The following is a 117,645-nucleotide window of genomic DNA, read 5'->3' on the forward strand; positions in this document are numbered from 1 at the left end:
AGGATGTGTACTAATATACCAAACTAAGAAAATTTTGGCAAAGTATATACAAGGCTGAATGTGGGGGCACATGCCTGCAATTCTTGTCTATGACAGGCCGAGGTAGGAGAACTGTGAGTTCTAAGACCAACCATGGGTTACCTACAGAGACTGTCTGGAAAAAGAAAAAAGAAGTTATCATTTCTTTTTATGATCTAGTTCCCAATTTTGATTTGCTACTTTTAGGGTCTGAGAGCAGCTCCTGCCGGACTGGGATGGCCGTTTTACCAGAGGAGGGCACTGCTATCTTGAGGCAAAACCAATCCTCCCATCCTTTCCCTCTGTTACTCACCCACAATTCCTCTTATCTCTTGTCAGAACCTGGTTAGGGTGACTTAGGCTCTCATTTCCCCTCAAATGTTGCTATACACTTTTAAGATGCAGTTGTTACATTCACCCATTTACTGTAAGAAACGGAACAGGGCAGTCCTGTGACAACCATGTGGATTAGTTGAGTGCCAAACATTGTCCCCGTCCCTGTCAGTAGCAGCAGTCTGCTGCTTTTCTAGGGATTGCTATTGTTGACAGCTCCTGGCCGGAGGGATGTCTTATAATGTGTTCATGATTCATGTCAGTATATTTTCTTCCTCTGTTACACCATCCCATTTATAAGGAAACATTTTGCATTCTTTCCTGTGCTAGAGACACCCAAGTTCTCCTCCTAATGGTTGGTCCTCATTCTATTAGGTGGTCCAGCTCCTGAATCTTTGCAAGTATGCATCAGGTTATCTTTGCACTAGATGCTGCGGGGTAGCTTCTCTAGAAAGGAGGTTGAGTTACAAGGAGTTATTAGAGAATGCGTGTGGGCTCCATATCTCTGGGTGGAGGAAAATAAACAGGACTGGACAGAGCCAGGTTATAGGGTGGTCAGAGCAGGGCCAGAGGTAGGCTTGCTGGGAGCTCTGGAAGGACCCTGCATTGGATGCTCACTGTTAACTGCTCTAGGGACATGGCACCATGGACAAAGCACTCTCAAAGGCAGCAACAGGAGATGGAGGGGAGAGTTGGAGGTAAAAGTTATTTAGCTGTGAAAGGAAGTCTAGACAGCACAGTGTCCTTGAGAGTTCCTATCACACATTCCTCCTAGTCAGTATGACCTTGGTGTCTACTCCAAAGAGATTTTTTCCACTCAAGAAGGGAAGAATGCTGATGCCCATTAGCTCTTGTTTCCTCATCATTCTCCTACTGGCAGGAAGATGGAAGTAAAGCGTGCACTTCATGATTAAGTACGCTGGGCACCTGAGCTGATTCCAGCCATACTGGGAGAGGTGCCTATCATAAGAAATGCAGCAGGAGCACCCTTTGCACAAAACTCTAGAAGATGGGATCTAGCCAATGAAAATCTGTCCTACTTTGTTGTTTGGCCAGAGCTAGGGAAACAGAAGACTAAGTTAAGACCTGCTCAGGTTCACCCTAAAATTCTGGACATAGCCTGATTTCCAATAGGTGCTGCTCATTACTTGTTAAAGGGCTGGATGCCCTGAGGCAAGGGGGTTACTTCTTCTCTCATCAGAGTGGTGACCCACTTCATTATACTTTATTCTCTTTCTTCTATAATTTATTTTCCATAATTCATAGTTCCCTAAAATTCTCCCTTTCATCTGTGTTGAAAATACAAGTTCTGGCCCTGCAGTGGTGGCTCATGTCTTTAATCCCAACACTTGGAGGCAGGTGGATCTTTGTAAGTTTGAACCCAGCCTGGACTACATAGTGAGTTCCTGTACAGCCAGGGCTACACAAAGAAACCCTGTCTTAGGGGGAAAGTGTGTGTGTGTGTGTGTGTGTGTGTGTGTGTGTGTGTGTGTTCCAAGAGGGTAAAGTCCATGTTTGCCTCATATACTCTCATGTCCTCAGCAGCCCCAGAAGTCACAGACTGGATTTCAGTGAATTTTTGTTGTATGAGTGTATGTGTGGGGGAGGAAGGATTATTTTGGGAAAACCAGAGTCAATAATCCATCTTCTAATAGTGACTCATTGTTTTCTGGCCATTCTTGGCCCTTTCTCGTCTAAAACACACATGAATAAAGTGCAATGGCAAGGCAGTTAGCGTTGTTGATATAACAATATTTTAATACCACCATTAAACGGCATTCTGGGATCTTCTAGGGTTCCCAGCAATGTTAATGCTCACATTTGGAGGTCCTCTCCCCTCTATGCTCTTGCCCTGACCCCAGTGTTTCCCCACCAATGAATGAAGAACCTTGTTAAAGCAGGAATTCTCGTTCCTGAAGAATTTTCCTTTTTTCCCCATATAAATTTTTACACTCTGCATTGGAGTAGTTTCCACCCGTGCCAGGACGTTTTCCAGGGTCTACTGAAGTCTGTCTACGATCTGGCTGCTCAAAATCTGGGACGCAGTCTTGCAGCGCCCCCTGGCGGCCATACAGAGGGCCGGGCGGCGCCAATGTTTCCCCGTGGCTTGTGGTCCTGATCTTCTGCCTCCAGGATTCCAAACTGTTGGAAGTTGGACAGATTCCAGCCTCAGCTCCTGGGAGGATCAAGAGAGCCCCGCCCTAAGCAATGGAGAAGGGCCACCTCAAAAGCAAAAATGGTATATGGAGTAATAGGAAAAGGGTGATGCCTGGGGTTCCAAGCCTCCCTAAATTTGCCTCTTTTGTAAAATGGTGGTCACACATGGGACTCTCTCACCACTGTTTTCTCATCAAGATAGATGGTTGTTTTTCCGTGGACAGCTCTGTGAGTTTCAACAAATATATAACACTCTTAACCACTACCACAATCAAGTGAGGGAATGTGTTCACCTCCCTAAATTACCTTGCAACTGCCCTTACTATACCCCGATTTCTTGTACTTTCAATGTTTTCTCAAATTTTGCTTTTCCATGGAGAATGGCTAAATGTGGAATCATGTATAGAGATTTTTTTAGTGGTTCCTTTCACTCTGCTGTCTTTAAAGTTTTTAAATTATATCTGTGTGTGTGTGTGTGTGTGTGTGTGTGTGTGTGTGAGGTGAGGGGAAGTAGGGAGGGAGGGAGGGAGACAGAAAAACAAAGAGTGGGGGTTTGTGGGGAGTCAGTTCTCTCCTCCATGTGGGTCCTGGAGATTAAATTCAGGTTGTCAGGCTTGGCTGCAAGCACATTTTCCTGCAGAGCCATCTTTTCCACCCCACTGCTATCTTTCAAAACATATTACTTTATTAGCACATTTACCTTGTAAGCTTCAGTTTTCCAACTGAAGTTGCTGGAGGTGTCCAGCAAGGACATTTTCTCTGAGGACAACCATGAGCCTCAGGAGTCCCTACAGCTGGCTATGGGAAGCTGGGGAAGCCCATCCCAGCAGCGATCCTGGACACACCACAATCACACAGACTCAGCCAAGGCCTGGTGAATTTGGGGCATCACTGGCCCTTACAGAAGGAATTGTGGGTGAAATGGTGTATTTCCTCCCAGATGCTGTGTGCATCTACCACTGTCCATTTCTATTGCCGGGCAGGTGGCATGCTCGAGTGACTGCAGTCAGCCTTTCGTTTCTAATCTGCATTCTGGGCTCCACATATCACACAGCAGCCAGCACGGTGATTTTATTTAAAACAACGACAACCTGATCTTGTCCAGTGTACATTACTTGTGAGATTTCCTTAGGGCAAATCTGGGTAGCAGCCCATCTGCCAGGCAGGGCACCTCTCACCGCCTGCCTGTGCTGCTCCTTTGGGTCCCCATCAAGGCTGGTTCCTTCCTGTCTAAAACCTTGATTGTTTGCTCCCTGCCACCTAGCTTGTTGATTTTCTCACCTTGACCCACATTTACTGCGTTGGGGAAACCTGGTCCCTCTCCCTTTGTGAAACTTAGGTCCTCTGATGTTTACCCTCAGAGCTCCCTGCCTTTTCTTCCTTTTTAGCATCCAGTTTGTTTACGTAACTGACAGTTGTGTCCTCTACTGGCTGTAAGATCCACAAGGGCAATGAGTCCATCTAGTTCACTATAGTAAACCAGGGCCTGAGTGCACTGCTTACATCAACAAACACTTGTCAAGTGAATGGATGATAATAACTGGCGTTAAGCATCCATAATGCACTAGCACTGTACAGTAGCCCTTTAACTGTCCTGTTTAATTCACAGATGCTTTACAACACTCATTTTCCCTAAGGGGAACCCGAAGAATAGGATGACTACGTAAGTGCCCCCAAAGTCTAGTTTCAGAGCTCCACAGCACCATTACCATGCTGTTGTCTTGATAAACTACTGAAACAAGTTCCTCTTGTTCTGTTAGAAAAAGAACACAACCTCAAAGTCAAGGGAACTGCCCGCAGCTTGAACAAAATGAAGCAGACCAAACTCACCGTGGGCAGCCTGGGATTGGGCCTGATCATCATCCAGAATGGGCCTTACCTGCAGATTACTCACCTCATCAATAAAGGGGCTGCAGCCAGTGACGGGACACTCCAGCCAGGTGACTGTGGTTCCCACGTGCCTCCTTCCCACCTACCTTCAGGGAGTTGGCATGAGGGTATGACATTGTCTGAGAGTTTCCTCTGGGCAGCCAGTTGCTACCACTCATCAGCTACTCGCTGTTCATTTGGTCTCTAGTAACATCCTAGGAAGGCACCCTCACTATCTTCCTTTTGCAGGTGAGGAGACTGGAGTTTAGTGGTAGAGCCTTCCTTGCCTGGTTCACTTTCATCCAGTGAGTGGGAGACAAACACAGACCCAACATCACTACACAGTTCACAACTGTGGAGGTGTTAATCATAACTAATGTGGAGACACTTGATCTTATTTCACCCTCTCAACAGCCCCAGGGTATATTCTACACTAAACCACTATGCAAATATGTACATACTTAGGAACCTGCCCAGTTATACCTACGAGTTGGAATTTAAACCCTTCCTCTCAGATTCCAAGCCCAAAGGTTTCATCAAGATCACCTAACTTCTCAGGACTCTGAGGGAATGCATTTTCTATCTAATGCAAGACATGTTTTCCCAGTCTCTGTCTAGGGCCCTTATGCTATTCCTAGAAGTGGGGGGGGCACAGTGGAATGAAATCACGAGAGGGAAAACCACTTCAGGCCATTTGTTCAGAGATCTGAGATGTGTCATTTTCTCATTTTGTGACCTTGGCAAAGTCAATCTTTGAAGCTTCAGTGACTTCATATCTAAATTGGGAGAATCTCATCTCTGCTCTAGGTTTTTAGGATGTGGTAAGTATATATAAATATTTGTTTTTTTTCGAGATAGGGTTTCTCTGTATTGTTTTGGAGGCTGTCCTGAAACTGGCTTGGTAGACCAGGTTTGGTCTCGAACTCACAGAGATCCCCTGCCTCTGCCTCCCAAGTGCTGGGATTAAAGGCGTGTGCCACCAACGCCCGGCGGATGTGGTAAAAATGTGAAGAGTTTTGAAAACAAGTACTGTAGAAATACTGCCAAGTTCACATTCTTATGGCTTTTCTATGGCTAGTTGTCTTTTAGACATTAGCTTTTCTGCGTATGTATGTGTGAGGAGTATATAGAAGTCACAGGTTGATATATACCTAGGATTGTGGTCAAAGGTCAGATTTGAAAACATGACCTGCTACAAAACCCATACCATGTTACCAATGGCCTCATGAGCAGAAGTGAGTTTTTTTTTTTTTTTTGAAATAGGGTTTCTCTGTGTAGCTAGTCTGGCTCTCCTGGAAAGAAGTGAGATTTCAATGCAAACACTCTGGGCACCAAATTTCTTAATGGAAACCAGTTTACTATTCAGTGTCTAGGTTTCAAAGTCTGCTTTTCCATAAATTTGGCATCGATCATGGGACTTGCTAATTCTTTGACACCTGCCAGCCCTGTTATTTCTCATTCATGTGTTCTGAAGTTCCTTGTCTTTGGTATTTTATCTTGATCTGGTAATTTAGTGTTTATTTTCTATGTCTGTCTGATGTACAAAGCCTTAAGATATTACTACGACTTTAAAATACTGCTACAGCTTTGACAATGGACAGTAGCCATGTGCTGGCTTCATTCATTCAGTTAGCCATACCCAGGCTCGCTCATTCATTCATTCATTCATTCATTCATTCATTCATTTTGCATTTCCTTAATTCCTTTCCATGTCCAGGTCCTATGGGTACTAACAGTGGAGAGCTTAGCAAATGTAACCCTAACCACACTAAATGTGTACAACTTACATCCTTGTTGGAAAGAACAGAGACGAAGAAAACCTATCTTTCAGTAGTGGTGTGGCTACTGCACGGTTGATTTAATACAGGCAATCTAAACAGACTCATGCAGTGTCATTCCTACAGCCTATTAAAGCAGAAAAAAGGATGCATGATGAGCTTAGTGTTCATAAACACCCAACTGGTGTCCACGAAAGGCAGTGCTGGTGTCTCCGGTCAGAGCAATCACATTCATACCCTGCCACATTTGGTTTAAAGCCAGAACGGTCAGGGAATTGAGCTGTTTATGTTCTCTTGATAAAAGTCACCTTCTTACAACATAATTAAGCAGAATGCCAAGCCATAGTTTTCAGCTATAAACACCCCCTTTAACACCAGACATGTGAGCTCATCCTAAAAGGATGACTTTCTTACTGTAATTAACCTCAGCAGGGAGAGCAGCTGTTTCATACTGCACAGCCTGCAGGTAGCTCTTGAGAGAAATCTTGTGTCATTCTGAAGTTACTTTCAGTACATGCTTTTGTTTTTGTTTACCTTGCTCTTGGAGACCAAGTCTTACTATGTAGCTCAGGCGGGCCTTGAACTGTCTGCCCATCTTCTTGCCTCAGCCTTGTTGTTTTTTGAGACAGGGTTTCCTTGTGTATCCCTGGCTGTCCTGTAACTCATTTTGTAGACCAGGCTGGCCTCAGATCTTAGAAATCTGCCTGCCTCTCCCTCCAAGTGCTGGGGTTGAAGGCCTATGCTGCCTCCCCCTTCTGCCTCAGCCTTCTGAACACTGTGTCCAGCTCAGTATGAGGCTGGTTTTATCCCCATCTACCTCTCAAAACCCATGCAGAAGGATTCCTCAGACTTTCTAGAACAGTGGAAACTTTTGGGATCTCACACTAGGGAAACATGTCCTTGGCAGTGCTTGGACACTCCTTCAGGACCAGTGTAACTCCTGAGTAGCCTGCAGTGGGAACCAGCACCAGCCTCTTCCCAATCCCTCTCTCTCAACTTGGGCTTCACCTGTCTTGAATGAGGGTTATTGGGGGCTGCTAGCTTCACATGCAGACAGGTAACCTGTCATCCTGTATTAGTTATAAAGTCCTGACAGGCAATACAGGAATGAAGAAACTTCAGCACTGAGGGAAGCACAGACACACAGAGAAGCTGGGATTGGGTGGGCTGTGCTCACTCTGATGGAGGGTAACACAAGGAGGAGTTAGCTAGTTTCAGTAGGCAGTCTCTGTAAATGAGGAAGTCAGGTTGCAGTCATCCAAGAGGAAGCTGCAGTTGCTGGTTTTTGTACACTGGTCAAAAACATTGCTACTTGGGCCAAAAGAAGTCTTTGTCATGCTTCTGAGGCTCCCCCAGGGAAGGCTGTGCTACTTCCATGGGTATTGGGGTCCTTGACAAGGCTTTGCCATGTTAACACTTCAACTGATTCCCGCTGAGAAGTACAGACAACTAAGACTTTCCACAGAGTGAATCTGTCCTTTAAGTAAGTGCAGACCTTCTATATTCCTCCTAAGGGGCTTGGCTGAATGTTAGTTTTCATGCTCCTTATTTCAAGCAACAGCAAACAGTATTGTTAAGGCACTTAATTTAGGGCAGTATCTGACTGAACTGCCTGAAAATCTGGAGAACCAGGCTTGAAAGACAGGGAGAGACCAAAGGATCCAGACATCTGGATGCCCCTGCCATCCCAATGCAGGTTCAGTGAGCCAGATAGGAATGCCAGGTGACTGGGTTGAGTTTACAGATCTTCACTGTAACTGGTGGGAGCCAGGGGTAGGGTGGACTAGGTCTATATAAGTGAATGACTGACCCTTTTAGCTGTCATTTTGGGGACCTAGGTTTTTATTGTTAATGTATCTTTTCACCGGCTGGGTGCTCAGAAGCTCAATGGTTGACCATCACAATTCCTCATACAGCAGTGTTTTAAACGAGGGGGTCCTGCTCTCAGTGTTTTGAACCAATTGTGCAGGTCATAGTGGTGCGCTGTAGTGGGATATGCTGAAGAGGTAGAGGTAGGAGGGGCACAAGTTTAGATTCCTTGCAATCAACACTTTCTGCATGTACATTAAGTGTAATTAATAGCAGCTAATCATCTAATGTATCATAGTTATATGGTTGATTTAATTAGGACGGGTTTATTTGCTGTGGAGGGCTTGATGATCCCAGGCAGGCAGATTGGAATGTGGCTTCTCTTTTACTAGTTATAGCCACTCAATTTTCACCTTTAGAATCTTAAATATAAAGGTTTGGGTTTTAAATGGTTTTAGCCTCTTTACCAGAGGTTAAGAACTTACCAGTTGGCTGGGCGTTGGTGGCGCATGCCTGGTCTACAGAGTTCCAGGACAGCCTCCAAAACAATACAGAGAAACCTTTTCTCAAAAAACCAAAAAACATAAAACAAACAAACAACAACAACAACAACAACAAAACTTACCAGTTAAGAACTTCAGAAATGGCTCAAAAAAAACTATTAAGTAGCTATTAAAAAATTAAGGTAGGCATCTTTATCATACTGAGAACACTCAGGCAGGTGAATGTTCTTAGTAAGTCAAGGTGGAAGCTAGGCTTTGGTCAGAATGAAACAACATATAAATCCATAAAATATTTCAATAAAGCCACTGATCAGCATGGTTCCTTTTAACCCATTACTTTCATTTAACTGTTTTTTCTTTTTCAGGTGATGTTCTGATTAGTGTTGGGCATGCTAACGTGTTAGGATATACCCTCCGTGAATTTTTAAAGCTTTTGCAAAATATCACCATAGGAACAGTGATACAAATCAAAGTTTACCGAGACTTCATTGACATACCCAAGGAATGGCAAGATGTGTATGATTTAATCCCTGAGACCAAATTTCCAGTTTCACAGTAAGTAGCCCACTTTAAGACAATGTTATGAAACCCAGGCCCGTGAGGTGCTGGGTTCTGGTTTAATGTGCAAATCATCAAATGGCAAGAACTGTGAGGAGGGTGGGTGACACTGCCAGCGCTTAGTGAGCTACATTCTGCAAAAGACATTCTGCAGGACTTCATATTATGTGGGATTAGTTATAAAGGCAACTTGGGAGTTAGGCAGTCAGTCAGCAGTCATTAATTGGGTACTCTGTCCCCAAATCTACCTGCACTGTGCCAATGCAGCCTATCTAGTCAGCCCTAAGACACAGGTTGAGACGGGACTGTGAAATGGCTTTGTAGATGAAGTGCTTCCTGTGAGAGCAGAAGGACTTGTGCTTGGATCCCTGGCACCATGGAAAAGCTGAATGTGGTGGAATATGTCTAACTCCAGAGGTGGCAGGGAGGACAGAAGAGGACCCCCAGAGCTTGTTGGTCAGCCAGGCAGTCTAGCGCAACTGGTGAGCTGCCAGTTCAGTGAGAGACACATTTTCAAATAGGTGGAGCTGTCATCTCCCCTCCATAGGGGCTTGCACACACAGTGCTGAGAATCCCACTTCCTCTTCTCTCTGATCTTTTGCAATAACATTTATACCTGTCTTAGTTAGAGTATCTATTGCTATGACAAAATACCATGCCCAAAAGCAATTTGTAGAGCAGAGGATTTTGCTTATCCTTCTATACCACAGTCCATCATTCAAAGGAAGTCAGGGCAGGAACTGAAGAGGATGTGGAGGAATGCTGCTTACTGGCTTTCGCAGTTTTTTTTTTCTTTTTCTTATACCATCTAGAACATCTGCCCAGGGGTGGCACCACCCACAATGGGTTAGGCCCTCTCATACCAAGGCAATGGAGATGTTTTTCTCAATTAAGAGTCCCTCTTTCCAGGTAGGTCTATGTTTGTGTCAAGCTGACGAAACCCAACCAGCACCATCTTTTTAGTAAACTAACTCCACTATTCTGCCTGCTGTTCTAATTTAATGAAAAAGTCAACAGAGCTCTCCATTTGCTCAGGAGATACACATCTCAGGCACTCCAGTATAGGCACTGCTTTCCTCTCTTCTCAGCCAAGGCCTACTTTCAGATAATCTGCCACCTTCACATGGTGATTCCAATAGACTTGTCTGTATTTTGCTTGCCTTTTAAGCAGCATCACTCTTTACAACTCCCCAATCCTCTTATTCCTGCCCTTGACATAGCTTCCCCTGTCTGTGAGATTACTCTCCCATCTGGGTTCTTCCTAAAGCTTAGCCTTTGGCTCTTCTGTTTCCTAGGGCTGTCTCAGTGCCTGTAGTTTCTGTTACTCTCCATACACTAAGCACTTATAAAGCATATTATCTCCACCCATCGTAAATCACCCACTATCTCCATTTAGATGCCAACCCCTTCAAATTTATCCTTGAACTCAAAGTCAGTTGTATTTTTTCTTTCCCCACTTATGTGACCACCCTTTAAGACTAGCTGGGTGTAATAAAACTCGACTCAATACCATATTAATAGAAGAGATAAGCTTTAGGAAAAGTTGTTTAAATTCTTGGAAACAGAGCTATAAGCAGAGGGACTGTTTTGGGTCTGTGGGGCAGGAGCACCAGGACGAGTATGGCCTGGGGCCAGTATTTGTTCTGGGATGTAACAATAAGGTGACCAGCAGAGTCCAAGCATCATCCATATTTCAACCATCAAGCCATGAACAGGGACAAGTTTTGAAAGGAAAGCCTTGAAAACTTGGTGACAACATGATGACAGCAGATGTGGGTAAGAGTGCTGTAGAAACCCTTATCTGAGCTGGGCGTTGGTGGCACACGCCTTTAATCCCAGTACTCGGGAGGCAGAGGCAGGTGGATCTCTGTGAGTTTGAGGCCAGCCTGGTCTACAGAGTGAGTTCCAGGACAGCCTCCAAAACAATACTGAGAAACTCTGTCTCGAAAAACAAAACAAAACAAAACAAAAAAAAAAAAAAAAAAAAGAAACCCTTATCTGTGTAGTATTGTCTAGGGGAAAAAGAAGAAAACCTTAGAATTACTAATGGCTAGCATGCTGAAGTGTCTTGAAGCTCACCATCGCCTGACTCCCCTCGTAATGGGTTATCTTCTGTATTGCTGTAAGACCCATGAGAACCAAGTGTTACTCAAGGTACAATGAAATTAGTTCATTCTTTAAGGCCTTATAATAGTCTAGTCAGTGGTCTGGCTTAAATCTTAAAGTTTTCAAGTAGTGTGAAGTAACTTAATGCAGGATTTATATTTATGGTTGAGAAAAAAAATTAAGAGATGATCCTGATCTCTCCAGCTCAAAGGGTAGTTTTAAAGAGAAACTTTCCAGTACCTAGGAGGTAGAGGCAGGCAGATCTGAGTGTTTGAATCCATGGGGTGGGATGGGGGTAAGTTTTAGAGTAGTATATACATTCAGGCAAAACACTCATACACATAAATCAATCTGAAAGTATTCAAGCACCAAGAATCCATTTCATCAACACTCAATGATCCAGAAAGTAATGAAGGTAATTTGTATTTGTAGGTTTACACACACACACACACACACACACACACACACACACACACACGCACACACACACACATGCACACACGCACAAAACAAAACCCCACCAAAACCCAATGGCTTTATTTTTGAGCGTGTGTGTGTGTGTGTGTTTGTGCACACACACACGTGCAAGCTGAGTGCAGTGTCCACAGAGGTGAGAAGATGGCATAGGGTCCTCCAGAACTAGATTTATAGGCAGTTGTGAGTTGCCTTATAGTGAACCATCTCTCCAGCTCTAAATATTTTATTTATTTTTTTAATTTATGAGACAAAGTAGTTGTTAAGATTCTGTTAGGAACTCTGTTAAGATATTAAGAATATATTACATTCACTCTTCATTTCAGCACACCAAAGAAAATGGAGAGAGCAAAAGATGAGCCTTTTGTAAGCAGAGATGACCATGAAGATGTAGTTTTAGATAAAAGACTGAAGTATTACAGATATCCTCGGTCAGTTTGGAATCACCCTGTAAGGATTCCGGTATCAATCTCCACAGAATGGCATGGATATAAAAAGAAGGACCATACTATTAGTGTTGGCAAAGATGTTAACTGCGATGTAGTAATTCACAAAGATGACAAGAAAGACCTGAGGGCCCCTTCTCCATACTGGACAATGGTGGAGCGAGAAAATGCCATCTCCTCCACCTCCTCCTCCTCCTCCGCCGCTTCCTCCAACTCAGATGCCTTTTGGTTGGAGGACTATGCACAGGCTGAGAAGGGTGAAAGTCAAAAGGTATCAAAGTTTGGTTAGGTATTGGTTTGCAAATCTGTGGCCACAGAAATTTTTATTTTTAAATATCCATTTTTTTGTGCCTTACCATGTATAGGTTTGTAAAATTCCTACAGCACTTAGCAGCTCTGAGATTGTACGAAAAGGCCTTCATAGACTTTCAGTTAATAGCTCAGAACTTCCTTCCTGTGGTCTTAGGGTTCCACAGATCTGTTCTCAGATAACATCATTGTTCACTCGACTTTTACATCAGGTAGAGGAGCCCAATCATCAGAATGGCTGACCATTTGTCTTTTAAGGTAAAGTTTTCTTTGTGTGTTTTTGGGCTGGTTGTTTACATTACAACCCTGCCCCCACCCTTTCAGTGATACCTTTACTTGGAATGTCAGACTGAGAGTTACTTAAAGGAGACAGGACTGAAACAGGTGAGCAAGAGACTGCCACAGACAAGGGAAGGCAGACATAAATGATGTTTCTTATCTACACATCTACACAAAGGGGGCAAAACCCAGACTGTTCAATTGCTGTTATCCCCAAATAAGCAATTTTAAACTTGTTTTTATTTAAAAAAGCCACCAATAACAATCTGGAATTACTTTTAGAGCTGCTTTGCCTTGATTTTAAGTTTCTGACATTTCTTAATGTAATTGATAAACTCAGTTACTGTATTACTGTTTTCTTTAAAGCATTTAAAACAAAGATCTCAGCATAGTAATAAATAACTGTAAACTGCCTAGAAAGAATGCAAGAAAAACACTTACACACAATGCTTTATTTGTTCTAGGGCAGCTGGAAATAAGTATCCATATTTATGTTCTTTAAGTACTTCATTGAGAAAAATATTGAATGTTAAATTAAGAGACCTGGCTTGATGTATTTGCTGGTCTGGGCCAAGAAAAAGCTTAGCCAGCTCCACTTGAATGCACTTGTTACAGCTCATCAAGAAAAGGTGTATGTCCCAGGTTTCCACTTGCTGCCATTGACTTCTTGCCAGAGACAAACGTTTTTGCAGCCTTAAACAAAACACAGAAAGTTAAATAATGCTACCATCAAGTAGTAAACAGTGTATTTTGAGTTTATGGACAAGACATTCTAAGCCAGCAATTCTATAATACAGCCTCGTAAGACAATTAACTGTGAGATGGTTGGTGTTTTATTCTGAATGTGAACAGCATCACACAACTAAGCAAGCAGGAGAAGGTTTCCAGATGAGGACAATTTTGAAAGGGGTATAGGAAAACCCCCACTGACCATCAAAACAAGACAGGATAGCAGCTGCTAGGCTGCACTGTGTTCTGTATTATGTTGGCAAAAAGTCTGGGTCGACCAAAATACCCTCACTGGTAACATAAAAATAAATTTCATGACGTGGTGTTCCTTTTATTTTAGAAGAGGGGCTGTTGGTGATAGTATTAAGAGTTTGTAGTTCAACTTACTATTTTCTTGCTTTAGCCTCCAGAATGCTGGGGGGGTTCCAGGCATCAGTTACCACGCCTGGTATTCTTCATGTCATTATTTCAAATTCGGGTTACATTAAGTATACAGCACAGGGCAGGACGAGGTAGAGCATTGCCTGGGTCAGCTTGACTGATGCCAGGGAGGTGGTGAAAGTGCATGGGCAGGGATTCACACAGCCCATACACATAAGTATACTTTAGATTGTTATGATAAATTCTGGGGTCAATTGAAATGCAGGCAGGGTTAGTATCTAAAAATAGCCTGTCTCTTCTATCCCATTGTCACCACACAATGAGGGAGTGGTGTCTTTACTGTAGATGATGTATACTAGAGTTAACCTTGTTAGTACTCGATTTTTCTTTTTTTTTTTTTGAGTAGGGTTTTTTCTCACTCTGTAACTCTGTAGACCAGGCTGGCCTCAAACTCAAAGATCTGCCTGCCTCTACATCTCAATTGCTGGGCTCAAAAAGCATGCATCCACAACTCAATCTTGCAGGGGACAATAATATTTAAGAGGGGGTCTTTGGCTGAAAGAATGTAGAAAGCCATGAGACCCTTCATGGTTAAGAACCAGGAAGGTGCTTCTTGGGGAGTGAAGGAGCAGCAAACATCCATGAAACCTGTGAGGTTGCTTATCTGACTCCTCCTGACCTCCAAGAGTTTAAAATGGACATTTCCTTGACTGAGGAAGACATATACACCTAAGTTTCTAGGGAGGCTGTCTGTGGACACGATGGAAAGAGCTTTCCTGCTCTGTGCTCCAACACACAGGCCCCAAGGAAGCTTATGCAGTTCTTCTGAGAGCGGGCCATTAAGGTTAAACAGATTTCATCTGCTTACCTTTATGACATCAGCATCAGTCACAGAGTCAATTTGTTGAAGGAAAGTAGGTGGTGACATGTAAGAGTCAGCAACTAGAGCCTGTGACCCAATCTCATTCAGGAAGCCCTCTGAAGTCTCCACAGACATGAGGTATCCAGCTTTCAGCTTGTTCCTGTCCAATACAAGCAGGAATCAGTTTTTAACAGGAAGATAGTAAATGTAAAGGCTAAAAAGTCTGTTGTGTTTCTTTAGTCCAGCAAGGGTTTTATTCCCATCACCATCTCAACAGTTGCCTTTTGAACTAAAGAGAACTGCTTGCCTTAGAAATAAGGAAAAATATCTACATATGTGGACTCTTAATGCACCATCCATTTGACTGATAATTACACACACACACACACACACACACACACACACACACACACACACACACACACACACACGAGCACCCATCCCATCACTCCACCAGGATTTATCTCAATGAGGGAAGGGCATTATGGAGAAGGCGGGTGGAAAAGTATGGTACGATATGATGTCTTCTATGCCCCACAGCTTAAATATAGATGCAAAACCTTCATTTTTTAATAAAAAACTCATAAAGAAATTATTTCTTACAATTCAAGGCATTTGAATTATCTATACTGGAAATGAACTATCTGGGTAAAAGGTGCTTGCTGCCAAACCTAATGACCCAAACTCAGTCCCTGGAACTCACACAGTAAGAGGGCACAATTTCTCCAAGTTGTCCTCTGACCGCCACACATGTGTAATGGCATGGGTGAGGCCCCCCTATCCCACACACAGTGGTTGGAGAGATGTCTCAGTGGTTAAAAATATTTGTTGCTTTTTCAGAGGATGTGGGTTTGGTTCCCAGCACCCACATAGTAGTTCACAACCATTGGCCAGGGGATCTGACACCCTTTTATGACCTGAGGGCATCAGGAATGCATGTTACACACATACATGCAGGCAAAAATTCATACACATACAATAAAAAAATATATATATAAAAGGAACCATCAGAAGGGAAACAAGGGCCATTTCTGCAGTGCTAGGAATAGAACCCATGTCCTGTACATGCAAGGCAAGTCCCCACCACTAAATTAAAGCCTTTTCCTTTTAATACTATTCTTTACTTCTCAATTCTTGTGAGTGTATAGTATTTTTTAAAATCATCTTTTAAGTACCTAAGTATGAAATAATTAATATAGAAACTTACTTGGCAGCTTGGACATCTGCACTGGAAAGGTTTCCTTGAGCAACTGCTTTTACTTGGTTGTAGGCAGCCTTAATAACCTAGAGTACACAAGTGAAAACTGGTCATCAGTGGTCAGAGCCTGGGGCTCCCAAGGTAATCAACGCCCATTTACTGAGGCAAAAACGCAACAGGAAATTCTAGTATCCACTGGGAATTATGTGGTCACCATGTGTTCCTTAAAGTCACTGTTTATACAGATCTGTGGGTTTCGTGTGGAATGTTCTCCCGATGCTTTTATGTCTGAACCTGAACCTAGCTGGTAGTACTACTCTGAGAGGTGACAAGAGCATTTGGGACATGGTCTAGTGAGCAGATGCAGCAACTGGGGCTGAACTTGGAGGGATACAGCTCGTACTGCCCCTGGTCCTGTTTTCTGCACCTTAATCCAGAAGATGTGAGGGGCTGCCTCTGGGAGCTTCTCCACCACACCCTCTTTTCTGTGACAAACGGAAACTGAGTCAAAATAAAGCCTTTTCCTTTAGATGCTGACTGTGTCACAACAATGAGAAATGAAGCTGCACTTATATACACATACATACTATATAAATACACAACTGATAGTATCCACACAGCCAAGCTTCTTACAAACCTTAAGTGGCATAGTGCAGAAACTGGCAAGAGGATGCCCCTTCCTCAAGGTACAACAGACTCCATGTTACTACTATTTACTAGGTACACATGCAAACATTAACCTAGAGGGCTTGTACACACCTGGAACACCAGAGTCCAGTATTCAAAAGAGAAAGAATCCAAAGTTTTACTGACATGGGTACATGGTACATATTTGCTGAACAAATAAATTAGGATCTGACCCAGGATTTTTTCTACCTCAATCCTGACCATTCTGGACCCTTGGCTTATTATTCTCTGTAACCACCTATATTCTAAAATTCTAAGACTTTGATTTCCCATCCATATTTACTAGGGGAGTGAATGCCCATGAAGAAAACTTGCAAAGCAAACCTGGATGATTATACTATGAATCCATGGTCATCATGTAAAGGAGACCATCACATGCTGCAGGTCCATTCCCTGCTTTTAGCCATTCACTTCCCCATGTCTTATACTTTCAAGTTTCTTTTACTCTCCACATGTGACTTAGTATTGCCTTTCAACACTAGCTTTTGTTGCTGAACTAAAATGTCCTGAGTTTATACTTGCTCTTTTCCCAAGTTTGAAGCATTTATTGTTTTCTAACTTTTGTATCTGCTCAAGTCTATCTTTATGACTATTTCCTTCAACTTAAAACTCTCAGTGTTAAGATTGCCTTACAACTCTTTTTTTTTTTTTTTGGCTTTTTGAGACAGGGTTTCTCTGTAGCTTTGGAGGCTGTCCTGGAACTGACTTTGTAGACTAGGCTGGCCTCGAACTCAGAGATCCGCCTGCCTCTGCCTCCCGAGTGCTGGGATTAAAGGTGTGCACCACCAACGCCCGGAGGCCTTACAACTCTTCCAGCCTCCTCTTTTATGGACCTAATCTTCTCTTGTCTCCATCAACCTTTCATTCCTTTGCACTCAATACCAGAACCCCTTAGTTGGTTTTCTTTTCCTTCGGGGTTGTAGCCCAGGGCTAGCCTAGAACTCACTATGTAGTTGACATTGAACTTTTGATCTTTCTGCCTTCACCTGACTAGTACAGGGATAAAGAGTACTGGATTACAGGCATGTGCCACCACACCCTGTGATGATGCTGAACTCAGGCCTCATATGTTATGAGAAATCACTCTACTAAACTAATTGAGCTACACCCCTAGCCTTACTAACACTATCTCTACAATGAAGAAGACCTACAAATACGCAGCCTATACTTGACCTCTCCTGGGTTCTGAAAATCAGATGTCAGAACATGTCTAAGCAGAACCAAAGTATGTACTCCCCCTTGCTGCAAGCATTAATATGCATTTTTAAAAAGTTTTCCCAGTAACAGATTATTCAATAATATCATACCATAGAGATCCTTAACAAACCATGGTATTCAGACATTTCACATTTAACTAAAAACAAGGCAATCGGAGAAAAGCTTTGGGAGTTAATGTGTTTGAACTTACATCACCAGCAGCTGAAGCTTGGGAGATAGTGTAAATTCCAAAGAGCCCAGAATCTGAGTAGCTGGCATTAAATGCGGAAACCTGAAATATAATGGAACTTTACTGAATAATATTTTTCCTGGTAGAAAATTTCCCCAGTGTGGTTTGAATAAAATTTACACCTTTATAATATAAGCAAGACATGTAATAACTTACTTAATTTTGGTGAGGGTCAAAATGTTCTGTATAAAATGTCCCTTTCAGAACTGCAAAGCTTTAAAAAGCTTTGGTGTCATTTAAGCCTTCCTAAAACAACTGCTCGTTTTCCTCTTTATTGGGCTTTTCCAAGCTTCTCTTCATGACTAAGGGCAGTACTAACATAGTTACAGCAAACAGTATTGTCAAGTGACAGACTATAGCACGTGACAGACTTGATTTCTTTATTTTGCTGTTGATACCAACTGTCTCACCAATTTACTTGCACTTCTCCTATCAACTAAAGGCAGAGGGCTAGAAATAAATGTTGCCTAGTGGCCACAAACATCTAAGGTAGCAAGAAATTTAGTCTATGAATAACAGAGAGGAGTGAGTCAAGTTTTAAGCTCTTACAGTCGATCTTAAGTGCCAGAACAACACTGTACAGTATCCATGTGGACTATTTAAAATAGACAGCAGACAGACAGACACACACATATCTCACTTAAGTTGTTAAAAGATATAGATTTTCAGATTCTTGAAACATTTATTAATCATGTTCCTGTGAATGCAGCCTGAAAAGCTCATATTTCAACTTGTGTTCTAGATGTTTCTTATGTACAATGAAGTATGAAAATCATTGGTTTAATCTATGTAAAGCATACAAAAGAAACCTACTCCAAGTTTAATTATAATTCTAAGACAATCCTAGACACACTTCAAACTTCTGGCTCATTTCTGATTCTCTAACATAAGAGCATCAGAAACACACTGGTGAAAACCGACACATCAAGAAAATAATGGATGATGAATCAAGGGAAAGGAAACTTGTAGGAGACAAAAGATTTAAGACAAAAGATTTCAAACTGTGTGTCAGGGAACCCAGAGGCTTCACACAGGAGATTCAAAGGGTTTCATAGTTAGTCTTCCAAATTTCTTTAGAAGTCATTATAACTAGGAAATGATAGAAAAAAAGTTCCTCTGCCTATAAAGGTTGAAAACTATTGTTCAAATGTTAAGTAGAGGGGCAAACCTCAGAAGAATGTAGATTATAATTTCCACTGAGCTGTCAAACGACTGAGGACTTACTGAAGCACTGTACTAGAAACTGACCACTGTTTTGTCCTAAAATTGAAGTACATTTCTCTCAGTCTGTCTCTTTCTTTGAAACAGGGTGCTATAAAGTTCCCTAGATGGGCCTTCTTGAACTGCTACTACCACTGTCTCGACATTCCATGTTCTATGATTACAGACAATGACTATTTTGTTTATTGAGACTAGGTCTCTTATTGGTCTGAAACACATATAAGTAGGCAAAGCAGACTGGCCATGGAGTCCCAGAGACCCACCTGTCTCCACCTCCCAATGTTGGGATTATAAATAACCACATGCCACCACATTTAGCCTTCTTACATGGTTTCTGGGAACTGAATTTGGGTCTTCATGTTTGCAAAGTAAGCACTTTACCCCTCCCTTTCCCTCTGCTGGAATACCAGGCTTGAGCCACCCAATTAAGCTTATGTTAGTTCATTTTAAATTTTAAAATCAGACTATTATTAGTAGATAATCAAGATTATATCACAAACAACATGTTTCTGAAAGCTAAAACAGGAAATAATGCCTGTTTGGACTTACATCAAAAGGCTGATTACTTCCTTTGGCAACACTCTGGCTCAGGAGGCTGGTGGTATTGTTGCCCCTCTTGATATGTGGTCCAGCACCAAGAAGATGCTGAAGTATACTAAATGCATTTGCTTCTGTATTTCCAATGGCAGCACTTTCTGCTACAATAGCAGCATGGACCAGGTTGTCTCCATTTTGCTCCCGAATTTCACCTGGGATCATGTAAGGAGTGAGGAGTACGAAAAATAGCTTTATTACATTGATTTTATTCATCATCATTCTCTATGACATAATTAACTAAGATTAGGGTCTGTGGTTTACCTGGTCTTTTCCCATCACAGCATGTTTAACGTAATACCTGAGTCAGTTAGTTCTTTTCTTCTGTACTGATATGGTTTGGTAATAACAATCAAGCCAATACTGCCCCGACATGCTATTTTGAAGAGAAGTGTCATTAGCATATGCTATTCAACCTAGGAGAAAGAATACTTACCTCCACGGTATTTCGCTTTTGCACCAGCTAAACCAAGGCCACCCCTCATGTTGAGAAATTGTTCAGCAACCTGTTTCAGGACAGAATGACTCACACCTGTTTCAATGAAAGCAAAAACAAAGATAGAGTTAGTATTTCTATAGTTATAAAGCATCTGTTTTTCCTTGTTTTAAAATGTATAATTATTAGATGCAAATATATGCTCCGAGACAGCTCAGCAGGCAAAAGTACTGCATCAGTCTGGAGACCAGAGTTGGATGGAACCCTGGAGCCCACCTGAGGGTAGGAGAGAATCAACTCTACAAAGTTATTCTCTGACCTCTATACCTGTGATTCTGGTGGTATATGCTCAGCTGTTAATCATGTTTTAAACCTAAAAGTATACAAATAATATGGAAATAAATACCAAAGAAAACCCAAATCTTCTTGCCGAAATATCACTCTTCCTGGTATCAATTTATAATTTGCTATTAACTATTCTTCTAGATATTCTCTGTATAGTTACTAGTATATGTTTATTTTCTTTCCCTTTTATTCTTTATTTTTCAAGACAGGGCTTCTCTCTATAGCCCTGGTTGTCCTGGGACTCACTCGCTACATTCTAAGACTCCATTATAAAAGTGGTATTATTCTCTTTTATGTTCCTAACCTGTCTTCCATAATTTGTTATCTAAGTGGTTAGAAATGGCTATAAAATATTCCACTCCTGGGCTGGAGGGATAGCTCAGCCGTTAAAGGCTAGGCTCACAACCAAAAATATAAAATATTCCACTCTTTGGCTGCATCATTTATTTAACCAATATCTTCCTAACTGACATCAGTATGTTTCTAATAGCTGTTAGAATATTGCATTTTACATCAAAGGGCAATCAAGAGTAAAAAGACAACCCATGTAATAGAAGATATCTGCAAGCTACATACTTGATAAGGAGCAATTTAATATAGATAATTCAAAGGGTGTCAATTTATACTCCCACCAGTAATTCTCACTATGTAGCTCTGGTTGGTCTGGAATGCACTATGTAGACAAGGCTGACCCCAAACTCAGATCTATCTGCTTCTGGAGTACTGGGATTAAAGGCATGAGCTACCATCTCAACACAGCAATAATTTTTGGCAGCATGTATTTCTCCAAATCTTAGGTAATACTGGAAAAGTCCAACCTTTTGATCTTTGCCAATATCAGATTAAAATTTCTTAGTTATTAGCGATGCTCTTAGTTTATAAATTTGCCTTTGTCACAAATTTTGCAAACACTGTCAAGACTATAAAGGAAGTAGTAAAATACTGGAATTTGTTTCCCAAACAACTAGCAATTAAAACTCTATCTATGCTGTCTTCTTAAGAATTTTCAAAATGTTCAACCCCTTGAATATATCATACACTTTAAGGGGTTGCTCTTAGGAAGCAAATTGATATGCAGGCAATCTCAGACTTACCAAGTCCAACCAAAGCCATTCTTGCACTTGTGAAGTGGTTCTGAACAAAGTAATGTAACTGAGGAAGTAAAGAAGAGCTATTAGGTCATACTAATATAAACACAAAAGCTAAAAAGGTACAAGTGCAGCATGGCAGGAAACAAATTCCCAGGTTTGAATGTTGACATAATGAACTACAAGGACTAGGTATTATTGCTCACTGCACTGTGACTTTATCACTAAGAACTATAATTTAGAAGAACAGGACCTTCATTGTGCTTATGGGTCTACAACTCTCATGAAAACTAATAAAACCTCTGAATTTAAACAGAATGAATTGCTGGGAAAAGTGTAAAGCACTTAACACACAAGTGTTAAAACCAAAGTTTGCATCCCAGAACCTATGGAAGTGCCAGGTGGCACGGTGGCCTGACTCTAATTCCCAGCCATGGAAGGCAGAGACAGGCAATCACAGAGCCTATGTCTGATTGAGAGACCCTGCCTCAATATATAAGGTGGGAGAATGATCGAGGATGACTCCTGACTTCAGCCTTGCACCTCCACATGTATACCCCCGCATACATGCAAAATATGCACACACACACACATCACACCACAGACACAAAAATGGAAGAAATATAAAAAAATGAGTGAAAACAAAAGTATTTGTTTTGGAATCAAGAAAACCCCTCATTTTATAGGAAGCACAAATGTACACCAGTTTCTAAGCAGAGGTATACTGTACTGTGAGGCACAGTATCTCCTGAAGGGTTTCAGAGAGTGCCTGAAGTGTTACCAATGAGAAACACTGGCTTAACATGCATCAGTTTATCAAGTATCAAGTTTACCTAAGAATGGTAAACATCTAAGGAATCATCTTAGATGTCCAAACTATAATCTTTCTATGGATGTTTTTTTACTGAATCGCTAAAGTACACTACACTAATTTCCTTAGCCTAAAAAAAAAAAAAAATCAAAAACATTAATGCCATTTGGGACCTTCGAGTTTATCATACTTAATATCCTAGTATTTGTCTACAAATAGAGTTTATTTTATTTTATTCTATTTTTTGGTTTTTCGAGACAGGGTTTGTATTGTTTTGGAGCCTGTCCTGGCACTCACTCTGTAGACCAGGCTGGCCTCGAACTCACAGAGATCCACCTGCCTCTGCCTCCCAAGTGCTGGGATTAAAGGTGTGGTCCACCAATGCCCGGCCCCATCTATCTACTCTTATAGCATGTTAGCATGTATATCTATGCACCAGAAACATGCCTGATGCCACAGAAGCCAGAAAGGGCACTGGATCCCTTAGAGTTATAGATAGATAGTCATGAGCTACCATGTAGGTGCTAAAAATTAAACCTTAGTCCTCTGGAAGAGTAGCCAGTGCTCTCAACCTCTGAGCTGGCTCTCCAGCTCCAACAGCCAATGGTTCTTACTTTAGAAACAAAGTTCTAAGGCATATTTGCCTGTGATTTGTGATGAATTTGGCCTGCTTGCCCAGGGAAGCTGATGTACTAGAAAAGGTAAATAAACAATGGTAGGCTAAAGATTGGAAAGTAAGAAAGTAGTTCATTTCATACATGTCATCAGAGGCACTAAATATAACCATAAAGTAATTTACTATGATACTTAACCATTAAATTATTTTAAAAGTATACTTATATGCAGAAAAGGTTTATGGAAGAAAGTACATCAGGTATTAACACTGAATGCCTTTAGGCATCTAAGATAGTTTTTGTTTTTGGCTCTGAGTCTTTATTCATGGTGTTTCCTCTGGTTAGAATTGTCTTCTCTCAGCACTTTCAGAATGCGTGCTTGCATGCATGCGCAGTATATGAACATGTACAGAGAACAGAGAAAGGTAACAGAGGTCCTGCTCTGTCATTCACTACCTTATTCCTTTGAAACAGGGTCTTTAACTGAATCAGGAGCTGGGTCAGCATCTAGTCCTGGTGATTCTCCTGTCTCCACTTCACAACACTAGGGTTACAGGTACACATGGCTACTTTTGGCTTTTTATATGGATGTTAGAATCTGAACACAGGGTCTCAAGTTTATGAACAAAGAACTTTTACATACTTAGCCACCTCTGTGGACCCATGTGAGACAATCTCTTGTCCTTCATTTTGCTTGTTTTAGATTTTCATTTTATACCCTCCCCCACAAAAATACAAGTATATTGGGAAAAAAAAAAGCAGGATTTCCTTCCTCTCTCCCTTCCTTTCTCTGGTGGCTAGAAGTTGGTAATCATAAGATGCAGTCCCGTCACTTACTTCCTCTGATGTTACTTTCCCCACCCTATAGTCAGGACAATACAAGGGATTAGCCAAGGTATTCTTGTAGGCAACATGATGCAAGTTTTCAATGACACCTGAAAAACAGATAAGCAACAGGCACTCAAATATATGGATGACTACAGTATTTTTAAAAGTCAGCAACAAGCCTACACAGACTTGAGATTCAAATTTTCAGAGACTTGAGAAATTTGTTACCACACAATCTCTATTAATTTTTAAAGTGGAGCCTGTGGAGTACACACACACACACACACAAAAGAGACCTCAAGAAGTTGTCTCTGTTAGACAAGTATAACTCATTTAATCTGAATCTGAATCTCACTTCACTTCCAGGTTCCCTCCGTGGTTAATGAGGAAGTTACCAGCACACAGGGAGCTATGAAAGCAGCAAGCTCAGGTTAAGCAGTAACTATTGTGGAGTCAAAAGCTATCACAGACCTGCACTTGCTCTTTACTGATTGATGCCCTGGCACTGTTGTCCCTGCCTTCTGGCTTTTGTGTCCTCTCTGGAACTATATTTCCTACATCTGTTCATTATTTGGGCACATCTCCAGATGCTAGCTGATAAAAACAGAGATGCATCAGATATAATGGCCACTCTCAAAATGTCGAGGGGGGAAATTTATTAAATAAAATTGTTATGAGTACAATGTTAGCAAGGAAGTGTGCAGCTGGGCACATGAAACAATAGTAGAAAATCTGGTAAGTCTTCCAGAATGACTGATGAATTCCCAGGTGAATAATTTGTGAATCGCATAAGATGCAGAGGAAACAGACAAAGAAAAGTCTAATTTGGGGATGGGGGAGTCTGTCACTCAAATTGGTTTAATAAATGATGACTGGCTGGTAGCCAGGCAGGGAGTAAAGCGGGACAACCAAACTGGGTTGATTGGGACACTGGGATAAAGAGGGGGCAGAGTCAGAGTGATGCCAGCAGACGCAGAGGAAGCAGGACGTGTAAAAAATGGGATTACAAGGCTGCTGATCAAGACAATCCAGCCTCACAGAATACTCCAGCCAAGACTTAACCATTAACCTAAATTTTCTCAGGGTTTAAAGATTACCAGGACTCCCATACAACAGGAAGCATTCTAGAACAGTGCCCACATTCCCCAAAGAAGGATTATGGATATTATCATATAAGGGAAGTTGGTTACAAATTGTTATTGATAATGGTCAAAAAAAAAAAGATTAGATCTTAGGGATCTTATTTTGAAAAGAAAAAACAAGGGATATAGGAATGATAGGATAAAAGGGCAAATCATTGAATGTACTTTTAAAACAAACAAAAACCCAACTACTAGTCTTAAATATTTCACATTGGTATGGATTTTAGTATATTGATACAGATTTAAAGTTAATTTTGCTATATTGTATGTGTATTTCTACTCGTTTGAGGTATTGTATTTAAGCAACTCATTAAAAAATGTAATGTATAATTAACACAAATTAGTAGTCATCTATAATAGTTAAACTTATAGTCATATTAGATATGTTTTCAAGGTCCTACACAGATATATTAGATGACAGATGGTCTTCAAATACTTCAAAGACCCACAGAACAAGACATATGTTTAGTAACCTAATGTTTTCATGACAGTGAAAGAGGTCTGCTCCTAGCAGTACCAATTTACTTTAGAGAAGATAATGGGCATTGAAGAAACTCCATATGGAGTCTGCCTTCCTTATGGCAAAGCTAGCCATTTGGGCAAAAAACTGCCCTTGCCTTGACTGCTAACAGTATGCTGTCCAAACTGTACAAGCAGGACACAAAGAAAAGAGACTGCTGATCTTTTGCCAAGACAGGGTAGGGCAGTCCTTCAAAATTTCTTGCTTCAGAGAAAAGTCTGTCAGATATTAGACCTGTAGGCCAAAGATGGATGTTCCAACGTTACAAAGGAACTTAGGGTGATGGTCCAGACAGTCAGATGTCCCTATCATTAGGTAACATTTCACCCTTCTAGAGTCTTTGATGGAGTTGAAGACTAGATAGTCATTTTGATAAAAGATAAATTAAGTATAAAACTTTAGAGTCACAAAGATAAGATAGATAGTAGAATATCTTCTTAATTTTGCCTAATACAAATGGACTAGATATTGTAACTGTAATTCTTACTTGATAACTGTTTTTTGATGTATATAATTTTACTATGCTAAAAAGTAAAATCTTTTTAATTAGACAAAAAGGGGGAAATTTGGAATATTTCTTTACATTGTATGAATGTATATTGCTATGATTGGTTTAATAAACAAATTGACTGACCAATAGCTAAACAAAATAAGGTTAGGTGGGAGAGCCAAATTGAGAATGCTGGGAAGGAGAAGAGTGGTCAGAGGAGTCACCAGCTAGACACAGAATGAGTTGGACACACAAGCGGGATACAGGTAAAAGCCACATTGTAGAATGTAGATGAATAGAAATGGGTTAATTTAAGTTGCAAGAGCTAGTTAGTAACAAGCCTGAGCTATTGGCCAAGCATTTGTAAGTAATCTAAGCCTCTGTGTGGTTACTTGGTGGCTGGCAAAGAAAAGTACGCCTACAGGAGTCAGTGCTAGAAAGAGGAAAAGCTCTTCAAAGTCTTCACTGTTAAGGAATGAAAAAATGTTTAACCTGATTTGAACATTCATAGACAAGTATCAAAACATACATGGTTCCCACTAATAAGGACAATTTTTATACGCAAATAATCACAACAAAAACTAAGGGAAGGGGGTTGGAGTCAGATGAAAGCTTAAAGGCTATGTAAGAGTTTGGACTCTAACTCACAAGTTGTTTTTAAAGGATGTTCACTTTGTTTTCAAAGCAGAAGGATCACCAACTGGTAAGGAATCCAGAAGCTGGATTGAATTAGTAATCCTAGAAGTGGAGATGAGAGCAGCACCACACCAGGATATGTAACAGGACGTATTTTGTCAGAATAAGATGAGGGCTAAAACCCTGCTGTTGAGAAGCAGCCACTCTGGACATAAGTCTTTTTTTTTTTTTTTTTTTTTTTTTTTTTGAGACAGGGTCTCTGTGTATTCCTGGCTGTCCTGGAACTCGCTCTGTAAACCAGGCTGGCTATCAACTCAGAGATCTACCTGCCTCTGTCTCCCGATTGCTGGGATTAAAGGCATGCGTCAACACAGCTGTAAGTCACCTTTTCTATAACTTTGTCATTTGTTCACATTCCTCTGTGAGAAAAGCATAACCATGAAGTATTAGCCACACACACTTTTCCCTAAGTTGCAGACAGGTTTATTCTCGACAGCCCTGCATTTGGTTCCCAGTGCCACCCAGAGCCACGACAGCTGGTCCTTCTTCTTGTCTACCTGCTCATTTTTGCTCCTACCAGAAGCTGTGTAATTTCTAAAAGCCAGCAGTGTTTGATTACAGATTTGTTTTGCCAGTCATATTTAATCAAACATTACAAATATCAATACGAAAGTTATTTTAAGAATTATGGAGTGTTTTTTTCTTAAAATTTTTACTGACGCATGTAACAGTAAATAACAATAGTAGACGCAGTAAAATAAACTGCTGTTGAGTTTGTTCTAAACAAAACAAAACAAAACAAAACAAAGCCACAACACAATGAGGGACAGGATTCTACTATCAATTTGCTCACCATCATATGTGGAAAACAATATAAATATCTAGTAATAATAAAACAAATTAAGACTCTTAAATAATGGAGCACATCTAGGGAGATTTTATGTCCATATAGAATTTTTCACAAATGAATCTTTTCAAAACCAGTATCTTGGAAATAATGAAATGGAATTGGCAAATGTACTCACGAGTCTGTGAATTCTGAAAGGCAACAGCTTTGTCGATCTTTAGCTGAGACTGAAGGGCAGCTACTTCCCAACGGCGAAATTCTGGTGCTGTGGTGACATTGAGCAGGAACTCCATCAGGATTTCACTATAGAAAACAAGAGAGAGGTACAGGTCAAAATTATAAGCTGATGTTATGTGACGTGACACACACCTTTAATCTGACATCAGACAGGTGGAGCCTGGAGGACTTTGTCTTCCAGACTAGCATGAGCTATGAAGTAATACTCTGTCTGGAAAAATCAAGGCTTGGGAACTCAAGGATAGAATGCCCATTTAGCATGCCCCAAAATTCTAGGTCAGTGGTTCTCAACTTTCCTAATGCTGTAACCCTTATTGCTATGGTGACCCCCAACAATAAAATTATTTTTATTGCTACTTCTTAACTTTAATTTTGCTACTATGATAAATCATAATGTAAATAAATATCTGCATTTTCCAATTGTCTTCGGTGATCCCTGTGAAAGGATTTTCCACCTCCAAAGAGGTCATAACCCACAGGTTGAGAACTGCTGTTCTAGGTGATCTTCATGACAACAAAATGTGAAGTCACAAAATGCGAAGTTAAGATAATAAACTGTAATCTTATTTGTGGCTAGGAGCCTAATCAACACCAGCTTTGCGAATAATATTCCAGAATAAAAGTCTAAGGTCACAGTGACAAAGTCAACTGAGTAGCAGCATAGTCTTTGCTTTATTTAAGTTAGTATACAAAGTGTTAGGTTTCATCAAGACATTTTAAGACACATTTTTTTTTTTTTTTAGTTTTTATTTTTGGTTTTTTCGAGACAGGGTTTCTCTGTGGCTTTGGAGGCTTTCTTGGAACTCACTTGGTAGTCCAGGCTGGTCTCGAACTCACAGAGATCCGCCTGCCTCTGCCTCCCGAGTGCTGGGATTAAAGGCGTGCGCCACCAACGCCCGTCTTAAGACACATTTTTATTGATCCTCCTCTCCCATCTTCTCTCTTCCTCTGCCCCCTTCACTTGTACTTTTACACAGGTTGTCACTGCCTTTCTCCTTTCATGTCACACATTTTATTGTCCTCCTTGCCTTCTTTAACACTTTGTGGTTCCCTTTCCAGTGTCATGAACTACACCCCTCCACACACATCAACATGAAAAGCTAGGACCTGTTGAGAGAATATGATCTGAGTCTAGGTCACCTTGTTTAATACATGCTTGGTATTCTTCCTTTTTTATTAAAAATTTCCATTTTATTTTACATACTGACCAGTCTGCTCCCCCCTCCTTATGTTCCCTTCCTTGCTTCCCATCCACTCCTCCTCTGTCTCCATTCAGAAAGGGGCAGGCCTCCCATGGGCATCATCAAAGCATGACACATCAAGTGAGGCAGAACTAAGCTCCTCCCCCTGTATCAAGGATAGGCAAGGTAACTCAGCACGGGGAATAGGTTCCCAAAAGCTAGCTCTGGCACCAGAAGCCCTGACACTGCTAAGAGCCCTACAAACAGACAAAGAAGCTTGATATTTCCCTTAAAAAGCAGAAGTTATTTCTATTTTTAAACTTTTTTCTTTATATTTAAAAGTTTTATTATGCACATATGCCTCTGTGTACAGGTTTACAAATCTGAGTTCAGGTACCCGTGGAGGCCAAAAGAGGACATTGGATCCTTTGGAGCTGGAATTACAAGCAGTTTTAAGTCTCCAAATGTGGGTGTTAGGAAGCAAATTTAGGTTCTCTGCAAGAGCAGTATGCATTCTTAACCACTAAACCATTTCTCTGGTCCCTAAACCTTTTTTTTTTTTGGTTAACATAATAGTAGGTTTCATTATGACACATTTATAGTATTGCACTATCTATCTGTCCCTAGTGTCCCCATAAAAGCATATGCTCTAATACATTCAAGTACTTACATATCATTTCGCATGCCTTCTATAGTGTAAGCCATGTTTTCCCTTGTTGCTGACACACTGAATTGAAAATAAATTACAGTAAATAATCTGAATCAGAAAATAGCTTTCTTATATATTCTTTTTAAAAGCATACAGTTGTTTATATGCTAGTGAAAATATTTATTCAACTAAAAATTAAAGTAATTTTTAAAAAGTGACAAATAAATCTATCTTAAAAAGTAATCAAGTTTTGACACATGCTACAAAATGGATGAACCTTGAGGTCCTTATATTAAGTAAGTTACTAATAAACATATTTTGTATAATTTATTCCTATGAAGAACAAAATGACAGTAAAATGTAAAGCTAACATTCCAAGCAAAAAAGACAGTCAAAATCAGAGAAAATATGATGGTGGCCAAGGATAAAGGGAAAGGGAAGCCACAGTTTATTGGAAGAGTTTCAGCAGAGGACAACAACGAAGTTCCAGAGGTAGAAAGTGGTAATGATTATCAAATGCCACTTAATGCCATGGAACTGTATATATATCTAAAATGGCAAGTTTCATGTTCTACATACGTTACAATGAAAAACAAAAGGGCAAATACTCAAGACTTCTTGTACCCCTTCAATAACAATTCTCTTATTATCCCTAACTTTAGAAACCATACCCCTAAGTATTTTGTTTTTAAACTCTTTATGTAGATATACAGATTCATTTCACTTCCTAACTGTTCTGTAATTAGGAAGTGAAACATTAGTTCATTTTCCAAAAAAGATTATTTTATTTATATGTGTGCATGTGTATGATGCTGGTGTGAGATCCGCTGGAGCTGGTATTACAGGTCCCCTGGAGAAGCAATAGGCATTCTTAACCAGAGATATTTCTATCCCCAAATTATCAGTTCTTCATAGTTCTACCACGGCTATCATTCTTTACCCATTTCCTTGAACTGGACTTTCAGCTTCTAGTCTTAAAAACAACACAGGCATGGCATCACAGCACCACACTGCTGATACTACTTCTGCTTTCCTCTTTGGGAAATAGCCTTTTCCTAATTTTTGTCCCCTTTCCTTTTAGTTTTTTTTCCTCTTTTCTCCCTGATTTATAATTTTTACTTTTCCCAATAAGAAATATTTTACATATTGTGTATACTATATCTACTTCCAATCAGCCACATATATCTACTGTTTGCACAGCCATGTTTCACATTTTTGATGTCAATTCATCAACTTTTTCCTTCTACTTAAGAAATCTTCAGCCCCCTTGTCAACAAAGAGGAGTCACCCTATAATTGAATATTTCTGTGTCCCCAACACCATTTAAGACTGTACAGTATTGGCTTACTGTAAGCCTGGAGCTTACTGAGATCCATTTGCCTTTGCCTCCCAAGCTATTAAACACATATGCCACCATGCCTAGCTCCCTCTACCCCAAAGACTTTATTTTTAATCACATGTACAAGTATGTGTCTGTGAGGGTGTGTACACACGAATATAGCTGACTGTAGTGGCCAGAAAGTGTTGGATCCTTGGAATTGGAGTTAGAGTAGTTGTGAGCCGTCTGATGTGGGTGCTGGAAACCAAACTGGGGTTCTCTGCAAGGACAATGTACCTTTTTAAACTCCTGAGCCATCTCTCCAGCCCTGGCTATTTCTTATTACTATTTAACAAACCTTAATTTACCACCAACTGCTTCAATTCCACGGGTTATCTTGAAAGATGATGCTCCTTTGGTAGTCTTGAAAAAGAAAGGATGCTTTTCTTAATAGTTGTTCAATGCCAGGTCTGCCATACATCACTTTATCAAAATCTATGGCCTTAATTGTTATTTGCAGATTCAAACTCCCAAGTGGTAGGACTAAAGGCACACAGCACCACCTCCCGGATGATGTTTAACTCAGGTTCTAACGCTTACACAGTAAGGGCTTTACTAAATCATCTCAGCCCTATTTTTGCTAATTCCCTACAGGCCCAAGACCACACATCAATTCCAAACACAGAGATGATAAAGATGCTTACCAAACTAGATGCAAGACGTAGTAAATGAGAGGTTCCTAAGTTGTTGGAGTCCTCATATCTACTTCCTGCTTTAATGAATAAGCCAATTCTTGATAGAGGAGCATAGTTTTCCAGAGAAGCAATCACCAAGCCATTTGGTAATTTCGTGAACTGTAGTTAAGACAGAACAGAGATGTGACCCACGCCCGTCTTTAGCCAAGAGTTTAAGTAAAGCAGACGAGCTCTCCAGTGAGCAAGCAGCTCATGGGACTAACCTCAAGGTCCTCAGGCTGCAGAGGCACTCCTGCAGGGGCGGATGGAGTTTTAATCTTCGGGGCAACTTTGAGGGAATAAAATCTCTAAAAACAACAAAGACAGGTTACATATGCTATCACAAGAACAGTCCTTTACATGTAAAAGACCTTCATTAGCAATGCCACACAACACCATGACCTCATGTAAACCACCATCTTCATGGGAAGTCCAGACAAGTAACTCATCAATAAGTTTTTTAGTCCTTTGGTTTATCCAAGCCATATTTATCCCCTGTATATAGCTTTTCTTTTCTCCCCTTCTTTTTTGAAAACCTTTTGCAATGTAGCGCAGGATGACCCCAAACTCACGATTCCTCTGGGACTACAGGTTTCTATCATGGCTGGTCTAAGTCATTCTTTAACTTCTACCTATTTATGATTTATAGAGAATATTGAGTTCTCTATGATCTTTTATAAAACCATGCATTTTCTTTACCTTTTAATTATTTCATTGAAGTTTTAAATGTTTCCTTCTAGTTCTAATGTTTTTAAAGTTTTTGAACAATTGGATTGTTATGTCAACACTTTTAAAAATACATTTCAGCACTATTGCTTACTCAATTTGTCAATTTCCTTATTTTCCAGGTAAAATAACCTCCATCTCCTTGATAATTTTGAGGATCTTTTCTCAAAGCTCCAAACATACCCACTGCATTTTCATCCTTTTACGTGCTATACTGAGCACATTCAGCCAAGGAAGGGTCTTGGCTTCTTTGGCCAAGTATCTACACCTTCTTAAGACCAACAAGAGATTAAATCAACAATAGATTCTCAGTATAACATGTAATAACTTGGATGATGGATCTAAAAATGCGTTAACTTTATTCATATATGCTTATATATTTACAAGTTATATATAAGAGCATAAAGCTGTTCTGACACTCCAGTAACATGTAGGGTTCACAAGGTTACTAATGGACATGCAAGCAAATACATTTTCATGCGGCTAAGCTCAATAAAAATGTTGCTGTCGTTTGACAAACGTCCCTGTAAACATCTACAATGTTCCTACTCTGTACTGTCCTAGTGCTGGGCTAATCTGGCTGCTGGTCCTCATTTGCTCTTAGTATTACTACTATCCCTTCAGTCCTGCTTTTTTATTATGAATCAAAACGAGCTCTTTGTCGTTATCAACTTAGTTTGCTGGATAAGGTGTGTATAGCCACTTGGGATTTTTGGCTGTGATTTCCCAAGATATAATTCCACAATATCCAAGTATAACAGTTCACATATGAATAATTCACAGTTCCATTACCAAGCAAGATTTAGGTGCTACTGGGTAGTGACATTTTAATGGTTCTGCACTTTCCCCCTCCTTTCAGAAAAGACTTATCTTCTCAATTGTCATATAATTTCTATTTTGTTTTACTAACACATACTGTCAATTTAGCCTCATGGAAAGTAAGTAAGGCAGTACTGCCCTCAAAGGACTGTTAGCAATTGGTTGGTCTAGGCACAAGGAATACAACTATAGCTTAAATATGTACAATTCTGCGATACATTTATGTAAGTACAAAGAAGAAGGAAACACCATTCCCAGGCCTGGACTTTTGCATTACTGTCGAGGTCTCTTAACACCAATACTACTGGCATTCTGGCGTTGGTAATTCTATGCTGCACGGTCTGCTGCTGTCCAGATGCCAGGAGCACCCTCTCAAAGGGATGCTAGGAACCCCCCACCCCATGTAACCGGCTAGTAGGGGCAAATTAACCCTTGCTGAAATTGAGATGCTCCCATTTTCATCTCTTGATAACCGCTGTTTCACAGCGATAACGTGCGAGCACATGACGTACTCCCCACTCTCCCAGTGACAACTACATAATTTAGTGTTTGGAAGGCGCCTTGAGGAAAGGTCAAGACGGAAAGCCTTTAAATAAGAGACCGGGAGAATAGCATGTTAGCAAGGCCGGGACTCAGTACTGACAGGAACGAAGGCGCGGGCCCTGTGATAAGCGTCGCACCGCACCGGTGTATTTACTACACTCGCAGGCAGTGGGGAGACTGATGCTCCAGGACAAACTTAGGAGCAGAGGCCGCGGCTGGGAAAGCAAACGGCCTGGGTGTCATCGGCCTCCGCCCTACCCTGCTCTCGAGTGACCTTCAGGAGTCTCCCGAGAGTCGCTTCAGCGCCACTCTCAAGGCCACCCTTCTCTCCAGCTTTCCCGGCGTTAGCTCTCCCCTGCTCACAGGACCGGCAGAGCTTCCCCTTGGCCTCAGCCCACCGGCAGCCCGCTTCTCCGCGGGGTTCACCTGAAGGGCAGACCCAGGCCAGGGCCGCACACCCCGGCCCCAGCCCCCGAGTGGACGACAAGCCTCCCCCGCCCTGCCCCACGCGCGCCTCTGTGCTCACCGAGAAGGACCCCGCCTTGCTGAGGAACTTCATGGCTCTAGCGTGTGCCCTTTCCCACGGTCACCGCCGCCGGTAGCGAAGAAAGATGGTGTCGGAGGACCAAGTTTCCCGGCGTGCCCTGCGAGCTTGCCCACGCCCCCTTGTCCGGGCGACTCTCTACACACGCCGTGCTCCACTGCTCCTGGAGGCGGTACGGGAGCCGCTCTTGCCGTGAGACGCCAGCGGTCTCCTAGGCGAGCACGCAGCGGGGAGCTTCGGTTACCCCTTCTGTGTTCTTTTTCTGCAAGAACATGCACCCTGTAGTCCTAACTGTGTCTGCAGTCATCACGGTCACCCCAGCCCCGCTAGACTCTCGTCCCAGGCCTGCCGGTGAAAACGGTCCTGTCCGTGACCTCGGCGGTACTTCCTGTTCCCCGGAAGTCCACCTTGCCACCTTTATTGTAGACCTCACCAAACTGTGAATTTGGTGGCCGGCGAGTGTGTGTAAGGTGGAGGCTTGGCTCTTCAGGGACTTAATAGTCTCCCACCACTCTTCTTTAGTGATTGAAATGCAGAATCTCCAGATCCACCGGAATCTATTTATTTATTTTTTTTATGAGATTCTGAGGTAATTTACATGCAATTTAAAGCTTCTGAAAGGCTAGTAGTGCAGGCAGGACAAGGTAACAGGCGAACATGTTCTCTTTCGCTGCTGACTGAATTGTACCGTGACTACAATTTGACTAAATCATCTAAGATCCAGTCATTAAATACATTGCCAACATTTGCCTTCAGGGTAGACCTCTAAACCAAGCATAGGTAGTTGGCCCAGGTGTGGTAATTTACAATATTGGCAAAGGAGGTGATTTTAAGTTAGTACATGAATGCACACTGATTTTCTTTATGGTTATATACTTGTTATAGCAAGCAGTTCTAGTAACAAACGCCCTCTTTAAGGGCATTTATAAAAGAACAAAAATTGGCTTTAAAGTGTTTAATTATTGGTGTTTGCATTTAATCCTAGCACTCATCCTCTGGAGGTAGAGGCAGGTTTGGTTTCCACAGTGAGTTCCAGGTGAGCCAGACTACATGGTAAGGCTGTGTACAAAAACAAACAAAGCAAAAAGAACAATACAAAAGCAAAAATGTTGATACAAACATATGGCACAGATCATTAGTATATTACACTATTGAGTCAAAATTTGAAACTACTGCTCCCATTAAGCCATGTAACTGCTTATAATTTTTAAATGATACAATCACTGCCCCTAAATTGGGTGGACCCTCATTATGCTACAGTTCAGGCCAGAACATACACATACCTCTATACCTGTTTGTTAAAATCCCTTTATTCTCAGCTTATAACATCCATACAGGAAATTGGGACACAAAAATCCTAAATGGGAAAAATTCTGTTCAAAATGTGGTATAATTCATGATATCTGCTACATAAAAATCTCATTATGTTTTAGAATATTGCATGTTCGTTTATTTAGCTTTAAACTCCAAAGCTTGAGTACTATCTTCTAGACACGTAACACTTTCCATATGTCAGGCTGCACACAACATTGTAACTGTTGCTTATATGGAAGTTTCTGCCATAAAAACGCTAAACATTTTATTGCAGATGGAAAGAGTTGAAATTCTTTCAACATAGAATTTGAAAGCCCTGACCTTTATGGCTGAGTTCTCTTGGAGACCTTTGTCTCTTATTCTGGCAGGTTTTCACTGGGATCATTCTAAAATAACAGGCAGAGCACCTTTCATTGATTCTTTGTTTTTGTTTCTTCTATTTTATTGATTTCAGCTCTGAGTTTGATTGTTTCTTGCCATCTCCTTCTGGGTATTATTTCTTCTTTTTGTTCTAGAACTTTCAGGCATACCATTAAGTTACTAGTGTTCCATTTCTTTATGTAGGCACTTAGTGCTATGAACATGAGAACCACTTTCATTGTGTCCCACAGGTTTGAGTATGTTGTATATTCATTTTCATTCAATTATAACAAGTTGTTTTCTTTCTTTTATCAGTAGTGAGTTGTTCAGTTTCCGTCAGTTTGGAAGCTTCCTGTTGTTGTTGATGTCCAGTGTTAATCTGGGGAGTAGGATGTAGGGTGTTATTTCAGTTTTCTTGTATCTATTAGACTTGCTTTGTGTCCAAGTATGTGATCAGTTTTGAAGAAAGTTTTATGAGCTGCTGAGAAGGTGTATTGTTTTTGTGTTTGGGTGAAATATTCTATAAATCTCTGCCAGGTACATTTGGTTTATCACATCATTTACCTCCAGAATTTCTCTGTTTAGCTTTTGCCTATATGACTGGTCTATTGGCTGAAATCAGATATTGAAGTCACCTACTGTCACTGTGAGGGTAATATGTGATTTTATCTGTTGTAGTGTTTCTTTTATGAGCTTTGGTACCCTTATGTTTGGTGCATAAATGTATAGATTGCAATACCCTCTTGGTGGATTTTCCTTTGATGAATATGTAGTGTTGACCCTTATCTCTTTTGATTAGTTTTGATTTGGAGTCTGTTTTGTCACATATTAAAATGGCTACACTGGCTTGCTTCTTGGATACATTTAATTGGAATATCTTTTTCCAGCCTTTCATCCTGAAGAGATATCTATCATTGATGTTGTGTTACTTGGATGCAACAGAAGGATGGATTCCATTTTTGAATCCAGTATGTTAGCCTGAGTCTTTTTATTGGGGGAATTGAGGCCATCAATGTTGAGAAATATCAGTGAGCAGTGTTTGTTGAATCCTTTTATTTTATTGTTATGGTGTGGGTTTTCACCTTCCTTTTGATTTGCTGATCTGAGATTACTTATGTTTTGTGTTTCCTTGAGTGTGGTTAACCTCTTTAGGTTGAAGTTTCTTTACCACCTTCTACATAGCTGGACTTGTAGATAGATACTGCTTAAATTTGGTTTTATCATGAAATGTTTTTCTTTCTCCATCTATAGTGATTGAAAGTTTTGCCTTGTAGTGCTGGATGGGCCCTTAGCCCTGCCCAGGGCAAACTACCCAGGCCGCGCTTGTGAGTCAGTTGGTGCCACTCAGTCCTAGAGGCACTAAGCAGGGCCTTAGCTTTTTCCTGCCCACCCAGGGCAAACTCTGTGATAGTATGTGATGCTCTAATTTTAAGACATTTTCAAAAGAGTTAAGCAGAAAAGATGAAATTCCTTCAGCAAAAGTTTTTTTTTCCTTTGAAGAAAGGGCTATAGATCAGTGTTTAAAGTTAAAAACATAAAAATTCAAAATTCTCTAAGTTTGATGGAGCTACAATGACTAACACATCAAAACACTATGATCATAGTGATGTCCATTTGGGGTATGTAACACATGTTTTCACTTGTAAAATACACTAAAAATTAGTTTATGTCATGAAACAGTTTAAAAATAAGATTAATTTTTTTGTGTTTGTGTACATGAAAACACACTTATTTACATGTGCGCTTGAAGGCTAGAAGAGGGTGTTAGATCCCCTAAGCTGAAGTTACCTGACTTGTGACTACTGGGAATTGAATTCTCATTGACTGCAAGAACAGCAAGTGCTCTTAACCACTGAGCCATCTCTCCAGCTCCTAAATACAGAATTTTATCACACATATGTGATACAAAAATATGTTCCTTCAATACAGTTATCACATAGTATATTTATGGGAAACTACTAAAATGTTATATAAACAGGTCACTAAAATGTCTTCTTTAAGAAAAACTTATTTATTTTCAATCTGTACATATTTTTGTTATCTCCCTCAAGTAGATCTTGACTTGTTATTTAAATCCTGAAGGATAAGCTTCCAAGGACCAACACTCAAGTTCAGCTGTAGCTAGAAAGAAAAAGTAAGAATTACAATCTTTATCTCATAGACTTCACAGTTAACAGCAGGAGTCAGTAAAAAAAGGCTGAGAACCTTATCAGAAGAGATAAAAGTGACAAATATATATGTATTACTATAATACAAAACTAAAATTAATATGGTTTGCTCCTGTATACACACTGAATTAATTATCATCAGGGCTGAGTGTCAGCATGCATTCCCATTCTTCACTCATTTACTCAGAGACCAGGTACTAAACTACTGTGATGAGCACTGAGAAGATGAGAGAGGATATATTCCAGCTCTCACTAATCACTTCATATACCCCCACACCAGATGTACATGCAGTTTCTGTACAGAGGTTTAGATTCTTTGACAGGTAAGATACAGAAACCACCACAACACTCAGAGGGACTTACAAGCCAGTGTTGTGTTGATATTGTAGCTTCTTCAGTGGAGGTGTTACATAAGGGGATATTAGGAGAATAAAGGAGAAACTCAGACATACAAACACTAGAGCTGAGGAAGAACATGACTAACCCATGGATACTGAGAGCAGGAGCAATTGGCCACAGTAGGCGAGTGGTGAGAGAGAAGGCAGAATAACTTGACAACGATCATTCTGAGTTGTGTATTTCTAGTCTTCATAAGGAAATCAGTATTTCCTCTTCTGGGCAGAAGGTAAGCCAATGAGAAATAAGTAATGGGATTTAAAATGATACTTGTTAAGTCACAATTTAGGGAGTGTGATTGATTAAGTATCAGTAGATGATTGTTGTAGTTTTTGAGGAGGTTGACTGCAGATGTTAATGAATTGTTGAGGAAGAATGAGGAGGAGGTTTTGAAAAGTTATGGAGCTACAGAAATGCGGGTGAACGGTACTCAATAGGGAAGCCTGCTTTTAATGTAGAATCTACAAACCAAAGGGCAGGGATTCCATTTGCCACTTAAATTTGCTTTGTAAATTTACTCTAAGTTGAACACATACACATTGGCAACATACCTTTGTCTACCTCTTCAGCTATGTCTTTTGCCATTTTTTGCTGCTTCTGAAATGTCAGATTTTATAATGTTAAAAGCAAAAGAATGATATTGTGGAAATGATATGTCACTTAAAATACATCTCTTATGACCCCTCAAAACCTATTAAAGTAGAAGTTTCTTAAAATATATACATATGTGAAAGAAATTTAAATGGAACAACCAAATAATGGGGGAGATAAAGCCCCAATTTCACATTTCTTGTCACCAAGTGAAACCTCCAGTTCCAGGAATGGGTTACATAAACTGAGTTGTTGATCAAAGGGTCCAATAGAAACCTCCAAACAAGTCAGCCTATTACCAACACTATTGGTTGCTCTCTACAAAATGATGGTAAGGCCCTATTGCTGAAGATGATACCTATGTATCAAAATGAACATGGAGAAGTTGAGCTGGTGCCTAACTAGAGCCTTTACCTCTACTGACTAGTAAACACCAATGGTGATGTATCTGCAAGATTAGCTGGTACAATAGTGGCACATATATTATGGGAGTAACCAACTACTATCTGATTAGATTTAAGTCCCACTCTATGAGATGGGACCTGTCCTAGTTAGGGTTACTATTGCTGTAATGAAACACCATGACCAAAAGCAAATTGTGGAGGAAAGGGCTTATTAGGCTTACACTTCCACATTGCAGTTCATCATTGGAGGAAGTCAGTATGGGAATTCAAGCAGGGCAGGAACCTACCTGGACACAGGAGATGATTCAGAGGCCATGGAGGGATGCTGTTTACTGGCTTGTTCATCATGGCTTTCTCAGATTGCTTATAGATCCCAGACACATCAGCCCAGGGGTAAAACCACCTATAATTGGCAGGGCCCTCTCTCATCAATCACTAATGAAGAAAATGCCCTACAGCTGGATCTTATGGAGGCATTTTCTTAACTGAGGTTCCCTCCTTTTAGATAACTCTAGTTTATGTCAATTTGACATAAAACTACTTAGGACAGAACCCAAGTATGACACAGCTTGGGTGGCCAAGAACCTGAGACTAGATATGCCATGGACACATGGGAAAACCAAAGTATGGAGAATGAGAGATCTTAGAATACGAATTCCTAGATGGGATATCTTCATCAAACCCCTCTCTTCAGGACTCAGGGAGTTATGCTGAAGAGGAGGCAGAAAGATTGTAAGAGCCAGAGGAGATGGATGTCACCAAGGAAACAGTGTCTTTTACACACACATGAACTCACAGAGACAGCATGCACAGGGCCTGCACAGGTCTAAGGCAGATGGATTCCAGTACTGAGGGGGAGGGAGTGGACACAAGCCTCCATCCCTAATCAGATGCTATCTCCAACTGACAACTTCTTGCAAAGGAAAAATGAGTTTTCTCCAATAGAATCTCACTGGAGTGGAATATAGTTTATGAAAGACTTATTTCCAGTAAAAATAAAATAAAGGAAAGGGGAATGGAGGCAAAGACAGGTTGATTTCTGAGGCCCATTGGCTAGCCATCCTAGCAGATCAATGAGCTCTGGGATCATTGAGAAACCCTGTCTCAAAAAATAAGGTGGAGAATGATCTGGTTGAAGAAGATATCCAATGTTGATGTCGGGCATCATCATGTAAATAATAATAATAATGATAATAATAATAATAATAATAATAATGGCCCTTGGCAGCATCTTGGCCTGTATGCCTGCCACCCTGACCCTTGTGGCAGCATAGGTCACTCATATCAACATGCCCCAGGTGGCAACTTGGCCCTGGGGCACCAATATGGTCCCAAATGGCTGGTAAGACCCCAGGCATCTGCAGAGCCCTCAGTGTCGACTGGAGCCACGGATATCATCCCAGTCCCAGACATGGCCCTAGGCATGAGCTGTGAACCTGGACTTCTGCACAGAGAAAAGAGAATGAGGGGCTGGAGGGATGTCTCAGTGGGCATAGTGCCTGCCACACAAGCACGAAGACGTGGGTTTGGATCCCCAGCACCCACATAAGAAGCCAGGTGTGACAGCACATACCTGCAATTCCAGTGCTGGGGGCCAGAGATGGGGGTCCTGGAGCTCACTGGCCAGTCAGTCTAGCCAGTCATTGAACCAGATCCAGAGAGATCTCATCTCAAAAATGAGATGGAGAGTGAGGGAGGAGGATACCTGAGTTCAGTTTCTGGCTTCCACACCCTCACACACATTCAACACACACATTAAAAAAAACTAGGTAGGAAGTTGCAGAGACTGTCCTCCACATGCTCATATGTGCACACACAACTGCACCCACATGAACACACACACACACACACACACACACACACACACACACACACACACACACACACAAAAGAGAATGAGAGCTATGCACACCAACAAAAAAAATTATCAGGAGAGATAAATCATAGAAAGGGGGAAAACTTTGTCAATTATTCGCCTAACAAGAAGCTGATACTTCACATACATAAAGAACTCAAAAAAATCAAAAGAATAAATAAATCAGTAAATACAGGAAGTAAACACTTTCAAATAAATATGTAGAAATATCTAATTAATACACAGAACATGTTCAGTATTTTCAGCAATCATGGAAATGAAAATTAGAAGTACAATAAAAACGCATTCAAATGCACCAAAACGAGAAATGTTGGTGAGGATATGTTGGACAGGAACCCTTAAAACCACATTGGGATTGAATAATAAATTAGGGTCTCTACCACCACTTACATACCCATAATTCCCTTTTCTTTCTCCTCCAGCAGAGAAAGATGCCCCAGGACAGAAGGCCAGTGGGAAGAAGGTAGCTGCGGCCCCCTCCTTTTTTTTGACCCCCTCCTTTGTTTGAGAAAAAGTCTAAGGACTTTGGCATTGGGCAGGACATCCAGCCCAAAAAAGACCTCACATGCTTGGTCAAATGGCCCAGCTACATCAGACTGCAGTGGCAAAGGGTCATCCCCTGTAAGTGACTCCAAGTACCTGCAGCTTAACCAGTTAACCCATGCCCTGGGCCAGCAAACAGCTACCCCAAGTTGCTTAAGCTGAGACACACAAAATGAAAACAAATGTTTTCTTCCTAGAGAACACTGACTATTGTGACCTTTACTGAACATGTATGAGTCAACTAAACAGTTCCATATCTCCCCAAATGAAAAGAATTAACATCACTGTCAGATAACAGAGTTGGGATGCCAAAGAACAGAATACAGCTTACCTTGAGCAGACTCCTCCGCATAGACTCAGAAGGCTGAGGAATGGAGCTAGAAGGCTCTGGGTTTCTGCTTGGAATGAAGCTAGGATTGCATTCTACACAAGTGTTATGCTTTGTGGCACTAGGACATTCGGTGACAGGTCTTGTACTAAGAGCGCTCTGCATAGCTCTGTTCTGTTCTGTCACCAGCAGAGTGTCTGCTCTGACTTTACTCAGTTTGCTGTTAGTCCTGTGAAGATTGCAAAGGGCAAGTTCTTACGCTCTTGTTGTCCTAAATGAGTCAGGCTCTTTAGAAAGTACTTCCTATTTCCACTTGCTAATGTCTTAAAGCTGAAGACTTGTTGGAACACACCTTTGGCACTTAAATTTGTTCTAAAGAAGTATATCTATTTCCAAGCCAACAAGTAAATTCAGAGTAGGAGAGAGATGAACACCTGCCAAAGATGAGATGATGCTGTCTATGCTCGTATTCTTGATTGAAGGGACACTAGCCCATTCAAATATGTCACTCTGGTAGGCCTTGTCCTTCCCTCTCCCCTGTTCCTTCTGCCTTGCTAAAAACCATTAGATTACTTTCTGAAAGCTAAGCCATCAAGGTCTGTTCCCTTGTTTGGATACTCTCCCATGCCAGACTCAGTCTTCAGGATGAGTACCAAAGTCCAGCAATCAGAAGCCCTCTTTGGTTCACCTAATTAACATGCCAAATCAAAATATACCACCACATCCTAACCCATTCTAACACAGATCTCCCCTTTTCCTCCTCTTAAGAATTACACCTGTAAGGTCATTTGCTGCTGTTTTCTATCTGAGCAGCCACTTTAACTTTTCTTTCTCACATAATAAAGGATCTCCCTGTGAAAACAGGTGTTCAGGTGTAGTTTGTGCCTAATCTGGGGCCCAGGAGGAAACCCCTACTGCTGTGGGGGTCTCCTTCATTGACTATAGTAACCATTGCACCACAGAAAACCACAACAAACTATTGTGTGGTGATCTATGACAAATGTACACAAATGTACAAAATGTGCACAATTAAACAGTAAAACTTGACTGGGCGGTGTTGGCACACGCCTTTCATTCCAGCATTGGGGAGGCAGAAGTGGGCTGATCGCTGAGAGTTCAAGGCCAACCTGGTCTTCAGAGTGAGTTTCAGGATAGCCAGGATTGTTTCACAGATAACCCCTGTCTCAAAAAAACAAAAACAGCGGTGTGTTGAAGTCTCCTACTATTAGTGTGTGAGATTTTATGTGCATTTTGAGCTTTAGTAATGTTTCTTTCACAAATGTAGGTGCCTTTGTATTTGGGGCGTAGATGTTTAAATAAATAAAAAAACAAACAAATAGAAAAACCAAAACTCACAAACTAGCTAGAAATAGTTGTATGCAGTAAAGCAGCTTCAGATTCAAGAGCTGATGGATGAACAGATTTTCAAGGTTTTGTTTTCACAATGTACAATTCACCCATGCCCTGGAACAAGTTAAGCATTTGGTACAGAGGGAAATTCAGAGGAGCAGCCTCTGGGACAGAAGATGGTTCTCCTGATGATTTAAAAAACAAAATGAGTAGTTCCTGGAGCAGTTAGCATCTTAAGTCATCTCTGAGATAGGACTTGCCGTTTCTGCCACACACACACCCCAGCATTGGCCCAGGGATTGTGTTTAACTACATTGTGAATGTTATTTTGTTCATCACTGGGCCGACCTATCCTGCCTTGATGTACAGCAGAACAACTGTAAAGTTTGTCATCAGGTAGCTCTAACGGTAACACCAGAGATGAAATGGACACAGTGGCAGACAAGAGCCAGAAGGTGCCTGGAGGGCCAGTGTCATTACTGTGGGTCCTTTGGGGTGTGTTTCTAAGAAAGTAATTGTTCATGTTTCTATTTGATAGAATGTTAGCATACTTTTATAAAAATATAACTGTCTTAATTAGCTGAAAGACCAGTCTATCATTAGGAGGGAACAACACATAGAACTAAAGATTAGAAAGGAGGAAGTGTTCTGTAGCCACACTCTAAGTGTGGGTTCATTTCCTGACACTATTTTCCAGTTATAATTTATCACCTGTCCCCATATCCTGCTGAATCTATTTCAGTGAAAATACACACAAGAGAAAGTGAGCGACTGTTTCCCGCTTACTTGTTGAGCTTCTGTGATAATATCTTGCTGAGTTCCCGCTCTTTAACACAGCACTGCTTGTATTTCTCTACCTTCCTTGCATCGGACTCTCTTCCAGCTTCCATTTTCTTAAGCTCTGATTCCAGACTTTTAATCCTGAGTTCCATTTGACTTATTACCAAATCACTGTTACTGTCTTTTAATGACTTTGCATGTTTTTTATCCTCTAATTTTGCCTATGGAAAATTAAAATAATTACACTAAACACTTAGAATACTTGCTGTGCTTACTTTAGTTTTGAGTTATTGATTCCCAGAGTAATTTTAAATTTGTGAAATAAGATGCCAGAGTTTGAAAACCAACTCCATTAAATCCAATCATAAAATGACATTGAACCTTGTTTGGTCAGGCTACAAGTCTTGGTTCTGAATTATTCTCATGCTTGCCCTTATGTAACCAGACAGTTCACAGGATAGAGTTGACTCAAATTTCAGAAAAATCTCCCAACAGCATAACTTAAGGACAATTCAGAAGCACCTTGGAAGTTCAATATCGCAGTTTTTACTCCCCCCATCTTGTTTTATGCTAAATTGTCTAAAAAGTTGAAAATGACTATTCTGAAAGATCAGTTGTATTTTAATGATGGGAATTGAAGTAATTAAAGGGATTAACAGATGTCACCTGACTTCTAGACACACAGAGGACACACACAAGTTATGATGTAAAAGTGGATGCCTGTCTCATCCGCCTTCTAAATGATGACTTCGTCTCTCTTCAGCACCTCCCCCTCCTCCCACTGACACTATTTCTCCTCGAGCAGACCTACCATGTTCTCTTGTAGTTGGTGCTTCATGTCTACTGCATCTTTTTCCAGAATTTTCTGATCATTATGGATCTTTTCATATAGTGTTTGTGCTATTTTTATTGATAACAATTCCTGCTCAATGTATTTAAATTGCACATTCAGAGTTAGATATTTGGCATTTATAGTTCTCCATTTTTCTTTCAATTCATGGATCTACATGAATAAAGAAAGTCACATAGACTGGTAAAAAAGGATTTAGGTTGGAAAAGTCTAACAAAAACAATAGCAAATTTTGACAAAAATTCAGTTGAAATATGTTATAATCAATAGCAGAGTCAGAATGTAATCCATTGAAGCTTGTATAAAACCAACATAATGAAACCCATAAAGAATCATAAAAATGTACTTTAAAATGCTTTTATTAATTCTTTGGGGATTTCATACAGTGTATTTGGAGGATACACACCCTTCTCCAGTTCCAAATCCACCCCCCCACCTTCCTGCTCAGACAACTTGGTGTTCTCTCTCTCTCTCTCTCTCTCTCTCTCTCTCTCTCTCTCTCTCTCTCTCTCTCTGTCTGTCTCTCTCTCTCTCTCTCTGTCTCTCTCTCTCAAATCCATTGAGTCCAATTTGTGTTGGTCAACTTCTTTTGAGTGTATGTCCTTCCCTGGGGCATGGTCAGTATGTCAGGGTCACACCATCAAAGAAAACTGACTTTGAGGTTTAACAGTGGTTAAGAGAACTTGTTGCTCTCACATAGGATCTGAGTATGGTTCCCAGAACCCACCTGTTGACTCACAATCATCTGTAATTCCAGTTCCAGGGGATCTGATGACCTCTGAGATATGTGGGCACCAGGCATGCATTTGGCACACATACATACATTCAGGTAAAACATTCATGCACATAACATTAAGTAAATAAAATCTTTGAAATTAGAAAGAAAGTAAGGAAGACAATTGACTCTCTGTCTCCCAACAGCTGTCAAATGCCAATAGCTTCTCAACTGGGAGTGAATTTTGTGTCGGCCTCCCAAATGACTCATTTCACAAAATATATTCATCTATGTCACAAGATGTCTATCTGTACCAGACCTGAAGCTTTTTTCTGATTTGTTTCATTTATTTCCTTCATAAAATTGTCTCTTAATAAAGAATCTCTTCCTCTCCCATCTTTTTTTTTTTTTTTTACGAGACAGGGTTCCTCTGCATTGTTTTGGAGGTCCAGCCTGCCTCTGCCTCCCGAGTGCTGGGATTAAAGGCATGCAACCACCACCCGGCCCCCTCTCCCATCTTTAATGCCTATAACTTATAAGGAAGTTTTAGGGACACTGGTTTTAGGTTGTTAAAGGTCTGCATCAATAAGTGACTCCCAAGTTAGGCAGTGGTGGCACACACCTTTAATCTCATTACTCAGGAGGCCGAGGTAGGCAGATCTCTGTGAGTTGGAGGTCAGCCTGCTCTACAGAGCTAGTTCCAGGACAGCCAAGGCTATACAGAGAAACCCTGTCTTGAAAACAACAAAAACCAACAAACACCAACAGAAAAAACAACCTCAAAGACTCATAGAACAAGAGTCTGGAAATTAGATTGCAATGAGTTAATCTGAAAGATGTTGAATCCAAAATTGCATGCCTTTTTCTGAGTTGGGGATGTCTGGTTCATTTGAATGGCTGTCTTAGTAAAATATTCATTGCTGTGAAGAGACATAATGGCCAAGCTATTTTATGAAGATAAGCATTTCACTGGGGCTTGATTATAGTGCCAAGGGTAAGTCAGTGACCATCATGGTGGGGAGTGTGACAGCAGACTGGGAACAAAACCTCCATGTTCACACCTGGTGACACACTACCTCCAGCAAGGCCACACACCCAATCCTTCCCAAACTGTTTCACCCACTGAGAAGTAAGCATCAAATTGTGAGCCTATAGAGGCCATTATCTTCAAATCGTTATAGCTGCATTACAAGAAGTCATGATTTTCAGCAAGGACCTGGAAAGAACCTCCCAGTACCAAAGTCTAGTGATGGGACCCATCCATTTTTAAACAAGAATGTCTTAATTCGACAACATCCTGTGGTTGTTTAATCTTTCCACAAAAGTGAATTGATTTTCAACATTTGTGGGAAAACAAATGTGAAAAAAAAGCTTTTCTAACAAGAAATAATGCTGGAACACCTAGAATAAAGTTGTACTTCTACTATCTAACATGCTTACAAATGAACTCAAAATAAACCTGTGAAGTGTAAACTTAGTGGTCATGTCTCTAGCTTGAAGATAGACTTGGGTTCATTCATAGGGTGCTGAGAGCAGTCAACAATTAAGGGTGCTTGCAAAGCACTGCAGCTATATCAAATGCTACTGACACGCCTCAGTTAAATGATTAGAGTACAAATGTATGTAGTTATAGCCCAATAAAACAGCTACCAGTGTGTTGTAATTTAAGAAAAGCAGTGCAGGAGAGAAAGACACCATGCAACAGGGTTCAAGCAGAGGGTTTTTTGTTTGTTTGTTTTTTTCAATTAGGGAAAGGGGTCATAAAAATGGGAAAGGGGAGGGGGGAGAGCGACCTCCAGAAAGAGGGGCCGGGGGGGGGGAACAGACAGGGAGAGAGAGAGAGGATAGGAGGTGGGCAGGACCCTTTTAAAAGGGAACATATTGAATATTCACAGGTGATGCTCTTAATGGCTGCAGCTGAGGGCATATCCTGTCAGAACCCCAAGGCCAGGCCAGGCCAGTACAAATGCCTGAATATTAGCAAAATGTAGAGGGAAAATGAGTAGAATCACTGTCTCTAGGGAAACAATAGAATGAAATAGTTGTTTTTCACTGCATCTAGGGTATACATTAGGATGAAATAGTTGTTTTCTAAAAGTACTTAGACCTTGAAAAAAATCATTGTGGAAAACAGTGGTTAGTTTCTGTGACTTTTAGAGTTTGTTTTCCTGAAAGGGATGATGATATTCACATGACAATCCTGGCACACCTCAAGTGTCTTGCATTACTGCAAACAGTACACAATAAGGACTAAAGTTGCAGGGTGTGATGCATTCCTTCAGAAAACATGTAGCTTTTATCCGGGCTTTGGGTATGAGGAACCTATTTTACCCCCCAAACAACTCTTGTGTAACAATCAATAATTCACATTTGTATGATTATCCAAGGTTCAGTTCCTCAAAACGGTTCCTTCCTGCCACCATAGAGCCTGAATTACATCTTGAAGTATCCTTCTTTTTTGATCATCCCATGCAACATAGAACACCGAAACCAAATAAAATCAATGTTATTCATGATTTAGTGGTTTGTGTGAGTTTGTACTGCTTGCCTTTACATACCAACAATACTCTTTCAATGGAAAAAATAATTTTAATTGACACTAAGTATGAACATTTAAGCATTTATATTTTTGGTCTGCAAACAAGTTAGAATTACCTCATTTTTCATCATATCCATTGAAGTGTTCACTTCAAGTTCTTTAGTTTTTAAATCTTTATGGCAACTAAGTTCTCTATTTTCATGATCATTCAGTTTTTTTCTCATTACTTCTAAGTGTTTCTTTATTCTGCAAAAGTGTACAGAGTCAGTATGGGAAGTTTTTAAACAGTAAATGCTTAATTTTTCAAATGGATTGTATATCACATTTTAACATATTTTTTAAAAAGTTTCAACTTAAAATTATTGAAAGTATTCTAATGAAATTATAATCTTAAATAATATGAAGGAAATTTCTATGGTATTTATCGCAGATAAAGAATAAAAACTGTACTATATACTGAATTGTTTTAACTATTAATATCTACTTTAGTATTACAATAAGAAGCATTAACTAATGGTTAACAATTAGGAGTAATCCAAAGATCAGTAATCAAGGAAAAGAAGAAAAATGTGCGTATGTATGAGCTATATGTAAATATGCATCATTTTATATACAAGAGCTGACTATCCATAGACTTTGGTATTTGTGGAAGGTCCCAAAACTAAACTTCTGCAGGTACTGGGGTGACTATATTTTAGTTGTATGTGTGTATATACAGATACATATAGATATGTATATATACATATGTATATACATATATGTAATAAACAAGTTTAGCAAAAGAAAGATGTCTGCATGATATTATAATTGAAAAAAGAAAGGCGGAAAGAAAGTAAAAGCTAAATCAAGATAATTATGATAATAGTGTTTTAGGTAGGAAAATGTTTGAATGCTGAATGAAGGGTGCTACCAGAAGAAGAAAAGAAGGAAAAACTAGCCTTACCTCCTCCTCCCAAGGCTCAGGGATCACTGAGGAAGAAGACACTGAAGACTGTAAGAGCCAGAGGCAGTGGATGACTACAGTGAAACAGTGGCCGTGCAGGTGCAGCAGGGTAGCTGCATATAATCACCACAGTGATTTCTGACAGCATGTACAAGCCCTGTACAAACTCAAGCCAAACCTGTCTCAGCAAGTGAAAGCAGAGGTGGACGTGAAGCCACACCTCTCTGGCAGGGCGGGGGGGGGGGACAGTTAATAGCTTCTGGGAGACAAAAGTCAGTTTTCTTTATAAGTGTGGACCCTGAAAGTCAACCACGTGCCAGTGGGAGGCTACACATTCAGGAAGGTGGGCAGCACAAATTAGAGTTGGTGGGTGAAAAAAAGAAGGAGACAAAGTTGAGTGGGTGGGAAAGGAGGAGGATGGGCCTAGGAGGAGAAGGGAGGGTAAATATCAAAGCAATTTAGGAAATCTCAAAGAACAAAAAAAAATAAAGAAAAATTCAAGGTGGATGAAGAAATGTACAGAATCATGCCAAAGGCATCACCATCATTGTTTTCAGGATCGCTAGAGGGAATACATATTTTAGCCTCCAAATTTTCAGATTGAGTTGTGAGTTTCTAAAGTGAATTTTAGAAAACAGTAAGTTTTTGGTTGTTAACTTATAAAATGAATTCATGTTTAGGTGTTAATAAAGTTAATTAAATAAGTCCCTGAGTGAAGAGAGTTGAAATATTAAAATCTTACTCAGTAAACTCCCTCTCTAATTCTTCATTTTTATTCTTCTTTTGGTTCAAAGAACACTTCAGAGATGATATGATTTTGTTGAGTTTCTTTAGCTGTTCCTCTTTGTCTCCAGCCTTTGAAAATATAAAAAGTACTTATGAATCTTGATATAAACTATTATTTCTTAAACATTTTATTGCTGGGCAGTGGTGGTGCAGACTTGGGAGGTAGAGGCATACCAGGTTGGTCTACAGAGTGAATTCTAGGACAGCCAGGGCTACACAGAGAACAATTGCTCTAATTGATTAATATTTCACTTTTCTTTGTATTATTATTATTATTATTATTATTTGGTTTTTCAAGGCAGAGTTTCTCTGTGTAGCCCTTTCTCAAAAAATTATCAAGAATAATATGCATTAAGGCAGGTTACCAAAATCATTATTTTATGAATTCAGTCAAACCTCCTATAAAGCAAAGAGGATTTTCACTAACAGGAGGGTGGGCATCAATATGAATACATCGAATATTTATATCAGTTATATATTTTTCACGTTTCTTGCAACGTTCCTGTTAGGGAAAGGAAAACATGAGACAGAGGTGAGCAAGAAGCTGACTCACCAAACCTGCGTGTAGCTTCCAAAGCTCTGCAATTTTCTTTCCTTGCTCCTGTATGGTAACTTCTGCCTCAGAACATTCAGCTTGAAGCCTAAATGTGTTTTATAAACAGTTATTCTTACAGATGATTTTTTACAACATTGTATAATGACAAAGGACTTAAATTCTCAAAGAACTGAGAGATAGATACTATTTCATTTTCTAATTGAGTTTTAGAGAGAATGTGCAAATTTTAGGTAAAATGAACAAATATCACACAGTTTTTTTCCTTTATAGTGTGAGGGTTGAACTCAGAGCCCTGGGTATACAAAGTATGCCCTATTCATCTCACTGAGCAGTATCCCTAGATCTAAGGAACACAAAGCTGAAATGTCCCTTGATCTTCACGGAGCTATCTTTATTGTGACTGATATGATTTTTTTTACACTACACTGATAATTCACTGTGCAAATATTCATATTAAGTATATGCACCTTTATTTAATTTAATTTTATTTTATGTGCATTGGTAAAGCCTGCGTGTATGTCTGTGAAGGTGTCAGATCCCCTGGAACTGGAATCACAGACAGTTGTGAGCTGCCATGAGGGTGCTGGGAATTGAACCCAAGTCCTTTGGAAAAGCAGCCAGTGCTCTTAACCACTTAGCCACCTCTCCAGTCCCATGTGTATGCGCCTTTAAATTATACTTCTGCATGAGATCCTGCATCTTCTGAGAATTCTGTACAGCTTCTCTTTGTTGATTCTGGGCCTCTTGAAACTAAAACAAAGAATTAAAACGAAAAAATTACTAATATTCTAGTACAGACCAGTACAGACCTTTCCATAACATTTTCACACCAAAATTATTTTTTAAACACTTATTTTGTGTATGTATGTTATGTATGTATGTATGTATGTATGTATGTATGTATGTGTGCTTCAATGTGTGTAGATGCACCACATGCATGAAGATGCCTGTAGAAGCCAGAAGTGGGCATAGGATCCCTGGGAGCTGGAGGCAAATAGAGGCAGTGTGAGCTACCCTATGTGGATGCTGGGAATGGAACCCAGATTCTCTGAAAGAGAAGCTAGTGCTCTTAGCTAATGAACCATCCCTCCAGCCCTATCTTGCACACAGCCACCATCCCTTTATATGTATACTGAGGGCACATTTTGTGCAATTACTGTGGAGTTAACTGAGTTATTGCAAAAGGGATCTTATCCCCACCAAATCTAAAATATTGTGATCTGAGTCATTGACCTGTCTTATGACTGACTGAAATATGGTGTTCTTGTTTTTTTTTTTTTTTGGTTTTTACGAGACAGGGTTTCTCTGTATTGTTTCGGAGGCTATCGGTCCAGCCTGGCCTCGAACGCACAAAGATCCGCCTGCCTCTGCCTCCCGAGTGCTGGGATTAAAGGCGTGCGCCACCACCGCCCGGCTGGTGTTCTTGTTTTGAAATCATATTTTCTCAGATACTCAAACTGACAAAATTGGCAAATGAGAAAAAAGTTGAAATCCTATTATGGTGAATTTTTACATGTTCAAAGTACCACTCAATTGTAATTTTAATAATTCATATGATGAATAACGAGAGCTATTCAAGCAATGATTACAAAAGTAACATAATACTCTGGGGTAGAACTGGATGCTAATGGAAAGTGTGAGAGGCAGCTTCTAAGTGAGATACAGGATGCAGGATGCAGGATGCCTGTGTCTGAGACCCAGCTCCTGTTGCTAATAGTAACTGTCTTAAACAAATTAGCTTTCTGTGCCTTCGCTACCTCATCAGTAAAAGAGAGGTAATTACAGCTTCTAACACTGGACTTTATGGATGATTAGATTAGAAAATATGCATAAAGTAATTGGAAGAATTTGAAAGACATATTGAGCCATAGTGATGGGGGAAGTCTTGTGTATTTGTCAATAAAGCACTGTTGGCCAATGGGGAAGTAAGATAGGTGGGACTAGGAGTCGAGGAGGACTCTGGGTAGGAGAAACACAGAGAGTCAAGATGTAATGCCATGGGGTAGGAAGCCCGGAAACTTCTCCGGTAAGGGACATACTTAGATTAACAACTATGGGATAAATACTTAAGTCAGAGCTAGCCAGTAAGAAACAAGCAAGGCCAACAGCTTCATAATTAATATAGCCTCCTGTGTGTTTATTTGGGACTGATGCGGCTCTGGAACCAGGCTGGCGGGAAGGCTTCCCTTTACACCATAGACAGCCTTTGCTGTTGGCATCAGCACCTTGCTGTTCTCACACCATCCTATCCCTAAGGCAGTCAGCGTGTTCACAGAAACCTTCCATACCAGGTGCATGGAATATCCTTAAAGGCAGTGAAGGTGGCAGCAAAATGGAGGCCCTAGACGGACCCCTGTTAAGTTACGGAACTTTTGTAGGCACACTGGCCACCTAATTTGTTTCCCCGCAAACTAACTTCCATTGGAGGTTCTCTCCGTAGGCAAACTGCACCTCTGGGGCAAGGTTATGTGCGGATGAGGCAACTGTCAGAGGCATCGGACTTAACTGAATAAAGAAAGGCTCTCTTCCTCTGTGTCAGCCAGCACTCTGATGAGCAGGTGGTGGTTACCAGGGGTAACATGCAAGACTTGGCACATCAGAAGAGCTTTGATGAGAGCCTCTCTGTTGTTGAATCACTACAAACCCAAATCACAGGTCAGCCTCCATTATAAGGGAAGGTAGGTCTCTTTTTCCATCGTGAGAAAAGTACGAGCATTTGGTAAATAATTCTCCAGCAGGTGAAGGGTTATATTTAAGTCTTTTGGTAAATAATCCTGAAGTATATGAAGTTTTATATTTAAGTCTTTAACATGTATTTAGATGGAAACTCTTCTAATGTGAATGTTGGAAATTATGAGTATTGTATGAAGTACCTAATTTTATCCTAAATATGCTGTTTTGTTTGCTTTGTTTTGTCTTTTCAGCACTGAGGATGGAGTCCAGGGTCTTACATGCTAGGTAAGCACCAACTAAGCTCTATCAACTGTTCAGCAAAAACATTTTAGTGTTTACCAGGAAAAGTGGCATTCTTATCAAACATTAATTCCCCTCTAGGCAGTTTTTTACTTTGACAAGATTAAGGCGTAAAACAAAGTGAAATGAAACCAAATGAAGAAAGCATACACAATTAACAGCTTAATTGTTCTGCACACACAAGGTAAAGAGAGTTGGAAGAATCTTCAGTAAATTGTGAGCCAATTCTGAATAAATGATGACAAGTGAATAAAATGTGGAAAGAGAGGGAGCATAATTAAAAGCCAAGACAGTGAAATCAGCAAACTCAACTCAAGGGATAAAATTCAATAGCAAAGAAATAAAAATATGTCCACAAAATCATTTCAACATTACAAATAAAGGCACGAAGTAACAGTGGCACTAAGACCTTCAGCTGGCAGCCACATGGAAGATTATTTAACAATATGAAGAAATGGAGTTTTGGTATAACAGTGATGACCTTGAAAACACCATGTGATAGAAGCCCACCAAGAAGGGCTGAATATTTATAGGAAACTTCTAGAAGAATGAGGAAACTGTGAAGAGAACATTTTAGACTGGTGGAAAAGGACTGGGAAGGAGGGAGGACCTAGGGAAGGGTTACAGGTAAAGGATTTGAAGTTATTCCTTAAGGTGGTGAAAATATTTTGAAATTGATAGAGTGACAATAACTTGACTCTGTGAATATACTAAGAGACCCTGAGTTTGCCTATCAAATGTTTTCCATAATCTGTGTCTCATCACAAACTACAAAAGCAGTGACAGGAACAAGAAAACTTTCTTCTCTATTTTTGGATACATAGTATATATGTAATCTATTTCTATGCTTTTACACTATGTCCAAAATGGAAGAAAAATGTCTGGCTTCAAATATTTACAACTGCAAAATAAAGTATAGGTGTTTTTTCTGCATGTATATATGTGTCTGATGCCCATGGAGGCCAGAAGAGGGCACCGGATCTCCTGGAACTGGAGTTACCTACAGTGTGAGTGCTGGTCTTTTTCTATTTGTTTTTCTTCTTCTGTCTCTGTCTCTCTGTCTCTGTCTCTGTCTCTCTCTCATTTTTGAGACAGGGTTTTCTTGTGTAGTCCTGACTGGCCTGGAACTCAGTTTGTAGACCAGACTGGCTTCAAGCTCAAGAGATCCACCTGCTCCTGCTTCCAGAGTCCTGGGATTAAAAGTGTGCCACCATGCCCAGCTGAGCTTGGGTCTGCTATAAGAACAGCAAGCGTTCTTAACCACTGAGTCACCTCTCCAGCCCCAGCTCCATTTTCTGAGAGACGTGGTAGCCGTCCTGTGTAAGTGGATCAGAATGTCTTCATCATGGAGCATGTAACTAGATGTAAATCTGATACAGTGTTGTTTCCAGAAACTCCTTGTTTTGAAATAGGGATTTTTTTTTCTCTGTAAAAGAATTGATGAATTGAAAACATGGTATTTTCTGGCTGTTATGTATCCCCTTTCCTTACTAGTTGAAGTAGTAAAGTAGGAAGCACCCTTTCAGATGAGCTCATCAAGGCAATAGAATCACTGTCACAAACTAGAAAAACCCATCATTGTTGGCAAGGGGTTTGAGATCATGGGAAATCAGCTTCTGTGAGACACAAGCAAGTCTTTGCTTTGGGCGAGGCTGTCATGAATATTACTTTCAACTGATGCAGACTGAGCAATGAAGAGTATCAACTTGTTCAATGGGAAAACATGCCTCTACCATTCCAAATGCATTGCATATGCCCACGGATGGCTGGAGAGATGCTCAGTGGTTAAGAGTACTTGATGCTTTTCCAGAGGATCCAGGTTGGGTTCCCAGCACCCACATAGTGGCCCACAATCATGGTAATAGCAATAGGATTCAATACCCTCTTCTGGCCTCTGTGGGTACCAGGCATGCATGTAGTACACATATAGACATGCAAGTAAGAAGACTCATACAAATAAAATAAAAATAAAAAGGAAACCTAAAAATTCTCTGTACTTTACACCATGCACAGTTTCCTTTCTAAAACATGTGCACATTCACATACCAACACATTAGTCATATGAAAATGACTGGTGAAAAATGTCTGCTCTGGTTTTCTTTTGTGCATTTAACATCTTTTGTTTGCCATAGTGATTTTGCAAAATGCAACCTTGTAAGAGTCTGGCATTTGGTTCTCTAAAAGTTGCCAGTCAGTGCTGTTTTCTTCTTCACAGTTTAAATGCATGCTTCACAAAGTTTTAATACCACATCACTGGTGGCAAAAAGCCTAAAAGCTTAACTAAATATAGAACTTTCAAAAATCTATCCAAAGAAAGTAGCCAGTTCATGCTTAGGGACCTTCACTCCACATGAACGAACTATATTCTAACTGTGTAAAACATAGGGAACCTGGTCCCAGAGCAAAAGCAGTTTCTTCATACTGGCAGACACTACTATGAAGTGAATTTCTTTTTGAAACACAGAATAAGTTTCTTTATAGTTGTAAAGGCAATGAGCCTGAATTTTGGCATAAAAATGCCCCAATTAACGTTTATGACAATACAATGATAAAACTCATTCATTTCTCCAAGATTTAGGGTGGCTATTTAGTTATAAATACTATTATTTCATTTTAGGTAAAGTGACATTTCCTTGGATTTCAATTAAAAAATTTTATATGCCTGTGTGTGTATGCCATACTTGTGCAAGAGTTCCTAGAGGCAAGAAGAGGATATCAGATGCCCTGGAGCTGGAGTTTCAGATGGTTTTAAAATGGTCAACGTGAGTGCCAGGAACCGAACTCGAGTATTTTGGAAGAACAGCATGCTCTTAGCCACTGAGCCATCCATCCAGACCCTGAAGTCACAGTTTGTTAAACTCTTATATAATAGAGCCATGGACCTCACGACAATGCTTTGGTCCACAATGGACCATACATACAATGGTAGTCATGCAGGTTACACTGTCTAACGATACACACACATATATGTGTATTAACCAATATTGTAACTAATATTGATGAAATAAAGTAACACACATTAAGAATAACTAATAGTAAGCAATTAATTTACCTGATGCAAAATCTGGTTTACTTTCACGTGCAGGATCCCCAGAGCCATGCTATATTGTTGATTTTCAGTGTTTGCAGTACAAAGCCCATCTTTTCCTGGCAACTGTGTCTTCACTCCTTCATTTTCTTTCTTCTCCCTTTGTTTTAATGCAACTTTCTAGTTATATATACTTAACTTAAAGTTCATTTTTAAAAAAAGTCCACTGCTTGACCTTGCTTTTTATTATTCTAACAAGTCAATATCCTGACTTATTATCCTAATATTTATGTTCCAATACTTTTTCTAGATCTCATGTTTTCAATTCCCCACTTCAGTCTTTTCCAGAGATCATATATATTGGGAAGGTAATAATGAAGGAATGTTTTCTTGACTTATAAGTTTCTGTTAAGAGAAACTTTGGTAATTATTTTGGAAAAGCCATCTTGAAACTATTCATCAATTTGACAAATTGAAAATTATAATTTATACATAATTTGACATAATTTTCTACATAACCCACTAATAAAACATATAATGGAAATTTAATTCCTAAAAGTTATTGTTTGCAAACAAGTATATGAGTTAACTAGAAATAAAATTTTATTTTTATTAAACATTGCATGCACCCCTCAAATGATTTACAATGTAAAAGAGCCCTTCCAAAACTCTCAAACAGTGAGTGTATGCACATTACTAGAATTCAAGGCAAGACTAGGGAGTCTATTTTACCTTTTACTAATGCATTCAATTCATCTTTTTTTTCCGGAGTTCAAGTTTAATAGATACCAAAAAAAGAACAGCTTGATTTCTACGACAGGTATATCAGACAGACTACCCACAACACAGCTCAGGCCATTCCCAATAGTGGAAGAAAGGCTAACAGCCCCAGTACTGTAGGAAAGGCAAGCACAAATAGAGTATAAGAGATTTTCTTCTGGTGCAGTCTGGCAGAAAAATAGCTCCACTGCTCACTTCTGCTTAGAGAAATAGTCTTTGCTCTTTGAACATCAGGCTTGATGGTATCACTGTCAGGTTTCCAGCCAGCTGGGCATACTTCACCATGTTGGTCAGTGAACTGGAAGGCCCGAACTAGTCTCAGAATCTCATCCACAGATCGGCCAACAGAAAGATCATTAATTCATCTTATTATTTTGATAAGCAATTTAAAATCAATACAAGATCAGTTGATTCAATAATGAGTATCTTGTTCTTTCAACATAGAAAATTGATTTTATTTTATCAGTGAGAGAGATGTTGAATAAATTAATCGGTCATCTACTCTAGTTAGTACAGGTCAAGGACAAAGGTGTTGGGCCTGAAGAGAGACTCACTGGTTAGGAATGCTGGCCTCTCCCAAAGGAACTGGGTTAGATTCCCAGCACCCACATGGCTCCTCACAAATGTCTGTAATTTCAGTTCCAAGGGATCCAATGGCCTCTTCTGGCCTCTCAGCCTGCTACATAGTATAAACACACACACACACACACACACACACACACACACACACACACACACACACGGGTAACTGGGGTATAACTTAGCACTATGTGCTGGCCTCACAAAGATGAATTTTTTTATTTATTTATTTTTCAGTTTAAATTTAGATAAGAAACAAGGTTGCTTCACAAGTCAGTTCCAGGTCCCTCTCCCTTTCCCTCCCCTCTTCCCATGTCCTCCTCCCAACCCCGCCCCCCCATTATCCCCTCATTTCCCCAGGGAGGGTGAGGCCCTCCATGGGGGTGTCCATAATCTGTCATTTCCCTTCCCCAAGAGTTCAGGGTGAGAGTGCACCTCACATTGTTGGATGGGAGTCCAAAGTCCATGTGTATACTCGGGATGGGTACTGATCTGCTGCCCAAGGCTCAATAGATTACCTAGGCCTCCTCACTGACACTCACATTCAGGGGGTCTTGATCAGTCCCATGCTGGATTCCCAGGCTGATGCCTGGGATTCAAGAGTTAACCTTTGTCAGGTCAGCTGTTTCTGGGGGTTAAACCAGCCCAGTCTTAATCCCTTTGGTCATCAGTCCTCCCTCTCTGTTACTGGCTTTCTTGAGTTCAGCTCAGTACTTAACCGAGGGAGTCTGCCTCTTCTTCGATCAGCCACTAAATGAAGTTTCTGTTCCCCAGACTCTCTGGCCATGGGATTGTAGGCTGGCACTCCCCAGATCTATGTCTAAAATCCATATATGAGAGAGTACATGCCATGTTTCTCTTTGTGTGACTGGGTTACCTCACTCAGGATGGTTTCTTCTAGTGTCATCCATTTGCCTGCGAATCTCAGGATTCCATTGTTTTTTTCTGCTGAACAGTACTCCATTGTGTAAATGTACCACATTTTCTCTATCCACTCTTCGGTTGAGGGACATCTAGGTTACTTCCAAGTTCTGGATATTACAAATAATGCTGCTATGAACATAGTGGAACAGACATTTTTGTTGTATGAATGGGCATTTTTGGATATATGCCTAAGAGTGTAGTTGCTGGGTCTTGTGGTAGGTTTATTCCCATTTTTCTGAGGAATCTCCATACTGATTTCCAAAGTGGCTGAACCAGTTGGCACTCCCACCAGCAATGGAGGAGTGTCCCCCTTTCACCACATCCTCTCCAGCATAAATTGTCGTTGGTGTTTTTGATTTTAGCCATTCTGACAGGAGTGAGATGGTATCTCAGTGTTGTTTTGATTTGCATTTCCCGGATGGCTAAGGGTGTTGAGCACTTTCTCAAGTGCCTCTTGGCCATTTTAGACTCCTCTATTGAAAACTCTCTATTTAGTTCTGCAGCCCACTTTTTAATTGGGTCCTTTGATGTTTTGGAGACTTGCTTCTTGAGTTCTTTGTAAATTTTGGAGATCAACCCTCTGTCAGATGTGGGATTAGTGAACATTTTTTCCCATTCTGTGGGCTGCCTTTTTGTCTTGCTGACTGTGTTCTTTGACTTACAGAAGCTTCTCAGTTTCAGGAGGTCCCACTTATTAATTGTTGATCTCACTGTCTGTGCTACTGGTGTTATGTTCAGGAAGCTGTCTCCTGTACCAATTCGTTCAAGGGTACCACCCACTTTCTCTTCTAAGAGGTTCAGTGTGGCTGGATTTATGTTGAGGTCTTTGATCCATTTGGACTTAAGTTTTGTGCATGGCGATAAACATGGATCGATCCGCATTCTTCTACATGCCAGCCTCCAGTTATGCCAGCACCATTTGTTGAAGATGCTTTCTTTATTCCATTGTATATTTTTAGCTTCTTTGTCAAAGATCAGATGTTCGTACGTGTGTGGGTTAATATCCGGGTTTTCAATTCGATTCCATTGGTCTACCTGTCTATTTTTGTGCCAATACCAAGCTGTTTTCAGGACTATAGCTCTATAATAGAGCTTGAGGTCAGGGATGGTGATGCCTCCGGACATTGCCTTGTTGAACAGGGTTGTTTTGGCTATCCTGGGTCTTTTGTTTTTCCATACAAAATTGATTATTGTTCTTTCAAGGTCTGTGAAGAATTGTGCTGGGATTTTAATGGGGATTGCATTGAATCTGTAGATGAATTGTAATCTCCAACATCAAAAATAAATAAATGAAGAGCACCACTCACTGCATGTATTCTAAAATGACAGCTTCTTACTCTTGTAGTAGGACTGTAAGTTAATACAGCTTTTGTGAGAACAACTTAGGCAAATGGATCAAAGTCCTCTTCATATGTCTATTTTTATTTTTTAAGACAGGGTCTTATAGCTCAGTGTAGGATGGAACTCATTATGTAGCCCAAGTTGGCAGTCACCTTCCATTATGTTTCTGACTCAAGTCTCCTCAGGGATGAGATTGTAGGGGTGAGTCATCACATGCCACTAATTGATTAAAGTTGTTAGGAGATGTCATTCTGTAAATATGTGTCTGATTGGTTTGAATAAAGCACCTTTGGCCAACAGGGAAACAAGATAGGTGGGATTAGGAGTCTAGGAGGATTCTGGGAATTGTAGAGAGAGAGCTCCCGCCATGTGATCTCCCGGGAGCAATGGGTGCTCAGGAGTATGTCCTCAAAAAGATAAGTTCTTATAAAATATATATTAGTAATTATGGGTTAATAATCAAATCAAGGCTAGCTGATAAGAAACCAAGCAAACGGCCAACAGCTTCATAATTAATATAGTGTCCTGTGTGTTATTTGGGGGTTCAGACAGCTCGGCAGGGCCCAAGTGGCTGGTGGGAAGAAAACATGTCACATATGGTGTCAGCATGTGGATATGAATTTCCACGTAGGATGACAAAAGTGTAAAAGGAATTTTAGAAACAAAAAGAACAGAGAGAAGCACGGCTTCTCGGTAGCAGCATTTTTCTCGGGTGAGTTCTGTTTTGCTAGAGACCATCAGAGACTTCCACGGTCAGTGCTGGTGGTAAACTTATGCCTGCCATCTTGGAAAGACCACGGTTTAAACAGCCTCGGTTTTTAGCAGATAAAACACGTGGCCAGAAAAACATAAAAGATTTACAGTAAAGTCAAATTGAGATGAAGAAAAACCTCTAAAGGTTTACAGTGTGTTTGAAAATATACATAGGCTTGAGAGAGAAAAAGGAACAGGGTAGTGGTTAAAAGAAATAGAGAAGCTGTACTGTGGGTGTGCACAACTTTAATCCCAGCACTTGGGAGAGCCGGTTGTGGTAGCACACGATGGTAGGATTTGCTGAAAGAGGCAGACAGATTTCCACAGAGAAACCCTGTCTCAGAGAAAAAATAAATAAAGTAAAAGAAATAGAGTAAAAATAATAGATAAATAAAGAAAAAGCCATGCAAAGATGGAAAACACACAGGGATTTTGGATACTGTGTGCTATTGTGTTTTTCAGTTTTTCGATTGCTAAAGAAGGAAAAACTGCTAAAGTACACTTGATTATAAATGCTGCTAAATTAATCCAACTTATATATTTTGAAAATGCTTTGACTTCTAAATTTAAATATAAGGACAGGTTACTTGGGAAAAGGTTTTTTTTTATGTTTCCACAGAAAATGAAAGGCTGTGGATTCCTTCCAGACTTCTGTGGTTTGATGAACCAAGACCCCTGGAAGCAATGGCCCAGGTGATCAAACATATAAAACAGCTGAGATGATGCAGCCTTATGGACTACAAAAACAAGGACTTGACCAGGTTTCTGAGTTTTGTCATGATCCCCATGGTATGGACAGAGCCCCCTATCAGCAGGAAGCAGTTTGGAATGAATGACGTCCGAATTCCCAAATATTGTTTATAAATAAAAGTAAAAGAAATAGAGTAAAAATAATAGATAAATAAAAAAAGCCATGTAAAGATGGAAATTTTTGTTTTCATTTAAATGGTGTTGCTGATAATTGGTTAATGATCACAACCAATCTCTTTTTAAAGAAAAAAGGGGATTATGGTATGGAAATGAATACTTTGTATTGATATGTTTTTTCATTTATTGATACAAATTTAAGGTCAATTTTGTGATATGCATATTTCTCCTCTTGTTTAGGTATTGTGTTTGTATAACTCATTTAAAGAATATAATATATAATTAAATACAGATTATAGTTACCTATAACAGTCAGAAGTTATAGTTAGGTAAGTTAGGATTTCTAGATATACAGAGATATATTTAAGATAGATAGATAATCTTCAACTCTCTCAAAGACCTTCAGAAAATGGCATTTAAAATTGTTTAGGGTTTTCTTGACAATGAGAAATGTCTGCTCCTGGCACATCAATTACGTTTGAGAGGAAGATGGGCATCAAAGAAACTTGTTATGGAGTTTTCTTTTAATGTTACAAGATAAGTCATTTGGGCAAGAAACTGCTCTTGCCTAGACTGTTTGAATGTTGCTGTATAATCTGGACATGCAGGACCCACAGAAAAGTGACTACTGAATTTGGACAGTCCTTCAGGGTTCCTGCTTCATGGAAGAATCTGCCAGACTTTCTACAGGACACAGAAAAATGACTGACAGACTGCCAATGCAGATGGACAGTTTGAAATTTCCTGCTTTGCTGAGAAGTCTTCCAGACACATTGTGGCCTATGGGCTGAAGTTGGATGCCCCAACGTTACAGAGAAACTTTGGGTGACTGTCCAGGTAGCAAGATGTCTGTCAATTCTAGTGTTTATATATTATCCTTCTGTGATCTTTGATGGAGTTGAAGACAGATAGTTGTAATTATAGTTTTCCTTAGTTATGATAAAAGATAAACTACATATAAGACTTTAGACTCACACAGATAGGATAGACAATAAAATATTTTCTTTAAATCTTACTAAATGTTATGGACAAAATATTATAACTATAGTTCTTACTTGATAACTGTTCTTTTATATATAATTTGACTATGTTAAAGTTAAAACCTTTCTTTTATTTTAGACAGAAAAGAGGAGATGTTGGGAGCCGTCTGTAAATATATGTCTGACTGGTTTGAATAAAGCACTGTTGGCCAATAGGGAAACAAGACAGGTGAGACTATGAGTCTAGGAAGATTCTGGGAATTGTACAGAGAGAGCTCTTGCCATGTGATTTCCCGGGAGCAATGGGTGCTCAGGAGTATGTCCTCAAAAAGATAAGTTCTTATAAAATATATATTAGTAATTATGGGTTAATAATCAAATGAGAGCTAGCTGGTAAGAAACCAAGCAAATGGCCAATAGCTTCATATCATAGGTAATATTGTGTCCTGTGGGAGCTGAAAGAAGCAACAGGAACCAAGCGGTGGGCGGGAAGAGTACACATTACATAAAGTCATTTATTTTTTAAGAAGCTCTAAAGAAAAATCATTAAAAGATAATTAAAAACATAGAAAACAACACATAAATAGCGTTCCCAGTGAAGAATCATGCTTAGAAATGAAGGATGAGCCTGTCTGGTTCTGGCTGATACCCCAGAAGAGCTGGCCTTGAACAGAAGTTTTCACTAACTCATATACAGTATAGGCTTATGCATTTTACATACTCTGTCATCCTTAAATCTCTTTTAGGTCCTGGCCCTAGATTACACTCTGAACAATTTAAACAGAGACAGAGGACTGCAAACCTGGCCATGCTGGCAGATGGGAGGTTTACACAACAAAGACATTGCAGGAATTATTTCTTAAGTACACTAGCATTGTTCTTTTTTAAAAATCATTGTTACCCAGGAACATCTTGACTATGTGGTAAAATTTTGTTTTTCTTGCTAAAAGCACAAGGGACTTAAAAGCACACCTGAACTTGGTGATGGTTGTGACCCTACATAGCCCCCTTGAACATGACCAATAGCTGGTCAATCCCAGTGAACAAATACTTATATCCAAACATCATCAATTTTGTTTACCTCTAACAGGACTGGGACATTTTAGGGGACTGTGTTCCCTTAGCTAAATTCTCCCTTTTAATGTCTCCTAAGCAAATTTATCAACAAATCATTTATACCATCAATTGTCTTACCTTGAGTTTCTCCTATATCCTTCCTTTAAAAGGGAAAAGAACTGCCAAATTCTCATTGCTGAGTAAGTAACAAGATTCCTATGCAGTAGGCTCCTATAGAACTGTTAAAATTGTGACTTGCAACAATATGCACCTAATTATTGGAAATATATAGGGGCAATGGCCTGTTATGGCATTTGCAGGGATTTCATACATCACAAGACAAGGAAGTTTCTCCTATTCAAAACCCCAGAGGAGTTGGTTACATAGTCAGCAGTTACAGAGATCCTCCTCCCCCAACATCTGCCACTGAAAGCAAGTCTTCATCATCTCCCCCAAACCAATCAACTCCAGCTGCAGGGCTCTCCCCTCTCAGGCCTTTGTGGTCTAACCTGGATCTCACCGGCTCTGTTTTCGTCACCTTTTCTTCAGCTACACTGTGTTCCGTGTTTCCAGCTTTCCTTGTAAGTAGCTCACAGGGTTCATTTTCTGTTTGCTGTATGTTAGAACATAGGTTTGCCTCTGTAAAACAGACAGTGGTCACTTTTTTAAAAATTGAAAATAACCTGGTGGTGGTGGTGGTACATGCCTTTAATCCTGTCACTTGGGAGGCAGAGGCAGTCATTTCTCTGTGAGTTCTAGGCCAGTCTGGTCTACAGAGTGAGTTAAAGGACAACCAAGGTGACACAGAGAAACCCTGTCTCGAAAAACCAAAAATTTTTTTTATAAAAGTAGACTATTTTTTATAGGATGTATTCTGATTATGGTTCCCCCTTCCCCCATCTTCTCGCAGATCCTTCCTACCTCCCCACCCATCCAATTCTACATTGTCTTTCTCTCTCTTTAGAAAACAAATAAGCAAATAAAAAGCAAGCCAAATCCTACAACCTGAGGAGGCGCTCCTCCTCACAGCTCCCTCTGGGATAGGCTTTAGCAGTCTGTGCAGTGACTTGGCAGCTCTTAACTCACGCTTCCAGTCTCTGCCATGTTTTTTGAATGCTGAACTACATCATGCGATGCGAGTCTTCCTGCCAGATATACCCCTTCCCTGGAATTACACAAATCTGATCCTTCCTTTGTTCTTGGGATTTTGCTCAGGAACATGCTCTGAAGGCTGCTATGACAGTCCTCCCTTTCTCTTTCTCTTCCTTATTCTCATTCTTTTATTTTTGAGTCAGAGCAAGTAACACTATGTAGTCCAGGCTGGCCTCAGACTCAGAGATCAACCTGCCTCTGCTAAGATAAAGGTGTGTGCCACCTCGATTAGCTTTATTCCCACTCCAAATTTGAAAGCGAAGCCGCTTCTTCCCTTTAAGGCCTCATCACATTTAGATCTCTATGTGTTGTACTATTTTGCCTGATGTTCTCTCTCCATCTTGGAGGCCCTTTCTCCTAACAAACTGCAGTTTCTGAAGGGAATTGTGTGTCAGTTTCCTTTCCAAGTGACTGTTTCTGTTTTACAAGTACTTCTTATATGTAATACTGCCTGTGTGAATGAACTAAATCCCAGAATTTCAAGTTTCTGTACCAGAGAGGAACTATATGTAGTATTCACTCATTCCTACACTGAAAAAAATGCATACTGGATGTCTACAATATGCAACACAGAATACTAGGGTCTGCAGTGAGAATGAAGAAAGAAATCGTGCTGTTGTTTAAAGTCTAGTGGAGAAGAAAAGATTAATAAAGCAACCATTATTTTCTGACAGATGCTGTAAGAAAATGTTTGCTGCCACCTAAGGGAACTTGATCTGCAATAGGTCCGGGAATACCGTTCAGAGAAAGAGATGGCTACGCTGAGGAATGCAGGAAGACAGCAGTCAATTAGGCAGAGGGTGAAGAGCACACTGTACCACAAACATTACTCAGACTCCATTGCAAGCTGCTTCCATCCACAGTGGGGTGAAAGGTGCAGATTTCATCTTTACCTGGAGAAACCCCAAACACAAACAGCACATGAAACAGCAATTTTGAAGATAATGATTTGTCTGGTATCATAGGAAACAAATAAAGGTAGTCTCTCAAGAGTTCCAGCTGCCTGTCATGAGAGAGTTCTAGGCTGTGACACAAAGAGAAGGAACATGGCCTAGGAGGCTACCTGATAAATGTTAACAATGAGTCTGTTAAAAGGAAGACAAGCAGGGATCACAGGACAGAATAATCTTCAGGGCCTCTTTGACTGTGAGCAGAGAGCAGTAACTGCCAGGAGAAAGAAGACAGTCACAGTCTCTTCCTACCAGACAGGCAGAGCAAATACACAGTTCATCCAACAGTGATCTTCCCCAAAGTGGAGGGCAAACTCCAGAGTCAGCACTGTTCTGATAGCCCTTTTTTATTTTTTTGAGACAGGGTTTCTCTGTGTAGCTTTGCAGACTTGGTTGACCTCAAACTCACAGAGATCCACCTGCCTCTGCCTCCCGAGTGCTGGGATTAAAGGTGTGTGCTACTAAGCTGGGCGTTGGTGGCCCACGCCTTTAATCCCAGCACTCGGGAGGCAGAGACAGGCGGATCACTGTGAGTTCGAGACCAGCCTGGTCTACCGAGTGAGTTCCAGGACAGGCTCCAAAACAATAAAGAGAAACCCTGTCTCGAAAAACCAAAAAAAAAAAAAAAAAAAAAAAAAAAAAAGGTGTGTGCTACCACTGCCTGGCTTGTTCTGATATTCCTAATCAGCAGTAAGAACAGTACTGCACAAACCACACTGTTTATAAGCATTTTAACAGAGTTTGAAAATAAAATATAAAAACAGAATTAGACCTGTGGGAGGTATTTATGTGTGTGTTCATGTATGTGTGTGTATATGTATGCGTGTGTGTGTGTGTGTGTGTGTGTGTGTGATGCATATTTGAACATTAGTATGCCTGAGTGCCCACATGTACACATGAAATAGAGGTAGAATCAACGAAAAGACTCGGAATGCCACTCACACTGAAGACAAACAGAAGGAATCATCTTGGTGCTTTCATGGAGACAGTGTATTTGCTTTTGTTTTATTTTAACAGCAGACACACTTTGGGCTCTTAATCAGGAGCACCTTGTAGAGGACAGAGTTCAGTTCCTAACTCCCACACTGGGCTACACACAACTGCCTCTAACTCCAGCTCCAGAGACCTCTGGTCTCCTTAGACACCTGCACAGACATGTGTATAGTCACAACATATACATAATTAAAATAAAAATAATCCAAACACATTTTGATATGAATAGCATTGTAACACATCAGCATTTAATGGTTCAATGTTCAGCAATGTATACATATATCCTGAAATATATTGAAAGGTCCCCAACACTCCATTCCATTTAAGTTGATTTCCTGGAAACATGTCAGCCATGCAGGTGAAGGAAATGAACAGGTTACCTGCAGATCTTCAACTCTCTTTCCTCTCCTCCAAGTCCAATCCCCAGTCTTACCCCCATCTCTGTAGTAGATCACCTGCTGCAGCCTCTCCCTTCTCTCTGCTCACATCTCCAGTTGATCATGTAGATCTCCTCCTCCAATCTTCCCCCCACTCATCTTGTTATCTCAGCCCTTAACTCCAGCAGGCATTCCTTGGAAATCCACTAGCCAAACCTGCCAGAGAAGCAGGCAGGCAAGCTTCAAACCTTCACTCTCCCCACTCTCTTCCATATTCAATCATCCAGTCTCATCCCCAACTTTGCAGCACACTACCTGTTTTGTGGCCTCTCCTCATTCTCTGATGCCATTCCCAGGGGACTAAACAGATCTTTCTAGAACACCCTCCCTCTTGTAGATCCTCTCAGCTTACCCCAGCCTGTCTCCAATACCCAATACCAATACCTAGAAACATATATTTCCTAGAGCCCCCCTGTGGCCACACCTCTCAGTATCCTAGAATTCCCTAACCAGGTAACACACAGCCACCATAACCTTCTAAAAACCAGAGAGGGCAACAGAAACCAAAGAACAGACCAGCTGCCTAACAAAGACATGACCAGATATCAGCATTTAGAATTACAGTAGACACCAGCATAAAAATACAAACAATTAATAGCCAGGATTGTATATCTCCACTAGAGCCTGACAACCCTACCACAGCAGGCCCTGAGAATGCAGCATACCAGAAGCACAAGACTAAGACCTTAAAACAGCCTTTATGAATATGGTAGAGGTCCTTAATGTGTAAATGAATAAATCCCTTAAAGAAATCTATGGAAATACAAACAGTGGGAGGAAATGAACAAAACAGTTCAAGATTTAAAAGTGGAAATACAGCCAATTAAGAAAACTCAAACTAAAATTAAATGAAATGAAAAATTTAGGAACTCAAACAGGAACCTCAGAGGCAAGCCTCACCAACAGAATAGAAGAGATAGAAGAGAGAATCTCAGGCAGTGAAGATAGGAGAAACTGATACCTTGGCCAAAGAAAAAGTTAAATCTAAAAAAACTAGACAAAAAACTTCACTGAGTAAGAAGAAAACAAAAAAATACAGATACAAAACATCAGGAAATCTGGGACACTATGAAAAGACCAAATCTAAGAATAATAGGAATAGAAGAAGGAGAAGAAACCGAGGTCAAAGGCACTAAAAGTATTTTTAACAAAACTGTGGGAAAAGTTTCTCTAATCCAAAGAAAGTGATTCCTATCAAAGTACAAATACATACAGAACACTTAGTAGAAAAGAAATTTCCTTCCGCACATAATAATTAAAATACTAAACATACAGAATAAAGGAAGAATGTTAAAACCTATAAGAGATAAAGACTGAGTAACAAATAAAGGCAGACCTATTACAATAACACTTGACTTCTAAGTGGAGACTCTAAAAGCCAGCAGGGCCTGTATGGATGCTCTATAGACTGTAAGAGACCACAGATGCCAACTCAGACTAAAATACCCACAAAACTGTCAATCACCATAGATGGAGAAAATTATACATTCCATGATAAAAAACAAATTTAAGCAGAATCTTTCTACAAATCAAGCCTTATAAAAGGCACTAGAAAGAAAACCCCAAACTAGAGAGATTAACCACAGCCCCCCAAACAACTAGCAAATAAGAAGAGAGGAAACACACACACAAACACACACACACACACACCACCAAAATAATAGGAATCAACAAATACTGCTTATGGATATTTCAACACCAATGGTCTCAATTCCCCAATAAAAAGATATAGACTAACAGAGTCAAATCAAAAACAGGATTCATCCTTCTGCTGCTTGCAAGAAACAAACACTAAAATCAGGAACATGACAAGGTTGTCCACTCTTTCCATAACTATTCAATATAGTACTTGATGTCTTAGCTAGAATAATAAGACAATTGAAGAAGATCAAGGGGATTCAAATTGGAAAGGAAGAAGTTTAAATATCTTTATTTGAAGGTGATATGATATTACACATAAGTGATTATAAAGTTTCCACCAGGAAACTCTTACAGCTGATAAACACTTTCAGCAACATACCTGGGCACAAAATTAACTCATGGGCTGGAGAGATGGTTCAGAGGTTAAGAGCACTGGCTGTTTCTTCCAGAGGTCCTAGTTCAATTTCCAGAAACCACATGGTGGCTTACTACCTGTAATGAGATCTGGTACCCTCTTCTGGCCTGCAGGGATACATGGCAGTCCAAACACTATATATAATAAATAAATAAATCTTTAAAAATTAACTAATAAAATCTGTAGCTATCTGATACAAATGACAAATAGTTTGCCATAAAAAGAAAACTCAAACATCAGGGAGACAATACCTTTCACAATATCCTCAAATAATATAAAATATCTTGTGGTAACCCCAACTAAGCAAGTGAAAGACTTGTATGACAAAAACTTCAAATCTTTGAAGAAAGAAATTGAAGAAGATAACAGAAGATGGAAAGATCTCCCATGCTCATGGATAAGAAGAATTAATATAGTAAAAAAGGCCATTCTACCTAAAGCTATTTACAGAGTCAATGCAATCCCCATTAAAATTGCAACACAATTCTTCACAGATATTAAAAGGAAAAATTTCAGCTTCATATGGAAACATAAAAACTCAGGATATCTAAAACAATCCTAAACAATAAAAGAACTACTGAAAGTATCACCATTCCCAATCTCAAATTGTACTACAGAGCTACAGTAATAAAACTCACATGGTGTTGGCACAAAAACAGACATGTTGATCAATGGAACTGAACTGAAGACCCAGACATAAACTCACACACTCATGGACACATGATTTTTGATAAGGAAGTCAGAAATAACACTGAAAAAAGACGCATCTTTAACAAATATTGCTGGTCAAACTGTACGTTTGCTTATAGAAGAATCCAGATAGATACATACTTATCACCCCACACAAAATTCAATTCCAAATGGATCAAAAATCTCAACATAAAACCAGATACACTGAATCTGATAGACATAAAAGTGGGCAATAGCCTTGAACTCATTGTCACAGGAAAAGGCATTCTGAACAGAGCATCATTAGCACAGGCACTAAGATCAGAAATTAATAAATGGGACCTCATGAAACTGAAAAACTTCTGCTAGGCAAAGGACACCATTATTCATATAAAGTGGCAGCCAACAGAGTTGGAGAAGATTTTTTTTACCAACTGCACATCTGATAGAGGGCTAATGTCCAAAATACATAAAGAATTAAAAAACTCTAGACATTGAGAAAACAATGAATTAAAATATGGGGTACACATCTAAACAGAGTATTCTCCATAGAGGAAATCCATATGACTGAGAAAACTAAGAAATGTTCAACATCTTTATCCATCAGAAATGCAACTCAAAATTACTTTGAGATTTCATCTTACATCAGTCAGAATGGCTAATATCAATAACACAAGTGACAGCTCATGCTGCAGAGGATGTGGAGTAAGGAAGACATTCCTCCATTATTTGTAGGAGGACAAACATTGTTTGTAGGCATACATCTACTATGAAAATCAGTGTGGTGGTTCCTCAGGAAGATGGGAATCAATCTACCTCAAGATATAGCTATACCATTCTTGGGCATATACCCAAAGGATGCTTCATTCCACCACAAGGACATTTGCTCAAACATGTTCATCTTTTTATAATAGCCAAAATTTGGAAACAACCTTGATATATCCCAACAGATGAGTGGATAAAGAAAATGTGGTACATATATTTATACAATGGAATATTACTCAGTCATTAAAAATGAAATCATGGAATTCACAAGTAAATGGATGGAACTTGAAAAATTCATCCTGAGTGAAGTAACCCAGACACAGAAAGACAAATGTGGTATGTATTCCATTAGCTGTTAAGTCAATGATAACCAAGTTACAATATGTAGAACTGCAGATCGTAGCTATGGAGTACAGAACTGGTGTGGGACAGATAGATCTCCCTAGGAAAGGGAAATAGAATAGAAAGTTATGGATGAATTCTGGCTGAGGGTACGGGACTCAAATGAAAGGATCAGATGGAGAGGGGAAGGGAAAAGGAGGATGAGGGAGCTAATATGGGAGAGAAAACTAGAAATCAGGGCCATTTGAGGGGTAGTATGGAAACCCAACATAGTAGAAGCTCCCCAAATATATGCATATATGAAGGAGATCTAAATGAGACCACCAAGTGAAAGGGGAGACAGAGCCCCAACTGGACATCTCTTGTCACCAAATGAAGCTTCTAGTACCAGGCTTGGGTTACATCCAATTGAGTTGTTGGCCATAGGGATCATGTGAGAATCCCCAAACAACCCAGGCTGTTGCCAAAACTATAGATTGCTCTCTATAAGTTGACAGCAAGGCTTCACTGCTGAAGAGAACGCTTATACAACACACTGAACATGGAGAGGTCGAGCTGGTGCCTATATAGAGCCTTCACCCTTATGTTTTGGCATTTTTGGTACAGGAAAGTACCAATGAAGGCTATGAAAGAGGAAATGTAAACACTGCAGGCTACAAAAGGAGAAATGTAAATGCTAACTCAGGCACAAACCCTTTGGCCTACAATGGTGTCCTTCTTGTAAGATATGCCAAGGCAATGGAGGCACAAAGCTTGTGAGAATTACCAACCAGCATATGATTTGACTTAAGGCCTACTCCATGAAATTGAACCTAAACTTGACATTGCTTGGGTGACCAAGATCCTGAGAGTAGATAGCCCAGAATAGATAGCCCAGAAACGTAGGGCAAACCCAAATAATACTATTCTAAAAACAAACAAAAAATGTAACAATAAAATGACTCCTAATGACATTTCGCTACACTCATAGATCAGTTCTTGGCCCAGATATCCTCAGAGAAGATTCCTCCAGCAGCAGATGGGAACAAATACAGAGACCCAAGCCAATGTGCAGACAGGGACCTTGGAACACTATTATATTATATTACTATTCCTTAGAAGCCTGTTTTTTTCTAATGAAAGTCAGAAAAGGAGTGGATTTGGATGGGAGGGGAGGTGGGGAGTAACTAGGAAGAGTAGAAGAAAGGTAAGATGTAATCAGGATATGTTGTGTGAGAAAAAAATCTATTTTCAATAAAAGGAAAAAAAGTTATTTGCATACCAGCCCAGTATCCTGATAATGAGGTCCAGTCAACTTACTGTTATCCTCTGAGCACAGCACAAATGGCTGAGTTAGTTCATTAGCGTCTTCCATAGCATTCATTTCTCTTCTGACCTGTAAAACAAACTACACCAGGTCACAGTGTTCACAGATAGTGATACTGCATGCAGCCACAAAAGAATGTATCTAGCGGGGTGTTGGTGGCACATGCCTTTAATCCCAGCATTTGGGAGGCAGAGGCAGGTGAATCTCTGAGTTCAAGGCCAGTCTGGTCTACAGAGCGAGTTCCAGGACAGCCTCCAAAACAATGCAGAGAAATCCTGTCTGGAAAAAACCAAAAGAGGAAAAAGAAAAAAGAGTGTATCTAAGCAGAAATGTGGGCGCATACCAATAGAACTGTTATTTGTCAAAGGGTAGCTTTATCACTGGCTTCTGGTTTTCATCTCTCTTTGTAGCAAATGATTTTTATGTAAACAGAAGGTTCTATGTCTTTCTCTCCCCATTTTATTTTATGTGTATGAGTGTTTTGCCTACATGTATGCATGTATGTACACATTAAAATCCATGTGTGGCATAGATACTGCAGTTGGTCTTACTATCAGATAAACAAGGGGTCACTCAAGGTCTTCAGGTCTGGTCTTTGGTTTGTGTGTTGCACTGAAATTTGACCCTTTTTGTTTGACTAATCCCTGTACTAGCAGACATGGCCAAGCATCATTTGCTCAGCCCCACTGCTGTTTTGTCTCTTTTCCACGTCATAGTCTGTGGATTTCTGGCACCTGAGTTGGTAATTGAAATGACAGTGGGACCCACTTTGAGGTGGCTGCTGTGCTTGGGTTTCATCTCCTTGAGTTCCCTCATCCTATCCCTAGGCTTCCTCTCTGCTGTCTTCAGCAAACAGAGACCCCTGCAGGACTGTGGTGGCTCTCATTCTGCACACCTGGCTGTTAACACTAGGACAGTGTCCACAGGGTACGGCATGCGGTGTGGCTGGAACCTTTGGTGCAGTGGGGCCTTTGCTGGCATTGTTCAGCCTGGCTTTAGCAATTCTCACTCCTTTCCAGATGGCAATGATCTGCAGGTTGAATGTGGACCTGTCCTGGGGCCTGAACAGCACCTGCAGTGGTTGAGGTCTGTGACATTTCTACTCTCTTCAGCTGGCTCTCCACCTGAACCAAAATATTCACTCCCTCTAGACCCTTTGAGAAAAGGAGACTACAGAGCAAAGCGACTTGCTGGGCTGATTCTTCCTAGTGGTAAGAACACATCTCCCTTGGTATCATTCCTCTTAGTGAAAGCATATTCTTATCTTATACAAGGTATTCTGTTTCCCAAGTCTTCCATGCTGTGACCTTCCTGTCTGTGTAGCTGAGCATAGCCTCTGTGAGGCCACAGGCTACTGCCCCCTGTAGGTGTATGTGGGCAGTGCTGAGGGCAGCATTGGGTGGTTGCCAGGTTATGATGATGCTGGTGGGCAGTTGCAGAAGCTGTGGTTCCTCCCAGCGTGTGAGGATGCTAGGATGCTGCCCATTACAGGGGGGCTGCTCAGGGCTCTGTGGGGTATGCTCTGTTCCCACTACCAAAATGTGGCTTTGGTTTTTACAATACCTTGTGCTTTTCCTTTGATTTTTCCTTTGCAGGTCTGAAAAAGAAGAACATAAACTCTTTTCAAAGAAAATACAAAAAAAGTCTTTTTATATTAAGTCTCTGCAGTTGTCATTAATTCCTCCAGATCATGAAGTTTACAGGCTGTTTATAGTCATTTACTATAAGGCATTTGAATGTAAAAAGAAAATCAACTTGCTTTATTTCCAGAAAAAGTAACCACTGCTACCTCCTCCCTTCATGGGACCTTTACAGTGTTTACCTTCCTTTATTTGGGTTGCTATCATTTAAACTCCAAGTATCCTTCACTTTTGGATCAGCTGCCAACTCAGTCTCCTCAGATGTCAGTTCAGTAACAAAGTCCCCAGAAGACCATTTTTCATGTCCTCTTTTCTGTTCTTCTTTTATATTCAAGGCTGAAGCACTAATTAAAAAACCGCAAAAAGACAATCTAGTCTAATAATTCTATGGACTAAAGTTCTAAAAACAATGTTATGAAATCCCAACTCTTCCCCATCTTACTTCACTTATTAATTTAAAAAGGTTATAAAGTAGCAGCTAAAGACAAGGAAACAGATACTCCTTGCTTAAAGACAGATGCCAAACAGCCTGATGCAGAGCTATATGCAAGAGCTGGCACAGGAAATCCCTGCTCTGAGAACAAGAAAGGGTTTCCAGAGGACAGGGACTACAGAAGAGGCATTCAGCAGGAAAAGGTGAGGGAGAAACCCACCTCTAGAATAGAATGTAAATGCAAAGATTACAACGGGTGGCTCTCCCAGTCTGGAATTGGGGGCATTCTGGGAACAAGGTAGAAACTCAGTGTAATGGAAATTCCCTGGAATCTATGGGGCTGACCCTAGTGAAGGAAGTTTCCCACCAATGGGGGATATGGAGCCTGAACTGACCATCTTCTGTAACCACATAAGGCTTCCAGTGGAGGGACTGGGACATCAACCCAGTCACAAAAATCTTTGGTTTACAACATATCCCGCCTACAAGATGTGCTGGGGTAAAGATAGCACACAGCTTGTAGGAGTGGTCAATCAATGACTGGTTCAACCTGAGGCCCATGCCCCAAGAGGGAGCCCATGTCTGACTGCCAAGGATAGAGCCAAGCACAACTTGCATAAAAAGTCAATGAAATGATTCCTGTTAATATTCTGCTATACTCATAGACCAGAGCCTAGCCCAGTCATTACAGGCTTCACCCAGCAACCAATGGGAACAGATGCAGAGACCCATAGACAAACATTAGGCAGAACTTCCTTGGGGAAACCCAAGGGAGAGGGGGAGGAAGCAGCCAGAGGGGTCAAGACACCACAAGAAAATGGCACACAGAACCAACTAACTAGGGCTCACAGAGACTGAAGCAACAGTCACAGAACCTATATGAGTCTGCACTTGGTCCTCTGTCATGTAGCTTGGTATTGTCATGGGATTCCTAATAGAGGAAGTGGGTGCTGTCTCTGACTCTTTTGCCTGCTTTTGGGACCCTTTTCCACCTACCAGGTGGCCCCATCCAGCCTTAATATGAGAGGATGTATCTAGTCTTTTTGTAACTTGGTATGCCATGTTCAGTTGATATCCCTGTGAGGCCTGCCCTTTTCTGAAGAGAAATGTGTTAAGAGAAGCTTTTCCTTGATAGCAGCTTTGGTTTATCACCCGCCAGTCGCCTGGGTTCTGCCGCGTTGTAGTCCCCAAATAACACACAAGACGCTGTATTAATTATGAAGCTGTTGGCCTTGCTTGTTTCTTACTGGCTAGCTCTGACTTCAGTAATTACCCCATAATTGTTAATCTAAGTATTTCTCTTACCGGAGAATAGTTCCAGGCTTGCTACCCCATGGCGGTTACATGTCGACTTCCTGTGTTTCTCTTACCCAGAGTCCTTCTGGACTCCTAGTCCCTCACATCTAGATTCCCTATTGGCCAGACAGTACTTTATTGACAAATGCACAGGACTTCCCCAACAGAAATGGAGGAGTAGTGGATCTGGGGGAGAGGGGAGGTGGGGGGAAGGAACTGGGAGGGGAAGAAGGAAGGGAAATTACAGCTGGGAAGTAATATATGAATAAATAAAAAAGAGAACAAAAAAGAGTTATGAACAGTTGAAAGAAAAAAAGAAGGGAAAAAAGTGAACTGGCAGTTAGGTATTTTCTAGAAGCTTGTGTAACAGAAGTGAGTAACTAAAAATGAATGCCACAATAACATTGAACATTACACTGAAAGCCCAATCTCTCAGACTTCAAGCAATGACCCGTGCACATGGGAGACATAACTAGATTGGGGCTACAGTTATGGTTTTACTTTTTAAACATATGAATAATTTAAGTGACATTTAAAATTTACATGACAGAGGAGTTGGGGGAATGGTTCGGAGGTTAAAGCACCTGCCAGAAAGTGTGAGGACTGCAGTTCAGATCCCTAGAACCCAGAATGACAGGGGGGCATGGAAGCCTGCCTGTAATTCCAGCCTCTGAAGTGGAGACAGAGAGAGATGTCTTGAAAACCAGCCATATCTGTGAACTCTGAGTTTGACTGGGAGATCTGCCTAAAAATGGATCACCAGTGGAGGATGATCCCTGACACCAATATCTGGCTTCCATATGCATACACAGACACTTCTAAGAGCACCACCATCTATATGTGCTACAAGTACAAAACATGCATACATATACATGTACAACCTCCCCCAAACAGAAATGGAGAAAGAAAAACAAAACATTCAATGTGAAAAAAAGTGAGAAATACCTTGTGCAAAATTTTAAATTTAAAATATTCATATACCCACAAAATAGAAAAAAAACCCTTGCTAATTATACATCTGATAGAGGGTTAGTATCTAGAATATGCAAAGAACTAAAAACCCCTGAATATTAAGAAAATAAATACTCAATTAAAAAATGGGTACAGAACTAGTAGGAGAGTTCTCAAAAGATGAAACACAAGTGGCTGAGAAACACTTTAAAATGCTCAACACTCTAGCCATCAGAGACATGCAAATCAAAACTATTTTAAGATTTCATCTTACCCAAGTCATAAAGACCAATATTAATAAAACAAATGATAGCAAATGTTGGTGATAATGTGGAGAAAGGGGAACACTTACCCATTGCTGGTCAGAGTGCCAACTTAGACAGCAACTAAGGAAATCAGTGTGCTTATTCCTCCAAAAGCTGAAAATCCATATGTCTCAAGATCCAGCCACACCACTCTTGGGAATATTACAAAGGACTTACATCCCACCACAGAGACACTTGCTCACCCATGTTCATTGCTGCTCTACCCAGAATACCCATACTGAATGGAAACAGTTTAAATGTCCAGCAATTGATGAATGAATAATGAAAATGTGGTGCATTTACACAATGGTGTATCATTCAACTGTTAAAAAATGAAATTATGAAATTTACAGGTAAATGGATAGAACCAGAAACAATCATCCTGAATGAAGTAGGTCAGGCCTGGTTAACTCTTCTTTGTGGATATTACCTTTAAACAAAGGTTAGGTAGCTTGTAAGGGACCAGGAGGGAGGAGAGAAGCTTCCAAGAAAGGGGAAACAGAAGATATTATTATAAAGGATAAAAGAGAAACTAAAATAGGAGGGTTAAATAGGGAAGGTGATGGGGAGGACAGGGTAAAGAAGGGAATATGGTGAGGGACAGCTAACAGTTAAGACCTTTTAAAGGCCATATGAAAACTTACTACTGCAGAAGATCCCATATATATATGGTATATCAATAGATATGATACATATTGTATGATATGTCATATATATGAAAGGAATTTAAATGGAGTTACCATATAATGGGGAGACAATATCCCAGCTAGACATCATATGTTACCAAATAAAACTCCAATACCAGAAATGGGTTACATCTTTTTGAGTCATTGGCCAAAGGGGTCCCATAGATCCCTCCAAGCATCACAGTCTATTGGCAATGCTATTGGTTACCCTCCACCAACTGATAGTAAGACCTTATTGCTGACATCACATACTTATGTCATGCAACATGGAGAAATCAGGATGATGCTCAAGTAATAACTTCACCCTTACTGACTAGTATTTATGGCTACCAAGGAAAAAAGTAAATAATCAGCCTCATCTAGCTATAAACTTGGCAAGATACAATAGAAACCTGCCAAAATATTCCCACTAGTAAAACAGTGGCACAAACGTAATTGGAGAAACCAAACATTTTTTTAAAATTGGTTTTAAGAACCACTCTATGAGGTGGAACCCATACCTGACATTGTGTAAGGAGGCCAAGAAGTCACTACTAGAGAGGTTCGTAGACCCTAGGGTTATACCTACTACTATTATTCTGCTAAGGGAACAAATCAATAAAACAACTCATAATTACATATTTCTATGTCCATAAATCTGTGCATTTCTCATATGCCAACATATACAACTCAAAATAATATATGATAATTTTATTTGGAAAGAAAATTATTTAACACATTTGGCATATTTTTAGATTAATATCTAAACCTATTATAACCTACTGAATATATCATACCACTATATTTCTTTATTTTATGTGTATGAATATTTTGTCTACAGGCAAATGCTAGCAAATCAAATAGCTTTCTTCCATAGCTCGGGTGTTCCAAGTATCTGAACAAAAATAGCTTAAGATAGATATCAGATGGATGCTTATATATTTTTGGTTGTGAGCCTAGCTTTTAATGGCTGAGCTATCCCTCCAGGCCCAGATAGATGCTTTAGACACACTTTAATTGTGAAGTAATCTGAACACTACAGATCTAAACTCATTTTACATTCACATGCATGCACGTGTGTGTGTGCGTGTGTGTGAGTGTGTGCGTGTGTGAGTGTGTGTGTGTGTGTGTGTGTGCCATAGTGTCTTTCCACCATTTGGGGCCCAGACATTGAAAGGCCATCAGGCTTGGTTGCAAGCATCTCTGTCCTCTTGCTGGCTCCTTAAGGTGTGTTTGAGTGTGCTTACCAGTCACATTTTCCTGTTCCAGACAGACCACCCTTACACATCAAATTGTTAATCTGGGTGTGGTAGTTCACACCTGTAATCACAGCACTTGGGAGGCTAATGCAGAAGAATTTCTACAACTTAGAAGCTGATGTGGGCTACAGATAATGAGGGCCCCATCTTATCTTTTTAAAAAGTGGAGTTTTAAGGTTAAAAATATGATACATAGGTGGTTTTGAGTGAGTATTATCTTCAAAAATCATGTATCCATTTCATTTAGAAACAGTGATAATTACTTTTTTTATATATCTTCCAGTCATAGCTATTATTTTATACAAAATACTTACCAATGTGATCAGAAAAATTATATGATTATTTATGTTTTTATAATCTTTTAATGAGTAGATATTTCAAGTAGAAGCAAAATTTGTCAACTCCATATATTAACCTAAATTGGAATTTTTTTTTTGAGACAGGGTTTCTCCGTGTAGCCTTGTAGACCAGGCTGGTCTCAACCTCACAGAGATCCACCTGCCTCTTCCTTCTGAATGCTGGGATTAAAGGTGTGCGCTACCACTGTTTGGCCTAAATTAGTATTTTATAGAACAAAGCCTATTATGAAATATCACCACATTCTTACCCATCCCGCTCTTTGCTGTCTGTACCAGGAATCTGCTGGGAGTCAGGCTTGCCGTTCTTCCTTGTTAGAGGTGATCCGCCGTCACCATGGTCAAGGGCAGCAGCACACCGGCTCCCTGATGCTTCCCCTTCATTCGTTTCCTGCTTCCTTTCTTCTTCAACCTTTAATCAATGTTTGAGACAGGGATAACTGCCAACTTTTCAACATTAACATTGGTTGTCTTATTGGATTTTTGTTACTGGACTCAGTTTCAAGTAGTGGACTAGAAGTGCTGAGTGTATAGTACAGGTTTGTGGAAAACGAGGTATCTCTCAAACAATAGGAGCAGTGATCCGCACCACTCTTCCCACCCTCTCCAAATAAGAGGACCATCAAGACAGCTTCAGAGGGATTCCTCAGTGCTCTTAAGGGGCATTACCTGATTTGTGTGTAAGTAAGTAGCTTTTTAAAAAAATTCAACTTTTGGTTTCATTACCTTTTCTACAGCTGTTAGTATAGGCAGGAGACCAACTTTCCAAGGCTCATCTATAGCATCTACAGCTGTTAGTATAGGCAGGAGACCAACTTTCCAAGGCTTATCTATAGCATCTACAACTGTTAGTATAGCCAGGAGACCAACTTTCCAAGGCTTATCTATAGCACCTCCACCCTGGGCTGTTATCCATCACATCATCCTTTCTGTTTTCTTCACAATTTCACCTTCAAATAAAGATTTTACTTTTACCTTATTTATTTAACAACTGCCAATTAGTCTCCTTTCAGCAAGGTGCAGGTTTCATGTGGCTTGTCAACTCTTGCTTAGTGGCCTTCCCCAGCACATGGCATGTATGAGTGCTTTGAATTAATTGATTACATGGTAAGATTTTGTAAGCTGGTTCATGCAGGTTAACGCTTGAAGGAGCTATGTGAGGAAGTGATCAATCTTAACCAGAGGGGAGGTGGTTCAAGGACATAACCTGGGTAAATGCTAAAGCTATTAAAATAAATTATGGAAGAGCCAGGAACAAACATTCTTATGAGTATTGGAATCAAATGATTCATTCTGCATGTGAAATATCTCAACAGAGGGGCTGAGACAGGGCTCAATGGTTAACAGCACTTGCAGAGAGAGCAGGCTTGGTTCCTAGCACTGGCAGTTCAGGTCACAAATTCTGTAACTTCATCTCCAGGGGATCTGATGCTGTCTTTGGGCCTTTGTGGGTGCTGAATCTTACAAAGCAGGCAAACCTAGCATTGGATTTTTCACTCATAATGGAACCATTGTTTTCAATGTCTTTCCACCTGTTCTGGTGCATTCTGCAAAAATGCTTTGATCCTGTGTTTAGTCAGTCCCTATGGAAATAATGGTGCACATTTTATGCATATTTCATTTTTACTTCTGGGTAGGTCCTAAATGAAGACTCAACGATATCAGAAGTTAAATTATATCTCAACCATTACAGCCATCTGTTTGGGTCCAGGCATCAGCCAGAACGCAGCAGGAATGCCAGCATCCTGCTTATAGTTGGATGTAGGACTATCTTTTACATTCATATTTAAATAATTGGCCCAGAATTCCTTAGCACTGATCTCACACAAGGTCTTCATATAGCTGGGATAAAACACCATTCTCTTGGACCATCCTGCTCACCTCTTCCAGTTCTTCTCCTGCATCCCTCTTGACCCTGGAAGGAGGTCTTTCACTGCATCTGCGCTTTCACTGCTGAGCTTTCGTTGGAAAAATGGAAGTTAGCTGCGACCCCTACCTGCAGGACCAACTGAAGTTGAAGTTTAGCTTTTTTGTCTGGACTAATTTTCTGGCATTTCATGTATGTATCCATAAGGCTAACTGTAAATCTATCTTTGCCGTCAGGTGTCCAAGCAATTCTCCATGCCACGGGGCACAAAGCTCTACCCTTCCTCTTCTGACATACCTTCCCAGTCAGCACTGCTCCTTCAGATGAAGTTTCCATGATGACTGTACAACGCCGTACATTTTTATTTCCTAACTTTAAAAGGGTTTATTTTTATTATTTTAAAATTTTGTGTAGATGTGTGTCCGTGTATGGGTATGTGCATGTGAGTATAGATGCTAAAACCCAAGAGAGGGCATGAGATTCCAAGAGCTAGAGTTACAGGTGGCTGTGAGCCTCCCAGTGTGGATTCTGAGTGCCAAACTGTGGTGGGTCCTCTTGAAGAGCAGTATGTGCTTGTAAAGGGAGGCTTTTCCTTGCTAGCCGCTTTGGTTTATCACCCGCCAGTCGCCTGGGCTCTGCCACATTGTAGCCCCCAAATAACACAGGACTTCCCCCAACATGTGCTTTTAAGCCCTGAGCCAGGTCTCCATACCCAAGCTCATGTTTTTGTATCAAAATGTATGATAAAATTCAACAAGTTTGGATCAAATAAATTACCTGTATTGTTATTGAATTAACCAGAGAAACTTAGAAAGTATACCTTTTACAAAGTTATTCAATGCCTCTCTGGGTAAGAAGCATCACCTACCATTACTTTTGAACATATCTCTTGATTTTTGTTTATCTTTACAAACCAATGTACCCCAGAGCTTCAGCGTTCTCCTTTGGAATCAAATGCTAAGTGTTTGCTTAGGGAACATTGGAGTTATGTGAGAAGCCTGCATTCCAGGATTCTCTAAACTTTATCAAACATAATTAAATTGGAGAAGACAGCATTAGCTATCTGTACAAGTGAGAGTCATCAGATACCTGATGCTGCTTTTCTTCATTTCTGTCAAGCCCTTTGTGCTTTTCCTCTGAAGTCAATTCTAAGCCCGGCTCTGCTGAGAAATGTGCATGTATAATTAAAATTAGTTACTTAAAATAGTTAAGGCAACATGTATTATCAAACTGATAGAAAATAATAACTTGTAAGCAAAGTTTTTCTTTTAATTTTCCAAATTAAGAATTTTTAGCTGAATGTTACTTCTGTAGGAAATGTTCCTTAATATCCAAAAATTTGGAAGTAATTATAACTGTCCACAATTTTAACAGTTTTGGAGATGCATTAGATGCCACAAACTCTCTACATGAAGAAGCTTAATCTAAAAAAAACATTAAATGTGATAGAAAAGATACAAATTCACATTAAATCTTGTCTACTTTGTGATTATAACTTATAAATAGCCCAGGCCAAATGCTCATCACAATGATTTCCAACACTCCTGTTCTCTTCACACATTTACCAGTGAACAAACTCCCTCTTCTTATATCTGAAAATTTCTCTAATATTCAAAAATTTCTTTACTTTTAAATTCAGCATGAAATGTAAAGCTACACTAAATATGGTTCTTTCTTTGGTGACCTAGCTATTTTTCTATTGCTGCAATACATATCCAAAGAAACTTGGGGAAGAAAGGGTTTATTTCACCTCACAGCTCACAGTCCATTTTTATTGAGGAAGTCCAGATAGAAACTCAAGGCAGGGACCTGGAAGCATGAGCTGATGTAGACATTATGGAGAATGCTGCTTACTGGTTTACCTCCCTACCTGCTACCCTCATCCTCCTCAACCTGCTCTTTTTTTGTTTTGTTTTCGAGACAGGTTTTTTTTTGTATTGTTTTGGAGGCTGTCTTGGAACTTGCTCTATAGACCAGGCTGGCCTCGAACTCATAGAGATCTGTCTGCCTCTGCCTCCCGAGTGCTGGGATTAAAGGTGTGTGCCACCAACGCCCGGCTTCAACCTGCTTTCTTATAGAACCCAGGACCAGAGGTACAACATGTGCTTAACATTTGTCAGTTTCATGTTTATTTCCAAGAATTAAAAAAGAAAGAAAATGTAAAAACAAATGAGTTAATTTTACACTCAAGTAACTAGGCTTATAGCTTCTACTGGTTGCTCTAAAGGGTAAATATGTCTAAAATATGGCATGTATAGGAAAATGTTTTATTTATTATAGGGAAGGTTTATTATATATGATTATGACTTATTGTCTAAAGGCCCTGAATTAATTTCTGCATGAGTAGAACACATGTTAGGGCATTGCATCAATGAAATGTGTGGTGATACATTGTTTATGATCTAATGAAGCTTGCCTGAAGATCAGAAGAGCAAAACAGCCAGCCAGTAGAAACTGAATCTCACATGAGACCCTTTGCTTCTTCCTTATATTTTCTATAGTGCTGGGATTAAAGGTGTGAGCTCTGTTTCTCTTTTAGACTGATTCACTCTCATGTAGCCCTGGGTGGCCTTGAACTCACAGAGATCCATCTGCCTCTGTCTCCTGAGTTCTGGGATTCAAGGTGTGTGCCACCACTGCTTGGCCTCTATGGCTGAGGCTAGTTTTGTATTCTGATCTTCAGTCAAGCTTTATTAGATCATTAACAATATATCACCACAGAAGTTTGTGTGTGTGTGTGTGTGTGTGTGTGTGTGTGTGTGTGTGTGTGTGTGCGCGCGTGCCAGTGTGCTCAGACCTCCTAACTGACACCCACATTCAGGGAGCCTGGTTTGGTCCTATGAAAAGCTTACATTTTAAAAACATTTTTTTTCTTGTGTTTGTAAATGCCCACTCCAAACATGGATGCCAAAAAGGATATTTGAAACATTTACATCAAATAATTCCACTCTATTTGTGAGACAAAAATTAGAAACAAGAAGAGAGATTTTCTATAAGTTTAATAAATTTCTCTAGAAAGTAATTTTTATTTCAAAGGTTACCTGATGTAAATGCCTTCACATCCTCGACTCCTTTCATTTGTTCAGGGACAGAATCTTTCCTTTTTCTGTGAGGCTGGAAGAGATTTGAAACAAGATGTTTAATACATATTGCATGTAATGTGATTCACATACTTAATAATTCAAGATAAAAGGTAAGTGTTATTACCAGCCAATGAAGATATTTCTCTGGATTTTCTAAAATGCAAAGGGAGACATGCAATGAATTATACTTAAATAAAACAAAAGCAGTCATACATCTGTGCATTCTTATGACAGAACTAGATCTATGTGTACTCCTTTGGGAAGGACTATTTTAGGGTTTGATCTCTTGCAAATTTGCAGAGAAAATGATATATATTGTAAGGAAAAAGAAATAGGAATGTAGGTTCAACAAAATGTGCAGGTGACATTTCACAAGTGAGATTATGTTTGCAGTAAGCACAGCCAAGAGGAGTGGGTATGTAAACCAGTGTGCCGATGGTGACTGATGAAGAGTAGTGATCTCTAATCAGAACAAATAGTGACCTTCAGACAAGAAATGTCGAAGATGATGGTGGGATATTATGGTATGTATCTTTAATGCATCACATACAGATAATGAATCTGAGTATAGCACATATCATATTCTTCTATTTTTCCTGTAATTTAGGAGGCCAGGGTTTTCTATCACTTCAGGGTAAGACAGATTTCATTTCGAATGGAAGAAAGGTTTCTGAATTGTTTCCTTTCTTCATGTCCGTATTTACCAGCGAGCCTGCACAAAATTCCTTGATTCCCCCCATGCAAGACAGTGTTAAACCACAAGTAAGAAATAACACATATAATGTTTTAAACACTGAAATAAAGTTGGAAAATTACATATGTATTAATAAGCTTTTATACTTTATAATCAGTGCAATATTTAATAAAAGTAACACAAGTATCAAAAGAATGTGAATAATGTCTTTTACATCTGAAATTACTATGGTTTAATATGCCATGAAACCATTTAAAGGATTTTTTAATTAATCAAATTTGTTCTTTGATGACTTCATACATGTACATAATGAATTCTTGACAACATGCAATCTACCTCCTCTCATTTGTAGAAAATACCTCCTACCCTATGGCAGTACAATGCTGTTTATAAAGGATTTTTTATGAAGCAAATATCTTAATGAAAATAAGTTGTCTCTAAGAGACCAGTCCAGTGCTTTAGCATTCAGATTAAATTTTGTAAATAATAATCATCAGTGAATCTCTGGCTTTGAAGACTGATAACTGTGATAAGAAAAATGAGTGACTGAGACATTCCCAAATCAACAGCACTCCTTCCTGATTCCAACATTCTCTGGAGGTGTTATCATACCGAATCCATCTCATTATCTCAACTCCCTCATCACCCCTTCCCCGGAAAGCACCCAGACAACATGGTTCCCCTGAAAACTTCTCAATGTCAAAACAGTTCTCTACATCTGTGAACTTGTTTCCAAATACATTCCAAGGGCATTACTATCACTACTTCTTGTCTACTGAGCAGTAGATTTTAGAATTATAACATTGATCTACTATCTTATGAAGACTATATATGTATATATATGTATTCTCTAACAGGAATGGAATGGTATGTCATAGCTTATGCTATGTGTATTTGCCTCCCCCCCCCCACTTAGCCCCTGTATGCTAGGCTTTTTTATTCTCCATCCACACTTTTCATATTCTCAATTCCTCCTATTCCTCTGGTCTTAGGATCTTGAACAGGAAGTGATTATTCATTTAGAGACCTCCCTCAATTGAACCCGTTGATAAAACCAGAGCAGATATACGACTTATTATCACCTCATTTCGCCATTTATTTTCTGTGCATTTAATAGGACACAGCCTTGGGTTATTAGCATATGCCTACAGTCAAGTTTAAATAAACACTGTTAGGTCAAATGACAGTTTTAACTACACAGTTCTTACCTACTGCTTGGCCATTTACTTGTAATATTCCATCAACACCAATGCGAATAAGTGGAAGACTCTCAGAGACTCTCTGTAACAATTAACCCCAAGAATGAGTTGCATAAAGCACTCCCTGAACAGATAAATGCTGTTTCAAAAGGTATTTAACATAAAAACAGGACAATCAAATATTGAAAAAAAGTCTTTGTGTGGACAATATTAATGCTCTTTAGTTCAGCTGGTCTTCTATCTTCAATGGCTTCTGACTGACATCAACACATTTACATATGAAACACGAGTGGGTGTGCAGCTTGCCCCCGGGGCTAACTTCAGTGGTTGCAACTCTATGTCTATTCCCCAATTTATCTCCTCAAAGCAGAGGGGACATATTCTTTTTTTTCCCTCTCTCCAAAACAGGGTTTCTCTGTGTAGTCTTGGCTGTCCTGGTACTAGCGCTATATATCAGACTGGCCTTGAACTCAGAGATCTACCTGTCTCTGACTCCCAAAGGGTTAGCATTAAAATTATGTGTTGTTACTACCTGGAAAGAGGACATATTCTTTTTTTTCTAGGTCAAGATATAATTTAATTATCCAAAAATTAAATTTCCACAGATTACATAGTAGTATCTTTAAATTTCAAAAACCTAAGATTTTAAAAAAGCATTGATTTTTTTAATTCTACATACTAACCACATTTTCCTCTCATCACCTCTCATTCCTTCCCCCCACCTCCCTTCTACACCCTCATCCACTCCTCTGTCTCTATTCAGGTGGGGTAAGTCCTCCCATGGGAATCAATAAAGCATGGCATATCAAGTTGAGGCAGGACTAAGCTCCTCTCTCCTGTATCAGGGCTGAACAAGGCATCACACCACAAGGAATAGGTTTCAAAGAGCCAGCTCATACATCAGGGACAGGTCCTTGTCCCACTGCTAGGGGCCCCACAAAAGTCTAAGCTGCACAACTGTAACCCAGATGGGGGGGCCTAGGTTGGTACCATGCTGGTTCCCTAGCTGTCTGTCCAGAGTCCATGAGCTCCCACAAGCTCAGGTCAGCTGTCAGAGGATATATTCTTAAAAATACACTTGCTACAGTATAGCCTGAAACACTAAAATCATCCCACACAATTTATCTCTGTATTAAGTCTCTTGACATGAAATTTGTATAGGAAAATTATTCAATAAACATATAAAATTAGTATAAAATGACTTATTTATGTTTTATTAAAATACATACATACAAGTATTAAATATATTAGTAATTTTATCTCAATTGAAATATGATAATTAAAAAAACATCAAGGCTTACTTAAAAAGAAGTCCAAGAATACTTGTGCATTTTCTCTTCTACACATTACAGGGCAAAAATGATTGTGATAATGCTACCGCAACAGGTTATTCAAGGCATAATGATGAACAGATGGGATACACTGTTCTGTCTAGAAAATTATCCTTGAATGTAGAGTTTCAAAAGATCTTCTCTGACTGCAGAATTTTTTATTCCCCCCCCATCCTAAATACAAAGCCCTTCTATAGTCTCTAACCCAAATCATCTATTTTCTACATAAAGGCTTTTTAATGACTTTATTTATGTATTTACTTGTTTTATTTTGCTAGCAACGGGACCAGTTAATCACAAATGCCAATGAAGTACTCTACCAATGAGTCATACCATCAGTCCATGATTTGTAGGTGTTTGTTGTTACCTTAATTTTCTGTTCAATTATTATAGCATAATCCTTCCAGGGCATTTTCACTATCTATCTGCCAATCACACAGTGTCACACAACAGCAGAAAATTCTTCAATTTAAAAATATTTACAATTTCAATACTGTGCTGATACATCGATGCAGATGACAAACCATTGTTTACATTAGGTCACTACAAATACAGCTGCCCCCAACATACTCAAGGACGTCCACTTTTAAAACTGTTCTCTAATTTACTCAGGCATAAAAACACAGTTAATTTGTCTTCATCATCATCATTAGCATCATGTTCCATTATATTTATGATCTCTTGTTTTTCCTTCTCATAAGCACATAACCAAGAACATCAATCATTTCAAGGCTAAATATCATACTATCAAGTTCTAAGCTGTAAAATCTTAAGGTCCTGTTGCTAAACCTCCATCCATAGAGGAGATGCAAACAACATCAATTCCCAGTATAGTTCCAGTGAGAAACAAAGATGCAATTCCCCTAAGGTTCACTCTGGGGAACATGAGTTGATTAGGCTTAATTACAGAGCCTTAGGTGAGAGGTTATGGGCAGGGGCATGGGTGACTTTAAAGCAGCTACGCTGGAAGGTCTACACCCAGGAGGGATGGTGGCTCTCCCATGACTGTGCAGATGGAGTCCCCTCCCCTAATCCATTCCAGCTAATATCCTCTAATCCCTCCCAGAGACCCTGAAGCTATATACAATCAGGGCAGAATTGCATACAACTGGTTGGGAGGAGTGGTTGAATATATAGGTGAGGGTTCTGTGACCCTCCCCACCTCTTCCTTCCAAGAAGGAGTGATGATATCTAACAGTGCCAGCTGTGATGTTCTTCTGGAAGCAGGTTCAGCAAAACTCCTTGAAGATGATGGCAGTTTTGCTTGGAGGATAGTTCTGTACAACAGGTCTAAAATTTTTCCTGAATATTAGGACTTTCACACATGAATATGTCCAACAGAATCATTCAGCCATGGTAGACCTGGCGTATGCCTTCCATTCTAACACACAATTCAGAGCCAAGCTAAGTCCCTTATATTCGCAGCCTGGGCATTTTCTCTACACTGAAAAACCTTCATTATGTGAATCCCATGAACTATCAGACTTGCTCTGCCCTGTGTCAACGTACTACCACATGGTGTCGTGGTGAATGCCAGGTGACAATGTGGGGGATAGTCAGTGTTAACTTCCATTAAAAAGTAATAAAGGCAATAGATGATACCTCAGAATCCCAAGATGATTCATCTTCATCCTTTTTTTCCTGTGGCTAATGCGCATGTCATACCTGTAAAAGGTAGATCTAGACATATGAGATAGTACATGTGTTGTTATAAATTTGAATCGTGCCCCAGACTGATGGATGAGAGGTCAACAGGGGACTGATCCAGACTCCATGAATGTAGTGCCAGGGAGGAGGCCACAGAAATCACTGGGGCCTTGGGTAGTCGATCAGTGTTTACCATGGTTTATGAATGAGCTTTGGGAGCCCATTACAAATAGAAGGATGTTCTCTTAGCCTGGACACATGGGGAATAGGTCCTGCCCTGGATGAAATGACAGACTTTAGAGGTTCCCCCCATGGAGGGCCTCACCCTCCCTGGGGAATGATGTGGGGATTAGGTGGGGAGCTGGGGGGGCTGGTGGAGGGGCAAGGGAGGATGGGTGGGAGAGGGAGGTGGGACTGACATGTGAAACATTCACATTTCTAATTTAAATAAAACATATATTGAAAAAATAAAAAAATCTGAATCATGCATATAAGTCTTAAACCATTATTTTTTGTGAAATGGCAGCCATAAAAATAATTTCAGAGACTTGTGATGGTCATCAAAATAAATGCGAACCGAAAGAAAACCATTAAATGGGAATGAGTGTCCTTTGGATCTACACACATTAGTCCTTTTGTACTCGCCCTATTTTCCCCCTTTACAGTTTTGATATTGCATCCTGCTGTATTCCCCAGGGTGTCCTGGGGCATATAACCTTCTGACTCAGCCTTTTAATTTCTGCGATCACATGTGTCTGATCAGCCACCTTTGATTATCTTAAAATTGCGTTGAATCTTAGAAATTCTCAATAGATATTTATGAGTTCCATTTGTTGTTTCTATCTCCTTCCCCACTATATGACGAAGTGTGAGTTATGCTTTTATGAAGCACTACCTTGTTCCTCTTTGCTAGTCCTTGGCTCTGTTGCACCTTCCTATTAAAAGCAAAAGGAGAAAGGACATCATGAAACCTATTTATTTACTCACTAAAATAAATCCTTTGTTAAAGACACAGCTATTTTCTGTTTTATCAAACCGTAGGCATATCCCAATGAAGCTGAGAATAGAGGACAGATTCTGCTCTCTATTCAAACTGAAGTAGAGTTACGTTAAACAATGAGAACAGAAGTGAATTATTATTCTTACAATTGAAATGATTATAAGGGTACATGGAAGGGAAGAATCAGTTCTACCTGCAAATAGGAAGAAATTCCACAAACAAAAAGAATGGTATATCAGAGTCACAGGAAGTACAGGGAGCTGTGAAGGTCATTCTAGGCCAGGAAGCATGAGCCAAAGTGAATGAGGGTTGGGAAAGTTCCCATGCTTAAAGTAAACCATGGTTACTGGTATAGGATGGGCAGTTGACAGATAATCATGACCAAACCAGTAAAGACATTTTCTTTGAGAAAGGATGTAGATCAGGCTGACCTCAAACTCCTCACAAGATCTTCCTGTCTCTGCCTCCTATATCCACAATAAGAAACTAGTTCTGTAAACTGAGCACTTGTGTCTGCTAGCATGAACTATAAATACAAGGTTCTGAAATGATGATTTACTAGAATCCCATCCAGTGGCCACTGTTCATAACCACTCAACAGTGTTCAGATTTTTATCTCACCTTCGTCCTCAGTGTGGAAATTACACAGATGTACTCAGAGAAATATATTTTTTTCAGTTACAACAAAGCTTAGCTGTAAGTAGAATCTGAGACATATCTAAGTTTTAAAACTGGTATCTCATGCTCCAGGGGATAGCACCACATCCATGCTCATAAAGACAAAATGTCCTGGATAAACTCAGTGCCTCACAAACAAAAAGGAAAACAAAAAGAAAAGAAAGTAGAAAGGGAACTTGTTGGGAGGGGAGTTTAGTGGTGGTAGGAAAGGGATAAGGAGTGGAACAAATGTGACCAGAATGTATAGTATACACGTATGAAACTATAAAACTATAAAAGAATAAATTAATAGTAATAAACTATTAGACATGAAATTATAGCATAATGATTCTATAAGGTAATTAGGAAAAGTATTTCCATTTGGTCTATGCTAACTTACAAAATGAAAAAAAACGACATTAACGAGAAATAGAAATAAGAACTGTTACATACTTGATGCTGGTCATTTTCTCTGTCATCGAGCCTCCTTGGTTCTTCCACTGATGTCACCCCTCCAGCTGGCTCTGCTGACAAATGCACATGTGTAATGACAGTATGTTACTGAGAACTATTCCATAAGGAAATGAGACACTATGAAATAGAAAACAGTAAACAAAGACAGTTTCCATTTTCTCTTTGCAAGTGGAAATTTTTAGTTTAATATTAATTCAAGCTAAATATATTTAAAGAAAAACATTTATAATTGTCCAAATGTTTCATAATCCTTTTGGAGATACACTGGATAGCATTCAGCATCAAGAAGATTCTTCCACGGGTAAGATGGCAGATTAGAAGTGGCCTCTGTGAGCTGCAGTCAAGGGGAAAAGTCGGGATGACTAAGAATAGACTTTCCAGTGGAATGTCTGATTGCAAACATAGGAAATCACAAAGAGGGTAACAGAGTGAAGCATACTGAAAGCACATAGACATTATGCTTGAGTCTATGCACTTTGCCTTTATTTTGCATGTACTTGTTTGTTTGCCTGCTGTTTGCTGTTGTCTTTGTTGCTGTGAGGCTGGATCTGCTGTGCACTCCAGGCTACCCTGGAGCTTACTGTTCTCCTACTTCATCCCTTTTATTTCTGATTCTACAAGAGTGCTCTTTCCTGTGCCTGTGACTGTCTTAACTGCATTCTAGCTTAGCAGACTTTTCTAGATTTTTTCTGGCTTTATTTTGATTGTTTTGATGGCCCCTATTTGCACAAGGCAGAGTGTGATTACTGGGTGTGGCTATTAGTATGTGGTCCTGAAACATTACCTTGTTTTTCTCTGCCTGATCCTGGCTCTGGCTCTGCCAATCCTTCCTATTAAATATGAGAAAAGGAAAAACACAACTGTGAAAACATTTATTTACTCACCTACTCACCCACTAAATGAATCATTAGGACAACAAATATCTGCTGTATCAAGTCATGGCACAACCATGGCTCATACTGGAAGCAGAATGTAGATTATTTTCTCCACTCAAGCACAAGCAGAGTCATGTTTAACAATAAGAACAGAAGTGAATCACCCATTATTACTACAGTTGAAATGATTATAGTGAAGGACATAAAGAAAAGTCAGTTTGGGCTGGAGAAACGCCTCAGCCATTAAGAGCACTGACTGCTCTTCCAGAGGACCCAGGTTCAATTCCCAGGACCCATATGATAGCTACAACTGTCTGCAACTTCAGTTCCAAGGGGTCTGACACCCTCATAAAGATATTACATGCTGGTGGTATACCAATATGCACAAAATTAAAAGAAACAAACCATTTAACTATTAAAAAAGAAAGAAAAGCCAGTTCTACTTCTTAAGTCCAGAAAATGCTACAAACACAGGGTGATATGTCGAAGCAGAGAAAGCAAAGGGAGGTGTGACAGCCATTCTGGACCAGAGCAGCATGAGCAGAGGGATGAGGCATGGAAACAAGGCAAACCGGCTGTGAAAGTGATGTGCTGGAACTAGAATGTGGTTACTGGGAATGAGATGGATATATCAGACAGAGAACTGAAGCCATGCCATAAAAAATATTTTCATGCTATACCGTGAATTTTTGTATTCCTCTGACTGGGATCCACTCAACAAACAGTTAAGTCCCACCGTCATAAATATACACCAGGGAGTTCATCTTTGTAGTTGTGTAGACACACATAAAGGTAACACATGGAGAAGGGGTAGAGAATTTTTTGTCATTGGCATGAAAGCGTACTCCATTAGTAAGGCACGAAAAATGGTCATCCAGCATGAAATGAAGTTGCTTGTAAGTAAATAAGGGAGAAGGGAGTCTAGGGTTTTCCCTGTTTCAGAGCTTGAGTTCTACTCTCTCTCTCTCTCTCTCTCTCTCTCTCTCTGTGTAAGCAAAATAGAGAATGCCTCAACAAAGAGTCTGGGAGGAGTCAGTGAAGGTCAGGGTCAATATCTCTAGTTGTAACTTCTTAAATTAAGGCAACCAGGCACTTAGAAGACAAACTAGAATAAATTTGTGATGTGTAGGAACTGAAGACCTTACTCAGGAAGAGCATTATGGATTTTAGGAAAAGAATTATTTGCCACATATAGTTAGATGACGTGGTAGTTTGAATATGAACAGATCCCACATATTTGAATGCTTGGTCCCTAGGAAGTAGCTTTACTTGACAGAGATTGGGAAGTGTGGCCTTCTTGGAGTAGGCGTGGCCTACTGGAGGTGGACTTTGAGGTTTCAAATGCTCAAACCAGGCCCAGTGTCTCTCCCTGTTACCTGATCTAGATGTAGAATTCTCAGCTATTTCTCTAGCACCATGCCTGCCTGTAGACCACCATGATCCCTGCCATGATGATAATGGACTAAACCTCTGAAACCTTAAGGAAGCCCCAATTAAATGTTTTCCTTTATGAGAGTTGTCATGGTCATGGTGTCTCTTCACAGCAACAGAACACTGTCTATGACAGATGCTATAAATGAATGATAGAAACCAACTAAGGATGCTGAAATTTTGATACACAAAAGAAAGTGTAAAATTAAGGAGTTCTGATATCTGTTGTAGATGTCAATGTATAATTTGCATAAACAGCCATATGTTATCATATACAATTACTTAATTAGAACTTTATTCTAATTTGTGTTAGCTATTCAGTTAAAATACATTACTGTAAACAAAAATTCCATATGCTGCAGGAAGACTCCTTAGTTTAGCTATGTTCCCAAAAGTTTCAATTTTAAGTAAGGCTTGTGCCAAGTACATTCTCCTAGGGATTCAGCATTCAGAGGAAGAGAACACTTGAACTGAGAAGTTTCAGGCCTCACTGGACAGCAATGCAAGGGCTCATGGCATTTCAATTGGACAGGAGATTTAGTTTTTTCCAGTGGCAAGGGTCAAATCTAGGGCTTTTCACATTTAGGCAAATACTCTGACACTGACTACATCCCCAAAAGCTGTTGTGAAACAGGAGGATCTCACTATATAGCTCAGGTTGGCTTTGAACTGGCAATCATACTGCTGCAGCCTCCTGAACAGCACTTTTCTTGGCCAAAGTAAATAGAGTAAGGTGCATAGGCAGTCTTGTTTCACAAGAGGAGAAAGGAATGAGTAAAAATCTGAATCAACTGGATTCTTGACTTAAAAAAAAACCAAGAAGATTTATATGTAAAGATTTAACAACTATGAACATTGGGACTAGAAGTTTACTGAAAAGTAGGAAACATGAGTTAAAGCTTAGGTTCAAAACCAAGATGAGGATAATGACAATGACATCATCATTATATTATCATCTTCTAGTAATAGTAAAGCAAATATAATTTTCTTACAGGAATATTGAATGATTTCATGGTTGCAGTTATTAAAAAGAAGGAGATTCAACTGTATGTAACTTTGCATACTTGGCTTCACAATCTTTTTTTTCCTTATGACTCTATAATAATGGGGAGGTCATTGTAGAAAACTATCTATGGTTGGAAAGGTTTTCTCATAACTATTCTTGTTACTGTGGATTTTCTGTCAAATTTTCTCAGCTCCCACTCTTCAAAACATTTATCATTCATTTTGTGTCTGCCAAAGCCAACCTGTAAAGAAATGTCTACATATCATAATATGGAGGCTAGGCGGTGGTGGTGCACGCCTTTTATCCTAGCACTTGGGAGGCAGAGGCAGGAGGATCTCTGTGAGTTTGAGACAAGCCTGGTCTACAAAAGAGTTACTTTCAGGACAGCCTCCAAAGACACAGAGAAATCCTGTCTACAAAAAAAAAAAAGATGAGCGTACAGTATATATAAATTAAATATTAAATTAATACATTTATACTGTACCTAAATGAGTTAACACATAATATGTTTACTTAAATAGCCCCTGAAGATGATCAGAATCATAATAAGGAATTACTTCTGTAAACTGGGCACTAGAGTACAGTAACACAAAACCACGAACACAAGGTCTAGAGTCATGTCTTCTATAGGGATCTAACCAGTGGCCATTGCACCCAGCCACTCTTAGCTTCAACTATATAATAACATGGCTCAGATTTCATCTCACCTTCATCATGTGAGCTAATTACACAGACAGAACAATAAGAAATACATAGAGAAAACTTTCTATTTATTTAAATTAGAAATAAGCTTACTTCACGTGTCAATTCCAGCTCCCTCAACCTCCGCCACCTCCCACCAACCTCCCCAACCCCCCACCCAATCCCCACTCCACTCTCAGGGAGGATGAGGACCTTCATGGGGGATCTCCAAAGTCTGTCATATCATCCCGGGCAGGGCCTAGGCCCTTTCCCATGTGTCCAGGCTGAGAGAGCACCCCTCGACGTGGAATGGGCTCCCAAAGTCCATTCGTATGCCAGGGATAAATACTGATCTACTACCCAAGGCCCCATACTACCCTCACTGACACCCAAATTTAGGGGTCTGGATCAGTCCCATGCTGGCCTCTCAGACATCAGTTTGTGGCTGTTGTAAAGGGTGCTGTTTCTTTGATTTCTTTTTCAGCCCATTTATTGTCTATATGTAGTAGGACTACTGATTTTTTTTGAGTTAATTTTGTATCCTGACACTTGGCTGAAGGTGTTTGTTAGCTGTAGGAGTTTGCTGTTAGTGTTTTTCGGGTCACTTATGTAAACTATCACATCATCAGTAAATAGTGAAAGTTTGATCTCTTCCTTTCCAATTTTTATCCCCTTGACAATCTCCTTATGTTGTCTTATTGCTCTAGCTAGAACTTCAAGTACAATATTGAAAAGATATGGAGAGAGTGGATAGCCTTGTCTTGTTCCTGATGTTAGAGGAATTGCCTTGAGTTTCTCTCCATTTAGTTTTATGTCGGCTGTTGGTTTACTATATATTGCTTTTATTATGTTCAAGTATGTTCCTGTTATCACTGATCTTTCCAGGATCTTTATCATGAAGGGGTGTTGGATTTTTGTCAAAGGCTTTTTCAGCATCTAGTGAGGTGACCATGTGGCTTTTTTTCTTTTGCAGTTTGTTTATATGGTGGATTACATTGATAGATTTTTGTATGTTGAGCCATCACTGCATCCCTGGGATGAAGCCTACTTGATCATGGTAGATAATTTTTCTGATGTGTTCTTGGATTCGACTTGCCCTATTTTATTGAATATTTTTGCATCAATGCTCATGAGCGATATTGGTCTGTGGTTATCTTTCTTAGTTGTGTATTTGTGTGGCTTGGGTACCAAGGTAATTGTAGCCTTGTAAAAAGAGTTTGACAATGAACCTTCTGCTTCTGTTGTGTGGAACACTTTGAGGAATATTGGTATTAGCTCTTTGAATTTCTGGTAGGATTCTGCACTGAAGCCATCTGGGCCTGGGCTCTTTTTGATTGGGAGACTTTTGATGACTGCTTCTATTTCATTAAGGGTTATAAGTCTGTTTTAAATTACTTAGCTGTCCTTGATTTAATTTTGGCAAATGATACCTATCCAGAAAATTTTCCAATTTTGTGGAGTACAGATTTTCAAAGTATGCCCTGATGATTCTCTGGATTTCCTCAGTGTCCATTGTTATGCCCCTCTTTTCATTCCTGTTTTTGTTAATTAGCATGCTCTCTCTCTGTCTTTTGGTTAGTTTGGACAGAGGTTTGTCTGTTTTGTTGATTTTCTCAAAGAACCAACTCTTTGTTTCATTGATTCTTCTCAGTGTTTTCCTGGTTTCTACTTGATTGATTTCAAACCTCAATTTGATTATTTCCCAGTGTCTGCTCCTCCTGTGTGAGTTTGCTTCTTTTTGTTCTATAACATTCAGCTGTGCTATTAATTCTCTAGTATGACTGTTCTCCAGTTTCTTCATGTGGGCACTTAGTGCTATAAACTGTCCTCTCAGCACTGTTTTCAAAGTGTCCCATAAGTTTGTGTATGTTGTGTCTTCATTCTCATTGAATTCCAGGAAATCTTAATTTCTTTTTTTTATTTCTTCCTTTACCCAGGGATAGTGCAATTGTGCATTGTTCAATTTCCATGAGTTTGTAGGGTATCTGCGATTTGTGTTATTGTTGAATTCTAATTTTAATGCATGGTGGTCTGATAAGATACAGGGAGTTATTCCAATTTTTTTTTGTATCTGTGGAGATTTGCTATGTTTCCTATTATGTGGTCAATTTTAGAGAAGGTTCCATGTGGTGCTGAGAAGAAGGTATATCCCTTTGTGTTTGGGTGGAATGTTCTATAGATGTCTGTTAAACCCAGTTGGGTCATAACTTCTATTAGTTCTTTTGTTTCTTTGTTAAGTTTTTGTCTGGAGGTCCTGTCTAGCGGTGAGAGCAGAGTGTTGAAGTCTCCTACTATTAGTGTGTAAGATTTTATGTGCATTTTGAGCTTTAGTAATGTTTCTTTCATGAATGTAGGTGCCTTTGTATTTGGGGCGTAGATGTTTAAAATTGAGACTTCATCTTGATGTACTTTTCCTTTGATGAATATGAAGTGTCCTTCTTCATCTCTTTTGATTGATTTTAATTTGAAGTCTAGTTTGTTAGATATTAGGATTGTTACACCCGCTTGTTTCTTGGGTCTGTTTGATTGGAAGATCTTTTCACAACCCTTTACTCTGAGATAACATCTGTCTTTGATGTTGAGATGTGTTTCTTGTATGCAGCAGAAGGAAGGGTTCTGTCTTAGTATCCATTCTGCTAGTCTGTGTCTTTTTATAGGCAAGTTGAGGCCGTTGACATTGAGGGATATTAATGATCATTGATGATTCTTGCTTGTGCTTGATTTATTGTTAGTGAAGTTATTTTGTGTAGTTTATCCTCCCTATTTCTTTTGGTGTTTTGTAAAGTAGGATTATATATTGCCTGTGTCTTTGTGAGCATAGTTATCTTCCTTGGATCTAGGTTTTCTTTCTAGCACTTTCTGTAGAGCTGTATTCATGGATATGTATTGTTTAAATCTGGCTTTGTCATGGAATATTTTGTTTTCTCCATCTATGGTAATTGAAAGCTTTGCTGGATATAGTAGTCTGGGCTGGCATCCTTGTTCCCTTAGCGTTTGTAGGACATCTATCCAGGATCTTCTGGCTTTCATCGTTTCCATTGAGAAGTCAGGTGCTATTCGGATAGGTCTGCCTTTGTATGTTACTTGGCCTTTTTCTTTAGCTGCTCTTAATATTTTCTCTTTACTCTGTAGGTTTGATGTTTTGATTATTATATGGCAAGGTGACTTCTTTTTCTGGTCCAGCCTATTTGGTGTTCTGTAAGATTCTTGTATTTTCATAGGCATATCTTTCTTTAGGTTAGGGAAGTTTTCTTCTATGATTTTATTGAATATGTTTTCTGTACCTTTGAGTTGTATTTCTTCTCCTTCTTCTATACCTATTATTCTCATGTTTTGCTTCTTCACGGTGTCCCATATTTCCTGGATATTTTGTGTTAAGGATTTGTTGGTTTTGAGATGTTCTTTGGTTGACGACTGTATATCCTCTAATGAGTCTTCAACACCTGAGATTCTCTCTTCTATCTCTTGTATTCTATTGGTGATACTTGCATCTGTAGTTCCTGATCGTTTACCCAGCTTTTCTATTTCCAGCTTCCCCTTGTTCCGTGTTTCTTTATCGTTTCTATTTCAGCTTTCAATCCTTCAACTGTTTGAGTTGTTTCCTTCATTTTTTGGTTGTTTTTTTCTTGGTGCTCTTTAGATTCTTTGAGAGATTTGTTTATTTCTTGAAAATTTCCCCCCATTTCATGGATTTTTTTGTTTGTTTTTTCTTCTATTTCTTTAAGGGATTTCCTCGTTTCTTCTTTGAGGGTCTCTATCATCTTCATAAAATAATTATTAAGGTCTGTCTCCTCTGCTTCGTCTATGTAGTGCTTTTCAGGTCTTGCTGGTATTGGTTCCCTAGATCCTGGTGGAGTCATGTTGGTCTTTCTATTGCTGAGTGAGCTCTTATTCTGTCTTCTTCCCATCTCTTCTTCCAGTGGGTGCTGGTGGGGTCTTTCTGTCTCCACTGGTCTTCCTTCCTTCCTGAAGCTGAAACTGGGAATGCTGACATTGAAGCTTAAGCTGAAGCTGGGGTTGCTGGAGGTTGGGGCCTTGAAGGGCTGATGTCTTTCCTGTGTGGGTGGGTCTTCTGGATGCCAGGGGCGGCCCCGGAAGATCGAGGTGATGGGTGTTGGGCAGGAGATGGGTGGTGTCCCCCTCCGGCGACCCAATCTCACCTGAAGCTGGGCTTGCCGGGGCATCCATGGCCTCTTAATGTTGGTAGAATATCTATCCAGGACCTTCTGGCTTTCAGAGTTTCCATGGAGAAATCAGGTGTAATTCTGGTAGGCTTGCCTTTATATGTTACTTGCCCTTTTTCATTTGCTGCTCCTAATATTCTTTCTTTATTCTGTATGTTTGGTGTTTTAATTATTATGTGCCGAGGTGGTTTTTTTTTTTTTGTGGTCCACTCTATTTGGTGTTCTGTAGGCTTCTTGTACTTTCATTAGCATGTCTTTCTTTAGGTTGGTAAAATTTCCTTCTAATGATTTTGTGGAATATGTTTTCTGTACCTTTGAGTTGGGTTTCTACATCTTCTTCTATACTTATTATTCTTAGGTTTGGCTTTTTCATGGTGTCCCATATTTCCTGGATATTTTGTGTTAGGGATTTGTTGGACTTAAGATTTTCTTTGGTCAATGAATCTATTTCTCCTAGTGTATCTTCAACGCCTGAGAGTCTCTCTTCCAACTCTTGTATTCTGTTGGTTATATTTGCATCTGTAGTTCCTGATAATTTACCCACCTTTTCTAATTCCAGACTTCCTTCTGACTGTGGTTTTTTTTATTGTCTCTATTTCAGCTTTCAAATGTTGCACTGTTTGAATTGTTTCTTGCAATTTTTGGCTTTTCTTTTCTTCCATTTCTTTAAAGGATTTTCTCATTTCCTTGTTTAGGGTCTCTACCATCTTCGTGAAGTTGTTTTTAAGGTTGTTCTCTTCTGCTTCATCTGTGTTGTGATGTTCAGGTCTTGATGGTGTAGAGTCCCTAGACTCTGGTGGCGTCATATTGGGTTTCCAGTTGTTGAATGTGTGTTTTATATTGTCATCTTCCCATTCCTTATTCCAGTGGGTACAGGTGGGGTCTCTTCCTCTCCTGGTGGGTTTGGGTCCAAGGTTCTCTTCTGGTGGGTGAAAGCAGGTCCAATACTCTTATCGGTCTCACTCTGGGTGTAGGCAGGTCTGAGGCATTCCCTCTCTCAGTGGATGGGTGGGAACTGGATTAGCACAGTACTGTCAGCAGACTTGTGGTTGCTTGGTGAGCAGGGAGCCAGTCGACCTGCCTGCAGTTCCTAGATCAGGAGATCCTAGAGTGGGCAAGCAGAAGTGGGGCCCGAGGCAGGGGCAGGAGCTCACCTCTGCCCTGAGTCGGGGTGGGAGTGGCCCAGCAATCTCAGCAGGCTCCAGGTTGCTTGGGGGTGTGTGTGGGTCCGAGAAAACTTTTTTCAATTCCAGTTACATTGGTATGAGTGACTATAGATTCTCAGGCTAGTTTAAATTCTATAGCTAGAATGATTAAAAATATTGGATGCAAAATCTTAATAATGATTATAAAATTTTATTTAAAGAGTGATTTCATCTGTCCCCATGCTACATTATTAGATGAAAGGTATAGAATTAATGAGAAATATAACTAAAACAGACCTGGTGCTGGTCATTTCCTCTGCCATGGAGCCTCCTTGGTTCTTCCACTGATGTCACCCCTCCAGCTGGCTCTGCTGACAAATGCACATGTGTAATGAGAGTATGCTACCTAGAACTATTCCATAAGGAAATGAGACATTATGAAATAGAAAATACTAAATAAAATATTTGGCAAATGGAGAATTTTGCTTATTTAGTTAAATAATTATTTTAAAATATTAAAAAATAATTTTATTTTATGTGAGTATTTTGATGAATGTAAATAAGACTGGGTGCACACCTGCTACCCATAGAAGGATGCCAGGTCCCCTGGAACTGGAATGGTTATGAGATTGTGTGGATGCTGGGAACTGAAACTGGACCCTCTGCAAGAACAGGAAGTGTTCCTAGCCACTGAGTCACTTCTCTAACCCCAGAAGAAAAAAAATGAATTGCCTAAACTTGCCATAAATATCTAGGGGAACACTAGAAGTGAACAGATTCTTCCACAAGGTTTTTGTGGCAGTTTGGAAATTACCCATATGTAATTTTGTAAAAGACTCAGGGAAAACAAGAACCAATAGGTTCTATAGCAAAAAGCCAAATTTCAAATGAACATCACAATGAGTTAAATGGGTACAAACATTGAAAAGAAATGGAAATTATGGTCTATGTAATTGACTTCCTTCCTTCCTTCTTTCCTTCTTTCCTCCTTCCCTCCCCTCCTCCCTCCTTCCCTCCCTCTCTTCCTCTCTTTCTGTATTTTGTTGTGGTTGGCCCCTACAATGTGCTCCAGGCTGTCCATGAACTCCTTCTCCTCCCACCTCAGTCTCCTAATTCCTGAAATTACAAGTGCAGTTCCACCTTTGGTTGTCTTAAAATTTTAGCTGTAGCTTAGAAGATTTTTACAGACATTCATCAGCATAATTTTTAATGCTTTAATGCTCTCTTTCAACACAAGGCAAACTGTGATTTCTTTTTCCTGAAACATCACCTTTTCCATTTTTTTCAATTCCTGGCTCTGTTGGTCCTTCCTATTAGAAAGAAAAAAAAAGCCTTCAGAAAACACAAAACCTCATCTGCTCATACACCAATGTGAAACTACAGAGACTGCAGTGATTACTATGTTGTCAAGTGACAGGCAACAGTCCTACATCAAGCTAGAAGCACAAGACATGTGCTGTTTTCCAGTTAAGCAGAAATTACCAATGAGGACAGAAACGAGTTATCCATTATTTTTGCTTTGGAAATGATTATTGATAAGGATACACAGAAGAGTCAGTTGTTATTTTGAAGCCCAGGAAATGCTGTAAACACGGTGTTTTATTTTTCAAGGTCAGAGGAGGCAAAGGCAGTTGTGGAGGCTGTTTTCTGGACGCAGGCAGGGTGAACACAAGATAAGGCATGAAAACAAGGAGAAACAGGCTATGAAAATTGTGTGTTTAAACTATAATATAGTTATTGGGGATGGCATGGATAGCTCAGACAGAATCCCTGCCAACCACAGAAATTTTTTTTGTTAGAATATGAATTTCCTCTTTCCTGTAATGGGTATCTACATATAAGTGGGTAAGAAGCCAGTCTTCTAGCTGTATATGAACATAATGTGAAGATGTGATAGAAAAGGATATTTATTTCATATATTTACAGATTTACTTTTTGAAAACTTTATACATATATACAATGCATCTTCATAATATCCACTTCCAACTCTCCCCAAATATCCTTATTACCTCTTCCTCCAAACTTTTTGTTAGTGTATCATACTCTTTTCATGATACTATGCTAGCTAGCATTTTAAACTTAAAAAAATGTATTCTTCCATTACAACCAACCCTAGAGACTGCAAGAATACTTCTTCTAAAAGTAAGTTTTGAACAGTTAGCTTTTAGGCAAGGCTGGGTGACATACCCGTTATCCCAGCCTTCAGGAAGCTTATGAGCAAGGCTCCCTCCCTGCTGCAACTTTCTCAGTGTGTGCAAAGTGCTGGGTCCCCTGAACTGACAAAGGAAAAAAATTTGTACAACTTAAACATCTTTTGTTCATACAGATATGCTCATATTTGGAGTTCTGTTTTAAGTGTGTGTGTGTGTGTGTGTGTGTGTGAGAGAGAGAGAGAGAGAGAGACAGAGAGAGAGAGAGAGAGAGAGGAGAGGTGGGGAAAGAAGAGGTCATGAATTTAAAAGTGGGTAGCGGATCATAGGTGGAGTAGGAGATGGGAGAGAGAGGAGTAGATATGTAATATAGTGTGTTCATGCTTGCAATTTTCAAAAAAGATAAATAAAAGATTAGTACGTGGATCAAGGTATATCTAAGTGTAAAGTGTTGCTTGGCACATGTGAGGGTTTGAATTTTATCTACTATATTGAAAAAATATGATTGTTTATATTAATATTATTATTGAGATAGTCTCACTATGTAGCTCTTGTTGGCTTAGAACTTACTGTGTAGATTAGTTGGCCTCAAACTCACAGAGATCTACCAGTTTCTGCCTCCCAAGTTCTGAGATTAAAGGTGTGGGCCACCACACCCAGCCAATTGTTTATATTATTTACATAACCAGAAATTATAATTAATGAAAAGATTACATTAAATCCTTCCTGAAATCTGTGCAAGACCAAACCAGACAGCCAGCATTCCAGCATGGATATGGGAAGGGCTCACAGAGCTCTACTCCTAGCTGAGGAGCTATGGCAGTCAGTCAATGGCTGCTGAGGGGTGGATGATTAGTTTTCTTCAAAGACAGGCCCCTGGTAAGTTGTGTATGTTCCTGTAGTCAGAATCTTCTGTGTGTATATTGGCAACACTAACTGGACTTGGTAGGCTACATATATTTAAAAAAGAAGAGATCATGACTTTGAGAGAGTTTAGGGGGATGGAAGGAGTTTAGGGGGAGCTACGGGATCAAAATGCCTTGTACACCTGAGTGAAATTCTTCGAGAACATAGAGAAAAGAAAGTGGAGGACACACTAAACACTGAGTCAGAAAACATGAGAAAGAAGAGTAAAAAGCTAAGTATTCATGGGCTGGAGAGATGGCTCAGTGGGTCAGTGTGCCAGACAAGCATGAGGACCGGAGTTTGATGCACAGAATCCATATAAATGGGATCTGTAGTGTCCTTAGGTATCTCCAGCACTCCTACAGTGTGAGGGAGGTAGAGACAGGAAAGCCTCCAGAAACTTGTGAGACCCTGCTTCAAACAAGGTAGAAGGTGAAGTCATTTGTTCTCTGACCTCCACACATGTGCTGTACTGTGCATGCTCTCAGAATCTTTCTCTCTCTCTCTCTCTCTCTCTCTCTCTCTCTCTCTCTCTCTCTCTCTCTCTCTCTCGTATAGACTTTCAAAGACAAAAAAAATAGCTATTCATAGCTGGCCACACCTTTAATCCAAGCACTCAGAAGGCAAAGGCAGATCTCTGAGTTCAAGGCCAGCCAATATACAAAGCAAGTTCCAGGACAGCCAGGGCTATGCAGAGAAATTCTGCCTCAAAAACAAAACAAAAACAAAAACAAACAAACAAACAAACAAAAAAACAAAAGAAGCTTGGCCCAATGGTTCCTTGGGGATTTCTGCATCTGTGGCCATCTGTTTCTGGAAGAGGGTTGTAGTTTCTCTGGGGTTGTGGATTGTAGGCTGGGTATCTCTTGCTTTATGTCTGGTGTACACTTATGAGTGGCTACATATATTTATCTTTCTGGTTCTGGGTTACCTCACTCAGGATGTTTTTTTCTAGTTCTGTCCATTGAAGTAAGGGAAGAGCAATAATATGAACAAAGGAGTCAACACCATGATGTGGAAATCCACAGAATCAGCTGACCTGAGCTAGTGAGAGAGAGATCACTGACTCTGTTTTGACAAATGGGGAACCTGCATAAGACCGAACTAAAGTCCCTTAATATAGGTGACAATGGTGCAGCTGGGACAATATATGAGGCCACTGGCAGTGGGTCCAAGATCTAACTTTTAGTGGAGCCCATTCTATATGGAGAAATACCTTGCTCAGGCTAGACACAGGGATGTGTGGTGTGAAGAGATGCCATAGTCCTGCTTCACCGAAATGACGGGACAGACTTAGTAGACTCCTTAGGGGAGGCCTTACCCTTTCCAAGGAGTAGATGGGAGGTGGGGTGTGGGGGGAAGAAAAGAGGGGAGAACAGGAGGAGAGGAGCGAGGGGGAACTGGGACTGGAATGTAAAAAATAAATGAATTTTAAAAAAACAAATAAAAACCCAAAAGAAAAAAATAGTTAACTTTTTATAATAACAAGCTAGATGTATGTCATGCAGAAGAAAACTGATATTTTCATACTTTTAGTGTAGAGACTTCCTGCCTTAACTCCTTCTTCTATTGTGCTTCTATTGTGCTTCTATTGTGGTTTCATCTTGACTTCAGTCTGAACATTTATCTTCCCCTACTTAGTGCATTGTTTATATGCCCAGGATTTTAAAGTGGATTCTTCCCTTTCATCTCCCTCAGCTCCAAAGCTATCAAGCTGTTATCCACCTAACTCACTACCTCCGTGATGGCTTTTCCAGGAATTGTTCATCCAACTATCATAACTCTCAATCCTGTAACATACTTAGAGAGTTATTATACTTGTTTTCTACTGTGTTCTTGTGACCTTTCATTTTTTCATTCCAGGTTCCATGTTATCATTGTATACACAGGAGAAAAATATTCGTGAAGAAAACATAAGAAAAAATTCTTTCACATTTTGAGATGGCAATCCTTTTGCCTCAGCCTCCTGAGTGCTGGCAATACAAATACTCACTACAGCATCATGTGGGCAATTACTTTTAGGGTACCTTACTTTTGGGTTAGATGATGAACTGGGAAGCAGAGAGTCACTCTGGATGCTGGCTCTTCTTCCTTCTAACTTGATGTGACCACTCTCCTCCTCCATTATCGAGACACTTCCAGAATGACAAATAAGGAAGAAGATAGCTTCAGAATCTAGGAACTCAAGGTCGGATTTCCTTCCTGTCACTTACCAGGTGCAGATGAATCGCTTCCATATTTGTGAGTTTCAGATTTTCTTTCAAAGCAACATTTTGGTTAAGGTCAAGGGCTAGCAAGGTGCCTGCTGCCAAGCCTGACAATGTGAGTTTGATTCCTAGAATTCACATGGTGGAAGGAAACAAAGAAGTTGTCCTCTGGCCCTCATTTGTACACCATGACATGTGCAGGCACTTTCCCCAAATATATAGATAGATAGACAGATAATAAATAAATGTAATTAAAAACAGGTTGAAGTACCAGAGCATATTTTGAGTATGTTCCTTTAAAATCCTAAATTCTATAGGCTTTTGCTTCTGTCTACAGATAAGTAGGAATACTGGCAACAGAGAAAAATAAAAGGGTAGAAAGTGTAGCAGTCTTTCCCTTGGGCCACCAACCAGTGTCTTATCTTGTGCGTGTCCCACTAACTCTTTTTCTTTATCACTTTTTATTTTAATTTTAAATAGCTTGTTTTACATGTCAATCCCAGTTCCCTCTCCCTCCCCTCCTCCCACATTCCCCATCCCCCCAGCCTCCCACCCTATTGCCAATTCCTTCCACATAGGGGATATCTAGAGTCTGACATTTCCCCACTAGCTCTTAAAACCTAAATTAACCTGTTTCTCTTCATTTATGTTTTGCCTCAGGGCTTTTTTTTTTTTTTTTACCTTTCTTTCATTCTGTATGTCCCACTCCATGCCTGTCTACCTGGCAGCTGCCTGGTTGACTGGCCCTGGGTGTCTCTCTTTTTTTTTCCTCCCTCATTCTCTCCTCCCCCAAGCCTAGATTCCTCCTCCTACTTATTCTCTCTGCCTGCCGGCCCTGTCTATCCCTCTACTGCCTAGCTATTGGCCGTTCACCTTTTTATAGACCAATCAAATCAAGACATCTTTACATCATTAAACAAATGCAGCATAAACAAATGTATACATCTTTGTCTAGTTAAAGTAATATTCCACAACACAAACAAGAGTAATACATCTTTACATAGCTAAAGTGATAGTCTAAAATAAGAAAGTCAACTGAATGAAACAAAATTAATCAAGAAAAGATTAGTCAGCCTCCAAAACAATACAGAGAAACCCTTAGTCATAGAGGGGAAAAAGGCATTTTATGAAAGACAGGAGCACTTCAGGGGATGATGCATGGGCAATGGCCTAAGGAAAACTATGCTGGAGAAACAGTAAGTAGAGAAATTTTTAAAAAACCACTAACCTCATGCTTGATATAATTAATTAAACACTGCATTTAGGATTTTTCACTTCTATTAAAATAATTCCACTCCAAACTTGTCTGATCTTGTTTATATAAAATCAATAGATTCATGGCCACAGCTGAGTGTAAGATCTGCCCTCAAACTTTTCATGGTTGAAAACAAGGTACTGGGGCTTTAGCAGGAGTGGGAAGGGATTAAGGGAGGGTGAAGTGAGGTAAATGTAGTCAAAACACATTGTATATTTATATGGAATTGTCAAAGAGAAAAATAAGGATCTTTCAAAAAACAAGTCAACATAAAACAAGGCCCTGGTACCATTGCAGTTTTCAAAAACTGGGGCACCTTCTTGGACTGGGCTGCTCAGGAAAATTCCTAACCAGGCACTTCATGACTGAATTTTGTAGTTTAAACTGAACAGATGTGGACATGTATCTAGAGCCCATCATGATACAACCCCCATCATTCTATGCATAGGGCAAGAGAAGGCACAAGGAAGCCAGCCAGGCTACACAGTCAGATCTGGGTCACCTATACGTCAGTTATGAAACTGACATTCAAGCAAGCTTGTTTCTAATTTAAATAAAATAAAAAAAGGAAAAAATCACAAGCCAATTACTCAACCTTTACATGTGACAGTTACCTAACAAGTATGAAATAGATTACAACCACACAGGCACTTTTCAAAGCTCTTGTGGTAACAATCAGCTAGCAGTATGTCCATTCCAGAGTAAAGAATTCAAAACATTACTTTCTTTTCTGCTCTCTAATCAATTATCAAGTCTTTAAAAATATATAAAATCCTACCTTTTGGAAGAGTCATCCTTAGAACTTTCCCGCACTATTAAAGACAAAAGTAGAATGCATTTACAATCTTCAAGAGGACAGTGGAAACATTAGGAGTGCAAGACTCTTTATTTTATTAGAAGTATTCCCTCGAGACAGAACTTGAGGAGTTCTTTAAAATGAAAACTAATCTACTTATAGGCCATGAATGCACTAAGAACTCTCTCGCTTCTTCTTTTGTACTTATCAAATGCAAGGAAGAAAAATGACATTTGTGAAACTTTAATTCCTTAAAGTAACGAGCAATGTGTAATGACCATGATACCATCGTTATACTAACCAACAGTGGTCTCGTTAGAATAATCCCTACCAAAAACCAACATTGTCCAACAAATAGTGTGATCTTTATGAACTAAGGACATAGGGACACTCCAAAATACTGCAGTTATTTCATTAAGACACAGCACAGCTGCTCCAAATTTTCAGTCAAAACTGTTCATTTAGGATGAAAAACTATCACAAAGATGACAGGCCTTTGGATACCTGTACTTTACAGCATGCCAAAACACAGGAAACAGACCAGGCACAAAGACTCAGGGAAAGACTTTCTAGTTGCCATGGGGACTACTTCATGAGAGATAGTTAAAATTCCAGCAGGGAAAGGTGAGGAGCTGCTGAGGCCCCAGCCCTGGCTGAGGAGCTGTTGCAGTTGACTTTTGTTGGGGGGGGGGAGAGTGACTTTTCTTTGAAGGTGTGCCCACTGGTACATGCCCTAGTAATTGGCTCTACACCAATGCATATATTTTGGCAGCACTAATTGGACTAGGTGGATTAATTTAAAACAACAACAAACACAAACATAAAAGGCCTGGAGTTTGTAGGAAAGATGTGTTTTGAGGGTATAGCTGAAAGAAAATAGCCCACATAGGCTCATAGGGAGTGGCACTATTAGGAGGCATGGCATTGTTGGAGTAAGTGTGGCAAGGCATTGTTGGAGAAAATGTGTCTTAGTCTCTTTCTGCTGCCTATGGATCTAGATGTAGAACTCTCAGCTCCTTCTCCAGCACCATGTCTGCTTGCATGCTTACCACCTTGACAAAAATGGACTAAAATTGTAAGCCAGCTCTGATGAAATGTTTTCCTTTATAAGAGTTTCTATGGTCATAGTGTCTCTTCACAACAATAGAAACCGTAACTAAGACAGAAGTTGATATCAGGAGTAGGGTATTACCTGATAGGACAGACCATGATTTTGTTTGGAGGAATATGAACTTTGGGAATTTGGATTACAAAAGCAGTTGAATACGTTAAGTAGTGCTCAATGGGCCATATTAGTAGAAGCATGGAAGATAGTATTGTTGAGGGTTATTTGAACTGTGGGGCTCAAGAGGTCTCGGAGGAGAAAAATGATAGTATGCGACCTTGAGACTGTTCTTGTGGATATTTTGGCTAATAATATGGCTGTTTTTTGCCCTTGTCTGAAAAGTCTGATTAATTGCCTTTGTAGAGATGTCAAAATAGCCTAGTATGGACTGTGTTGTGTGGTTATTAGTGTTCACTCTTTTGAAGATCTATAATAAAAAGCAGCAAGTTGAGCAAGGGAAGAGATGACTTCAGGGCCAGGCCCCATCCAGCTAAGCTTCCAACTTGTGAAAGGAATTAAAGAAAAGTTTAATTAAAGAAATTAAAGGAATTAAAGAAAGGGGGTGGGTGTGGTGGTGCACTCTGGAGGCAGAGGCTAGTGGATCTCTGAGTCCCAAGACAGCCTTTGAAATGTACGACTGCCCTCAATGAAATGTTTTTCTTTATAAGAGTTGCTGTGATCACGGTGTCTCTTCACAGCAATAGAAACCGTAACAGAGAGTTAAAGTATTTTTTTTCTTTTTAAAGACAAGGTCTCACCTGTATCTCTGTCTGGGTCTGTAACTCAGAGATTTTTCTGCCTCTCCCTATTGAGTACTGGATTTAAAGATCTGCAACACCATATTTAAATATGCAAATGGATGTGTGATGCTTATTGATCACTCTGTAAAAAAGCAAACCTCTATTCCTGGGTGTATTGAAAGGACTCTGATTCAACACACCACAGAGATATTTGCATATTTATGTATAGTGCAGCCCTAGTCACAACAGCCAGGCTATGGGGTCAGAATAAAGAAATGTGACATATACACATAGAGGAATTTTATTCAGCTACAGGGAATTGAATTATGTCAGTTGCAGGAAAATGGATGCAGTTGGAACTCATCATATTAAGTAGAATTAGACTCAGAATGACAAATGTTTCCTTTTTCTTTCACTTATGATCCTAGGTTTTACATAGACATGTAAGACATGTGTCTTATATGTATATAAGACATGAAAGTGAAAGTGTGACTGGGTGGGAAAATGGATAGGAATAACAGGTTAAGAGTGGGGAGGATGGCAATAAATACACACAGTCAAAGCATGATTTATAAAATTGTTTTTATGAAATCAATGCTAAGTACAACTAATATAAAAATTTAAAGTTACTTCTGGAACTACAGATAGAAAGGATGAAGTGGAAAACATGAGATTTTAAGATGGTGGCTTGGGACTTAGCAGGGCCACTATCAGGGGAACCAGTATTTATTCCTAGTGCACGAACTGGCTTTTTGGAGCCTATTCCCTATGAAGAGATACCTTGCTCAGCCTAGAAACAGGGGGAGGGCCTTGTTTCTGCCTCAAGTGATATGACAGACTTTGTTGATTCCCCATGGGAGGCCCCACTCCCTCTGAGGAGTGGATGGGGGGTGGGAAGAAGGTAGGGGGAACAGGAGGATAGGAGGGTGAGGCAACTGGGGTCATCATGTAAAATAAGATTGTTCTAAAACTTAAAAAAGGTTAATATTTGCTTAAATCCATAGAGTGAACCTTGATGGGGATGACAACTCTTATAAAGGAAACCATTTAATCAGAGCTGGCTTGCAATTTTAGTTCATTTTTGTCATGGTGGTAAGCATGTAGGCAGACATGGTGCTGGAGAAGGAGCTGAGAGTTCTACATCTGGATCCACAGGCAGCAGAAAGAGACTAAGACATATTTCTTTCAACAATGCCTTGCCACATCTACTCCAACAAAGCCATGCCTCCTAATAGTGTCACTCCCTTTGAGTCAGTGGGGGCTATTTTCTGTCAAACAACCACACCCCCAAAACACATCTTTCCTACAAACTTCAGGCCTTTTATAGTTGTTGTTGTTGTTTTAAATTAATTCACCTAGTCTAATTAGTGCTGCCAACATACACATTGGTAATAAACTGTAACAAGTGTATAAATTCAGAGAAGAGTAATAAATGTACTACTCTAGAGAAGTTATGCATGTGTGAGAGGCACACATAATTAGAAGTCCATGAACTTGCACTTCAGCTTTGGACCTAAAACTGGTCTAAAAATATAAAAGTAGGAGCTAAGAAAATGCTTCAATGATAGAGCATTGGCAAGGCTCTTGGTTCAATTCATAGCACCCCAAATCATTGTTTTCTGCTTTATCCTCTTCAAATGGTAGCCTAAGGTATCATAGACTCAAAGTAAAACTATCAGGTAAAAAGACACACAATATATTGTGCATATGTATACATTTTATTTTCCCCACTATATAACACAAGAGTGGAAAAATGTACCTATACCAACAGATGCATAAACCATAGCACAGCAGCAGAGAAATATGAAAAAATAAGGGAATACAATATCTTCAATGGTTCCTCAATAACCAAAGTCAATGATACTATAATGGTTGAAACAGCTAAGAATTCAAAGGCATAGAGGTAAACAATGATCAATAATAACTAACAATGCCAAAGATGATTCAAAAAAGCAAATGGCTAAGGAGGTCAATTCAGGTCCTGAATAAGAAAATTGACAACATGGATGAAAATTCAGCAAGAAAAAATGTCATTTTAAAGAAAAAAGAACCCAGAAATGTCGGAAATGAAAGTCACAGCCAACCAAAAAAAATCCACAAAGGAAAACATAGTGTATAATAAGGTCAAGCAGAACTTTAATATTAGTGATAAAACACAACTGAAAAATATGACATTCAGGTAGCAATGAAGACACGATAATTGAGCATGAACACCATATTAAAAAATCTGGGATATGATTAACAGATGAAGGCTAAGAATCTGTGGGGTAGAAAGAAGTGAGATGAAAACTAAGATCTAGGAATCTGTTTAATGAAATTTTGGCAGAAAATTTCCCAGATCTAGGAAAAGGTATGGACACAAAATACAAAGAGCATTTAGAAACACAAATAGATGTGACCAGAAAAATAATCTGTCATCATCATATCATAGTCAAAGCTTTAAAGATCCAGGACAGCTTCAGTCCCCTTCAGCCCTTGCCCTGTTCCTGAGGTGAGTGGGTGCTCTGCTCTGGGCCCCAACTTGTGACATCTTCCTGCTTCTGTCTCCATGGGTGTGCTCTGTGCCTAGACTGGTCCCGCCCCACCAGAAAGGACCACCCCGAGTCTGGCCACACCTCAGTCTTCAGTGTCCTCCCTGAGCTTGAGTCTTCAGTTCCCTCTGGTCCCCGCCCTGTGCTTGAGAGTGTCTCAGACCCACCTGCACCCATTGTGAAGACCCATTGGAGTATTGTACCTGTTTGAACTCACTGTAAGAGATGCTTAGACCCAAACCCACCAGGAGAGGAAGAGACCCCATGAGCTCCCACTGAAAGAAGGGATAGGGAGATAGCAATATAAAAACACAGCCAGCAACAGAAGAACGAGGATGACACCACCAGAGTCTGGAGACTCTACACCAGCAAGACCCGATCATCACAAAACAGATGAAACAGAAAAAAATGACCTTCAAAACAACCTCATGAAAATGATAGAGCACCTCAAAGAGGATATGAGAAAATCCCTTAAAGAAATGGAAGAAAAAACAAACCAAAAAATGCAAGAAATCAATAGATCTCTTAAAGAAAGCAAGGAAAACCAAGAAAAACAATCAAACAGATGAAGGAAACAATTCAAACAGTTCAAGACCTGAAAACTGAAATGGAGACAATAAAAAAAACACAAACTGAGGTAATGCTGGAAATAGAAAAGCTGAATAACCAATCAGGAACTACAGATGCAAGCATAATGCACATAATACAGGAGATTGAAGACAGAATCTGAGGCGCTGAAGATAAACTACAGGAAACAGATTCATCGACTAAAGAAAGTCTTAAATCCAAAAAATCCTTAACACAAAATATCCAGGAAATATGGGACACAATGAAAAGATCAAACCTAAGAATAATAGGTATAGAAGAAGGCAAAGAAGCCCAGCTCAATGGTGCAGAAAACATGTTCAACAAAATCCTGAAGAAGGACATGCCCATGAAAGCACATGAATCTTACTGAACACCAAATAGACTAGACCAAAAAAAAAGTCCCCTTACCACATAATAATCAAAGCACCAAATATACAGAATAAAGAAAGAATATTAAGAGCAGCAAAGGAAAAAGGCCAAGTAACATATAAAGGCAAACCTATCAGAATTATACCCAACTTCGCCATGGAAACTCTGAAAGCCAGAAGGTCCTAGATAGACGTTCTACAAACACTAAGAGACTACAGATTCCATCCCAGATTACTATTCCCAGCAAAACTCTCAATCACTATAGATGGAGAACACAAGATATTCCATGACAAAACCAGGTTTATGCAATATGTATCCACAAATCCAGCTCTACAGAAAGTACTGGAAGGAAAACTCCAACCCAAGGAAGCTAAATACATTCAAAATAACATGGGCAATTGATAATCTAACTTTCCCAGAAGTCAGAAATAAGGGAAAAACTCACACACAAAATCACCACCACAGACGGATCCAAAGCAAACAAGAATCAACAATCGATGGTCATTAATATCCCTGAATATCAATGGTCTTAACTCACCTATAAAAAGACACAGGCTAACAGAATGGATATGAAGACAGAATTCATCTTTCTGCTGCATACAAGAAACACACCTCAATTTCAAAGACAGACGTTACCTCAAGGTTAAGGGTTGGGAAAAGATTTTCCAATCAAATGAACATAAGAAGCAAGCAGGTGTTATTCTGCTAATACCTAACAACTTCAAACCAAAATTAATCAAATGAAGAAGGTCATTTCATATTCATCATAGGAAAAATCCAGCAGGATGAAGTCTCAATTCTGAACATATATGCCCCAAATACAAAGGTATCCACATTCCTAAAAGAAACATTACTAGAACTCAAATCACATATTAAACCCCACACACATATAGTGGGAGACTTCAACACCCCACTCTCACCTTTGTACAGGTCCACCAGACAGAAACTTAACAAAGAAACAATGGAACTAACAGAAGTTATCACCCAATTGGGTTTAACAGACATCCATAGAACATCTAACCCAAACAAAAAAGAATATACCTTCTTCTCAGAACCACATGGAACCTTCTCTAAAATTGACCACATACTTAGCAGTAAAGCAAAACTCAACAGATACCAAAAAATTGGAATAACCCCCTGTATCTTGTCGGACCACCATGGCTTAAAATTAGAATTCAGCATCAACACAAATTGCAGAAACCCCACAAACTCATGGAAATTGAACAATGCTCAATTGCATCACCTATGGGTGAAGAAAGAAATAAAGATATCAAAGACTTCCTAGAATTCAATGAAAATGAAGGCACAACATATACAAACCTATGGGACACTTTGAAAGCAATTCTAAGAGGAAAGTTCGTAGCACTAAGTGCCCACATGAAGAAACTGGAGAATTGCCACACTAGAGAATTAACAGAACACCTGAAGGTTCTAGAACAAAAAGAAGCAAACTCACCTAGGAGGAGTAGATGTCAGGAAATAATCAAATCGAGAGCGGAAATCAATAAAGTAGAAACAACAACAACAAAAAACAATACAAAGAATCAATGAAACAAAGAGTTGGTTCTTTGAGAAAATCAACAAGATAGACAAACCTTTGTACAACCTAGCCAAAGACACAGAGAGAACATGCTAATTAACAAAATCAGAAAGGAAAAGGGGGACATATCAACAGACACTGGGGAAACCCAAAGAATCATCAGGTCATACTTTGAAAACTTGTACTCCACTAAATTGGAAAATTTAAAGAAAATGGATGATTTTCTGGATAGGTATCACTTACCAAAATTAAATCAAGAACAGATAAACAATTTAAACAGATCTATACCTGCTAAAGAAATAGAAGCAGCCATAAAAAGTCTTCCAACCAAAAAAGTCCAGGGCCAGATAGCTTCAATGCAGAATTCTACCAAAAATTCAAGGAAGAGCTAATACCAATACTCTTAAATTGTCCCACACAATAGAAGCAGAAGGATCACTGCCTAATTCTGTTCACAAGGCTACAATTACCTTGGTACCCAAATCACGCATAGATGCAACCAAGATAGGGAATTACAGATCAATATCCCTCATGAACATTGGTGCAAAAAACTCAATAAAATACTGGCAAATCGAATCCAAGAACACATCAGAAAAACCATACACCATGATCAAGTAGGCTTCATCCAGGGATGAACATGTGAAAATCCCTCAATGTAATCCACCATATAAATAATCTGAAAAAGAAAAAAAAACATGCGATAATCTCACTAGATGCTGAAAAAGCCTTTGACAAAATCCAACACCCCTTCATGATGAAGGTCTTGGAGAGACCAGGGATAACAGGAACATACCTGAACATAATAAAACCAATATATAGCAACCTGACAGCCAACAGCAAACTAAATGGGGAGAAACTCAAGGTGATTCCTCTAAAATCAGGAACAAGACAAGGATGTCCACTCTTTCCATATCTCTTCATTATTGTCCTTGAAGTTCTTCCTAGAGCAATAAGACAATAAAAGGAGATCAAGGGGATACAAATTTGAAAGGAAGAAATCAAACTTCCACTATCTGCAGATAATATGATAGTCCATTCTACCAGGGAACTGCTCCCGCTGATAAACACCATCAGCAAAGTGGCAGGATACAAAACTAACTAAAAAAATCAGTAGCTCTACTATATATAGACAATAAAGGGGATTAGAAAGAAATCAGAGAAACATTACCCTTTATAATAGCCACAAACAACATAAGTATCTTGGGATAACTCTACTCAAACAGGTGAAAGACCTGTATAACAAGAACTTTGAGTCTTTAAAGAATGAAATTAAGAAGATACCAAAAAATGGAAAGATCTACCATGCTCTTCGATAGGTAGGATCAACATAGCAAAAATGATAATGTTACCAGAAGCAATCTACAGATTCAGTGCAATCCCTATAAAAATACCAGCAAAATTTTCCACAGACCTTGAAAGTACAATAATCAACTTTATATGGAAAAACAAAAGAACCAGGATAGCCAAAACAACCCTGTACAATAAAGCAACTTCAGGAGGCATCACCATCCCTGACTTCAAGTTCTACTATAGAGCTATGGTCCTGAAAGCAGCTTGGTATTGGCACAAAATAGACAAATAGACCGATAGAATCAAATCGAAGACCCTGCTATTAACCCAAACACCTCTGAACACCTGATCTTTGACAAAGAAGCTAAAAATATAGAATGGAAAAAGAAAGCATCTTTTTTTTTTGTTTTTACGAGACAGGGTTTCTCTGTATTGTTTTGGAGGCTATCGGTCCAGCCCAGCCTCGAACCCGCCTGCCTCTGCCCCCAAGTGCTGGGATTAAAGGCGTGCGCCACCACCGCCCGGCCTAAGAAAGCATCTTTAACAGATGGTGCTGGCATAGCTGGATGCTGGCATGTAGAAGACTGCAGATAGATCCATGTCTATCGTCATGCACAAAACTTAAATACAAATAGATCAAAGACCTCAACATAAATCCAGCCACACTGAACCTCTTAGAAGAGAAAGTGGCGGGTACCCTTGAAGGAATTAGTACAAGAGACTGCTTCCTGAATGTAACATCAGTAGCACAGACACAGATCGACAATTAATAAATGGGACCTCCTGAAACTGAGAAGCTTCTGCAAGGCCAAGGACACAGTCAACAAGACAAAAAGGCATCCCACAGAATAGAAAAATATATTCACGAACCCTACATCTGACAGAGGGCTGATTTCCAAAATCTAAAAAGAACTCAAGAAGCAAGTCTCCAAGATACCAAAGGATCCAATTAAAAAGTAGTCTACAGAACTAAACGGAGAATTCTCAATAGAGGAGTCTAAAATGGCTGAAAGACAATTAAGAAAGTGCTCAACATCCCTAGCAATCAGGGAAATACAAATCAAAACAACTCTGAGATACCATCTTACTCCTGTCAGAATGGCTAAAAAAAATACCAATGACAGTTTATGCTGGAGAGGATGTGAAGAGAGGGGAACACTCCTCCACTGCTGGTAGGAGTGCCAACTCATATAGCCACTATGGAAATCAGTATGGAGATTCCTCAGGAAAATGGGAATCAATCTACCACAAGACCCAGCAATTCCATTCTTAG

The 117,645-nt window shown here is 39.8% G+C and overlaps 3 protein-coding genes and 1 long non-coding RNA gene across 6 annotated transcripts; 1 reads left to right on the forward strand and 3 right to left on the reverse strand.

The window, feature by feature from the left end:
- Positions 1-2,464: 2,464 nt before the first annotated feature.
- On the forward strand, positions 2,465-12,920 carry Pdzd9 (PDZ domain containing 9). 3 transcript variants are annotated; one of them, XM_005064477.3, is made up of 4 exons: positions 2,465-2,590; positions 4,269-4,448; positions 8,833-9,022; positions 11,932-12,920. In XM_005064477.3, exons 1-4 carry the CDS (start codon positions 2,560-2,562, stop codon positions 12,338-12,340), a joined length of 810 nt encoding a protein of 269 aa, XP_005064534.1. In that variant the 5' UTR covers positions 2,465-2,559; the 3' UTR covers positions 12,341-12,920. The 3 variants fall into 3 exon arrangements, with proteins under 3 accessions (XP_005064534.1, XP_040611292.1, XP_040611295.1); XM_040755358.1 differs by lacking the exon at positions 2,465-2,590 and adding an exon at positions 2,637-2,736; XM_040755361.1 differs by lacking the exon at positions 2,465-2,590 and having other exon boundaries at positions 4,377-4,448; positions 8,970-9,022.
- A 156-nt stretch (positions 12,921-13,076) lies between these two features.
- On the reverse strand, positions 13,077-34,407 carry LOC101834409 (cytochrome b-c1 complex subunit 2, mitochondrial). Its single transcript, XM_005064478.4, has 14 exons — positions 34,249-34,407; positions 31,859-31,942; positions 31,605-31,754; positions 31,259-31,323; positions 29,604-29,660; positions 27,694-27,818; positions 23,890-23,987; positions 21,634-21,691; positions 20,195-20,290; positions 19,714-19,913; positions 17,905-17,985; positions 15,819-15,895; positions 14,618-14,771; positions 13,077-13,332 (listed from the first exon to the last, which is right to left on the reverse strand). Exons 1-14 carry the CDS (start codon positions 34,279-34,281, stop codon positions 13,249-13,251), a joined length of 1,362 nt encoding a protein of 453 aa, XP_005064535.1. The 5' UTR covers positions 34,282-34,407; the 3' UTR covers positions 13,077-13,248.
- Positions 34,408-37,966: 3,559 nt separating this feature from the next.
- Positions 37,967-81,824, reverse strand: LOC121133954 (ankyrin repeat domain-containing protein 26-like). The gene is made up of 11 exons (XM_040731312.1): positions 81,786-81,824; positions 79,873-80,033; positions 74,539-74,700; positions 50,763-50,850; positions 50,166-50,278; positions 48,597-48,726; positions 45,188-45,379; positions 44,383-44,597; positions 42,250-42,475; positions 39,056-39,101; positions 37,967-38,061 (listed from the first exon to the last, which is right to left on the reverse strand). The coding sequence occupies exons 1-11, from the start codon at positions 81,822-81,824 to the stop codon at positions 38,006-38,008; spliced, it is 1,428 nt and encodes a 475-aa protein (XP_040587246.1). The 3' UTR covers positions 37,967-38,005.
- Positions 81,825-84,529: 2,705 nt separating this feature from the next.
- On the reverse strand, positions 84,530-89,475 carry LOC121134642. The gene is made up of 4 exons (XR_005871740.1): positions 89,398-89,475; positions 86,474-86,546; positions 84,696-84,724; positions 84,530-84,602 (listed from the first exon to the last, which is right to left on the reverse strand). It is a non-coding gene; the product is annotated as an uncharacterized LOC121134642 (long non-coding RNA).
- Between the last annotated feature and the right edge of the window lie 28,170 nt (positions 89,476-117,645).

Source organism: Mesocricetus auratus, unplaced genomic scaffold (genome assembly GCF_017639785.1).
Source record: "Mesocricetus auratus isolate SY011 unplaced genomic scaffold, BCM_Maur_2.0 Super-Scaffold_4256, whole genome shotgun sequence".
Taxonomy (NCBI): domain Eukaryota; kingdom Metazoa; phylum Chordata; class Mammalia; order Rodentia; family Cricetidae; genus Mesocricetus; species Mesocricetus auratus.

Bases quoted from the DNA above. Each gene is read 5' to 3' on its own strand.
- Pdzd9 (XM_005064477.3), top strand. From the start codon at position 2,560: ATGGAGAAGGGCCACCTCAAAAGCAAAAATG. The intron at 4,449-8,832 runs GTGACTGTGGTT...TTTCTTTTTCAG, and splicing joins TGACGGGACACTCCAGCCAG to GTGATGTTCTGATTAGTGTT. The intron at 9,023-11,931 runs GTAAGTAGCCCA...TCTTCATTTCAG, and splicing joins ACCAAATTTCCAGTTTCACA to CACACCAAAGAAAATGGAGA.
- LOC101834409 (XM_005064478.4), bottom strand. From the start codon at position 34,281: ATGAAGTTCCTCAGCAAGGCGGGGTCCTTCTCG. The intron at 31,943-34,248 runs GTGAGCACAGAG...TGTTGTTTTTAG, and splicing joins GCAAGGCGGGGTCCTTCTCG to AGATTTTATTCCCTCAAAGT. The intron at 23,988-27,693 runs GTGAGTACATTT...TCTGTTTTTCAG, and splicing joins CTTTCAGAATTCACAGACTC to GTGTCATTGAAAACTTGCAT.
- LOC121133954 (XM_040731312.1), bottom strand. From the start codon at position 81,824: ATGGAAACTTCATCTGAAGGAGCAGTGCTGACTGGGAAG. The intron at 42,476-44,382 runs GTAAGCGGGAAA...CAATCTTCACAG, and splicing joins TTATCACAGAAGCTCAACAA to GACTAACAGCAAACTGAGTA. The intron at 39,102-42,249 runs GTAAGCTGTATT...CTGACATTTCAG, and splicing joins TGCGGAGGAGTCTGCTCAAG to AAGCAGCAAAAAATGGCAAA.